Consider the following 120,000-nt stretch of genomic DNA (forward strand, 5'->3'; position numbering starts at 1 on the left):
TTTGTAACACCTGTTAGCATCTGTTGTTGTCGCTGAAGGGGTGTCCCAATACTTGTGTCTATACAGTGTATATTTCACAGTGTAGATCAGAGAACCAGGTTTAAGTGACAACTGTTTGTTTACTGTCTAATTTGCCCTTCAGGGTGGCACGATGGCTCGGAGGGTAGCACTGCCGCCACACAGCAAGAAGGTCCCGGGTTCGATTCCCGGGTGGAACGGTCCGTGTCCTTTATGTGTGGAGTTTGCATGTTCTCCTTTGTGCCGTCTGTGTGGGTTTCCTCCGGGAGCTCCGGTTTCCTCGCACAGTACACAGTACGCAAGTGACGTCTGATGTTGAACTTGAACTGAAGTAATTACCTGCTCTGTCATGAATGTAACTAAAGTGTGTAAAACATGACGTCAACATTTTTAATTAGTAAATAAAAAGACCAGGAGAACGACGGAATGTCTCACAGGACAAATCAGACGTTCCGGAATGATTTAGGAATCCAAAGGATTGTTGTGGAATGTTCTAGATTCTAATCAGATGTCATCAGAATAACTGAGAACTCCAGACAGTCAGGGTCTTCTGTCTGATCCGCACACACACACACACACATACTGAGCATCACTGGTTACTGTCAGCTGTCTTCCACTTAATCATGGTCAGGGTTGGACAGGTACTCACGCCCCCCTGTGCACCCCAAAGGTTGAAAACCCCTGGTCTAAGCACTTGAAGGTTAGGGGCCTTGCTCAAGGGTTCAACAGCCAAAAGCGGCCACCTGGCAATAGTGGGGCTTGAACCAGTGACCTTTCAATTACTGGTCCAGTATCGTAACCGCTAAGCTACAACCTCCAGGCTAGAATGCGTTATGTAGTGTGTACTGATATCATTGGTAGTGCACTATACTACACTATACTCTCACTCACTCACTCACTCACTGTCTTAACCGCTTATCCAATCAGGTTCTGGAGCCTATCCCAGCTTTTCAATGGGCGCAAGGCACAAAGTAACACGCTGGACGGGGCGCCAGTCCATCGCAGGGCAGACACACACACACACACACACACTCAATCACCTATAGGGCAATTCAGTGTCTCCAATTAACCTGACTGCATGTTTTTGGACTGTGGGAGGAAACCCACGCAGACACAGGGAGAACATGCAAACTCCGCACAGAAAGGACCCGGACCGCCCCACCTGGGGATCAAACCCTACTAAGATTTTGTTCCTCCCACTTTTTGATCAGAGCCCCTCACGTTTCCTCAGACATGTGATCTCAGAAATCACGTCTTTCCCCACTAGACTTTCCCAATAATATCTGCAGTGAGATGAGTGTGTGTGTGTGTGTGTGTGTGTGTGTAAGAGAGAGATTGTGATCTTGGATCTTAATTTGACTAAGCTGCTGCCAAAAATGTCAAGAAGCTTCAGCAGCTTATTAATCTCCATCTTTTCACTCTCACGCTTCCTTTATGCTTCACTTTTTCGCTGCATATCAATCTCTCGCTTTATTTTTTTCCTCTAATATACATGCAAGTGATAAAGTGGCATGTTAATGTGTGGGTAACAGAGCTCGGGCGCAGTCTATACTGCATCCAAGGACACACACACACACACACACACACACACCCAGTCAAGGACAGATCTGGTGTAGGAGACGTGGCTGTAACTCTGTCTCGGGTTTACGGCTTCTTGTTTCATGCTACATGAACCCGACATGCTAACGGAGCTGGACGAGCCGGTGTGAATATTTATGTGCAAATTATGTTATTGTTACGTGAGTCAAGTACCAATAACCACAAACGTGATAGATTGTAAACGTCTCGGTTGTGTCGCCTCACAGGAAGGTCCTGGGTTTGTTTGCATGTTCTCCCCGTGTCTGTGTGGGTTTCCTCCGGGAGCTCCGGTTTCCTCCCACAGTCCAAAAACATGCAGTCAGGTTAATTGGAGACACTGAATTGCCCTATAGGTGAATGGGTGTGTGTATGTGTGTGTCTGCCCTGCGATGGACTGACGCCCCGTCCAGGGGGTTACTGTGTGCCTTGCGCCCATTGAATAGCTGAGATAGGTTCCAGCACCCCCCACGACCCTGATTGGATAAGCGAATAAGACAATAAATGAGTGAGTGAGTGATATTTTCCAGTTTGAATTTTGAACGCACCCCTGTCTGACCCCCACACACCCCTGTCCGACCCTCCCCACACCCCTGTACTAAACAGTTAAATGATCATTCTGACCGTTTGCTCACGAGTGGAAAATTACAAGCGCTTCCTCGTCCATAATGTGATACAAAAACAGTTTAGTGGGTGAAATAGTTTGAGTTTTATAGCTCTGTGTGACCATTTATCACTGGTACAAGCCTTTTATCATCCCGTCCCGCTCTCTTCCTGTCCCTCTATCTCTATCCGGCCGGCTCCTTCTGCAGCCTGGCACACAGGAAGCTGACGCAGCGCCTCTCGTACTTTCATTCCATCCCGTTTTTGTTTGCTTCCCTTTTTGGCTCGTCGGATTGACTGATGAGACGTGCATTATTAAAATACAGGGGATTTGGTGTGGCTGAGGGGGGGGGGGGGGGGGGGGGGGGGGGGGGGGGTGACGAGCGGGCGGTCGTGTCCTGAACAACCTGCCGACTAACCGGTGCAGGAGAACCTTACAGGAGCATGAGGACACAGGTCAGGTCAGAAGTCACGTCTGACTGTGTGTTTAAATGTGGGTGAATGGTTGGAACACACTTATTTATCCAAAACAGTAAATAAATAAGAAACTCAAAGCATTACGCAAGGCACACAGTAACACCCTGGACAGGATGCCAGTCCATCGCAGGGCACACACACACACACACACACACACACACACATTCACCTACAGGGCAATTCAGTGTCTTCAATTAACTTGACTGCATGTTTTTGGACTGTGGGAGGAAACCAGAGCTCCCAGAGGAAACCCACGCAGACACGGGGAGAACATGCAAACTCCACACAGAAAGGACCCGGACCGCCCCGCCCAGGAAAGAATCCAGGCCCCCCCCTTTACGTGATGCGACAGTACTACCCACTGCGCCACCGTGCCGCCCTCCGAGCTTTCAGTATCCGCTTATTCCAGCAGAAAATGTCCAACATCTGGAATTACATCTGGAATTATCTTGGTGTCTGTTTGTGTGGCTTCTTTTTTTGTTGATCTTTTACCCATTTGGTGATTAAGCAGGACGTGAGCTGACAAAACATGTGGACGTCCAATGCAGTAAATCTTTAAACTGATCCACATGAACGTGCTAAAGCACACACACGTCTGTTACATGTGTGTGTAAACTCGCAGGTCAGGACGTTTACATTAACAGCGTGTATTATTCTACAGTACTGGTACATGCATGTGTTGCAGTTGCCAAGTCACCGCGTTTTCCCACCCACATCGACTCGAGAGATGATGGAGACGATGAAATGAATGCATCAGCGCTGTTCCGAGCTCCCTCCTTAATCATCCCGTCATGAACAATCCCCGGAAAAATACGGCAAGCTGTTCTCCTCAGTTTCATCTCCCCAAATAGAGAAAAATACCGGCTCTTTACCGCAGTCCTTCCCTCCTGATCGCTTCCCAGTCACATAAATCCTGTCGTTTTTGTGACAGATGAACAATTATGTCCTCTGTTTTTTAGTTTTACCTATCGGCATGTACAAACGTCAGTTTCAGAAATGTTGGGACAGAATGTGAGATGCAAATAAATAAAACAGAAAGCAGAGCTTCTCCTCCTCCTAAACTCATGATGTCTTGTTTTTAAATAAAGCTGATTTTATCGTATCAACACAGCCAACACAACACAGAGTTTTGTAAATACGAATACATAAATACGCTTTTTCTAAAATTTGCTCTATAAAAGTATTTTCCTTCAGGTGTCAAACTTTAATGAAACATCATTAGGATTAATGAAACGTCTTTAAATAGCCGCCTGATAACGAGCCATACAGAGTCCATTATACAGATGTGGCTAAAAATATTGCTACCCTTTCACATAGTTTAAAAACATCCCAGAGTTCGAGTCTCAGCTCTGATACCGGTCGGCTGGGCGCCCCCAAGCAGACACATTAAAATTGGCCACTAAGTCTGCTGTGTGGGAAAAGACCGGACTAAATAAGGGGGTGCGGTCTTTAATGCTGTGTAAGTGACTCTCCATGTGTGAGACCGACCTCACAGATAAAGCCACTGAAGTACAAGGGGGTAAAATAAGAGGGGGTCGGTGGACCGCACATGCAAATATACCCTCCTTGGAGGTGATTAGGGTTCCTAGCAGTGGGAGACTAATTGGATAAATATATCGCTACCATTTGATGTTCTTTAAAAACAACCCTCGATCTGAAGTCCCCTCTCTGAGTTCGAATTTCAGCTCTGCTATCGGTCGGCTGGGCACCCCCTAGCAGGCACGATTGGCCACTAAGTCTGCTGCGTGGGAAAAGACAGGACCAATAGGAGGACGGAATCTTGATGCTGTATAAGAACCCTGGTTAGTACCCCGAGGCGCCTGTACAGAAGTGAAGGAACATGAAGATCAGAGTGTGACTCTCCATGTGCGAGACTGAAGTACGAGGGGGTAAAATAAGAGGGGGTTGGGGACCACACATGAGAATATACCCTTCTGAAAAGTAATTAGGGTTTCTAGCAGCGGGAGACTAATTGGCTATGACTAAATTGGGGAAAAAAGAAGAAAATCCATAAATAAAATAGAAAAAAAACCCTCAATTGTTAATAACATGAACTGACAGAAATGTGTCCATTATTCTTTATTTGAACACAGACTATATGGACAAAAGTATTGGGACGCCCTTTCTATTTTTTGAATTCATGTGTTTCAAGCACAAAGGGATATTCCACTAGCGCACCAGCGCTGAGATTCTGAAATCCTCGGTTCGAAATGGTCGGCTGGGCACCATCTAGCGGGCATAATTGGCAGTGCCTGCAGGGAGGGATGACCGGACTATGTGGGTGGGGTCTTCGAATGCTGTGTAAGGATCCTGATTAGCAAATAAAGAGGCGCCTGTGCAGAATGCACGGGTGAAAAAGGGTTCCACTAAGGGCTGCACGCTGGTGGGAGGAGGCGTGAGCAGCAATATACCCACCTCGACTGCAATCAGGGATCCACCAGCAGCGGAAGACAAATTGACTACACTAAATTGGGAAAAAATGAGAGAAAATACATCAATAAAATAGAACTATAAATAAATAATTAAAATACTGATGTAATGGAAATAACGTGCTTTCAAACGCTGCAGAAACAGTTTAGGGAAGGCCCTTTCTGTTCATGTGTGACACAATATTCGTGCACAAAGCAAGCTCTGATAAGACGCAAAGCAAAGCTTTTTTGTGCTGTTTGTGACTCATGGAAAAGCTCTGATTTAGTTTAATCGGTTCAGAGTGCATTCTCACAGGAGCTCTGTGTTTATCAACATGCACTTTAGGTCCAATCTGGCCTCGAAAACGACGGGTCCTCCTGGGTCGTCTACCGTCGAGTCCATTTCCATTTAGACGCCAAATTAAGGGTCGGACTCGTTGTGCCTGGAGCTTGAAGTTCCACTCGGGTTTGTTTTGAAGTTGGAACAATCTGTTTAATCTTGGGCCAGTTTGTTTCTCTGCGACCGCTTCCAGAGTCTTTGGCTTCACTGAGTCTCATTAACCTAAAACCTCTTAATTATTTTGGCAACTAAGATTAGTCAGCCCCTGGACCAGCGTGCTCTGTAGAGATGGTCTTGTAATTTTATGTTGAGCGTGCTTTAATATTATATTTTTTATATTTTATATCTACACAAAACACTCACTGCTTTCCAGTGCTTACAGTGGCGATAGCTCAGAGTCAGCAGAGTTTTATATATATATATATATTTATTTTCTTTATGCATTTTCTCCCTTTTTTCTCCTTGTTAGCACGTCCATTTGCCCAATTGCGTCATGCTTCCTCTCCACCAATGCCGATCCCCGCTCTGATTGAGGAGAACAAAACTAACCCACGCCCCCTCCGACACGTGGGCAGCAGCCGTATGCAGTGCAGCTCAGCGTTGTGTACAGAGAGACACACCCTGACAGCACTCTTTTCTCATCTCTGTGCAGGCGCCATCAATCAGCCAGCAGAGGTCGTAATTGCGTTAGTTATGAGAGAGAACCCATCCGGCTTAGTCCCGCCCATATCTGAACAACAGGCCAATCGTTGTTCATGTGGCCGATGTATTCGAGATCCCAGCTCTGGTTCCAGCATGTGTTTTTAGCAGAGTTAGCAGAGTTAGCTGGATTAGTCGCTGATTCTGCTCGGTTCGCCGCTGATGGATGAGATCTGATGTGAAAAGTAACCGTCACTGTGAAGAACCTGTCTGAGCTTCACAAAGCAACAGAGTCATACAGCAAACACCTTACATTTCACTGTCAGTGTGATCCGTTTGATGAATCTGCAAATGAAAGGTTTACGGCGTCACAAATCTTCCCTGGATAGGTGACTGGCAACAAAATAGAATAAATAGAACGCTTTTATTTGTTATATATACACATACATGTACAGTACAATGAAATTCTTTCTTCATGTATTCCAGCTTGTTTGAAAGCTGTGGTCAGAGTGCAGGGTCAGTCAATGTACGGCGCCCCTGGAGCAGAGAGGGTTAAGGGCCTTGCTCAAGGGCCCAACAGTGGCTCTCGAACCGTTCAGTTCATAGCCCACAGCTCTACCCACTAGGCTACCACTGACCCTAGTGGTACACTTCACTTTCATGTCTTTGTACTGTAGGAGGAAACCCACACAGACACGGGGAGAACATGCAAACTCCACACAGAAAGGGAATCGAACCCGGGACCTTCTTGCTGTGAGGTGACAGTGCTACCCATTGAGCCACCGTGCCGCCCGCATGTCAATAAAGAAAACATGAATGAATCGAATATAATCGGACACGTAAATTACAAACAATTTCAGAAATGTTGGGACAGTGTGTGAGCTGTGTCGTAGCACTGTCGCCTCACAGCAAGAAGGTCCTGGGTTCGATCCCCAGGTGGGGCGGTCTGGGTCCTTTCTGTGCTGAGTTTGCATGTTCTCCCCGTGTCTGCGTGGGTTTCCTCCCACAGTCAGGTTAATTGGAGACACTGAATTGCCCTATAGGTAAATGGGTGTGTATGTATGTGTGTGTGTCTGCCCTGCGACGGACTGGTGTCCCGTCCAGGGTGTTACTGTGTGCCTTGCACCCATTGAAAAGCTGGGATAGGCTCCAGCACCCCCTACGACCATAATTGGATAAGCGGTTAAGACAGTGAGTGAGTGGTTTTGTTTTATCCACATGTTTAACACAACCGAGAAGTTTGAATATATGAATATGTAAATACGCTCCTTCCTATAAATTCGGTCTATAAAAGTCTTTCCTTCGGGTGTCAAACTTTAAACCTCCGGATTAATGAAACGCCTTTAAATAGCCGCTTGATCAAGCATGAAGCTTTAATTGTTCCAGGAGAAACATGCAGGAGAGTTGATTGGCTGTTTTAATCTGCCCTGTTGTTATCAGTAAGTGGGTACATTTCTGGGTGTGTGTTGCCCTGTGATGGATTAACACCCTCCTGCCTCGCTGGGCGGTGCCAGACCCAGCGCGTCAATAACATGAGTTGATGCATCGTGGCCGAGACATCGGGCGTGAGGAGCGATTCATCAGACGGAGCTCTGAATGTTCAGCGTTAGCCTGACACGTGCGAGCGTAGCTGTGAGTCGTTCTCTAATCTGCTGCTGTTTAATTAAAACTGTGAGTCCAAAGAGCTCCGGCACTGTGTTAAGAGACGGTCGTGTGTGTGTGTGTGTGTGTGTGTGTGCACCTGACCCGAAGGCTTGTTCTTTATTCAGGCGGCATCCTACTGCGGAGTGTCTTTGCTGCTCCCTCCTCCCTTTCTTCAGTGTGTGTGTGTGTGTGTGTGTGTGTGTGTGTGTGTGTTCCCTGCAGAGCGCATTACCCAGTGGTGTGCAGAACAGTGAGGGGTTGTGCAGTCTGGGCTCTCTCTCTCTCACACACACACACACACACACACACACTGTTCATTTCGATCTCTTATAGATACCGAGCAGAACCCGAACACACAATTCCACCTCCTAATCCCCGGAGGGTTTCACTTAATTCAAGGGGGGAAAATGTAGACCTGGAGGAAAAGGTTGTTATTGGTTCGTGCTGGTGAAGGAGGCACTCGGCATTCCTCAGCGCCGTGCGATGAGTGTGTGGCGCTCTGGGGTTTGCTGAGGGTTCAGCGGCGTGAGGACGGGCCGAAGTCCTCGGGCAGTCGTGCATAACGGCGGCTAAATCAAGCCGTCTGCAATCAGTGGGTCTGTCTGATAACCTGAAAGCCTAGTGATCTCTCTCACACTCTTCTGAGAAGAGGGTGTGTCTAAATACTTAGATTCCTTAAAATGCTCCTACTGAGGCGCCTTAATTGTGAGTGATGATCTGACTGAATAACGAGGGAGCGTCCGAGCATTCCGAGCAATCCCAGCATTCAGTGCGGCAACTCCCACCACCCCCCCTCCCCCCAAAAAAGACACACATGGTGGATGGACGCGGAGCAACCAACGGAGTTCTTTTTACTCACTCACTCACTGTCTTAATCGCTTATCCAATCACGGTCGTGGGGGGTTGCTGGAGCCTATCCCAGCTCTTCAATGGGTGCAAGGCACACAGTAAGTGCCAGTCCATCACAGGCGGATGTGGGTGGAAACCGGAGCACCCGGAGGAAACCCACGCAGACACGGGGAGAACATGCAAACTCTGCACAGAAAGGACCCGGACCGTTCCACCTGGGGATCGAACCCAGGACCTTCTAAGCTAAAACTCCCTGTATAAGTCGTGCGTCTAAATCATCTGCCTTATGAGCTTGATGTCCTATTAGAATCCTCCCTACTGAGGCAGCTGAGCAGGCAGGCAGTATGCAGCGAGGCAGCGAGGCAGGTTTTCTCGGTGTGAATGAATCACCCCGTCCACTTCAGCTTAGCGATCGCTGGGTGATTTTTCTGAGGGGATTTGGTGCTCTCTGTCCTCACAGCTATAACAGGGTTACAGAATTTAGCATGCCCTTCACAGGGTTCAGGATAAAGAGGGAGGGAAGGAGAGAGGGAGCAGGATTAGCATTCGACTCAAATTAAGCGGACCATAATCAGCGCCTCCTCTCACTCCGCTCCAGACTTGTCATTTCGTCATGTCGTGATTGCTGACCGTCTCAGGTTAATGGAGTGATTATTATGCAGCCGTGGGTGCTGGACCTGGGCTCTGCGTGGCGGGGGGGATTGGAGGAGACCTGGATTGGGTGGAACAGACACTAGTACAGCTGTGTTGTTGGGACTTCATGATTTGGCAGCTCGGTCTGAAAGAAAGGCTTACTTTGAGTCTAAATAAGCTGTATTTAAATAATCGTGTGTGTGTTAAACTTAAAAAAATATTGGTAGATGGTTTTAAGAAAACAGTCTTTCTAACCTTAATGTCAATCTAGCAGCTGAAAATCATCTATAAAAGTTGCATCATGTTTGTGATCATCTCAACTGTTTGTTAGAGGCTCATTAAAAATACTGTGAGCACTAGTAAAAAATAATAATGTTAGAGGATCAGGGCTGATTTATGTAACATATTATTTAAACAATATGCTGATAACTACACAGCACTGAGTGGAGATTCTTAAATCACAGCTGGCAGATCCTGAGTGAAAGAATTTAACTGGCATGAATCTGCAGGTCGGTGCTAAAAGCTAAAAGCTCACACGATGTATAACGAGCTGGTGCTGAGATGAAAGTGGTGTAGTGGGTTAAACTCCGAGATAAAACAGCCGGTACAGAACAAAGTCCTTGAACTTGCTGTCTGAATAGCGACTGTGAGATGAAAAATCCAAGAACGACCCGCACGAGGAGCAGCTCTCGAACAATGAACAGCCACATCTACTCATCAACGAGGTTTACTGATTCCAGACCATCGTGCTGCATGCGGTGTGTAAATAAGCTAAACCAGACGAGCCGTGACACCATGGGGGGCCTTAATGAGACCGTATTTCTTTGAGAAAACAGAGCAAGTGTGCAGAACTGGTGCAATTCATTCCCATTACTGGCCAAACTGGTCTCTGGTCGTCTTTTTTATTATAATATAGTTGAGGAAAGGACATGAAAGTCCCACAGGAAAGAGTGAATCACTTTCTGTCCTGTTTGTTGAACTGGAGCTGACTGGGAGCAGCCAGCTCATCTTCTGAAGCAGGGTGTGGAGAAGACGTGTGGGTAACTTACACTCCTAAAAACTTTTGAGGAACAAAGAGTTTGTTTACCCAGTGTAAAGGGTACCCAGAATAAATCACCAAAACTCCAGCAGCGCTGCTGTGTCTGATCCACTCATACCAGCACAACACACACTAACACACCACCACCATGTCAGTGTCACTGCAGTACTGAGAATCATCCACCACCTAAATAGTACCTGCTCTGTGGGGGTCCTGTGGGGGTCCTGACCATTGAAGAACAGCATGAAAGGGGGGTAACAAAGCATGCCAAGAAACAGATGGACTACAGTCAGTAATTGTAGAAGTACAAAGTGCTCCTATATGGTAAGTGGAGCTGATAACATGGACAGTGAGTGTAGAAACAAGGTGGTGCTAAAAGTAAGTATGAAAGTAACTAAAGCTCTCTGTATTTGTCTTCGGGTGCGCAGGTGTGTGATGGCTTGGTTGTGCAGTGATGCATCGTGGGTAAGTAAGTCATTAGCATTAATGATAATTAGGTGGTTCAGCGTTTGGGGATATCGCTCAGCCTGAACGTTAAACACCGCTTACGCTAATCACTAACAAAGTACTGTGTGTGTGTGTGTGTGTGTGTGTGTGTGTGTGTGTGTGTGTGAGCTGTTTACTAAGTGTATGCCATGTCATTTTAATTGCATGTGCACAGTAACCATAAATTACAATCACTCACAGTTTGTCTATCTCTATCTGTCTCACATTCTGTCTCACTGTGTGTGTCCCTGTCTTCCTGTCCCTCTGTCTTTCTGTTCATTTGTAATTCAATAGATTTCAGACACATGAATGAAAGAGGTAGATAGATTAGAACAGGTCAGAAATATAAGGACGGGTGATCGGGGGTGTGATGAGGGTTCTGATTTGAGACCTGTCGCCTACAAAAGGCCCTGTGGATGACGGCTTGTCATCCTGAAAGAGACCACTCCCATCAGTAAACGTTCCATAGCATCACATGTTCCACAGGATGATCAGTCAGAATCAGTACTTGACTGGCATAACAGTGCCATTGTAATGTGAGGGGTCAAAACTGCAGGCCTGTACCGTTCTCTTGGTGTACTCTGCACTTGCACTCTCTTGTTAGGAATCATCAACGTCATTCATGTTTTACTACTGATTTATCCTGGTCAGGGTCACAGTGGTCTGGCTTCTACAATATCACTAAGCCCGACAGGACAGGATGTCTGTATGTAGACGCCTGACAGGCCGATAGTACAGCTGGGGATTTGAACCGAGCTAGTGCTATTTTCCACTGCGCCACTCGAGTGTACAGTCTTTGTGACTGAAGCTCCTGCCATCCGTGACCCAGTAGTGAACCCTCACTTATGTATCGATCCCAAATCAAGGTCAATTAAACTGTCGCATCACAGCAAGAAGGTTCTGGGTTCATTCTGTGTGGAGTTTGCATGTTCTCCCCGTGTCTGTGTGGGTTTCCTCCGGGAGCTCCGGTTTCCTCCTACAGTCCAAAGTGTGTAAAACATGACGTTATAATCCTAATTAAGTAAATAAATACACGCTACCTCAGCATGGCAGGACGCTAATCGCTCAGTGGTTTCATGCCAGGACAGATCAGGAGACAGATGGACTTCCTCTCTCAATAAGAGCCTCTACATGCTGAGGTCGTGGATTATTAATGAATATATTTATAGATTAGCATCATGGGGCTAATGTAGCATGCTGTTCCTATTATAACCATAAGAGCCCTTATATCTCGCCCACACCCGGCCGCCCCGAAGAGAAGAGACGGCGTTTATAGCACGTCTGCATTAAGAGTCAGCTCACACGTACGTGGACTCGGGGAGCGAGACGAGAGAATTCCATTAGCCTCTCCAAATGAGTGTTACACATTACACGGTCCTCACTGATTCACAGAAAAATCCCAGCACCCCTCCTAAATCTAAATTAGACACGACCGAACCTGCTGCCGGACGATTCGATCAGAATGGAGCGTTCAGGGAAAAATTGCTGCCGTGAGCCGAGGTCGCATTCGTCACCTTTATGATGATTTTCTTATTATATATACGCTCCCACGGAAAAATCTAATCCGGCATCTGAAATGGCAAGACGTGAAGCTTTACATGGTCGTAGCAATAAATTACTGGTCTGGAAAGTGGCTAGAATGAAACTACTACACTTTTGGGACCTTGACCACGCAATTTCTGTGCCCTGATATAGGCAGCATTTTCATATTTTCTTTGCTTTTTTATTATAAAACTGAGTTTTGTGGTGGGTGTAGTGCCGTTGAGATGCTCCTGTATGTGGCTAGAATTAAACTACTACACCTCTGAGACCTTGACCACATACTTCCAGTGCCCTGACATAGGCAGTGTGGCTGTAGTTTCATATTTTCTGATTTTGTGGTGGGTTTAGTGCTGTTGAGATGCTCCTGTAACATTCACCAGATATTCTTTAACTGGATTTCAATTTTTATAGCAAACGTGAAGCTTTACATGGTCGTAGGAATAAATTACTGGTCTGGAAACTGGCTAGAATGAAACTACTACACTTTTGGGACCTTGACCACGCAATTTCTGTGCCCTGATATAGGCAGCATGGCTGTAGTTTCATATTTTTTCTGCTTTTTTATTATGATCGGAGCTTTCTGGTGGGTTTAGTGCTGTTGAGATGCTCCTGTATGTGGTTAGAATTAAACTACTACACTTCTGAGACCTTGACCACTTACTCCCTGTGTCCTGATATAGGCAGCGATCAAAAGGTCGCTGGTTCAATCCCCACTACTTCCAGGTTGTCACTGTTGGACCCTTAGCAAGGCTCTTAACTCTCAATTGCTTAGACAGTTTACTGTCACAGTACTGTAAGTCGCTTTGGATAAAAGCATATGCATGCTCACATACAGTTTGCATGTTCTCCCCGTGTCTGTGTGGGTTTCCTCCAGGAGCTCCGGTTTCCTTCCTCAATCCAAAAACATGCAATTGAGGTGAATTAGAGATACAAAACTGTCCATGACTGTGTTTGATATTAAAAACTTGAACTGATGAATCTTGTGTAAGCAGTAACTACCTGTTCCTGTAAGCGTCCACAACAGGATTGGCCAAGAAAATCAACTATAAAAGTTCGTCTCAAAGAAGTACCAAGAAAGTTCTGTGTTTAACACACCACTAAACTCTAAAGTGACTCTTAAGTCCAGGTCCCTGGTGGTCCTGGCCCTCTTTGATCCCCTCAGTCTTTCTGGTACATTTTCACGGCTCTCAGGCTACAAAGACCCGGTCGAGGTCTCTCCCGCTCCAAGAAATCGATGCCGGAACAAACCAGCGTCTGGAATCAAGCTGCAGATGTTCTCAGATGTTTTTATGATCACAGAATGATAATCATACAACTAATTCAGAAAAACAAGATGGAAATCAGGAGCAGTTTAATTATCATCAAATCACAGAATTCCAGCCGCGGTGAGCAGCTTCATCACAACGGAACGTCAGTGATAAACTGAGAGAGGAAACATTTAACATCGTGCTTATTGTACACGAGTTATTGTGGTGGGATCTGATAACACACACACACACACACACACACACACACACACACATGCTTAACTGTCGGCTGAGTTAATCCAGGTGCTCATGAATATTCAGATGAGCACAGACGAGACAGACTGACCCCCGTGTTTAAAGACGTTTGTATGAACAGTCTGTGGTTCGTCTGTCTTTATACTTTTGGCTCTCTGTTTATCTCTCAGTGTTTCTGTTTATCTAAAGTGTGTCTCAGTGTGTCAGAGTCTCTCTGAAAATACAGAAAGAAAGTGAGAAAGACACTAGGAGACAATGAGACAGAGAAGCAAAAGTCTCTTAATGTCTCTCAGTCTTCCAGTGTTTCTTTTTCTGTACTTTTTTAGCGTCTGTCCACATACTTTTGGTGTCCAAAGTGTCTAAACCACAGCGTCTCCTTGGCTATCTCAGTGTTCCTGTGTCTCATCATCTCTGCATGTACCTCACAGTCTCTCTGTCTCGCAGTGTCTCTCTCTGTCTCGCAGTGTCTCTGTCTTGCGGCGTCTCTCTCTGTCTTGCAGTGTCTCTTGGTCTTGCGGTGTCTCTCTTTGTCTCACAGAGTCTCTCTCTTTGTCTCACACCATCGCTCTCTGTCTCACAGTTTCTTTCTATGTCTTACAGTGTCTCTGTCTGTCTTGCAGCATCTCTCTCTGTCTCACAGTGTCTCTCTTTGTCTCACAGTGTCTCTTGGGCTATCTCAGCGTCCCTATGTCTCATAATCTCTGTATGTATCTCACAGTGTCTCTGTCTGTCTTGCAGCGTCATCTCTGTCTCTCTCTGTCTCTCCGTCTCTCTCCGTCTCCTCGTGTCTCTTTACGTCTCTGATCCTCACACACTGACACCCTTCATGCCGTTTAAACTATGCATGACGAGCCGGCGCTCCTGGAGCGCGTGGAGGAAGAAGGGATGAAGAGCGGATGAATAATTGATTGGCGTTTGGCAGGGTGTCCCTCAGGCGTGCTGTGATGCATTGTGGGTACTTTTTGGGTTTGAAAAAAAGGTTATTTTTAGCCTTTAACCTTCTCATTGTTGACCAGGTCCGGTCCAGTTTAGCAACTGACGTCAAGATTGAGAAATTAACACTCGTTTATTCTTTCGAAATCAAGATTTAGAAGTGGTGTCCACATACTTCTGTCTCTTTAACTTCACTTCAGCTGTAAAGATAAAATCTAATCCTTAAAAATAATCTTAATAATCTTAATACTGTTTCTTATTTGTAGCTGATCTTTTAACTTCATTACTTGCATGAAGATTCCTTTTGTATTTTATTTTTTTTATCTCTATAATAAGATCATAATTTTTTCTTCTGTGTAGATGAAAACAAACTTCGGCTCCTCACATCAGAAATGTATTTTTTTTCCTCTCTGATTACAGACGACCTTTGACGTTCAGTTCTTGAGGTCTTGAGGTCCAGCTCTGTGTTATTGGAATATTGATCAATAACAATGAGGTTTTATTAAGCGAGATGTTTAGTCTGAGGTTCTCAAACATCGTTTGGTCAGTGAGCTTATTTTATTAAGGGGTGTGTAGGGTGATTTCTTCTTGACATCTGTTGGTTCTGGGAGTGGAGTCAAGTTTAAAAGACGTTGAGTTTCAGGGTATTTTTTTCCCATGGTCCTGTGGAACTGCATATATTTTAGGCTCATGTAAAAACATAATATAAAAAACACTGAAATAAAAAGCTGATTCTCACGATTACTCAGAAGCTCGAGTTGTAACACAAGTTTAAAAGTGAAACAGGGAGGAAAATCCAAATAAACACAGATACACGTGGAGCTGTAACACTGGATCTGACGCTTATTCCACACTAATGCAGATTCATCTCAGATTCACACTTTGATGACGGCTTAAGCCGAGCGCTGAACAAAGCGACTGCTCGTTGTTAATTTGAAATTAAATAAATAAATTTTTAAAAAACAAATTGAACACGTTGAGTTTAAGGGAAACGTTGAGTTTTAAGGGTACACATTTCTCAACGAAGGGTGTTGAGTTTCAAAGATTTTGTATTTAGGGGACGTTGAGTTACAAGGTACCGCTGTATGTATATTCTTATATAAATGAAAATATTTAGTACCCAGTTCATATTTGTCTAAAACTTCTAGTAAAATCTTTAAATCGTTTGCGGAATCAACCTGCCTGCATCTCAAATGATTCTTTAAATGGCAATTATTGTTGATTGATTGATCTTCATTTATCAATTCTTCTTCTATCTTCTTCTATCAGGGTCACAGTGGGTTAGGAACCTACCCACACACTCGCAGTGCACCACACACACCCACACACACACACACACACACACACACTGACTCAGTGCCCTGCCAGCCTAAACTCTGAAGTGTGTGTGTGTGTGGCAAAATGAAGCCTGGAGGGCATGTTTATCCCTTTCTGATCTGCCCTTTTAGGGCTGCAGCTGGGCACACACACACACACACACACACACTTCTGCTGGCAGGACAAACAGCCGAGTAGAAGAATAGAATTCCTCTCTCTCATCCTGTCTCTGTTATCTTGAACACACTTACAGTTCGAGTTAAAAGGTCACACACTGTAGTAAAAGGAACTGAAAATAACGGCGCTTTTACATCTCAATGATTTCTGCAGCTTCTCTACCAAAAAAATCTTCCACAAAGTCCTTTTATAAGTTTTATAAGTTCTTTAATGTTTCCTGAGAATCTCTTGGGTCAAAATTCTAAATAAAACTCAGATTATTACTTTGTTGGTAGACTCAGCGTGGACACGTTGTGATTAAACACAAATCTCGGACTACTTCTACATGACCGTATAAATCAGTCTAGTTTAAATAAAGCTACTAAAAGTACACGAAACATTATTCTGATTCGTCTGGATGCTAAAATGTCATTAAAGATCAGTAAAACTGACCTGCCGTCAATGAAAAGCTGTGTCACACAAATTCAACAGCTTCATTCATTCTGTGCCTATGAATATTTTCATTGTGTGCCTATGAATTTATATGGGCATAGAGAAGTCACCAGCTGTAGTCAATTCAGGAGGTCGTGTCAGAGTTAAATGACCTTCTATTACAATAAATAATATCACAATAAAGCGCTACAGTGCATCACAGCAGTAGAGACAGTGTAATACCTCCTTAAGACACTTTATAACCTCTGAGTCGTCACTCAGACACCTCACAGCACACACAGCGCAGTACATCAGCGTGTTAAAATAACACGTCACTCTCATGGAGTCGCTCCTGAACCAAATCAGTCAGAGAAATCATTTATAGATTTACTGTAACACGTCACTTTAATACTTCACATCTCCCAGCTACTGTAATACACTACAGGGACAAAAGTATCGGGACACCACTTCTAATGACTGAATTCCTAATTACTGAATACAGGTGTAATAAATCAGTTATTCCAAAGAAATGATACAAACAAGCTTTATACAGACATGAAGAAAAGCTCAGTTTAAAGAAACTCCAGTGGCCGCTCAGGTGGCGCAGCAGTAAAATACGTTAGCACACCAGTGCTGGGATTTCGAATACATCGTATTGAATCTCAGCTCTGCCATCCGTCTGGGCTGGGCGGCTATATGAACGTTTGGCTGTTGTTCATAAGGTAGGTTGAGCCAGATCGGGACTCTCTCATAACTGAGTGAATTACGACCTCTGCTGGCTGCACAGAGTCAAGGAATAATGCTGATCAGGGTGTGGCCCTCTGTACACAAAGCTGATCCGCACATGAACTCGCCTTGTGCGGATGAAAAGATGCAGTCGGCTTACTGCACACGTGTCAGTCTCGCTCTCCTCATTCGGGGCGGGGATCGGCATCAGTAGAGAGGAAGCATAATGCAATTGGGTAAAAATGGGACGCACTAAAATTGGGAGAAAAAGGGACAAAATGCATTTAAAAAAAAAAAGTTACAAAGAAACTCCAGTGTCCTGCACAGAGTCCTGACCTCTGAACTTACTGAACAGCTCTCCATACAAGCGCTCTTTTAAATTAATGAGCACAAATTCCCACAGACATGCTTAAAGTCTTGTGAGAAGGGCGGCTGTTGTTTAAGCTGAAAAGGTCACTGTATTTTAATACTATTTGTTTTTTTTTTTACATGGATGTGTAATATTCATTAATAATTGCACTGAATATACAGTATGGTATAATTGGTTTAGAATTGATTACATGTTAAAGGAATGCTGCGATTGGTTGTTAAGCATGCTGAATTGCTATACACACATTGAGTGGGACGTAAAGAAGAAGTTATTAGAAATAGCAAAGTTAGTATGTCCTATATACGAGGGTTTTCACACTTTTTTAAACTCTATTTATTAAGAATTTCACAAACAAAGTACATCACTTTTCTACATCGTCACCGTCCGATGCATTTCTCCCAGCATTGTACCAACTTTTTAGTGCCGTCAGCAAAAAATGTTTTGGTTGAGCGCATAGCCACTGATGCAGCGCTGCTTTCACATCATCATCACATGAAAATCTTCTTCCCCTTAAAGCTTCTTTGGGCATCCAAAAAGGTGGAAATCAGATGGAGCTAAATCCGGACTATAAGCGTCTCTCAGACACGACTGATTACTCCTCCCACCTTCTCTGCTTATAACCAAAATATACAAGTGAGGACACTTTTTGAAGATCCCTCGTAAATGTGCTAATATTTTGATAAAGTACACATCAAATGGCATTAACTCGTCATCATGAATGTCTATAAAAACAAGAACAAAACAGGATGTAGCTCACGGTCAGGCATCCGAATACTTTTGGATGTGTAGTGTAAGAGCATCGTAAAACAGAATTCCTCCCTGAAACACAGCAATACCTCAAGTTACACGATTTAGTACCTCACAACCTCAAACAGTCAAACAGAATCACTCCAGTAGTACTCAAGCCCGGTTAAGCTCAGACTCGGGTGGATTCAGGGCGCGTCCACACTTATCATGTTTATTTTTACGCTGTTTGTTTATTTTTAAATTTTTTTGGTCATTTAGTGTACTGAGCGGTTGTAATACGTCACTTTCTGACTTAAAATCGTACCACAATAACTCGTGTACAATAAAAATGAGTGTACTTATTACTCACAGTGAAACATGACTTTCTGACCGATGTCCTGCTGTAGTGGACGCTCTGTAAAGCGGACTGCAGTAGAGTTACAGATCACTGCGACGCCTCATCATGTCACTGCAATTACACACTAATCACACAACCCTGCTGGGTCACGCCAAGGTCGATCAGTGGATGAACCGCAGAGAACATCCAACCTGTCGTTTATATTCGGTCACTATTAAACCGGGATGAGTTCTGGTACATACAGAGCACAGAAACACAGAATTCATTCATTTCTGTAGATTTATTTATCTGCTGATGCTGATCTGTGCTAAACAGGGTTTAACGAGGGTTTCCTTTTACTGTCGAATGGAAAAAAACGTCACACGTGATGTTAACCGGATTTGTCAGGGTTGGAGAACCTGCAACAATGACACAGAATAGATCCTGGGTACGAACCTGATTATTCAAAGCAAGTGTGAAAATGAGTTTTATAATGAGGGATACAGCGCTGATCCCGAACTACAATTTACTCCATCAAAGAGGATAACAGCTCGTGTAGTCAACAAGGTTCCTGAGTGCATCACGGGAACGCTTTCATAAATCACTGTCACTGTGATACCTGGAACAGTCGTAGCCTAGTGGGTAGAGCTTTGGCTTATCAGTCGGAAGGTTGTCGGTTTAAATCCAGGCTCTGCTATGCAGCCACTGTTGGACCGTTGAGCAAGGTCCCTAACACTTTCCATACAAGTGTACAAGTGCATACGTACATATGACAAATAAGGGCGTTCTTCTTCTTCTAATCCCTCTTTGAATCAGAGCAATACCTCACGTTTCGCAGTACTAGAGTCACTGCGCTTCCTCACTGGGTCACTGCGCTACCTCACTGAGTCACTGCATTATTGTGAGGTAAATCCCTGTAATTACTCAGTGTGGGATCTGACTGGACAGTCCAGCACTGCTCATTCATCACTGTGTTTGACTGAGTCACTGTAATACCTCACCTGATCATGGCTCTACCTCACTGATACTCTAATTCCAGTCACAGTGACTATAAGGTAAAACCTCGTTAATGACCCGGTCAGTAAAGTACCTCACCCAATCACATTTTCTCTCTGTATCACAGCCTCAGTAAATCAAAGGCACTAAAATACCTCAGTCACTGCAATACCTCATTAGTTTATCTGTGAAATTCCTCACTGAGTCACTGACATACCTCACATGATCACCTTACGTCATTTCTGTATCACTCCAATACAGAATTCCAATTCACTTCTCTCCCATTCCCTGAACTACCTCAATGAGTATCTCACTTAATCACTATAATACCTCACAGACTCAGTGCAGTACCTCAGTAAATCACTTTAATACCTCACTGAGTCAGTGCAGTACCTCAGTAAATCACTTTAATACCTCACTGAGTCAGTGCAGTACCTCACCGAGTCAGTACAGTACCTCACCGAGACAGTGCAGTACCTCAGTAAATCACACCAGTACCTCACTGAGACAGTGCAGTACCTCAGTAAATCACTCCAATACTTCACCGAGTCAATGCAGTACCTCACCGAGTCAGTGCAGTACCTCAGTAAATCACACCAGTACCTCACTGAGACAGTGCAGTACCTCAGTAAATCACTCCAATACTTCACCGAGTCAATGCAGTACCTCACCGAGTCAGTGCAGTACCTCAGTAAATCACTCCAATACTTCACCGAGTCACTGAGGTTCTTTGCTGAATCATTTTTTGTCTCAGTACCTCAGTAAATCACACCAGTACCTCACTGAGACAGTGCAGTACCTCAGTAAATCACACCAGTACCTCACTGAGACAGTGCAGTACCTCAGTAAATCACACCAGTACCTCACTGAGACAGTGCAGTACCTCAGTAAATCACACCAGTACCTCACTGAGACAGTGCAGTACCTCAGTAAATCACTCTAATACCTCACAGTCACTGAGGTTCTTTGCTGAATCATTTTTTCCTCAGTACCTCGGTGCATAATTTCAAGATCTCAGCGAGGCACCAGATCTGCAGTGTGGTGTGTTGTGTTACCCTCCAGCGTACGGACCAGAGATGAGAGATGCTTATTGGAACACAGCCGGAGCTTTTATCATACAGAGGTTATTAATGGTTATGAATGGTTATGCTCGGTTTGTGCTCCTCCTGCAGGCATCGTGTCACGACGAGGCTCCACCGCTGACATTAATGATAATGATAAAAAAAAGCGTTTATTTTATACACGAGTGTAAAACTGATCTGTGAATTATTCGAACTTCTTGAGAATTTTGGATGATGAGAGATTGAGCTGCTGAATACTGGATGGAGGGATGAAGGAAAAGCGCATGTCTAATCCTGCTGTGCAACCTCTGGGCTGGATGCTGCTTAACCAGTGACTGCTCTCTCATCCTCCCTCTCTCTCTCATCCTCTCTCTCTCTCTCTCTCTCGTGTTCTCTCTCATTCTCTTTCTCCTCAGTGCTCGCGTCTCGGTGGATGTGGATAGCACGGGCGCACGTTTTCCAGCCATGCTTCGTTAAAACTCTCTTCTCCTTCATCTCTTCGTCCTGCTCTGCGTTTCTTTCTTTCTTTTTTTCTCTTACAAATAATTGTTTGATTTCTTCAGACCTCTCTTCCTCCTCTTCCTCCTCTTCCTCCTCTTCCTCCTCTTCCTCCTCCTCCATGTGACGGTATTTTCTTAAGTGAATTGATTCAGGATGCAGATGATCATATCGGCACTTCTCTTGGGGCTGTGGGGGGCCGTCGAGGGGGCTTTTCCGAGCAGCGTGCAGATTGGTGAGTGAAACACACACACACACACACACACACACACGTGTTGTTTTTAACTGATTGATATTCACGTGAATGTTGGTACGCGTGTTTCCCTGATTCATTCAGAAACTGCAGCGTTCGTCTGGCTGCTTTTTCTCTCTCTCTCATCCGTCTCGCCTCCTCTTCATCATTCTCTTCATCTTTTTGGATTCGACTTGGCTTGTAACTCAGTCGACTGTATTCATTCTCACACTCGTTCACATACTCGGTCAGGTTTAGCAGGCAGAAGTTTCTCCACTAGGGGAAGCTGTTTACATACAGTCAAAAGTTTAAATACACGACAGTAAATTCAGCTACAGTTTTTTTTCTTTCTGTGCCGGAATGATTGGAACAGGAACTTTCTGTCTTATGTATTATTATTATTATTACTATTATTTTATTATTATTATTATTATTATTATTATTATTATTATTATAAATATTATTCTTATTAATATTTTTATTATTATTATTATTATTACTAATGTTATTATTATTAATATTACTATTATTATTATTATTACTATTATTATTATTACTATTTTTATTATATTATTATTACTATTATTATTATTAATATTATTATTATTACTATTGTTATTATTATTATTATTATTACTATTATTATTATTAATATTATTATTATTATTACTATTATTATTATTATTATTATTATTATTAATATTACTATTATTATTATTATTAATATTATTATTGTTACATTTCCTTTCATATTATTATTTATAGTGGCTTTTCTTACCTGCTGCAACACGAATGTAATTTATCGCTGTTTAATGTTCTACAATGTCGCTTAAGTTTGTAGCATAACATCCTAATTGTTGTCATTATTACCTACAGTTGCTCTTCTGGACTTCTCTGTGTACATATAAATAGGGTCTAGATGGGCTAAACCCATTAGACCGAGTCGTACATTGAGCCATTTCTATTTTTAGGGAATTTCAGTTAGGATGGGTTAGATGCAGTCCATTGGGGTGATCAGCATCAACAGGTCTAACATAGAAGAGTCATTGTCCACAGTCAGCCAGGCTTTACATCTGCATGACCTGCATGAAAATTGTCACATTAAAACACGACTGATGTTTGTTGCTAATCAAATATACAATTAAAAAACCTTTTGGAGAGAAGTTTATCGGTAAAACCAAGGCTGTAATAACAATACATAGTGCCCCCCACCACGATATTTAGATATGCTCAACCCCCCCCCCCCCCCATATACAGATGTAACATTTGTACTCACTAGCTTTAAGTAATGTTACAATCCATCAGTGATTATCTCAGTTGTTGATGTGGCAGGAACCCCCCTACCCAATCTTTGGGTGAAACAAAGAGTTATTTTGGTCAAAAGACATTGCATTCCCACCTAACAACGCTGTACCTACTGTGAAACATGGTGTTGGGAGTATTCTTCCCTGAGTCCCTGTTTTGGATCATCATTGCATTGTGATTGGCTCGCGCTCAGCAGGTGGACGAAGAAACAACTGACCGTATTTAGTGTCGGTTGCTGTGTGCATTAGGACCGGACACTTTCCTTGGTGAACTTGCATTCACCATCATGAATTTATGCCTGTCCGGTCAAAAGAGTGTTTGTAAGGTCAGACTGAGACCTTCTGTCCCAACCTTTGCGGGACAGTGGTGGCCTAGTGGGTGGAACTTTGGACTGTCAATCAAATGGTTGAGTTTAAATCCCAGCTCTACCATGCTGCCACTGTTGGTCCCTTGAGCAAGGTTTTTAACCCTCTCTGCTCCCAGGAGCGCCGTACAATGGCTGACCCTGCGCTCCGACCCCAGCTTCCACGTTTGTATAGTATGTATATATGACAAATAAAGGCATTCTATTCAAAGGTTTTATTGGGGTTTCGTTCAGGAATTTTCACGTCTTCTGCATCAAACTCATCAAACCATGTCTATATGGAGCACAGTCCTGCTGGAACAGGAAGGGAAAGGCCTTCCCCAAACTGTTTTCAAGCATTTTATTTAAAAGCCCATAATTGATTATAGAGAATTGGTTTTGGTAATGGGTGTGGCTAAAATACCTGAACTCAGTAATTAGAATAAGTGCCCGGATACTCTTTGCCGTGTATACTATATAAACTAAACTATATGCTTTAATTTGCCGTTGTGCCACCGCTGGACTCTTGGCATCTTGCTAGATCTGCAGCTTCATGATTCATTGATTTCAGCATCCCGCTCTCTCTCTCTCGCTCTCTCTCTCTCTCCTCGCTCGTCCGCCTCTAGTTCCTCTATAGGGACACGCCGGCGGAGCATGAGCAATAAAAATTAACAGACTGAATACGGTCCAGCTGATCCACCCGCGCACGCGTCCGTCCTGCACCGGGGTTCAGCCTGACAGATCCGCAGATCTGAGCCGACTGTGTGTAATGACCCGCTGTGATACTGACAGATCTGTGTGTGTGTGTGTGTGTGTGTGTGTGTTCAGGAGGTTTGTTCATCAGGAACACAGATCAGGAATACACAGCCTTCCGACTGGCCGTCTTCCTCCACAACACCAGCCCCAATGTGACCGAAGCGCCGTTCAACCTCGTGCCGCACGTGGACAACATCGAGAGCGCCAACAGCTTCGCCGTCACCAACGCATGTGAGTGACAGTCACCAATCATCTCCTCTCTCAGCTCGGGAGTGGGTTATAACTAAGGCCCTACTATAGTCACGGACCTCGTTTTCAAAAAATCACAAATTTCACCGATTTATAAAGAAAAGAGCCACATTTTACAGCAGACCCCTTCCCCCCAAGGGTTTCCCCACTGATTTGCTGTATGATTGCTAGAACCACCTCACAGTGCAAATTAACCAGTAAACGTGAGGCACTTGAACGCAACACGGATAAAAAAAACGTTAAATTGCTAAACACAAACCCTAAATTTGGAATTTCACGGCAAAATCTGTATTACATGGAAAACGGCTTGCGTTTCATGGTTGGTGAATTAGGTAGGGCTTTAGTAATAAGAAAATAAAGACGTTGTGCTTTTAAAAGCTCTGCTAAAGAGGACATAAAGAGGTGTGGCACAGATATGATGTTTCAAAACATGTGGTTCGAATATGTGTGGGCAGCTGTAGAACCCTACAATCATTAGCTTGGTGCTAGAAGATGCCACACCAGTGATGTTAACAAAAGTCAGAATTATTCATTATGAGCAGTTTGTCTTTATATTTATGTGGGTGCATCTGGTCAAGGGGTTACCACAAGATGTTAAAGTTTCCTCCCACCTCCCCAAAAACAAAATGTGTAAGTGTGTGTTGTTGTGAGATGGATTAGAGCCCTGTTTGCGTTGCTGTCGCTCCTGAAGTTGAAGAACGGCTGAATGAAGATGATGGATGTGTTTTGTAAAAATGATAAATGGTTCTAAAAGCTGGAGAAGGCGGTGATTTATAAATATTAGAGCCCAGTTTATAAACATGTCAGGGATGTGATTATAAATGGTCTGTACGCTTGAGGTCTTAATGTTTACATACATGTAAGGTAACGCACCTCATGGTGTTGTGGGATTTTAATCATTTATGCAACTGTTTATTTTCTTTAACTCAACAATTGAACACATTTCTCCTTTTCTACCACAGGATTTAAAGGTAAATCAGTCAGAATATGTATACGTATATATATATATATATATATATATATATATAACAAAAGAAAGATAAAAAGAGAGAGACAGGGTAGGTACTCTAGTTTCCCCACTACATCTTAAATACATGCAGAAGGTGAATTGGCAGAGTTGGATACCATTCTAAAATTCAGTGAAAAAAAGAGAAACCTGAGAGACGTTCACTTGATGTGATGGTGTAGAGAAAGAACCGATTAAACTGGCCTAGAATGACCTTCAGTCTGCACAAAAGATGGAAAACTACACACACACACACACACACACATACACACATACACACACACACCGTGACTGCTGGTCACTTCATGAACTTGCTGCTCATGAGCCCAGTCTGGCTGCACCCTTCTAAAAAAAAGAACATTAAATAGAGGCGCTTTGCAAAGGAATGAAAACAGTAATCCCACAACCACCTGAACCTGGTCTGCTTTAAATCTGAGTGACATTGTGGAAAATCACACCGAGGGTTTAAAAAGCTCCTGTTCCTGCTCCTGCATTCACTTCGTCCCTCTGTCGGTTTTTTGAGCAGAATCTTTTTCATTTGTGAGGCAGCCTGTGAGCTCACGGCAAAGTCGACTGCAGATGTGATGAGCGTGGTTTGTATCTGTGGTAGACGAGTGAGGAAAGGAAGCTGGACAGTGTGTGGACGGTGTGTTTTAAACTAGTGCACATGTTTCTGTGGGTTCAGCTCATTACTGTTGGTGTAAATATGTATTATTTATTTAGGGAAGACAGATTTCCAACACCCACGTCTTCCTTTTGAAATAAACTGCAGTGTTTACTTGGTCGCAGAATTGTTTGTAGCAACACGTTTTCTTGAATTTATTAGTCATTTTTTATGTTAATTTGAAGGGATTTTAACTTCACTATTCTTGACAAAACTTAAACAAACAGCTGGTTTTCAGGTCTGAACTGCTGGTTATAATGGAATCCAGGCTGGTCCATCTTTACTTTTAGCCATCTGTGTGTGAATCTGTCTGTCTGTCTGTCTGTCTGTCTGTCTGTCTGTCTGTCTGTCTGTCTGTCTGTCTGTCTGTCTGTCTATCTATCTATCTATCTATCTATCTATCTATCTATCTATCTATCTATCTATCTATGTGTCTGTCTGTCTGTCTGTCTGTCTGTATATCTAGCTGTATATCTGTCTATCTGTTTGTCTAGTTCCATTTCTGACTCACTGTATATAAATGTATGTGTGTGTGTGTGTGTGTGTGTTTGTATATGTGTGTATGTGTGTGTGTGTGTAAGAGAGAGAGAGAGAGAGAGAGAGAGACAGGGTAGGTACTCTAGTTTCCCCTCTACATCTTAAATACATGCAGAAGGTGGATTGGCAGAGTTGGATTTGTGTATTCCTGTCCTATGCTCAGTGTTTACAAACACCAACAGGACCAGAAGAAACTGAAAAAAGGAATAAAATGAAAAAGTGTCCAGAATTCAGTAAAAAACTACAGGAGTAGAAAAGAGAGAAACCTGAAACCCGAGAGTCGTTCACATGGAGGATGTAGAGAGAGACACAGCGAGAGGAGAAAAACCGATTACACTGGCCTAGAATGACCTTCAGTCTGCACAAAAGATGGCAAACTACACACGCACACACACACACACACACACATACACTTCAGCTTTGTTCTTTTCTCTTCCCTCTGACTTAAAAAAGAAACAAACAGAAAAATATTTACTTTTTATGATAAATAATAGAGTCGGGGGATAAAATCAAGGCTTGGTGTTTCAGCACTATGGACAGCAAACACACTCTCAAATGATTCATTCAATTACATATGATTCCTCATCCATTTACAAATGATTCCTTATTCATTTACAAATGATTCCTTATTCATTTACATATGATTTGTCATCCATTTACATATGATTCTTTGTTCAATTACAAATGCTTCCTTATCCACTTACAAATGATTCCATATCCATTTACAAATGATTCCTTGCCCATTTACAGATGATTCCTTGTTCAATTACAAATCATCATCATCATCATCTGTTCCGCTCATTCATTCAGGGTCGTGGTGGCAACAGTGCAAGCAAAGAGTCCCGGGCATCATCTCTCTCCCCTGCCACTTCTACCAGCTCCTCTGGTGGGATCCCCAGGCGTTCCCATGCCAGCTGGGAGACGTGATCCCTCCAGCAGGTCCTGGGTCGACCCCGGGGCCTCCTCCCAGTTGGCCGTGCCTGGTATACCTCCAAAGGGAGGCGTTCAGGAGGCATGCTTATCAGATGCTCGAACCACTTCAACAGATTACAAATGATTCCTTGTTCAATTACAAATGATTCCTTGTTTAATTACAAATGACTCCTTACAGAGTTATTACTGCAGTCTAGACCACATGTCCAAATCGTTCGGTGGTCGGTGGTGGGGGGTGGGGGGTGGGGGGTGGAGTAGTTCACCGAGCACTGCGTTGGATTGCTGCCCTGTCCAGGGTTTTTTGCCTTGTGCCAAGGAAACCAGACCAGGATAAATCAAAATACAATTTGATTTGTTCTGTTTGTGAGCAGTTTTACATTAAATATTAGCAGCAGCAGTATAACTATGAGGAGCTCTGCACTTCTTCTTTGTAAATTTTAACCTGTCCGTGCCTTTCAAAAAACAAGCTGTGTGAAAACTTTCTGGTATAGAGGCTGCTTGTGTGTAATGACAAAAATTTCTCAAGTCATACAGAAGAAAATGTGGTTTTCTGAAGTATAAAAACACTCCAGGATTTATTTTATTTCACAAAGCGAACCTGCCCGAGGTTCAAATGCAGAATGATCAATAAGAGACATTTCGGGAGGGTCTGTGTTCCTATAGCTGAGCTCCAGCCTACAGTACATGTATCATGAACTTATAATCAATACAGTCGCCCTCCAGTAACGTTACTGTACACACACTTCTGATAAATGATCTAAACAGTTGCTTTAATGTTTCCTCCTGATGTTTCTGTACTGATTAATGTTACATTTTTATTTTCCCCCGTATTTTCCTCCAAATTTAGTCATATCCAATTACCCTCTACTGCTGCTGCCCTTCAGTCCTGACCACGGAGAGTCATGAACTAACACAAGCCACCTCTGATACATGTGCAGTAGCCGACCGCTTCTTTTCACTCAAACCAGACGGGTTCATATGGAGATCCGTATCGCGTACAGAGTAGTGCACTGATCTCCATTATCCCCAGTCTCTGTGCAGGTGCTGTATTCTTTTCCCTATTTGCTGTATATTTACTCCGACTAACTTTCCAAACTGTGATCAGCAGAAAACACTGAGCTGTTGTTTGCGTGAACATTCTCGAATCGTTTATTCGGATGTTACAGCAATTTAACTCTCTACATACAGTACCCACACCGGGCGGCATGGTGCCTCGGTGGGTAGCACTGTCATCTCACAGCAAGAAGGTCCTGGGTTCGATCCCCAGGTGGGGCGGTCTGAGTCCTTTTTGTGTGGAGTTTGCATGTTCTCCCCGTGTCTGTGTGGGTTTCCTCCCTCCCACAGTCCAAAAACATGCAGTCAGGTTAACTGGAGACACTGAATTGCCCTATAAGTGAATGAGTGTGTGTGTGTGTGTATGTGTGTCTGCCTTGCAATGGACTGGCGCCCCGTCCAGGGTGTTGCTGTGTGCCTTGCGCCCACTGAAAAGCTGGGATAGACTCCAGCTCCTACACGCGACCCTGATTGGATAAGTGGTTAAGAAAGTGAGTGAGTGAGTTCCCACACCTACCAGACATCGCCCCATGACGGGAGAGCATGCGTTTTTCTACCTGCCATCTAGAGACGGCGAACTGCCAGCAGAGGTCATAACTGCAGCAGTTATGAGGACTCATTGAGCCAATCACTGTCCATTTAGGTACCCTGACCTGCCAGTAACAGTGCTGAGATTTGACCTGGTGCGCTGGTGCTTAATACAAACTTGATTGATACGTTATTCTCATAGCTGCTTAATTGCCAGGTAATACCTGGTTAAATATACATGCACAGTAGTGTGTGTGTGTGTGTGTGTGTGTGTGTTCAGGGTTTCCTAGCGACACATAATGAGCACTTTGCCTGAACAGAAATAGTCTGCTGATTCATTTGACCAAGAAACACACACACACACACACACACACACGCATGATGTTTTGTAAAAGTGTGTGTACTTGATTGATTTATTTTTTTCCACTTAACCTTTGACCAGTGTGACCCTTGTGTGTGTGTGTGTGATCTTACCATCTGTTTATTTCAAAATACTAATTAAAACGCTCGTCTTACTCATCCTTAAACACCTTAAACTCGTCCAAAAGTATTCGGACACCTGACCATGAGCTTGTTGGACGTCCCATTTCAAAAACCTCTGTGTGATCTTTTCAGCTAGAATGACAGCCGCTCTTCTGTCTGTGGGAATTTGTGCCCATTCACTGCTGAAACTAACATGGACAAGTCTGGTCTATTGGACCTCCAGTGGGATGCACAGAGCCATGACCTCAACCCAAATAAACAGTTTAGGGATGAATTGGAATGTCCACTATGTACTTTATTCTGCTTTATCCTCGATTTGGATCCTGTTTCCTTGTATAAACACTGAGCACAAGGCAGGAATTCCCTGAACAGGGTGCCCATCCATCGCTGAACGATGAACCGACCTTCAAAATCTAAATAAATACTTTCTTTTATTTCCACCACCTGCTCTTGTTTTGTTAATAGTGGCTTCAAACTGAGACACCAGAAGCTGTGAGGTTATTTTTGCCCTGAAGAGTTTGGACTGTAACACCCCCTCGTTTCTGAGGACGGTTTTAGGAACTTCTGGACTGGTTAATTATTGGTGCACCGTGTTAATAAAATGTGCTTATTAACCGGGGGGGGGGGGGGGGGGGGGGGTTATTGGTGTAATTAAGTTCTTAAGCACAATGTCAGAAATCCTGGAGACACAGAGTCCGTTTCCAGATTAAAGATCCTGTTATGGAGGTAAATAAACAGACCCTTAGATGGACACTATATAGTCAGTATGTCCAAATATGTGGACACTTAAGCATGTGCTTGTTTTTCTCATTAAAATCATAGGCATTGAACTTCAAGAGTTCCAACAAGAAAGACTCTTTGCAGCATTAACAGTCTCCTCTCGTTATGTGGCTGCTTCAGATGTGGCCGAGAGTCTAACATTCCTGTCGTTAAGCTGTTATAAGCAGATAAAAAACAACAGTTAGCACAGAATGGAGGATCCAAAGTCCAACACCCAATGTGATGTGACTAGAGCAGTATAAAGGGAGGCCCACAGTTCTGCTTCTTGTTCTTCAGCTATTCCACCAACCCACGATCGTGCCAGTGAATTCTTCCAATCCAGTCCACTGTAATCTTCACAGTCGTCTACACAGCCCAGGCAGGGATGTTAGTTTAGAAAGCCTGGCACATAGTGGACATTCCAATTCATCCCTAAACTGTTTATTTGTGTTGATGTCATGACTCTGTGCATCCCACTGGAGGTTCAACAAACCGTGTCTTTGTGGTTCTTGCTTCGAGCACTGGTGCAGAGTCATGCTGAAGCATAAAGCGTCCTTCCCCAAACTGTTTCCTCAAAGCGTTTTCTTACTTGTTAACGATTAAAGCCTGTAATCATCCGCAAACTCAGTTTCAGGATCTTTATTCCTTCTGTACAGAGTCGTTTCTAATTCAGGCCGTAGTTACAAGGCATAGTTGCCATGGTGGTTTGGATGTTATGGATTGCGAGGAGCAAAACACACACACACACACACACACACATAAATGTAGCCTTATCTCTGTCTGATCAGGATTTCCCCCCAGGTACGTTAGTAGAGGAGGACTGTGATAAAAGATCTTCTCTCTCCAGTGGCCTTCAGCAGTGTGTGTGTGCATGTGTGTGTGTGTGTGTGTGTGTGTGTATGTGTATGACCACACCCGACTATAATGTTATACTTTAACCCTAAAATTGGGTTAAAATACACCATATGGCCAAAAGAAGTATATTGTCTAAGCAATAGAGGGTTAAAGCATAATATAATATATTGATCCTGAGCTTATCGGACTATTTTTGTGTGGGTTCGGACAGAAGATGGATTAGTTGATTTCCTAATGGAAGGTCCAGCCCTGGCCGGTCCTGCGGCTGTAATTAGCGACTTGTGTAGCTTGTGGCTTTGGGTTCCACTGATAGAAGGAAATGACGGAATTATTGAGGTTTATCATGTTGATGGAGGTCAGATTGGAGCTGAGATCCGACCGTGATGTCATTTCACACCAGACAAAAATGTTTTAAAAGTGAGACTTTTAGTGAGAAGCCGAGCGAATAGTATCACACACACACACACACGGTACGCAGTGTTAGGAAGGTTTTAGCACCTTGGCTCCCTGCAGCAGAAGCAGATTTAACACCGTTGGCTCAGAACACAGAGAAACAGAAACTGGTTGATCTTTGCTAAAAGTGCTAAGCTGCTTCTGTCCATTTCAGGTCAGATTTAGAGACATTCTGTGTTAAAAACGTTCTCCATCTTCACTGAGATCTTAAGTTCTTGAGTTCAAGTCCCAGGATGTGTTATCTACCTCGTCTGGCGTCCAGACAGGCACAGTTGTCTCTATCTGAAGAAGGTCGATGGGGTTTAATTGGCGCTGTACAATTGAGCTCATATCGTGACGTACGCTGTAGCTGCGGTTGTGTCCTGAAGGGGGCGCTTGATAGGCCCAGTTCTCCTACTGGGAGTAAACGGTGGAAATGCACCACTTTGTACAATAAAACAGCCCTTGAACTGAGTCTTTTCCTGTAATGAATAGACAAACTAGTGAAACATGGAAGCGTCTGTGTTAAAAATGTTTCTCCACCTCCGCTGAGATCTTAAGTTCTTGAGTTCAGATCCCAGGTGGTGTTATCTACCTCGTCTAGGGTCCAAACAGGCACACTTGCCTCCGCCGGAGGAAGGTTGATGTTTATATTGGCGCTGTCTGATTAGGCGTCTGAACTTGTGATGGGTTGTAAGTTTATATCGTGGCACACGCTGTTCGACTCTCCGTGAGACTCCAACACTGGCAGGTAAAAAAGGAGCTGGTGGTTGCTCTTGTTTTTAAATTATCTTAAGTTTTTGAGTTCAAGTCCCAGGATGTGTTATCTACCTTGTCTAGGGTCCAAACAGGCACAGTTGGCTCTACCTGAGGAAGGTCGATGGGGTTTCATTGCCGCTGTACAATTGAGTTCATATCGTGGCGTACACTGTTCGACTCTCTGTGAGACTCAAACATTGATAGTAAAAAAGTAGCTGCCGGTTGCACTTGTCCTGAAGGGGGCGCTTGATAGGTTGGGAGTAAAATGGGGGGAATCGCACCCCTTTTATGGCTGAAAGCACAGTTGCCATGTACTGTACAAGAATTCAAAAAAGTGGGAAACAATTTGGCCCCGTGTCTGCCAGGGTTTCCTCCAGGTACTCTGTTTTCCCATGCTGCTCTAAACTGTGTCCTTAAAGATGAATGAGTGAGTACACACCCTGACCTCTGACCTCACGCCTCTCTCTCCTCCTGCAGTTTGCTCTCAGTACTCGCGGGGTGTGTTCGCCATATTCGGAGTGTACGACAAGCGTTCGGTCCACACGCTCTCGTCGTTCTGCGCTTCCCTGCACATCTCCCTCATCTCGCCCAGCTTCCCGGCCGAGGGCGACACTCAGTTCCTCATCCAGCTCCGCCCGTCCGTCCGGGGGGCGCTGCTCAGTGTCATCGACCACTACGAGTGGAACCACTTCGTCTTCCTGTACGACACGGACAGAGGTGCCACACACACACACACACACTCACACACACTTACACTCACACACACACACACACACACAAACACACACACTCACAAACACACACAGACACAAACACACATACACACAAACCAAAGTCTCTTACAGCTTACAGTACTGTGTGAGGATACAGTCTGAGCAATTGAGGGTTAAGGGCCTTGCTCAAGGGCCCAACAGCAACAACCTGGCAGTGGTGGGGCTTAAACCAGCAACCTTCTGATAACTAGTCCAATACCTTAACCACTAGGCTACATCGGCTTTCCAACACACACACACACACACACACACACACACATATAGAATCATACACACACACACACACAAACACTCATACAGACTCACACACACACACACACACACACATATAGAATCATACACACACACACTCATACAGAATCACACACACACACACACTCATACAGAATCACACACACACACTCATACAGAATCACACACACACTCATACAGACTCACACACACACACTCATACAGAATCACACACACACTCATACAGACTCACACACACACACAGACTCACACACACACAGACTCCAACACACACTCATACAGACTCACACACACACACAGACTCACACACACAGACTCACACACACACAGACTCCAACACACACTCATATAGACTTACACACACACTCATACAGACACACACACTCAGACACACACTCAGACACACACACACATAAACATACAGAACACTTCCAGGAGAACTGAACACAGCGCTAATACGACTGTGTTTCATGAATCCTCCGGTGTTGGATCAGGGGTTTAGTAAAACTGTGGACACAGGCGCATTACGTTTCAATTTCAGCCTCGTTTGAAGCTACATTTTGATGTGACATTTACAGATGTGAAGTAAATCTTGTAAGAGCGACAGTGCTGGTTGTTCTCGCCAGATTACCTTCACACGAAGCGAATGCTCTTCTCTCTCTCTCTCTCTCTCTCTCTCTCTCTCTCTCTCTCTCTCTCTCTCTCTCTCTCTCTCTCTCTCATTCTTTCTTTTTTTCTCTCTTCATATTCTCTCGTCTCTTATCACCTCCTCTTTTCACCTTCTTCCCCTCCCTGTTTTTATCGATCCGCGCATCATTTCCACCATCTTTCCTCCATCCTTTTACTTTTTCTCTCTCTCAGTGTCGCTCTAATCGAGACCAGGAGGGCTGCAGTGACCTCGGTGCAACCTTGCACATTTCCTGTATCCATTTTCACTCCAGTGCGCTCTTCTAAAAACCCGCTACCACCTCCTACACGCCCGATTCTTCAGCCTTCACATCCTCTCTACACCCAAATCTACTCCAAACACACCCAGGATCCTCCAAATTCTCCATCACACTCCAGCAGCATCCACCACTGATCATGTCTCTATCTGAAAGAACAATCAAGTGTATCACAGACAGGAGGAGGAGGAGGAGGGACGCCGTGATGCTTCTCTAAACAAATGCAGATTGGATCGTTTCTGTCTGAAGTCTCTGTTTGCTAATGAGGCATCTGGTGGTTTTATGAAGGCAGGATTCAAACCCCCCACACGCCACACTCACCCTGGTCATGTTCAGTCTTCTAGCCCTCTCACCAATACCCACCACACTCTTCTATACCCACTTCTACACCCATTCTGTACCCCCATATTCTTACTGTGCCCTCATACCCTGCTGTTCTCACATCCACACCATCCCTAACCTCTTTACTCTTTCCCAATAACCTTCTACACTCTTAACAATTAAATTACACCCCATAGTCACCCTATACAATCCTCTACAGTCTCCGAACTTCCCCGCACCGTTAACATTCCTCCCACAGTCTCAAGACATTTCGATATTTCCTCCAAACCTCACACTTACCTCCAGACTCTTCCAAATACTTCCCATCTCCCATTACTTCCACAACATGTATCCTAAACACCCCCTCTTCACCATCTCTCCACACCCTCTTCTTTATTAATATGTCCTTTATAACCAGTTTATAACCAGTTTGTTTAGTTAAACTTTACCTAAACCCCACTACTCTTCTAGATCCTCCACATTCTTACCATAGGTTCTCCTCCACCTACCCTTCATGGTGTGTGTGGATGAGTCTGTGTGTGTGTGTGTGTGTGTGTGTGTGTGTGTGTGTGTAGAGGAGTTTGTCTCAAGTCTGTGTTAAAGTGCTAAAGGAGAAGCTGATCCTCATGAAGTGTGTGTGTGAGTGTCTGTCTCTGTGTGTGTGTGTGTGTGTGTGTGTGTGTATGTGTGTGTGTGTGTGAGTGTCTGTCTCTATGTGTGTGTGTCTCTATGTGTGTGTGTAGAGGAGTTCCTCTCGAGTCTGTGTTTGCTAAAGGAGAATCTGAGCATGTTATGAAGTGTGTAAGTGTGTGTGTGTGTGTGGGTGTGTGTATGTGTGTGTGTGTGTGTGAGTGTCTGTCTCTATGTGTGTGTGTCTCTATGTGTGTGTGTAGAGGAGTTCCTCTCTTGAGTCTGTGTTTGCTAAAGGAGAATCTGAGCATGTTATGAAGTGTGTAAGTGTGTGTGTGTGTGTGTGTGTGTGTGTGTGTGTGTGTGTCTGTCTCTATGTGTGTGTCTCTATGTGTGTGTGTAAAAGAGTTCCTCTCTTATTAAGTTATCTTAAGAAATGTGTATGTGTGTGTGTCTGTCTGTCTGTCTGTCTCTATGCGTGTTTGTTTGTGTATCTGTAAGTGTGTGTGTAGAAGAGTTCCTGTTTTGGGTCTGTGTTTGCTAAAGAAGAACCTGATGAGCTGATGAAGTGTGTGTGTGTGTGTGTGTGTGTGTGTTTGTTTGTTTGTTTATTAGGATTTTAACGTCATGTTTTACACTGTGGTTACATTCATGACAGGAACGGTAGTTATTCATTACACAAGGTTCATCAGTTCACAAGTCCATATCAAGCACAGTCATGGACAATTTAGTATCTTCAATTCACCTCACTTGCATGTCTTTGGACTGTGGGAGGAAACCGGAGCACCCGGAGTAAACCCACGCAGACACAGGGAGAACATGCAAACTCCACACAGAAAGGACCCGGACCGCCCCACCTGGGGTTCGAACCCAGGACCTTCTTGCTGTGAGGCGACAGTGCTACCCACTAAGCCACCGTGCCGCCCTGTGTGTGTGTGTGTGTGTGTGTGTGTGTGTGTGTGTGTGTGTGTGTGTGTGTGTGTGTGTGTGTGTGTGTGTGTCTATGTGTGTTTGTTTGTGTCTGTAAGTGTGTGTGTAGAGGAGATCCTCTCTTGAGTCTGTGTTTGCTAAAGGAGAATCTGAGCATCTTATACAGTGTGTGTGTGTGTGTGTGTGTGTGTGTGTGTGTACTGTGTATCTTTCTGGCTGTATTACTTTTTGTGAAATCACTACAGGAAATGAATGTTTGGAAGGTGTTTGAACCAGAGAAGTCATGTTAATTTAGAAAGAGCACATAATATAGATTGGGTAATCAACTAATGGTGCACACACACACACACGCACACACACACAAGGGCATGGTATCTTGATGGACAGATTTCTCAAGCTGCGAAACAACGAGACAATTTAGTGGCCATCTGCTGTTTCTGGCCTTCATACCACCCACCTACACACACACACACACAGAACTGTCAAACACCAATTCATCATTCTTTACTAATAATAATTACAAGCATGTGTAATGTGTGTGTGTGTGTGTGTGTGTGTTCAGGGTACAGCATCCTGCAGGCCGTGATGGAGAGAGCCGGTCAGAACGGGTGGCAGGTCAGTGCGATCTGTGTGGAGAACTTTGGTGACACGGCCTATCGGCGCCTCCTGGAGGATCTGGATCGCCGGAACGAGAAGAAGTTCGTCATTGATCTAGAAGCAGATCGACTCCAGAACTTTCTAGAGCAGGTAAAGTACAGGGGGTCGTCACCTGTATGAGACAATTTAAAAGAACTGTTTTTGTAATCGTTATTATTCTGTGACTAAATAATTGGAGGACAGACTGGTGTCCAGAAAGACTCGTGACTTTGACTCGTCCGGTGACGTTTGTGTGTTAGTTGAATTCTGCTCATTACACTGAGCCACAAGCACTGAGAAGATTTTTAAATCTCTGTAAACAATCTGCAACAGAATCTGGGGGGTGAGTGGGGGGTGGGTCACGCACCAACATTGAGAAGCCCCTATACCTGCAGGATTAACAAATTAATCCCATTTACAGGACGCTTAACCAAGGAAGAACAACATTGGTTCTAAAAAAGGAGGCCAAAATAAAAAATTAAACAAAAAATTATTAAAAGAAGCCACAGAATGTGCACAGCCCACGACGGAGACACTGGACAGAAAAGCAACAGAGTAAGAATAAACAATGGTTGTAACTAACATAATAACACAAGAATAATCTGCAGTCTGTGACAAACAAGTTCTCAGAAAAAGAGGAAAGAGAAGAAACTCAGAAACTGTCTTATGGATCCTAATGTGAAGAGTGTTCAGGGAAAAAACTGTCTGGAGACGACTCGTCCATCCAGGTCGAATCAATCGTGATGGCCAAAAAATGCCACAACACAAGCTGAGTTCCCAGAACGAAAGACGTAAAGCTGGACCGGCTCGAACCCTGAAGCAGTTTGCCATAAGAGGAGCCAGCAAGTGTGTGTGTGTGTGTGTGTGTGTGTGTGTGTGTGTGTTTGTGTGTGTGTGTAGTTAGTGTAGGAGTTTGTCTCTGTCTGTGTTTGCTAAAGTGCTAAAGGAGAATCTGATCCTCATCTTATAAAGTGTGTGTGTGAGTGTGTGTCTCTATGTGTGTGTGTGTGTGTGTAGAGGAGTTCCTCTCTTGAGTGTGTGTTTGCTAAAAGAGAATCTGAGCATCTTATGAAGTGTGTGTGTGTGTGTGTGTGTGTGTGTCTGTGTGTGTGTCTGTGTGTGTAGAGAACTTTGTGTTTGCTAAAGTGCTAAAAGAGAATCTGATCTTCATCTTATAAAGTGTGTATGTGAGAGAGTGAGTGTGTGTATGTGTGTGTATGTGTGTGTGTGTGTGTGTGTGTGTGTGTGTGTGTGTGTGTGTGTGTGTTAATCTGTGTGTCTGTAAGTGTATGTGTAGAAGAAAAAGAAAGCAAATTAAGATTTTTGGTTATAGGACCTTAAGGGCATGGCTGATGGGCATGATACTGTAAATCCTTCCACCTGCTGATCTCCAGAGCAGGTTGTTACAGACTTAAAAAGACAGATCATAGATTTTCAAGTCAAGTACATGGAACAGTGGTCTCTTTGCCAAGGTCAAGAAGAAAACTTTACTTGTTACTTTGCCGTTACTTTATATTAAAAGAAAAACTGTGTGGAATAAAGAACCACTATATTAATTATAGTAAAAGTAAAAAATCAATCAGCCGGATGATGACACAGAAAACATTTCACGTCTAACTCAGTCTAAAAAACGGCTTTTTAAAGTCCTGACCTTGATCTTATTGAGACTGTGTGGGCTGTAAAATAAACAACGAGAAAAATCATCAAAATCTTAGAACTGGATCTAAAACAATATTAGTAGATCAGAAGGACGCTATATGACTTAAAGAATGTGAACATCTGACCATGAACTTGGGACATTCATCCATTTAAAAACGAATGGTATGCCCAAGGAATGTCCACAAACGTTTACCCTTGTGGTGCATCTAGTGCAGTAGGTGTGTTTTAATACCTGGATCAGATGAAGTGGAATTTGATGGTTCTTGACTCTGTTTTTACTCCTGCAGGCCGTGAGTGTGGGGAAGCACGTGAAAGGTTATCACTACATCATCGGCAACCTGGTAAGTGTCTCATTTAATAAAAAATAATATTAATTTTATTTCTTCGCTGTCTTGTATGTTTGGGTTGGTCAGTGTGTCACAGAGGCCGGTAGCTTCTGATTGTTGTTTTGATGTTGTTGTTGCTGACCGGTCCGCCTCTGTCTCGCAGGGATTTAAGGATGTGACTCTGGAGCGGTTCATGCATGGTGGAGCCAACGTTACTGGTTTCCAGTTGGTGGATTTTAGTAAACCGATGGTGATCAAGCTGATGCAGCGCTGGAACAAGCTGGATCAGAGAGAATACCCGGGAACTGAGACCCCACCCAAGGTACACGTGTCCACCAACAGGGGCGCATGTGAAGACATTTTAATTAGTGTTAAACAATCCAGAAGACACCAACTGATCCAGTTCATTCATTCACTGTCTGTTTTACTGCTGCTTTACCCTATTAAGGCAGGAAACACCCTGGAGAGGTCATTAGTCCATCACAGGGCAAACACACACACACACACACACACACACACACACACACACACGCCTAGGGGGACTATTAACCTGACTGGCTGTCTTTGGTCTGTGGGAGGAAACCAGAGATCCCGGAGGAACCCCTTTACAGACATGAGGAGAAAATACACAGAGAGGATCCGGACCTTTTCTCTGTGTTTGCATGTTCTCCCTGTGTAAAAGTACAAAGACACGTTCATTTGGGTTAACTGGAGATTTTAAAGTTCCTCTATGTGTGTGTGTGTGTGCTGTGATGGACTGGCGACCTGTCCGGTGTGTCTCCTGCCTTTCGTCCAGTAAATTGGACCCACCGTGACCCTGACCAGGGTAAAGTGGTGGTAAAAAGTTCCTAGTCAGATTGAGCTTGTGCTAGTGATTTCAGCTTGTGTTGCAGGCATTAGTTTCAGAATGAACAAATATAGGGCAGTTGTAGCCTAGTGGTTAGGGTACTGGACTAGTAATCAGAGGGTCGCTTGTTCAAGCCCAGCACTGCCAGGTTGCTGCTGTTGGGCCCCTAAGCAAGGCTCTTAACCCTCAATTGCTCAGACTGTATACTGTAAGTCACTTTAGATAAAGGGGTCTGCTAAATGCTGAAAATACTCCCGACCTGAGCTCTGGAGTGCAATCACTAACCAGACCAGATTATTAGTGTTTGAACTCTGTCCAAAGTTTACAAAATAATAAACACTAAACTAAATCGTCTCTCCTTCTGTTTCTTTGTCATTCAGTTTCATTATAAGTTCATTACTGTGTTAGTACCGCAGTACTGAAGGAACAATTCTGCCACAGTAATATAAGATATAATATAAGTGCTATAAAAACCCGCTCTGCTCCGTAACGTCTCGCTGTATAAATATAAACACGGCCGGAGTGAAATGAAAAACACACTCAGACTGAATCGTTCTAAATATCACTGAAGATTTAATCAGCAGAAATGGAAAATGGAACTGATATCATTTAAGCTCGTGGGTTTAATATAGTTTCCATCGTCTCTGCCTCTCGCTCGCTGTTTCTATTATTCTGTCCGTTGATAACCAGATCAGGGTAATGAAAACGGCAACAGAATTTCCCTGGGTAACATTGTGCTCTCTCTCACACACACACACACACACACACACCAATTTCCCTAAGCCTTCCAAATTTAGTCATATCCAATTACTCGATCGCATTTCACTTACTCTTCTGGTGCAGGCCTCAGCTACAGACCGAGGAGGACCATGACTAACACACGGCCCATTTATTATGAGTGCAGGACTGACCGCTTCTTTTCACCTGCGACATGAGGCGGGTTCATATAGAGATCCGTCACGCACTGATCCTCATTATCCCCCGTCTCATTGTGTAGTATAGAAAATATTAACACCCCCAGCCCTGCTTTTGTTACAAAGAGCAGCATGTTGGTGCTGCACAATACACGGTTCCTGAGGACTGGGTTTTAATCGTTCCATCATCAATTCATTTAGGAACTAGGAACCTTTTTAAGGGTTTAGCGTACAAGGGATTCAATCTATAGTCGGCTCTTAAACTGTGCTGAACGAGTGTTTATATTCTAAAGCAGCACTCCTCTTTCCTTCAGTACACTTCCTCTCTGACGTACGATGCCGTACTGGTGATGGCCGAGGCGTTTCGGAACCTCCGGCGGCAGAAGATCGACATCTCTCGCCGGGGGAACGCGGGGGACTGTCTGGCCAATCCGGCGGCTCCCTGGAACCAGGGCATTGACATGGAGCGCACCTTAAAACAGGTACGCTTAGAACGACGTAAATCTACCATGCTGCAATGAATAAATAAATAAAACGTAGATTCATTCAGAAGATACAGAATCAGAAACTGTGGGTGTGTCTGAAAACCGTGTGTGTGTGTGTGTGTGTGTGTGTGTGTGTGTGTAGGTGCAGATTCAGGGTCTGACAGGGAACATCCAGTTCGATCAAAACGGACGCAGGGTGAACTACACCATGGACGTCTTCGAACTGACCAGCATCGGCCCTCAGAAGGTAAGCAGCACACACACCCACACACACACATGCGCACATACACACACAAACACGCACACACACATTTACTTACTCCTAGTGTGTGTGTGTGTGTATCTGTCTCGTACTCAGATTGGCTACTGGAACGACAATGATAAATTGGTGCTGGTGCAGAACGAGCTGGACGGAGGAAACGGCTCGGCTGTGGAGAACAGAACGGTCATCGTCACCACCATCATGGTACACACACACACACACACACAGGTTTCTTTACAGAGAGTGTGTGAGAGAGAGGAAACAATCAGGAAGCGAATGTGGATTCATTTGAACCGTTAGTGAAAACAACTTACAAATAATCTGTTTGTTTGTTTATCTACGTGCATCAGTTCTCATGGCGAGTACCTCTGTGTAATGACGTGACCTGTCTCTCAAAATTAGGATAGCGATAGGCACAGATCCCCCCTCTCCTAAATGACTTACGACCTTCATTTAATCTGGTTAATAAGCTCTGCAGTCGGAGCTGATGGTACGTTAGTCTGGTCCTTCAAATCCTGCAGCACTTTGCAGTGTAGCTTAATGGTTAGGGTACTTGGTAAGTAATCAGAAGGTTTCCAGTTCAAGCCCCACCATCGCCACATTGTCATTATTGGGCTCCTGGGCAAGGCCCTTAAACCCTTAGTGGCTCAAAAATGTATTCAATGATAATTGTATGACGCTTTGTATGAAAGCGTCCGCTAAGTTTGTTAGGGCAGTTGTAGCCTAGTGGTTAAGTACTGGACTAGTAATCAAAAGGTCGCTGGTTCAAGCCCTACTACAGCCAGGTTGCCACTGTTGGGCCCTTGAGCAAGGCCCTTAAACCCTATAATAATCTGAAGTCACTTTGTATGAAAGCATCCGCTAAGTATGTTAGGGCAGATGTAGCCTAGTGGTTAAGGTACTAGACTAGTAATCAAAGGGTCACTTGTTCAAGCCCCACCACTGCCAGGTTGCCACTGTTGGGCCCTTGAGCAAGGCCCTTAACCCTCAATTGCTTACACAATATACTGTCACAGTACTGTAAGTCATTTTGGATAAAAGCGTCCGCTACATGCTGCAGATGTACAGTATGTTAGGGCAGTTGTAGCCTAGTGGTTAAGGTACTGGACTAGTAATCAAAAGGTTTCTGGTTCAAGCTCCACCACTGCCAGGTTGTCACATTTACACTTTTGGCATTTAGCAGACGCTTTTATCCTGGATGCCTGGTGGCTAAGCGGGTGGCTCTGTCGCCTCACAGCAAGGTGGTCCTGGCTTCGATCCCCAGGTGGAGCGGTCCGAGTCCTTTCTGTACGGAGTTTGCATGTTCTCCCCGTGTCTGCGTGGGTTTCCTTCGGGTGCTCCGGTTTCCTCCCACAGTCCAAAAACATGCAGCCAGGCTAAGTGGAGACACTGAGTTGTCCTATAGGTACCCAGCTGCTAGGATGCATAAACCAGTGCATTGTAGTGCCGGTCCCAAGCCCAGGTGGATAGGGAGGATTGTGCCAGATCAATAATGCAGATCACGATCTGCCAGCGACCCCTAACGGGAGCAACCGAGGAAATAGAGAGCGGATGCTTTTGTCCAAAGTGACTTACAGTACAGTGACAGTATAATGTCTAAGCAATTGAGGGTTGAGGGCCTTGCTCAAGGGCCCAACAGTGGCAACCTGGCAGTGGTGGGGCTTGAACAAGTGACTTTTTGATTACTAGTTCAGTATTTTAACCACTAAGCTACAACTGCCCTGTCACTGTTGGACCCTTGAGCAAGGCCCTTAACCCTCAATTGCTTAGATAATATACTGTCACAGTACTGTAAGTTGCTTTGGATAAAAAAGGGCGTCTGCTAAATGCTGAAATTGTTAAATATAAATAGTTTTTAGACGACCGTTTCCTGTCTGGCTTGGTTCTGCTGTTTAGAGATGATTTGCTGGCTCGACACCACTGAGAGTCTCCTCGGTGTCACCGGACCGACGGTGCGCTCGACAGGCACAACCGACCGTGTCAGAGAGAGGAAGTGGGACAGTAAATTCTCCTACCGTGTGGTCATGGCGAGTGATGGAGGTCCACTAGTAATCCAAAGTTTGGTGGTTCGAGCCCCACTACAGCCAGGTTGACACTGCTGGGCCCTTGAGCAAGGCTCTTAAGCCTCAATTGCTTAGACAATACACTGTCACAGTACTGTAATTCGCTTTAAATACAGGTGTCTGCTAAATGCTGAAAATATTAATGTAAGCATTCTCTATAAGAATCTGCTACTGACTGGTGCTGGTTTAAAGATGCAGAAGGTGGATTGTGCTAGTCTGCAGCCCTTCGCTGACCAGCTAGATTCTGGGGTGTGTAAGATGACTTATTTGTACATGGATTATAAACTAATAGCATGAATAGAAGAACTGGGTCAGTAATGGACCATTAAAAGCACTGGGTGGACATCACCCAAAAGTCAGGAAGCATTATATATACAGTAGTTTGGACCACACTGTCTGATCTGAGTGATTTTAAGCTCAGGTTCAGGAGATAAGATCTCCTCTCAATGAAAAGAAGAAGATTAGAGGTTTCATCATCACAGCAGCACAAGTTGTTCTACGCTTTACGTTTTCTAATCCTCAGAGAAGATGGGAAGCTACGTCTGCTTCTATCTCTGGCGTAACAATTCTACTACATAACCCTAGTCCATCCATGGTTTGAGGAGTTTAATGGGGAGAGACTCCTCTGATGCCTAAGGGCCCAATAGTGGCTGCATGGCAGAGCCGGGATTCAAACCCACAACTTTCCAGTTGGAAATCCACTGCTCTGTTCTCTAGGCTTCTTTGGAAAGAATTGGAGTGTCGATTGTGAGCCAGACCTTCTCGTCCAACCACAAATTCATACAGGCACAGTCCAAAACCTAGAGGAGGATATTCATGCTGTAATAGAAGAATAGAAGAAGGGAAAAAATAGTTCATGGTGCCGCTCAGGTGGCGCAGCGGTAAAGTATGCTAGAGCACCAGAGTTGGGGTTTTAAATACATCGTATCGAATCTCAGCTCTGCTTCCGACTGGGCTGGGCGGCTGCATGAACAACGATTGGCTGTTGTTCAGGCTTAGGGGTAAAAAGTCAGATCATAGGTCCTCATAACTGGTTCGACTGCAGCCCCTGATGGCTGACCGATGGCGCCTGCACAGCACAGGGCTGAGGAATAATGCTGATGGGTGTGTGGCCCTCCGTACACAGTGCCCGTCGGTGTATGAACTCGAATCGTTCAGGTGAAAAATGCAGTCTGTACTGACTGTATGTGCCGGAGGGGGCGTATGTCAGTTGAGAGGCGTCCTCAGTCAGCGGTGAAGGGTCGAATCGGTATAGAGGACGCAATCAGGGTAACTGGACACGACTAGATTAGGGGAGAAAATTGGGGGGGAAATTAAAAAATAAAAAATAAATAAATAGTTCATGGTCCAAGTTCTATCTGTTCTTTTATGAATTTTATACCGCTTGTTTTTTCAGGACCTCATAACAATAATAAAAATGCTCTTTAGGAGAAGTTCGGTGATAAACAAAGTCTGTAAGCCTCCTCCAGTCCTTGTGTTAGAGAGACGACTTACAGCTTTAATTTGGTCTCTGATGAATCAGCGCTGTGGCTGTGGTCTGAGCTCCGGTGTTTGTGCTCCTCTGAAGGTTTCCACACGTTTATTGTTACTGTAACTCACACAGAACCCCCTCGCTGTCCGGGTCGGTCCGGCGGACTATTTGTTAGTTCCGAACGTCGTAAGAAAATGCTGTGTGATGTCTGTGTGTTTTGCTGCAGTACCGTTTAATTAGTCTCGCAGGTCCAGACCTTCTGGAGAACCTGTCAGAGCATTTTGGCTGAAAGATGGTCGAGGACGAAGCTTCATTAGGCAGAAACTGTTTACGCCTCCTGCAGGCGGAGCTCAGAACTGTCTGTCTATTCTAGATTTTTCTCCCAATTTACGTAGTCATTTCCAGTTCCCAAATTGTTCTCAATCCTCGGCTCATTGCACGACCCTTGCTGCCAGAGGTGGAGTGTCACACTATGCTCTACTCAAATCATCTCATTCACACAGGTGCCTCGACCAGGCAGCAAAGGTTCTCCCTCCCTCAGGCCTTGACAGTTGCACATGTTGGACGCCCAGCCAGGTCGATAGCACAGCTATAATTTTATCGCAAAACCCTAAGACCTTAGTGGTGGTGGGCTAGCACAGCGACAAGGGATATATGTGCAGACAGCCTATCGCACACCTTATATACCCATAAGATACGTGCTGCTGTCGTTCAAAGTAGGAAGTGGTCATAATAATGTGACTCGATTGTGTATTTAAATGCACGTCTTTATGGACCTGGTTTTTTACAGATTTTGACAAGAAGTGAGCATTTGATTGATATCATGTGCTTGTTTTGTATTCCTGAAGTGCCTGAAGCCAATTATAAAAAGAGCTGTCCTTATTTTTTTGGCCATAAGGAGAATGTTTAGAAATCTTGGTGGAAAACCTTAATAAATTGAATGTCTCTTTTCATTAATCAGTGTGAATCTGGGCTGTTTGTGATTCCAAAAACGCACCACCTTCAGTTCCTCCATCAGTCCAGAACGCGCCAGACCACAGTGCTGGATCGTAAATGATATTGAGGTCTGATTCAGGAGATACGATCTGCTCTGCACAAAGGGAACGAGCTCAAGGGTTCAGCACAGTGAGTTCTACCCTCTCTGAAAAGCTAACACCACTCTTTGGTCTGAGAGGTTTGATCAAATCTCAGATTACTTGAGGGTGTCGTGCAGGCTGTAGATCGTGCTGGTTCACAGCAGTAGTTCAGACACATAAACGTATTTCTATATGTCCAATCTCTGTCCAATCTTTCCCCAGAAGTGTCACTACCTGTGCCTATTCTATCACTTCTGCTGTATTATATACAGTGTATCACAAAAGTGAGTACACCCCTCACATTTCTGCAGATATTTAAGTATATCTTTTCATGGGACAACACTGACAAAATGACACTTTGACACAATGAAAAGTAGTCTGTGTGCAGCTTATATAACAGTGTAAATTTATTCTTCCCTCAAAATAACTCAATATACAGCCATTAATGTCTAAACCACCGGCAACAAAAGTGAGTACGCCCCTTAGTGAAAGTTCCTGAAGTGTCAATATTTTGTGTGGCCACCATTATTTCCCAGAACTGCCTTAACTCTCCTGGGCATGGAGTTTACCAGAGCTTCACAGGTTGCCACTGGAATGCTTTTCCACTCCTCCATGACGACATCACGGAGCTGGCGGATATTCGAGACTTTGCGCTCCTCCACCTTCCGCTTGAGGATGCCCCAAAGATGTTCTATTGGGTTTAGGTCTGGAGACATGCTTGGCCAGTCCATCACCTTTACCCTCAGCCTCTTCAATAAAGCAGTGGTCGTCTTAGAGGTGTGTTTGGGGTCATTATCATGCTGGAACACTGCCCTGCGACCCAGTTTCCGGAGGGAGGGGATCATGCTCTGCTTCAGTATTTCACAGTACATATTGGAGTTCATGTGTCCCTCAATGAAATGTAACTCCCCAACACCTGCTGCACTCATGCAGCCCCAGACCATGGCATTCCCACCACCATGCTTGACTGTAGGCATGACACACTTATCTTTGTACTCCTCACCTGATTGCCGCCACACATGCTTGAGACCATCTGAACCAAAGAAATTAATCTTGGTCTCATCAGACCATAGGACATGGTTCCAGTAATCCATGTCCTTTGTTGACATGTCTTCAGCAAACTGTTTGCGGGCTTTCTTGTGTAGAGACTTCAGAAGAGGCTTCCTTCTGGGGTGACAGCCATGCAGACCAATTTGATGTAGTGTGCGGCGTATGGTCTGAGCACTGACAGGCTGACCCCCCACCTTTTCAATCTCTGCAGCAATGCTGACAGCACTCCTGCGCCTATCTTTCAAAGACAGCAGTTGGATGTGACGCTGAGCACGTGCACTCAGCTTCTTTGGACGACCAACGCGAGGTCTGTTCTGAGTGGACCCTGCTCTTTTAAAACGCTGGATGATCTTGGCCACTGTGCTGCAGCTCAGTTTCAGGGTGTTGGCAATCTTCTTGTAGCCTTGGCCATCTTCATGTAGCGCAACAATTCGTCTTTTAAGATCCTCAGAGAGTTCTTTGCCATGAGGTGCCATGTTGGAACTTTCAGTGACCAGTATGAGAGAGTGTGAGAGCTGTACTACTAAATTGAACACACCTGCTCCCTATGCACACCTGAGACCTAGTAACACTAACGAGTCACATGACATTTTGGAGGGAAAATGACAAGCAGTGCTCAATTTGGACATTTAGGGGTGTAGTCTCTTAGGGGTGTACTCACTTTTGTTGCCGGTGGTTTAGACATTAATGGCTGTATATTGAGTTATTTTGAGGGAAGAATAAATTTACACTGTTATATAAGCTGCACACAGACTACTTTTCATTGTGTCAAAGTGTCATTTTGTCAGTGTTGTCCCATTAAAAGATATACTTAAATATCTGCAGAAATGTGAGGGGTGTACTCACTTTTGTGATACACTGTATATCTGAACATTTGGCATTAGAGTTTGCCTCCAGAGGATCAGAATATTGCCCCATCTAGACCGCTAGCGCATGCAGTAACATACAGATAATAGACAGACACACTGGGTCTGAAAAACTAGTGAGCGGCCTCAGTAGAGAGGATTCTAATAAGACATCGAGCTCATAATGCAGATTATTTAGAAGCACTACTATTATGTAAACAGAGATTACGCCGATTACGTCACCGCAGTTGTAGCTTACGTTCAAACCGACGTACTGAGGTGGCACAACCCGCCGGCACGCCAGCTAACGTCTCCCTCTGTGTACCGAAAACGCTTAAACTGTCCCTGTTGAGTCTGAACTTACAAATAAACGACACTCGTCATTCAGTCAGATTATTAAGGCGCCTCAGTAGGAGCATATTAAGGGATCTAAGAATTTAGACATGCCCTCTTCTTGGAGTGTAGGATGATGTAAAATGCGTCTGTGTAGAGAGATCACACAGGTTTTCTATACATCGGTCAGTTCTGGGTCAGACCATTTCTGTATAACTGCCATTAATGTAGATTCAGGTCAGCTGATGATTTCCTTGCACAAAGAAATGTGATCATTTCACTCACTCACACTCACTCACTCACTGTCTTAACTGCTTATCCAATCAGAGTCGTGGGGGGTTGCTGGAGCCTATCCCAGCTTTTCAATGGGCGCAAGGCACACAGTATCACCCTGGACGGGGCACCAGTCCATCGCAGGGCAGACACACATACACACATCCACACACCTATAGGGCAATTCAGTATCTCCAATTAACCTGACTGCATGTTTTTGGACTGTGGGAGGAAACCGGAGCTCCCGGAGGAAACCCATGCAGACACGGGGAGAACATGCAAACTCCACACAGAAAGGACCCGGACCGGCCTATCCGGGGATCAAACCCAGGACCTTCTTGCTGTGAGGTGACAGTGCTACCCACCGAGCCACCTGTGATCATTTCAACTGAATTAATGTACTAAAAGAAGGAGACAGGAGCACTAAACCTTTCTTTATTACTGCTTATAAGCTTGTTCGTACGGCCTGAGCCGCTTTTATTACGTCATATCAAACAGTTCGTCTCATTAGAGGAGCTTTGAAAAGGTCAGCGGCAAATCAGGTGAACTTTGAACGTCGCAGCAAGCGCAGAAATCACGAGTCTCTTAACTCTGGTTTGTGGTCTGGTTTATGGCTGATGGTCACTTGCCTTGTACATCCGCCAGGATATATCATGTCAACGTGGCAGCAAATCAATCAGTGTGGTCAGTCATTCTGTTGGCCCTGAAGAGACGATTCAGTCCAGACAGTTCCAGGGGTCTGTTAGGGGTCAGCGTGGCAAGAAAGTTGTTTGATCCCTGCCTGTTACCATCATGATATAAAACGACAGACAGCACCGTCATACAGAGGTCGTGTCAGTGATGTACAAAGCTAAAATCTAAGATTTATTTGTAAGTTGTTGATCCGAATAGTCATTTGGACCTAATGAAGTGTGGCTCTATCATTAAGCTTCGTTTATTAGCCAGAGCTGAGCTCACATCATTTTCCTTTAAACAATCAGGTCCAAAAGTCCAAGTACACACACGTCTTAATAATTAAACACCATAAGCTAAAAAAACCGAGTTTTTTATAATGACTGTAAACAAATACCTGAATGTATCTTAGCAGATTCCTCCTCTCTCTCTCTTTCTCTCTTTTTTCCTGCCGTGTGTCTAAAGGCGATGGAGAATTTTACTTCAGCAGCCGGTTCACGTCTGCCAACGCTGCTGAAGAATCCTCTCCTCAGACACTGAGAGACACACAGAAACACAGGACACAACATGGCAACCCAAGCAGACGCCTGCGTGGCTCGGTTCTAAAACCGACTCGAACACTTTCTGTTGTTTTTTTAGTTCAAATTTTTTCCATTGTTTTGAAAACATACAACTCTTTTTTGACGAAATGTTCAATGAGTTTTGTTTGTCTGGGAAGATGAAGTGTAATCTAGTCATGTTTAATTAACCAAAATGCAAACTAGCTACCTTACTGTTTATCATCGTACCACCTGGCTAGGCTGAGCGGCCACATGAACAACGATTGGCTGTTGTTCAGGGTGGGATGAGCCGGACCAGGGTTCCTCATAACTGGTGCAATTACGACCTCTGCTGGCTGATTGATGGCGCCTGGGCAGAGTCGAGGAATAATGCTGATCAGGGTGTGGCTCTCCGTGCACAAGGCTGATCCGCATATGAACTCGCCTCGTGCACGTGAAAAGAGGCAGTCGGTACTGCTTACGTGTGTCAGTTGTGAAGCTCCTCAGTCAGCAGTGGGGGGTTGTATCGGTAGAGGTGAAGCGTAAAGCAACCAGGGTAATTGGATACGACTAAATTAGGGAGAAAATTGGGGGGAAAAAATCGTAGAACAAGAGAAAACAAAAAAAGAAAAAAGTCCCAGTGTTCACATGAATATAAATAATTCTGGACAGCTTAGTTTTTTTTCCCTTTTATTAAAAGATGAATGTCAGTCACAACAAAACCATTTTAACCAGCTAGTTGTTCTCGTGTCTACTCGTGTCTACTTTATTAAGTGAGTAAAGAGTGGTGCACAAAGTGTTGGACTAGATGGACTAGCGCTCTGTTTAGGGTGTAACCCACTGGAACCCTAAACTAGGATTAACCCTGAGCTTGGTCAGGTCTGGGTTGTCCAGATTAATTTTTAATGGTGTGTAAATGACCTTCGAATTTCAAAACACGCGGTTCTGTTCTGCAAAACTGTTCTCGTGGGCTGTAACTTCATCTGTGTGTGTGTGTGTGTGTGTGTGTGTGTGAGTGTCCATGCTAAATCTGGAGAACTGGCTGTAATGAAGGTTGTCACGGAGACACAGGCTCAGAAATAGCTTCATTTTTTACGCTTCAGATGCGGCGCGTCATGAACTTGTACAAGAAAATTATCTGTCTCTCTCGCTGCCTCAGATTTTACCCCGAGTCTCACACTGAGAGGCATTAGCTGCAGGCTGTGTGTGTGTGTGTGTGTGTGTGTGTGTGTGTGTGTGTCCACCTGCCTGGGACAAAAATTTTGGAAATGCAAGGTTATGGTGTCGCTTTCCAACTGTGTGGCAATTACGCCACCCCACACACACACTAACACACACACACACACACACACACACACAAATACACACACACACATACTCACACACAAATACACACACACACATACCCATAAATACACACCCACACAAATACACATACACACACACAAATACACACAAATACACACACACAAACACACACATGTACACAAATACACACACACACAAATACACATACAAACACACACAAACATATACAAATACACACACACAAACACACACACAAACACACACACGCACAAATAAACACACACAAATGCACACACAAACACCCATAAATACACACAAACACACACACACACACAAATACACACACAAACACACAAGTACACAAAAACACACACTCAAATACACACACACAAATACATACAAACACACAAATACACACAAACACACACAAATACACACACACATACTCACACACATACACACCCACACAAATACAAACACACACAAATACCCATAAATACACACACACATACACATACACATAAAACACGCACACAAACACACACACACAGATGCTAGAAAATGAAAATGCCATTACTTTGTCCTTTATTAGCCTGTTACCTAATGAGATGATTAGCGTGTAAGTTAGCAGTCCACATAAATCAGATCTCTGGGCTAACGTCTGGACGCGGTGACGTTAAGCGTGTTTGACCTCTGGCTCAGTTCCAGATGATTTCATTCCACGATCACCTGAACTGTTCCTGTTCTTCTCAGTCCAGTCATTTCCAGCTTTCTAACACCTGGATCCGCATCAGAGAAACTGAAGAAGCTCGTGGAAGCATCTGAACTTCTCATGAGCTGCAGCACGTCGCTGGAGCGCCTAAAATTAGAGCAATTACACTAATGAGACACTGACAGATCAGACGGGAATGTTTAGTGTCACAGCCCAAGGAATCTGTGTGTGTGTGTGAGTGTGTGTTTGTGTGTGTGAGTGTGTGTGTGTGTGTGTGTCTGTAAGACTCAAGTATCTTAGATAAACAGATAAACATTTTGACCTCAAAATGTTCCTCCAGGATTCTTGGCAGAACCGTTTTTTATTAAAGTTCTTGGATTACATCTGACCATCTGATAAACGTCCTCTCAGCTTGGGCTATTTCTCCAGCCCTTGTGGAAGAGACCACTGTTCAATGTACTTTGTATGTATGGACACGTATTTGCTTGCGTTGTCATGGGATCTGAAACGTTACGTCCAAATGAGGTTCCTGACCCGTGAAAATGGACGCTCCTCTTTCTGAGGTCTGTCCGGAGCTTCCAAGAGATTATTGGGACGCGACACTTGCTGTAGTTGTCTTCAGCGCTTGAGTGTTCAGTGTCACAGCCAAAGGAATCATTGCGTTTGTGTGTGTGTGTGTGTGTGTGTGTGTGTGTGTAAAGCTTGCTTGGCTGTGGACAGTAAATCTTTTTTATGATGGTTTACAGATTGCATCTGAGCATTTGTACCAGTGAGCTCGGGGCTGTTCCATGAACGTTTTAATATCATATGGAAGAATGACACTGTCCATAGCCGAGCGAGCTTTATATTGCAGATTGCTTATAGGCTTATGGGAAAGATAGAGGCACAAGTTCCTGTTTTTGTCCCTGTGTCCCAATTTTGGACAGGAGCTTCTTGTTTGTGCTGTAGCCTCTAAGCCCATGATGATGTAAAGCTTGCTTGGCTGTGGACAGTAAATCTGGACAGTGTTCTCGCAGTAATTTACAGTTGACTGTTTTTATTTGTTCATTTTTATCCATAATGGTTTAAATTGCATCTGAGCATTTGTACTAATGAGCTCGGGGCTGTTCCATGAACATAATAAGTGTTGGAAAGCAGTTCTGTCATAAATAAGAAGCTGCTGAATGAAGGGTGACACCGTCCACAGCCAAGCGAGCTTTATATTGCAGATTGCTTATAGGCTGATAGGAAAGACAGACACACTGGTTCACATATTAATATACCTAAATAAAGCTTTAAGGTGCCAGTTTTGGACAGGGGCTTCTTGTATGTGCTTCAGCCTCTAAACCTATGACAATGTAAAGCTTGCTTGGCTGTGGACAGTAAATCTGGACAGTGTTCCTGCACACGTTTATTTATTTACGTGGTTCACATTCATGATCGCACCTGAGCTTTTGTACCAGTGAGCTCGGGGCTGTTCCATGAACGTGTTAATAGGTAGTGAACTGACTCTTGTTATACGGGCACAGAGAAGTTACCAGATGTGATAAATCATAATTACTGAAAAGGAATGCATGTTCATGTTCTGCTGTTGTGTTAGTAATCAGACTACATTACAAATAAATGAAATAATAAAATCCACCTGTAGATTCATATTATTTTATTGTTTATAATCTGAACTGTAATTATTATTTATTTAATTATTTTATTAATATTGTTTTCTATACAATCACTGTCTGTGTTATGTGATCGAATGTTTAATCACTCTTAAACAACAGACAGATCTAATAAAACAGTTTTCTTCTGACCTGTTCGTCTGTACATGTAGTATTTTCCTCACCTGTAGAGGGCGCTCTCATAGTAGCTACAGCTAAACTCAGACCTAACCCACGATCGTTTAGTATCTTCATCCCTTTCTCTCGTCTGTGTGTGTTTCAGGAGGGTCCGTACGTCATGTTCAAGAAGAACTGGGAGATGTACGAGGGCAACGATCAGTTCGAGGGATACTGTGTGGATCTGGCATCCGAGATCGCCAAACACATCGGAATCAAGTACAAGATCTCCATCGTGCCGGACGGGAAGTACGGAGCCAGGGATCCGGAGACCAAAATCTGGAACGGGATGGTCGGGGAGCTGGTGTACGGGGTACGAACCTGTATGTGTGTGTGTGTGTGCGAGACAGTAGGTACAGTGTTGTTGTGTTTAAATGCCTTGTATGTGGACGTATGTGGCAGTTGAATCTTTATTGACCAACATCACTGCCCAGCCATACAAATTCCATCACCTTTTAATGAAATGGGCACAAGTTCCCACAGACACGCTTCCGAATCTTGTGAGAAGCCTTCTCAGAAGAGTGGCTGTTGTTATAGATGGGCTATTTCTCCAGCCCTTGTTGAAGAGACCACTGTTCCACGTACTTATGTACTTGTGTGTGTGTGTGTGTGTGTGTGTGTGTGTGTGTGACTGCTTAAATAATACTACAATTACCATGTTAGACGGTAGGTACAGTGTTGTTGGGTTTGAATGTCCCATATTACTAACAGGTGTTATAAATCAGATATATAAAGGAAATGATATGCTTCCTACTTGGCAGCAACAGTTTAGGGATGGTCCTGACTGTGCCCCACTGAACAGCTCTGGAATAAACTTGAATGACCAACATCACTGCCCAGCCATACAATTACCATCATCTTTTAATTAAATGGGCACAAATTCCACACAGACATGGGAATTTGTCCTCTCAGTTTGGGCTACTTCTCCAGCCCTTGTCGGAGAGACCACTGTTCCACGTACTTTGTACTTACGGATACGTATTTGCACCAATTGTCAAGAGATCTGAAACATGACGTCCAAATGAGGTTCCTGACCGGTGCAAATGGACGATCCGCTTTCTGAGGTCTGTATCAAGTGTTTATTGGGACACGACAGGAGCTTCCAAGAGTTTATTGGGACACGACACTTGCTGTAGTAGTCTTGAGCGCTTGAGTCGAAGGCGACTGGACTTCTTCTAGGTTCTTGAAGACGTTTCACATCTTCAAGAACCTAAAAAGAAGTCCAGTCGCCTTCGACTCAAGCGCTCAAGACTACCAAGACCTGGATGACTTAACATGAGTGACTTTCGTCTGTGGGAATTTGTGCCCGTTCCTTCAGTGCAGCATTTTGTGTTCATGCACTGACCTGACGTTGTACTAGCGTGGTCTTGAGGTCAAGGATCTGCCGCCCACTGGAGTTCCTTCGCCTATTGGAGGGGGTGGGTACGAAATCCAGCGCTGCAGCGGCAATTCGGCTTTAAAATTAACCGTCGAGTTAAAACTTTTCCAGCTACCATGGCAACCAGCCACGACTGCCGTACAAGACGGCGTCTAAATCTGGACGGAACACGTGGGTGCGTTTCTATGATACGAGGTAAAGCGTGGACCCTCTGTTCCAGTCTCATATGTTCCCTTGACCTCAAGCTCTATGTTTCAAGGACTTGTTTTCAGAACTCTTTATGTTTTGGACCCTTTATTCGCATGGTTCTATAATTCTCTTTTATTATTTGGACCCTAATATTCAACGGCCCCTGTGTCAGCCATCAGTATAATAGCCCATCAGTCTTCATTCTTTGGATGTTCTGTTCCCAAGAATAAAGAAATGTATTGATTTTTTTTTTAAATGTATTTATTTACTTTATTTTATTTATTTATTGATTGATAAAGAAATGTATTGATTTTTTATTTATTTATTTATTTTATTTATTTATTTATTTCAGTAATTTTTATCTATTAAAAATTTATTTATTTAGTTATTTTATTTTATTTTATTTATTTAATTATTTATTTTTATTTTTAATTATTTATATATTTATTTTATTTATTTATTAATGTATTTATTTATTGTATTTATTTATCTATTGACAATTAGAAATTTATTGATTTATCTTTTTTATTTTATTTATTTATCTATTGGTCAATAAGGAAATATATTTATTATATTTTATTTATTTATTTTATTTTATTTTATTTTATTTATCTATTGAAAATTTGAAATGTATTGATTTATGTTTTATTTTATTTTATTTATTTATTTATTTATTTACCTATTGATCAATAAGGAAATGTATTGATTCATTTTTTATTTATTTATTTATTTATTTATTTATTTATTATATTTTATTTATTTATTTATTTATTATATTTTATTTATTTATTTATTTATTTATTTATTTATTTATTTATTTATTTTACTTCATTTATTTATTTATTGATCAATAGAATAAAGAAATTTATTGATTTCCTTCAGGATCAATAAAGTATCTATCTGTCTATCTGTCTGTCTGTCTGTCTGTCTGTCTGTCTCTATCTACATATCTATCTATCAAATATAAATTTCTTTAAAAACTCTCAGTGATTTCTACCCACGGGAACCTATATTTTTAGGGCTGTATTCCCAGGATTCTATAGTTCCTGACCCTGAATCCCCTGTTTAATAAATGTTGACCCGGTTTGGCCCTTGACGTCGTCCCGGTGTTTAATTTTGCTCCTCTCTATGATTGAGTTTGACGCGTCTGAATTAGATTAGAATCACGTATTTGTTTTAGCGACGCAGCTCTGTGTATCAGTACAGAATAATAATCCCTCGTTCCTGACGCCGGACTGTCCAGATCGTGACGGCGGATTTTCCCTTAAGTGCGTCTGTAATTAGTTTAACGGAGAAGCGAGTTAATTGGCTGCCTGGGGAAAATCATCTTAAGTAAAATGAAGTGACAGATCGGCTGTTTCCCTCGGCGGGTCTGTGCAGCCGAGCCTGGCGTTACCTGCCTGCTTAAACACCCGCTTACAGAGAAACACCTGGTCCGTTTAGGTCCCAGAGGCATGCTGGGACGTCAATTCATCCTCCGTTATTACACTAACTGATCGAAAACAGAATGTTCTATTATTTAGTTTCAGTAAGGACTGAAAACTGGTCAGTATTTTGGGTCAGCGGAGAACATCAGGCATCAGTTACACTCGACCTCAGACACATTCTCGAGGAGCAGATATTGTTTGGGTCAGGCGCTAAACTAGCATGAATTCTAGCGACACGCTTCACGAGACAGCCCATCTGCTGGGAACGGAAATCACAGCCGCTGCAGGGGGAGCTAGCAAAACATAAACAGCTACTAAAAATGTCATTGTCTAATTCTGGTGACAAGAAAAATGATGCAGAGAAAAGCTGTTCCAATAAAGAACGTGTTCACGTGCATGATATAAACACGATTCTGGACTGTGTTTGTGAGAATTTGTGCCTTTTTATTTTAAAGAGCACCTTTTTATGCAGGCACTGATGTTAGACGAGAAGCTCTGGCATGCGATTCGTCTTAAAACTCACTGAACAGTGGTCTCTTTGTCAAGGTCAGGGAAGAAAAATCTCAATCTGTCACATTATATTCAGAGATCCGTACAGACGGTCGGATATAATTTAATTTCCACCAGAACAAGCCTGGCGTGAGTTAGAAGAGTCCGAAACCGTCACTGCCAAAAAGTCAAACAAGATTTATGTTATGAAAAGGAATGATGGGAAACGATGAGGCATTCAAACCCAACAACACTGTACCAACAACAACAACAGCGGTGGTACTTACCAGATGCTGTACAGTGCGCTGTTTTAGATAGATAGGATAGGATAGGATAGGATAGGATAGGATAGGATAGGATAGGATAGGCTATAGGATAGGATAGGATAGGATAGGATAGGATAGGATAGGATAGGATAGGATAGGATAGGCTATAGGATAGGATAGGATAGGATAGGATAGGATAGGATAGGCTAGGCTATAGGATAGGATAGGATAGGATAGGATAGGATAGGATATAGGATAGGATAGGATAGGATAGGATAGGATAGGATAGGATAGGATAGGATATAGGATAGGAAAGGATAGGATAGGATAGGATAGGATAGGATAGGATAGGATAGGATAGGATATAGGATAGGAAAGGATATATGATGAGATAGGATAGGATAGGATAGGATAGGAAAGGATAGGATAGGATAGGATATAGGATAGGATAGGATAGGATAGGATAGGATAGGATAGGATAGGATAGGATAGGATAGGATATAGGATAGGAAAGGATATATGATGAGATAGGATAGGATAGGATAGGAAAGGATAGGATAGGATAGGATAGGATAGGATAGGATAGGATAGGAAAGGATAGGATAGGATAGGATAGGATAGGATAGGATAGGATAGGATAGGATATAGGATAGGAAAGGATATATGATGAGATAGGATAGGATAGGATAGGAAAGGATAGGATAGGATAGGATAGGATAGGATAGGATAGGATAGGATAGGATAGGATAGGATAGGATAGGATAGGATATAGGATAGGAAAGGATATATGATGAGATAGGATAGGATAGGATAGGATAGGATAGGATAGGATAGGATATAGGATAGGAAAGGATATATGATGAGATAGGATAGGATAGGATAGGAAAGGATAGGATAGGATAGGATAGGATAGGATAGGATAGGATAGGATAGGATAGGATAGGATAGGAAAGGATATATGATGAGATAGGATAGGATAGGATAGGATAGGATAGGATAGGATAGGATAGGATAGGATAGGATAGGATAGGATAGGATAGGATAGGATAGGATAGGATAGGAAAGGATAGGATAGGATAGGATAGGATAGGATATAGGATAGGATAGGATAGGATAGGATAGGATAGGATAGGATATATGATGAGATAGGATAGGATAGGATAGGATAGGATAGGATAGGATATAGGATAGGAAAGGATATATGATGAGATAGGATAGGATAGGATAGGATAGGATAGGATATAGGATAGGAAAGGATATATGATGAGATAGGATAGGATAGAATAGGCTAGAGAAGATAAAAGATACAAGAGAAGGATGGTAAAGAAAGGAAAAGACAACTAAGTGAAAAACCTTGAAAAACATAATAAAATGCACAAACTCAACCTTCTGCATTTACTGTACATATCATTTTTTGTTTTTTAACAAACCCCTAATAACCCTTTTATCCTTTTCGTTTTCTCAGAAGGCGGAGATCGCCGTTGCACCTCTCACCATCACTCTGGTGAGAGAAGAAGTGATCGACTTCTCCAAACCCTTCATGAGCCTCGGAATCTCCATCATGATCAAGAAGCCTCAGAAGTCCAAACCGGGTGTGTTCTCCTTCCTGGACCCGCTGGCCTACGAGATCTGGATGTGTATCGTGTTCGCCTACATCGGCGTGAGCGTCGTGCTCTTCCTCGTGAGCCGCTTCAGTCCCTACGAGTGGAAACGAGACGAGGTCGAGGAGGAGGCCGACCCTGACCAGCCGCCCAACGAGTTCGGCATCTTCAACAGCCTCTGGTTCAGCCTGGGAGCGTTCATGCAGCAGGGGTGCGACTTTACACCCAGGTAATGCAAATCTGTGTGTGTAGAGCGGTGTGGGTGTCTAACAACCTTTGAGAAGTTGTTTATGTGGCGTCTGTAGTTAGTACGGGGTGTGTTATGAGATGATGGTCCACAGTTTGAGAAGGTGTTTATGTGGCGTCTGTAGTTAGTAAGGGGTGTGTTATGAGACGATGGTCCACAGTTTGAGAAGGTGTTTATGTGGTGTGTGTTATGAGACGATGGTCCACAGTTTGAGAAGGTGTTTTGTGATTTATATGAATTGTATGTGTGGTTTGAGACGTGTCCCCAGTGGAGTGATGATTGTGAGGCATTGATGACAGTGACTGTGTGGCCCATATGGTGGTTTTGGTGTGGATTGGGACGTGTCCTCAGAGGAGTGACAGGCTTTCAAGCAGTTGGTTGGCAGAAATGAAATATCCTAATAATTATAATAATAAAAATATCAGAAATAATAAAACATTATTATTATTATTATTATTACTATTACTATTATTAGTAGTAGTAATGTTTGGTGTATGTATTGGTGTTGTTATTCTTCTTCTTCTTCTTCTTCTTCTTCTTCTTCTTATTATTATTATTATTATTATTATTATTATTATTATTATTATTATTATCATTATTATTATTTTATTATTATTTTTTTATTATTATTATTATTATTATTATTAGTTGTAGTAGTAGTAGTAGTAGTAGTAGTGTTATTATTATTATTATTATTATTATTATTATTATTATTAATGTTATTGTTGGTGTTATTATTATTATTATTATTGGTGTTATTATTATTATTATTATTACTATTATTATTATTAATGTTATTGTTGGTGTTATTATTATTATTGTTATTATTATTATTAATGTTATTGTTGGTGTTATTATTATTATTACTATTATTATTATTATTAATATTATTATTACTATTACTATTATTATTGGTGTTATTATTATTATTATTATTAATATTATTATTATTATTATTACTATTATTGGTGTTGTTATTATTATTATTATTACTATTATTATTGGTGTTATTATTATTATTATTACTATTATTATTGGTGTTATTATTATTATTATTATTAATAATAATAATGTTATTATTGGTATTATTACTATTATTGGTGTTGTTATTATTATTATTATTATTAAGAGGTTTCACTGAGCTTATCCAGCTATACTGGTAATCATGAGTGTTGCATAAGGGTGTAACATGGTCCAGGTCCATGTGTAAAGGATGCAGACCCTGAGCTGCCAGTTTTTCCCAGTTTGTTCCCTGAACTCACCACTGAGGTAAATAATTCATGTGGAAACGTCCTGAAAACACGCTGGATGCACAAGCAGCCGTTTGTGATACTGAGTGTTTTTCTGATCTATGGAAGCGGGAACGAGGAGAAGCTCGGGAGGCCTCCATAAATCTGCTTCTCTCTCCCTGCTGACCTACAGACCTCCTGCAAACCAAAGCACAATTTACAGTTGAACCTGTGCAGCTCTGACCTGCCTCAGCTGATCTCTGATCTTCTAACAAACACAGAAGCACATTTTATCTTTAGATTATAGTGTTCACTGACCCCTCCTAAAATATTCACCCCCAATGTGTACGACTTTCCTCACGTTGTTCTCTGATTCTGAGATGTTTGATCCCTTAAACCCGCACAAACACACGATTACACAGTTAATCATGAAGATCTGGAGAAAAGCTCAGTGAAGAGGAACATTTCATCCACAGAACCAGAATCAACATCAAACTCACACCCATCAGATCCGAAAAGAGGCGAGAGATGAAACACAACAGAAAAATGAATGGAAGGCAGTGATGTAAAGGCAGTGATGTAAAGGTGTAAAGGCAGCGATGTAAAGGCAGTGATGTAAAGGCAGTGGTTTAAAGGTGTAAAGGCAGTGATGTAAAGGCAGTGGTTTAAAGGTGTAAAGGCAGTGATGTAAAGGCAGTGGTTTAAAGGTGTAAAGGCAGTGATGTAAATGTGTAAAGACAGTGATGTAAAGGCAGTGATGTAAAGGCAGTGGTTTAAAGGTGTAAAGGCAGTGATGTAAAGGCAGTGGTTTAAAGGTGTAAAGGCAGTGATGTAAATGTGTAAAGACAGTGATGTAAAGGCAGTGATGTAAAGGTGTAAAGACAGTTATGTAAAGGCAGTGATGTAAAGATGTAAAGGTAGTGGTGTAAATGCAGTGATGTAAAGGCAGTGATGTAAAGGTGTAAAGACAGTGATGTAAAGGCAGTGATGTAAAGATGTAAAGGTAGTGGTGTAAAGGCAGTGATGTAAAGGTGTAAAGGCAGTGATGTAAAGCCAGTGGTTTAAAGGTGTAAAGGCAGTGATGTACAGGCAGTGATGTAAAGATGTAAAGGCAGAGATGTAAAGGCAGTGATGTAAGGGTGTAAAGCTAGTGATGTAAGGGCAGTGATGTAAAAGTGTAAAGGCAGTGATGTAAAGCCAGTGGTTTAAAGGTGTAAAGGCAGTGATGTAAAGGCAGTGATGTAAAGATGTAAAGACAGAGATGTAAAGGCAGTGATGTAAGAGTGTAAAGCTAGTGATGTAAGGGCAGTGATGTAAAGGTGTAAAGGCAGTGATGTAAAGGCAGTGGTTTAAAGGTGTAAAGGCAGTGATGTAAAGGCAGTGGTTTAAAGGTGTAAAGACAGTGATGTAAAGGCAGTGATGTAAAGACGGTGATGTAAAGGCAGTGGTTTAAAGGTGTAAAGGCAGTGGTGTAAAGGCAGTAGTGTAAAGTTTTTGTGAGTTTGTTATTGAACAAAACACAAAATAAAACAGGAGAAAAGAAAAGTGAACTGAAATGGAACGAAACAAATCAAAGAAGAAAAAAAAAGGCAAACCACGAATCATTTATTGTTTCTTTACATAAAAACAATGTCAGTGAGCGGCAGCGTTTTCGTTCCTCATCTCTAAAAATATCAGCAGTGAAAAACGTTACAGTTCAGTGGATACGAATTGTTTAAAAAAATAAACCCAGATTTGTAAAATGCTGGGTAAGAGAGTGATTTATTTATTTATGATTTATTGTGAAGCTTAATAACAGTTAAGCACCACGAGCTCTGCCTCCGTCGTTCTGCTTCACGGATCCTACAGACTGAAACTCATGAACAAAAAACTGAAATTCACCCAAATATCCTGAACAGTTTCCCTCCGGTGTTTGTGAGTTTATATCGTGTATCCAGGCACATTTATTAGTCCTGTAAATGTGACTAAGACGCGTCCTGAGCACCATCAAGGATTTAACGCGTCCCAGCCTCCATCTGTTCGTCCCTCAGCCATCTGGTCGAAGGTACCAGTTCACCCAGTCACATACAAACAGCCTGAGGACTGGTTTCCATCTCAGAGCTCCAGACTGCTGCTACGCTGCATAAACACACCAGGATTTTACTGTTCAATAAAACACCACTGCCTTTACACGACTGCCTTTACATCACTGCATTTACATCTCTGCCTTTACATCACTGTGTTTACATCACTGCATTTACATCACTGCCTTTACACTGCTATCTTTACAACACTGTCTTTACACCACTGCCTTTACATGACTGCATTTACACCGCTATCTTTACACGACTGCCTTTACACGACTGCCTTTACATCACTGCCTTTACACGACTGCCTTTACATCACTGTGTTTACATCCCTGCCTTTACACTGCTATCTTTACAACACTGTCTTTACACCACTGTGTTTACATTACTGTGTTTACATCACTGCATTTACATCACTGCCTTTACATGACTGAATTTACACCGCTATCTTTACACGACTGCCTTTACATCACTGCCTTTACACCAGTGCATTTACATCGCTATCTTTACACTGCTGCCTTTTACATCACTGCATTTACATCACTGCATTTACACTGCTATCTTTACACCACTGCCTTTACACTACTGCCTTTACATCACTGTCTTTACATGACTGCCTTTACATCACTGTGTTTACATTACTGCCTTTACATCACTGCATTTACATCACTGCCTTTACACTGCTATCTTTACAACACTGTCTTTACACCACTGCCTTTACTCAACTGCCTTTACACCAGTGCATTTACATCGCTATCTTTACACCGCTGCCTTTACACGACTGCCTTACACAGCTGCCTTTACACCCCTGAGTTTACACCTCTATCATTACTCCACTGTCTTTACACCACTGCCTTTATGTTACTGCCTTTATGATACTGTCTTTACACCAGTGCATTTACATTGCTATCTTTACACCCTACCTTTATACCACTGCCTTTACACCAATGCCTTAATGATACTGCCTTTACACCAGTGCATTTACATTGCTATCTTTACACCGCTGCCTTTACACGACTGCCTTTACACCCTTGTTTTTACACCTCTATCATTACTCCACTGTCTTTACACCACTGCCTTTACTCTATTGCCTTTACATCACTGCCTTTACATCACTGGATTTACACCTCTGTCTTTACACCACTTGCTTTACTCTACTGCCTTTACACCACTGCCTCTTTGTGTTTTTAATGCCATTTTACCCCGCAAACATCAGTCATACATTAAATGTGTCTTCATGTTTCCACCTGTTGATCATGAATCTGATCTGTGCTCAGTACATCACACTTCCTCTGTCCTGCAGTCGACCAGCTCTGTTCAGCGTCTGATTTCTTTTTTATTTTCCAGCCCAACTGGAGGTAAAAAAGAAATGATGGATCGGTCCCGCCGCCTCTCTTCTGCTCTTTTTTCATGTCAGTCCTGATTTTCTTTGCTCTGCGTTTTCTCAACACATTTCATCTCTCTGCTCGGCTGCTTTCAGAATTCGATTGGCACCATCGACATGAGTTCTGGCTGATTTACAGTACGCAGTGAGGGGGATTATGGGTACTCAGAGGCCTGCAGCCCTCCAAAATCTGACTGACAGGACGTGCAGATCTGCTGTTCTGTGCATCAGTGCTGATTGTTGTGCTGGGACCAGACGTTACTCAATATGTAACCGACCAGTCGGTTTGGGTGCAGGACGTTACCATCAGGTCATCCTACTGTTCGTCCTGGTGCCATTCCTTATGCGGGTAGATGCAACCAACCATGTGACTTCCACATTTATCCACATCCACCCCATCACAAGTATACCATTATCTACATATGTGAACCACACAAGCTCTGTTGGTCTGTACCAGATTGTCATCAATGAGTCTCGATCACACAACAACCCACCATTGGTAGGGACTCATCACGTCTCCCCGTGGGCACCTTGCCATCATGATTTGGCCCTTATAAAAGATACACAGGTCTTTACGCCTGATCAAATCTGCTGCATTTAACTCCACAAATATCGCAGGTAACCGCCGTCAGAACAACATCTAATAATAATTCCTTACCATGATTTACTTCATTGTTACACACACACACAATTCAGTGTCTCCAATTAACCTGACTGCATGTTTTTGGACTGTGGGAGGAAACCGGAGCTCCCAGAGGAAACCCACGCAGACACGGGGAGAACATGCAAACTCTGCACAGAAAGGACCTGGACCACCCCACCTGGGGATCGAACCCAGGACCTTCTTGCTGTGAGGCGACAGTGCTACCCACCGAGCCACCGTGCCGCCCCGACGTCTGCAGTAAACATCAGATAAAAACGGCCCTTCCAAGTGAACTCCATTTGGAACGAGCCGCTGAGGGTGGGCACATTTTCAAGCATCGTTCGTACGTCCGGTCTCTTTGAACCAGACCGCAGCCTTTATTCTCCGTCCTCGGCTATCTGTTCGGTTTAGGTGGCAGCGCCGCCCCGTCGATGACGCAGAAGAATAATGAAGCCTGGAGATGTTCCAACGTGTGTGTGAAGAACGGGGAGTCAGATTCGGTTACTGACCCTGTCCTTCATCTCTCGCTCTCGGCCTCTGTGTTTCCCTGATTAATTTCTCCGCAGTGCATCAGAAACAGTAGCCACAAACACACACACACACACACACACACACACACACACACAAACACACACACACAGGAGATAAATTCCTGGTCCTTTATTCTCAAGGGTCAAAAAGAGAGTAAAAGCTGATCTGTTACTGCAGATAAAAGACAAAATCCTCAAAGGACGCAGAAAGAAAAGAGTGTGTGTGTGTGTGTGTGTGTGTTTGTGTGTGTGTGAGAGAGAGAGAGAGAGAGAGAGAGAGAGAGAGAGAGAGAGAGAGAGAGAGAGATACTTAGTGTGTCCTTCTAATTTTAGCTCGTTCGGATCGATAGCGTTTGGTAGCAGGATGTTCCTCATTAGACTCAAACCTCCAACCAGGGGTGTTCTGACATTTCCTCTCTATAATAAACCAAAATTAAATCATGATTTTATAATATCACAGTACTTAACGGCCAAGGTTATATAAGCAGTTTATAAGTTCTAATTAGACCTAAGTGGTCTAATTTTAAAGTTTTACAATTATTTTATTCATTTATACCTTCATGCTCTCCCATTATTCTTATTCTTATTATTTTTTGGTTTATCCTTACCCCTGTGTCTTTCTCCTCTTGCCCGTCTCCTCTCCGGAGCAGGTCTCTGTCTGGTCGTATAGTCGGAGGCGTGTGGTGGTTCTTCACTCTCATCATCATCTCGTCCTACACTGCCAACCTGGCAGCGTTCCTCACCGTGGAAAGAATGGTCTCTCCCATCGAGAGCGCCGAGGATCTTGCCAAGCAGACGGAGATCGCCTACGGCACGCTGGACGCCGGCTCCACCAAAGAGTTCTTCAAGGTACAAATACACTCATTCATGCTAACAGTTTCAGTTACAACAGGAGACGCTGGTTGATATGTGATCGTTCTAAATAAACGACTGCACTCACAGCGAACACAGCCATCAAGGTAGACAGTCTAAACAAGTAAATATGTATTTGAAGCACTGAAGCTTAAAATGGATCCATGTGTTGGTCTGTGATCGTCTTGAGGCACATCAGTGGATTGAGTAGCTGGCGTGTTGTGCTCCATTGAGGTTCCACTCAGCGTTCTCGCCTCCTCTAGCTTTTAATTCGTTATTTTGTTTATTTTTCCTTTGTGAGCCCGATTCATTTGCTTCCTCACCTCACAGGTTCTTACTTCGCTCTTCCTTTTGGGTTCTGTTTTGTTCTGGTTTTGTTCAGACCCTCCACGTGGGTCCAAAATCTTCAGGTGGTGAGTCTGCCGTGCCAGCCTACCTTTACCACCCCGTTACAATATAACACACACATTAAACACACATGCAAAACCGACCGCACTGGACATGGTATGGTTGAGACCAAGAGAGAGTCCAAGATGAAAAATAATAGAAAAATTAAATCACAGTCCTTCGTGTTCCTAATAATTCACCACTTTTAATTCATCTGTGGTGGCTCGGTGGGTAGCACTGTCGCCTCACAGCAGCCTGGGTTCGATTCCCCACTCTGCATGGAGTTTGCATGTTCTCCCCGTGTTTCCTACGGGTGCTCTGGTTTCCTCCCACAATGCAAAGACATGCAGTCAGGTTCAAATCAAATCAGAGTTTATTTGTCACATACACAGTACAACTGGCAGTGAAATGCTTTTGCGACTGCTCGGCCACGTTGGTAACTATACAGAATTAGACAAAAATATTTATATTAAAAGTATAAATTATTTTAAAATGTAAACTAAATGCATGAAATTAATAAAAATAGACAAAAAGTGGTCAGAGCAGTTGTGACGGCAGCTGACCTCACCGGCGTCATCTTGGATGATTGGTGTGTGTGTGTGTGTCCTGTGATGGACTGCCAACCTGTTCAGGGTTTACTACCTTTTACCCAATGAATCAGACCCACTGCAACCATAAACAGGATAAAGCAGGTGGTAAAAAACAGACAGTATATAAATAAATGTATGTATTTAATGTCCTAGTTCCAAGTTTACTTGTTTCCTGTTCGTCTGATCTTGTACTCCTGGTTTATAGATTTTGGTGAGTCTCATTGTTTCCTAACCTTGTTTACTAGTATGATTTACTAGTTTACTACTAGTTTACTAGTCCTCAAATGTCCTTAACATTTTATAAGCCGAACCATGAAACAGACAGCTTAATAAAGACTGGGGCAAAACACACACTTTGTTGTGTGGTGTGTGTGTGTGTGTGTGTGTGTGTGTGTGTGTGTGTGTGTGTGATGCTTTATTTAAGGCTGTTGCAACAGACTGGACGTGACTGACATGATTATAGGGTTTCTGCCCGTCACAGTCCACTAACACACAAACACACACTAACTCACACACACACACACACTAACTCACACACACACACACACTTACTACCAAGGTATTTGCAGCACATTTGAAGAATGTGTTGTGTCTTTTGAAGTGTGAAAAGACTGAAGCTCACAGACAGCAGGATAAATGACCTTCTGGCAAACACACACACACACACACACAAACACACACACACACACACACACACACTTGTTATAAAGCAGTTCATGCTTCATAGCACACGCTACTTTACTACATACATCAATACGTCGATAGCTAAAAATGTGTTGGTGCATTCAAATGGAAATTGGCCATTTTTTGGCATTGCTTGAAAATTATGTGAGGAATCTAATGCAAACCCTTTTACCAGGTAACGGTTTAACATAACTAACCAGCACCCAGCCGTTTTTAAACGGGCAGAGTTATTACAGCGGCTCAAATCGTTTCCCTCAGATCTGACTTGAACAACCTCGTATCACATTGTAATTATACACTGCTAATTTAAAACAACCCTCAATTAACGAGTCTCAAGAACCCTTACACTGACAGTTAGAGTGATTGATTCTTCAGTGGAAACCAGTAAAAAACAAACCTGTTGAGGATGAGCTACATTCATTCATTCATTCATTCATTCATTCTCTTATCCAATTAGGGTCGCGGGAGGGTGCTGGAGCCTATCCCGGCTTTTCAATGGGCGCAAGGCACACAGTAACACCCTGGATGGGACACCAGTCCATTGCAGGGCAGACACACACACACACACACACACACACACACACACACACGGGGCAATTCAGTGTCTCCAATGAATCTGACTGCATGTTTTTGGACTGTGAGAGCTCCCGGAGGAAACCCACCCAGACACGGAGAGAACATGCAAACTCCACACAGAAAGGACCCGGACCGCCCCGCCTGGGGATCGAACCCAGGACCTTCTTGCTGTGAGGCGACAGTGCTACCCACCGTGCCACTGTGCCGCTCTGGATGTGTTACACTCCTCTACCTTCCCTCTCTCAGACAGTGGGTCTGTCCAAAAACCTAGTGAACCCTCTACACAGATGCATTTTACGTCATCCTACCCTCCAGAGAAGAGGGCGTGTCTAAATTCTAAGATTCCTTAAAATGCTCCTACGGAGGCGCCTTAATTCTGAGTGATAATCTGACTGAATAACGAGTAACATAATAAGTCTGTTTTATATTTATTGTTCCTTTCTATCATCTCTGTCCTCACTAGAGATCTAAGATCGCCGTGTATGAGAAGATGTGGTCCTACATGAAGTCAGCCGAACCCTCGGTGTTCACCAAGACCACGGCGGAGGGCGTGTCCCGAGTGCGGCGCTCTAAGGGGAAGTATGCGTTCCTGCTGGAGTCCACCATGAACGAGTACACGGAGCAGAGGAAGCCGTGCGACACCATGAAGGTCGGAGGGAACCTCGACTCCAAGGGCTACGGCATCGCCACGCCCAAGGGCTCGCAGCTAAGGTGGGTGGAATATTATAACATCCTGCCAATCACAGAGCTGTTATAGTATTCTGCCCACCCTGGTGGCCCCGCCCTCTTTTTTACCTTTTTATCTTACACGTCCAATCACAGAAGCGCTGTCGTACCGTATCACCCCAGCGGCCCCGCCCACTTTCTCTCTCTGGCTTTGTTTCTGTTTACATTCACATCATTGTGTTCGTTTCCATCTCTAATCTTTCATCCCTCCGTCCCCGTGACGTGAGCATTCTGTTCTGTCTCACAGCTTCTGACTGCAACATGCAGGAAGTGGAGGTGACTATCCAGCCCCGCCCGAATCCATTAGTGCATCACTAATGGAAGGCAGGTTTTGGATGTCCAGTTTCTTAGACAGCATCACTTTGCTGATAATTTCCCAAATATTTATTATTTATCAATAATAAAGTCATTTAAGGACTGTTTTAAGGGTCTGTTTAGCAGTTTAAAATCATTTCTATCTCATCTGGGACTAGGGGCACATTCACATGAGAGAGCGGTGCGGTAAAACATCATCAAAGTGTGAATATGAGCTGAATCTGCATTAGTGTGGAATAAGCGTCAGATCCAGTGTTACAGCTCCACATGTATCTGTGTTTATCTGGATTTTCCTCCATTTCACTTTTAAACTTGTGTTACAGCTCGAGCTTCTGAGAAATTGTGAGAATCAGAATCAGCTTCTCCCAGAGTCTAAAATGCTTATCATTAAAAAAAGGTTTAATGTAGTAAAAGAAGGAGACAGGAGCACTAAACTTCTCTTCATTATTACTGCTCATAAGTTCCTCCACTAATTAAACTCCTCACTCGCTGTTTTAGTACAATACGTCACGTTAGGTGTTGTTTGTACGGCCTGAGTCACTTTTATTGCCTCATATCAAATAGTTCGTCTCATTAGAGGCGCTTTGAAAAGGTCGGCAAACAGCAAACTGGGTCAAAGTCCAATTAGGTAAGTTTTGAGCGCCACGACAAGCGTAGAAATCGGACGGATGCAGGCCAGCACAGCGGCTGATTCTTACAGGCAGTCAGTCAGGATGTCAGTCAGATGTAAAACACCGCCCGTCCTTCCCTCTGTCAGACAACTGTGTCTGTTTAGCACCTGACCAGGCCGGTAGCACCTTCTACACTCGAACTAGTGTTGATGTCTTCAGGAACTGGACTAGTTCTGGGTTTCACGTCCACTCCCCTCCCACAGTGTGCAGGTCAGAAACGTCTCTGTGTGTCTGTGATCACTTTACTGCCAACAGCATCAGCATTAGGGAAATAGATTGGGGTCAAAGATCCTTCCAGTGTGTGTGTGTGTGTGTTAGTAATTATGTGAGCTTTATCCTGGGACAGTCCCATATTTCAGCTTTGTTGTTGGTGTTCTTATGTATTGCAAAAAAAAGAACAATTATCATTTAGTTTTGTTAAATTTAGGGCGTGTAAATAAACACCCACACTCCCCCATCCCTGATAAAAAGCTGGGTTAGGTTCCAGGTATTGATCTTTGGTCCATCTTTAAATTAAGCTTTCTTTAAGCAAGCTCGGAACCAGACGTCACTTTCGCGGCTAGATGTAGAGCGATATGATTGGCTGTTTTTTGGGGGCGGTCACACCGGTGAGAAACAGATTGCTTTGATCAGCTTATGAATTATATATAGTATATTATATACATGTGTTAGTAAAACAGGATTACTCTTGATATTAAGCAGTAATTAAAGAATGAGAAATTAAACTGTAAAATGTACTCAATTTAAAAAATCATAAATGTAATAAAAATGGGTCCCAGGTGGCACAGCGGGATAGTCCGCTAGCACACCAGGACTGAGATTCTGAACACCCCGGTTTGAGTCTCTGGCAGCTCTGCTACCGGCCAGCTGGTCACCGTCTAACGGGCACAATAGGCAGTGCATGCAGCAGACAAAATTGGCCACCAAGTCTGCTGTGTGGGAAAAGACCGGACTAATAAAGTGGGTGGCGCTATCAGCCGTTTGGGCCTCTATGTACTAACATGATTGGCTTTGTCTGTGTGGGCAGGTTGGGTTGGTGGCCGAAGGCATTTAAAAGTGTGTGTGTGTGTGTGTGTGTGTGCTCTCTCTCTCTCTCTCTCTCTCTCTCTCTCTCTCGTTATTACTCTGGTTCTGTATTTAAGGTGCATTAAACCTGATTTATGGTATTTTTGGTCTTCTCCTGTTAGATTAGTGTTGCAGCTCCCTCTAGTGGTGAATGTCACTATTAAACACAGACCCCTGCATGTCTCATCACTGGTTTTTCTGTCCCTGTCTGTCAGATCTCAGGCCTCGTTTACACTGATGTGTTCCAGATGATTCGATCACATGTGGTCAGCACTACGTTTACATTTACCTTCACAGCATTTAGAGTAAACAGGAGAGTAAACATTTACTCACTCTGGGTTAAACAGGCTGCACCATTAATCACAGCTATAAACCGACTCAAGTGCAGCTCGGGGAACCAATCAGTCAAACAATAGAAAAGCCGTCAAGCCGCTTAATAGTCCGAGAACACAAATCAAACCAGCCATGAACCCAGAACTCCAGGTAAACAAGAGCTACTGTACAGAATAGAATAGTAAAAATAACAAATAATATATATAATAAGATTAGGATTCCTTTATTGATCCCCATTCGAGTGTTACTGCAGCTCCAGCTCCAGGTAGAATAAAATAAAAATAATGACTATTTAATGACAATTACTATTATACAGCCAACACCCCCTCCTGCCATCTTCCCAGACACAGCCATTCATGTACCGCTATGATACGAACCAGGACCTGAGCACACTACTGTAATAAATAATATATTACATAGTATATTAACTATAGACATACAGTACATATCCCAGCTTGTTTGGAAGCTGGGGTCAGAGCGCAGGGTCAGCCATTGTACAGCATCCCTGGAGCAGCAAGGGTTAAAGGCCTTGCTGAAGGACCCAACAGTGGTTGCATGACGGAGCTGGGATTCAAACCCTCAACCTTTTAGTTGATAGTCCAAAGCCCTACCCAATAGGCTACCAATATATATATGGATGGATGGATAGATGGATGGATGAATTTTTCTTTTTTTTTCCCAATCTAGGTTGTATCTCCTCTACTTCTGCAGACCCCGACCCTGTACAGCAGCCAACCGCTTCTTATCACCTGCACACGGTTCACACAGGAACCAGCATCACGTACAGAGAGTCACACCCCGACCTCGTATATTCACCGTCTCTGTGCAGGCGTCTTGATCAGCCAGCACGAGGCCGCAGTCAACACTCAAACACAGCCAACATGTCTGTGTCAGCGCCCGGCCGGTCGATAGCAGAGCTGAGATTCAACTCGAGAGTTTGAAATCTCCCCCTTTGTCGCACATTGATAGAACCTTCGTTTCCTGGGCTGTTTGTTGAATTTACATTATTATACTGAGCTGGATTTGGCATTGGGCTGTTTTAGACTCATCTTGAAGTGACCTTTGACCCTTTTTGTCCAAATTTGGCATCTCTTGAGGTCACAACATGCGAATGCTGAATGTAAATTGATTCTGTTTGTGATCAGATCATTGAGTCTAATCAGAACCTGTCATTTGTTTATGTTCATTATTCTTTGCTTATGTGTGTGTGTGTGTCAGTGGGTCGGTGTGTCAGTGTCAGTGTGAGTGTGTGTGTCTGTGTGCATGTGTGTCAGTGTCAGTGTGAGTGTGTGTGTTTGTGTGTCTGTGTGTGTGTGTGTGTTTGTGTGTCTTTGTCAGTGTGTGTGTGTAAGTGTGTGTGTGTGTGTGTCAGTGTGAGTGTGTATGTTGTGTGTCTGTGTGTGTCTGTGTTTGTGTGTCTTTGTCAGTGTGTGTGTGTGAGTGTGTCTGTGTGTCAGTGTCAGTATGAGTGTGTGTCTGTGTGTGTGTGTTTGTGTGCCTGTGTGAGTGTGAGTGTGTATGTGTGTGTCTGTGTCAGTGTGTGTGTGTGTCTTTGCCAGTGTGTGTGTGTGTTTGTGATCAAATCACCGGGTCTAATCAGAACCAGTCATTTGTTTATGTTCTTTATTCTTTGCTTATGTGTGTGTGTATGTGTGTCTGTGTGTGTGTGTGTGTGTGTGTGTGTGTGTGTGTGTGTGTGTGTTTGTTGCACTCTGTTGACTCCATTATCTCTCAGTGAGTTTGATCAGTAAACTGGATCTCTGAGCTCTGTGATCTTTACAGAGTAAATAATAAAGCTGCTGTTTATAAACTCTCTCTCTGACCTTTGATCTGACAGATCTCGACCCCCATTCTGTCCTGTAACGTCCAAATATCACATCGTTTAGCGCTGAAGAGAAATGACAGAGACAATCTGAGACGAGACGGGTCACTCTGAAGCCATGTCTGAAATGTCTCGGTTGGTTATTTCCAGCCAGACATCATCAGACCTTTGACACCAAAAACTGACCAATCCAATGTTCCTAAATCTTTAGAAACCTTAATAACCCAAGTTCTTGAGCTTATTTATAATGTTATAATGTTTACAAGATATATATAAGACAATAAATACTCTATAAACCCACTATCTCACGAACAACTTAGACCAGGGTATTTTGAAGAGAATAATAATAATAATTCAATAAACGAACTTTAACAGGCACATTAACACTAAATGAACTTGTACACGAACGCCCCCTTGTTGAGGATTTATGTTACACAATGTAAACCATAGTGGGACCAGATTGCCACCATTTTTATAAATGAATATATTTCATTTTGTGTGGGTCGTGGTAAAACTCACATCAAACCCCGGTGGCTCGGTGGGTAGCACTGTCGCCTCACAGAACTGGGTTCGATTCTCAGGTAGAGCGGTCCGGGTCCTTTCTTTATGGAGTTTGCATGTTCTCCTCGTGTCTGCATGGGTTTTCTCCCACAGTCCAAAGACATCCAGGGAGGTGAACTGGAGATACAACATTGTCCATGACTGTGTTTGATATTAAACTTAACTTGATGAATCTAGTGTAAGCAGTAACTACCTGCTCTGTCATGAATGTAGCTAAAGTGCATAAAACATGACGTTAAAATCCTAATAAAGTAAATAAATACAATACATCATTGTATAGATCAGAAGCCCCCAAACCATGAATTAATAACATTTTTACCAAATTTGGAGGCTCCTGTGCTGCTCCCTTTAATGTGATTGAATCAAAAGACTTGATGAAAAACAACAAAGCTCCTGTTCCAAAGGGTTTCATAACAGAATTGTTCATAAAGTTCAGTGATTAATTGGCATCGTTACTCCTAACAATATAACACATGAATCCGTGCAGCGCAGTTTCCTCCCAGAAACACTCACCCAATCATCCATCATTCTGTTACCAAAGAAAGATCAAAGCTAAAGCTAAACATCTGATCTGATTTCTTAAGGTTGTTAAGAACCAACACGCCATAAATAATTCACTCAGTGACCTATCTTCAGTTACGTCTCCACTGACATTTCTCCATCGTTCTCTCCTGTACACACACTCCTGTACACACACTCCTGTACACACACTCCTGTACACACACACTCCTGAACACACACACTCCTGAACACACACACACTCCTGTACACACACACTCCTGTACACACACACACTCCTGTACACACACACACACACACACACACACACTCCTGTACACACACACACACTCCTGTACACACACACTCCTGTACACACACACTCCTGTACACACACACTCCTGTACACACACACACACTCATGTACACACTCCTGTACACACACTCCTGTACACACACTCCTGTACACACACACACTCCTGAACACACACACACTCCTGTACACACACACTCCTGTACACACACACTCCTGAACACACACACACTCCTGTACACACACACTCCTGTACACACACACACACACTCCTGTACACACACTCCTGTACACACACACTCCTGAACACACACACACTCCTGTACACACACACACACACTCCTGTACACACACACTACTGTACACACACACTCCTGTACACACACACACACACTCATGTACACACTCCTGTACACACACACTCCTGTACACACACTCCTGTACACACACACACTCCTGTACACACTCCTGTACACACACACTCCTGTACACACACACACACACTCCTGTACACACACACACACACTCCTGTACACACACACACACACACACTCCTGTACACACACACACACTCCTGTACACACACACACACACTCCTGTACACACACACACACACACTCATGTACACACTCCTGTACACACACACTCCTGTACACACACACACTCCTGTACACACACACACTCCTGTACACACACACACTCCTGTACACACTCCTGTACACACACACACACTCCTGTACACACTCCTGTACACACACACACACTCCTGTACACACACACATACTCCTGTACACACTCCTGTACACACTCTCTTTCTCTTTCTCTGTTTTTTCTCAGTCATTCAGGTGTTTTAATCCATCTCTGATTTTACAAAGCTAACAACTTCTGGCTGTGTCTCAAATACTAGAACTCACGGCTGGTCGGCATTCTTACTAAAATGTATTATTCCTCCTCTGGACCCAAAACCATCATTTTATTATGGACGGCTGATTCCCAGTACAGATTGGCATTTGAGTCAAATTCGTTGTCGTGTTGATTTTAATGAATCAAAATCAAATGATCTGATTAACGCCAATCTTAATATAATGTTATTTAATGTATTAGCATATATAAATATGTATTCCGTTCCTGCAGAACCCTGGTGATAATTCAGTTTTTTATTCGGTTGTAGTACAAACACGTCATCTGTAAACACTCTCCACATTCATGTGTGTTTTAAAGTTAAGTGAACGTTAGTAAGAACGCTGTAAACCGCTAGTAATTGGGACGCAGCCGAACTACAGGTTCAGATCTTCAGTTTTACTTCGTTCCTTCTTTCATTTGTTTCTTTTAGCTGCTCTGTAACTGATGATGGACGGACGAGATCATAAAGTCAAGATGTGGATAAAGAAATTGTTAGAATGAACGAGACAAATCAATTAATAAATGGATGGACGGACGAATGGATGGATTAATAGATGGATGGATGGTTGGTTGTATATATGAATGGTTGGATGGATGGACGGACAAACAGATGGACAGACAGGCAGGTGGGCGGTTGGGTGTTTGGATGGATGGATGTATGGATGGACGGACGGACAGATGGACGGATAGATTGATGAACTGAGAGACATACTGACGGCCAGACTGATGAATGGATAGATGGGTTAATGGATAGATGGATGGACAGATGGATGGATGAACTGACATACGTACTGATGAACAGATGGATGGATGGTTGGATGGATGGGTGATTGTATGGATGGATGGTTGGATGGATGGTAGAACAGAGAAATGCTGCTATGGGTTTCACTAACAGAACTTCCTTCCCTCCCTCGTCTTCTCTGTCTCCTCTTGTCCTCCCTCGTGCTTATCTTATTTACATTCACATCTTCTTCTTCTCTCTTTCTCCTTCTCTTTACTTGCCTTCCATTTCGTCATCTTCTTACCTATTTTTCCTCATTACATCTCAATCCGTATCCCTCTGCTTCTCCTTCACCTTCTTTTGTTTTATTCTCATCTGTCCACTCTGCATTTTCCTTTCTCAATCGTTTACCTTTCTTTATGTTCCCTTCTTCTCTTCCTCTGTTTCCTGTACCCCATTAATCATTTGTTGCCTTTTAAAATGGCTTTTTTTCTCAACCTTATTTCTCAATATTTGCTCATTATTCTCTCCTCTTCTCTTCTTTGCTGTTCTTTTCTCTTTCATTTCTTAATCCCTGCATGTATTGTCTGTTATCTCTGCATCTTAGCTTCTTTTTTCTTTCTCATTTCTGTTTGTTGACTCTTAATCATTTCTTCTTTTCTCCTTTGATTTATAAACATACTCATCTATTTTCTTTCCACTTTTTGATCATTTCTCCTTCTCATCTTCTTTGCTTCTGTAAAATAATCATGCTCTTTACTTCACCTCGTCCATTTCACTTTTTTTTCTCTCTTGTCTGTGTTGTTTCTCTCTTGGCGTAAGTCTCCCCGACCCTCCTCTCTCCTCACCGTCGTGTGTATGTGTGTGTATGTTTGCATTAATGTGTGTTGAACTGAAGAAACGCTGTGAACCTGGCCGTGCTTAAGCTGAATGAACAAGGCCTGTTGGACAAATTGAAAAATAAATGGTGGTACGACAAAGGCGAGTGTGGCAGCGGGGGCGGAGACGCTAAGGTTAGCCACTGCCTCGCGCCCCAAGAGAGCGCTAACGGGAAAAACACTGTGTGTGATGTAAAAGAGACTTCTGCCACCATGATCACAGCACATAATGTCCAGTGTTTAACCTCAGTGAAGCTAGATGACATATTCACATTAAAACATGTGCTGATTGTTTCTCATACGATACGATTTCCTTTCCTCTTCTAAATTAATGCACAAAAGATTTCCATGTTAGAGCGTTAGATAGGAAAGTCGATCCTATACAGAGAATCTCTAATAACACGTCTGTTTTACAGGTTAGACCAAGTGAATATATCATTTAGGGTTTAGGAGTAGTGTCAATGCAAGTAGTGTCACCTAGTGAGCTGCCTTGCTGCCTACTACCTACCTAATCAGCTGCCTCAGTAGAGAGGATTGTAATAAGACATCGAGCTCATAAGGCAGATTATTTAGACGCACTATTTAGACACAACCCGCCGGCACACCAGCTAACGTCTCCCTCTGTGTACCGAAAACGGTTAACTGTCCCTGACAAGCCTGAATTTACAAATAAACGACACTTGTATAATTACACCTTTATACACATTATAATCAATGAGAATTTATTTACATTTGAAAAGAACTCAAATGTTGCGGGTTGCCCCGCATTCGTCCAACATGTTTGTCATTTTTTTGTGAGAAAAGTCGTGCCGCACTGAATGCTGGGATTGCCTTCAGCGCTGAGGAGGCGTCGGACGCTCCCTCGTTATTCAGTCAGATTATCACTCAGAATTAAGGCGCCTCAGTAGGAGCATTTTAAGAGAGCTGAGAATTTAGACGCGCCCTCTTCTCTGGACTTTCAGCTTTCAGCTCTCATTAAATCATCTTCACTGGGATCAATCGGGACTTTAACTGGTCATTCCAAACTGTTAATCCATTTCTTAGTAAAACTGGATTGTTTATTGGATCTTTGTGCCTGCTGCATAATCCAATTTCACCTCATCTTCACCTCATAGACTAATGATCTTATGTCCTTCCTAAATCTACTAAACCCTCAAGGCAAACCTACTAAACTTGGCTAGTGAATCACTTTAGCACTTTTATCCGAACACCTACATTGATTTTATTTTATGATATGCAGTGATATTTAATATAGAAGTGTGCGAGCTGTGTCCTGATTGTTGAGGTAATAATAGTTACACCAGCGACCAGCACTAATGTTTGTCTTCTGTAATGTACTATCATACTAATCTTATACACTGTCTTTTAATATAACCCAACTATTAGCCAACATTAGACACACTTATTATATTGCTATGTAAAATCAGCACATGTCTAGTATGTAAAAATAAGAGTTTATATGTTTAAAAACATAAATATGTTTGTTTGTTGTGCTGTTCAGTGTGGCAGGATGTGCCTTTTACACAAAGTGACGGAGCGAAGTTCAACACATGCCAGTACCAAACACACACACACACACACACACAGGCGAATTCATGCCCAAATATTGAGCACCTACAGTACGTGCACTGTGTGACCCTCGCTCCTTCACTTCCTGTTTGTTTGTGCTGCTGTGTATAATAACATAAGATAACATGGCATATGATGTTATTTATGTTATTCCCTCGGTGAAGAACCCCGGTTAACCTCGCAGTATTGAAACTGAGTGAAGCAGGAGTCTTAGACAAACTGAAAAACAAGTGGTGGTACGATAAGGGCGAGTGTGGACCCAAGGACTCGGGAAGTAAGGTCAGTCTCCGCGCCCAGAGGAAAAAATAATATGTATAAAATAATAATAATAATAATAATAATAATAATAATAATAATAATAATAATAATAATAATAATAATAATAATAATAATAATTAATAATAATAATAATAATAATGGGCAAGAACTTAAATCTACACCAGTTTACCCAGGGGTAAAGTACAGTGGTCAGTCAAAACATTAGGACCATTTACATTTGTGGCATTTAGCGGACGCTTGTATACAAAGTGACTTACAATTATGACTGAATACAGTTTGAGCAATTGGGGGTTAAGGGCCTTGCTCAGGGGCCCAACAGTGGCAACTTGGCAGCAGTGGAGCTTAAACCAGCAACCTGCTAATTACTAGTCCATTACCTTGACCACAGAGCTACCACTGCCCGAATAAGCAGACGCTTATCCAAAGTGACTTACAGTACTGTGACAGTATACAGTCTATGCAATTGAGGGTTAAGGGCCTTGCTCAGGGGCCCAACAGCAGCAACCTGGCAGAAAGGCCTGAACCGGCAACCTTCTGATTACTGAACCAGTACCTTAACCACCAAGCTACATCATTGAGCTGATAAATGTTGAGCTGATAAGTGTTGAGCTGATGGTAACTACTCGTAGTTCAGGAGTTGAAAGCATCAGAAAATGCATCGTGTTGATCGCATAAAGACCAAAGTGACTTTACAGCCAAATCGTTATGGCCAGACAACTTGGGGTCCAAGGAGTGGTCAAAAACATCTACAATCAGAAGACATGAAGACATGAAGACCTCAGAACTGGACATCGGAGCCAGGAATGAAAGTTGACCGGTATGAAAGTTTGTTTTCTCCAAGATGACATGGACAGCCGGCTGAAGAGATGCACGAGGATGCACTGTAGGAATCGTATCCATCCTATAATGTGCAGATGTTATAGAACCTGCTGGTAATGACCTGGACTGCACATCTCGGTGTGTTAGCCGGGTGGTCCTAATGTTTTGGCTCATCAGTGTACAAGCCAAAGATAAATTAGCTTCTTTAGTTTGGCAGTAAATGCTTTAAAGTTAAATTTGCTAAAGGAATGATTTTAATTCTGTATATAATCCTGTCCAAACCTTCACAGAATCTTATTAACTTCTGTAGACAAGGAAAAACACAGTAATGTGAAGCCAACATTTCTTCTTTCTAATTTCGCTCTGCACATAAAATCTGGAAGTTTCTCTGATGAAAATGTACATTTAGTTTGATTTGCATGTTTAGGTTTTGAAATACAGTTTTATTCTGATATATTTTTAAACTGTTGAAGTTTTTGAGCCTTTTGAGGCGAGTGTGTGATGTGTTGGGCATCTCAGTGAGCCACTGTGACAACACCATACGAACAATAACACTGATAACATTATTATATATTCAAATGATAATGATCCAATTAGCACAATGGCCCAACTTAATATACAGTTACACATCTAATTGAAATTGGTTATTGACTAATGAAATCAAATTCACATCAAGAATTTATTAAATGTGTCGTAATTATTTGTTATGTCAAAAAATGTCGACAAAAGTCACTTTATTAGATTATTTAACTTTATTTTCATTAACCAGTTAAATCACACAGTTTACAAATTGTACAGAACAATCAGAATATCAGATTATCTGATCTGATCTGTAAATGTTAAAATCATTTTTGTTTGTTGGTTGGTTTGTTTGTTTTTAGGAAGCAACATTATGAATTGTGTGGCACTATAAGATTTTTGTCCTGTTAAATATTAAGAATCTGTTCTTTTATTGAATGAAACAAAAACATGATTAATGAAATGCAGTAAGAAAAGTATGAAAATATAAATAAGAACGTTTATGTATTGTGCAGATGATGAATATATACACAGCAGTGAAAAAGTATTTGCCCCTTCAGATTTCCTCTATTTTTGCATATTTTTCACACTGTATAAATGTAATATAATAAACAACACAGTTTTAAAATCATCTGTTTTTTTTATTATGAATGAAAAATCCTCTGCAAAACTTATACCAACAATGTGAAAAATTTAGCGCCCCCTTAACACAACTTAACTGGTTGTGAGTGTTTCAGAGGGGCTCTAACCTGATGGGTGATAGTCGTGAGTTAACTGGTTTAAGTGCTGCACTAATCCAGTATTTTCACCAGGCCACTTTATTATTTTATGCCAGTTAGAGGTGAACGTGTTGTGCTTCAGTTCGATGTCTTGCTGCATAACTTAGTCATACTTGAGCTTCAGATCCCCGACCGATGACCAAAAATATCACATTTTCACGATTCATAATTTGTTTTTCTATTGATTTATGCATTTTCTCCCTTTTTTCTCCTGATTTAGTGTAGCCAGTTAGTCTTCTGCTGCTGGGGATCCCGATGGCATTTGAGGAGGGTATATTTGCCTGCTCCACGGCTCTTCTGATGCATGCGCAGTCGCTCGACCCCTTTTTTTTCGCCCACTGCTGGACAGGCGTCTCAGTCTGCTAATCAGGGTCTTTGTACGGCGTTTGAAGACCCCGCCCACTTAATCTGGCCTTTTCCCACCCAGCAGACTCGGTGGCCAATTTTGTCTGCTGCAGGCGCTGCCAATTGTGCCTGCTAGATGGCGCCCATCAATCATGGCAAGTCGGCCAGGCCTCGAAGGAGCAAAGCATCCCCACTCCACCATACTTAGCTACGGTGTTTAACTGTTAATGTGGTTTCTCATCATGTCCTCCAAACATTTTTGTCTAGATGCTTTTTAATAGTGGATTATTTTTTTCTTTTAGCTAATAAAATTAATTATTAAAACAATGAAGTGTGATTAATATGCAGAAATGGGAGAAATCAGAAAATGTTAAATATTATAATTTAATTATTACATTATTAATTATTAGTATAAACTGTTTATTAAAATTAATTGTAATGTTAATAACCCAAAATAAACACAGCAGAGCCGCTAAGTGACTAAGTAAAATGGTCATTGATTCAGTAAAATAACATCGCCTGCACTTATCTTCATCCTTAATAGGCTAACTGAGATCTTAATTACACTGCTGCATTATGTGTAACGATGCTAATGTTGGGTATAATGAGTCTCCCTCACGCTTTTCTTTTCCCTCTTTCCGTTCCGTCCTCCTGGGAAACTCAGGATAAGAGCTCTCAGGCTCTGAGTCTGAGCAACGTGGCTGGGGTCTTCTACATCCTGGTGGGGGGGCTCGGCCTCGCCATGCTGGTGGCGCTCATCGAGTTCTGCTACAAGTCGCGAGCGGAGGAGAAAAGACTAGCCAGCGAGTGGAAGCAGAAACAGGCCGAGTCGTCGGAGCTGAACTTCAGTCCGTCGCAGAGCCCGAGTCAGAGCGCGCAGAACCTGGCAACGTACAGAGAAGGCTACAACGTCTACGGATCCGATGGCATAAAGATATAGCAGGTAGGAACTGGAGGCTTTTCAGCTTTAACAGTCTCTGCTCCAATGAGCGCGAGTGTGTTGTACTGCAGATGATCCCTGTGTGCACCATATGGCCAAAATTAATGTGGACACCCATCCTAATTATTGAGTTCAGGTTTTTTTTAGCTACACCAATTGCTGGTGTATAACAGGTGTATTAAATTACTTATTAAATGTAGCAACAGTTTATGGAAGGCCCTTTTTTAAATGACTGTACCCCTGTGCAATCAAAGTGAGGTCCATAAAGACACAGTGGCACAAACTTTGTGTAGATTTACTCTAGTGGCCTGCACAGGTCATTTGGTCCATATTATAGCCTGTTCTAGTGGAATGTCCAACAAGTTATAGGTTAGGTGTCCACATACTTTTGGCCACATAGTGTAAGAGAGATTTTTGAGTTGTATCTGTGAGTTCTGATTTTGTCGCTCATTTAGCTTTAGCTCATCTTCACTGAAGCCATAACGGACTCCTTAAGGACCAGCTGTTGATCACAGGAGGAAGATGGACGCAAAGGTATCGACTAAGGCTCTGCCTACGATGGACAGTGACGACAGTAACCAAAAAAATCTCACCCTGTGCCTTACGCCACGCCCCCGCCGACTGCGGCATGCTTCCTGCTCAACCGTACTACGTAAAAACTACTCAAACACAAAACTCAAGGAGTACGGCATTTAAAAATGTCAAGATACTGATGACACTGGACGAAAATGTGAATAAAAAAGAACTAGCAGACAAACACTGAGACAGTGTGCACCCTTAGGTAATGGTAGCGTTTCCTGGAGCCTTAACACCACATCATCGCCAAAACCCCAATTTCAGAGACGACAACAATGCTCGGGAGACCATAAAGCTGTTAAATAGATTGTATCGCATTTCCTCTTCTCACCACATTTACTTTAGTCACCATATAGCAGAGATTCTCCACCGGGGTGCTGCAGCCCACTGAAGAAGCTCAGTGAGGTCCCCAAAAAGCCTACAAGAGAATGTGATTTATTTAAAATATATATTATATTAAAAAAATGATGAAATTGCAGCAAACATCTATACTTTTCATTAGACTGACTTCTAATAAATATAACTTAATATATGCAATTATTAAAGCACTGTAGCCACATTCATTTCATCAGAACAGCATAGCCGAGACTAAACAAACGTATCATGCAAATATAAAGATGAAAACTTGGTTATTTTTTGAGCAAAGCAGGCAGCGCTCACACAGTAATGGTGGAAAACAACTTCAATCTTTAGCATAGACCTAAAAAACATGTTTAGGATGAATAATTTTTATTTTATTAGCTTATAAAGACACTATATAGACAAAAGCCTTTCTAATTTTGAAGTTATTGCTAAATCTATGACATGAAGGAAATGATAAGCTTCCAACTTTGCAGCAACAGTTGTTTCACTATGACCGTGTAATTGTGCACAAAGCAGCTCTATACAGACATGAAGAAAAGCTCGGTTTACTGCACAGAATCCTGACCTCAGCCCCACTCAACAGCTCTGGAATGAACCGGAACATCAGCTGAGGCTTTCTTGACCAGCCATACAAATTTTCTTTTGACTGAAGTCTTGTGAGAAGCCTTCTAAGAAAAGTGGCTGTTGTTATAGCTGAAAAAATATACCATCAAAAACCAGTATACCACTTGTTTTTTTATAACGGGATGTCCAGCAATCTCATGGTCAGGTGTCCAAATCCTTTTGACCATATATTTTATGTTTTAATGTTGCACTGGTTGATATTTAGTTATTTATGCAGTGAAAATATCAGAGAAGTAATAAAATGACAGAATTTACAGATGACAGAAGCAAGTGTATCCAGACAAACACACATTTTTCCAGCTTATTAATGTTATAAACGTTATAAACATGCTACAAGGCCTTCAGTCTACTACAGATTTGTCTGCTGACAAATGAAAACTTGTATTCTCTCTTTCTAAATGACTGACATCTTGAAATACTCTGTGTGTAGCAGGAAAACACGGTCTGCTGCCGTAGTGTACACCAGGTATGTTTTTATCCACACCCTTCAAAATGTTTCTGTAAAGTCAACAAAAGAAAAGTGACTGCTGTTAGACAAAATTGTGACCATCGTTAGGTGCACTGTGCACCACTGGATTACACAGGCTGGACCCTGCTGACCATCACAAACTGGATAAAGTATTTGGCAAAATAACATCAGTTTATTGCTGTGCCAAGCCGTAAGAGCACGAAGCAGCAGTCAAACCACCAGTACTGATAAAAGTAGATCAGAACTAAATCAAATAACTGATTGTCCCTAAAATTTGCTTTAAATTTACCTCATTTCAAATTGTTTTACACCTCTGCTCGAAAGTATGTGAACACCAAATAGGCCAACACATTGTTCACAGATGTAACATTGCATCGATCATGTAATGGTAAAGTGATGAGTGCTGATTAATAAAGGGCACAGGCTCATATAATCAGCTAATTATATTATTAATAGATTATTATCTAACTACTGAAAAGACACCAGATGTAGATTGAATGCTCTGTTTTGTACTGTTTTTTCAGTGACTGTTACATAATGAAAAGAATTAGCCTTTTAAACACCAGCGTTTGAGATACAATCCATGCAGAACTTTAACTTAAATACTGTATTAGCATAGCTACTTAGCTATTTAGCTATTCATAAAACCACGCTACAGTCACCTGATTTGATCGTTGCTTTTCAATTCCTAAAGAGAAAATGTATGTAGAGAATGTACATATCAGGAATGTGTGCACATTGCAAGCACATTGAAAACTGCTTTCACCCTGATGTAAATAAACCTAAACAAACTGATTCCACCTCTTTTTGGTAATAACTCATTGCAATAATAAAAATAGGAGAACACAAGTTTTATATGCACTTGTCTAAAAGAAGAGGGTAGAATTTTAGATTTAGGAATTAACAGAGCACCACAGTACATTTGAGAACATGGCATCAGTTCTGAGAACATGGATGCATTTCATTACAGTTCCATTACTTTATCAGATAAAGGTTGTTAAAGGTTCTTCATGAATGTTGAAGTGAAATGTGAAGGTTTATTCAGATGCTGGAATGCTGTTACAATTGTTACCCTGGTCGATATCAAATTTGTAGGTTAAGAAACTAGCAAGAGAGAAAACTAGGTAAAAAAAACAAGCTGATCAGCAACCTGATATAATGTTTATTTATAGTTAAAACCAAACACACTTATCACAGAAATCACTTCAGCTTTATTTCTACGTAACGCCAAAAGCAAATTAGTAAATCCAACCCAACAGACATTTAAAACCACCTCTTTCTAGCCACCTTCATACAGTAATCTACTGGATTGTTCCCATGACACACAGGGTTACATAAAAAGGATCTCAGTCGATGAAATTAAGATTTTTTTTCAAAGCATTCCATAATTAGTTGTTTCATGCAGATAATGTTCTCTATAATAGTTTTTTTATTTATGAATTTAAAGTTTAAAGACGTTTCTCTTTAGAAAAGTGGATGCAGTTTTTGAAATCACTACAAACTAGGTGTGGAGTGCCATGATGAATTTGAAATGACATGCTGAAACACTGATGTTTATGTGAAATGTAAACAGGACATTTTTATGACTTTCAAACCAAGAAGCTCTTAGACAAATTGATACCAGCTCGAAAATTCCATTTAAAATACCTAAACCATACAATTAATCTTTTATACACTAAAGTCAGTACAGGTACTGACTTTAGCAGCTGTGTTTGCTATGTGAGCAGATGATTAAAACTTGTGCTTATTTGTGCAAAGAACACTTTTTACTGAAGGTGTTCTAAAAGTATGACAATATACGCTGGGTTAAACACGTACAAGCAGCAAATTAGATTATTATTTAACACTGCACAAAGTCATTTACCTTTGTGGCATGGCTTCCTAATTTCTCAGATTATAATTATAATTGACTACAGCTGGTGACTTCTCAAGGCCTATATATAATTAACTGGACCCAATATACTGAGCCACAAGTCTAAGAAGATCTGTGCAGGAACGTCATTTAGAGCCAAAAGTACATTAACCAGTGGTCCAGTGGTCAGGAAAAATGTAAACCCAGTACTTAGAAGAATTTTGTCTGAATGGTCAGATGTAATCAGTGTTAAAACCTGTAATAGCATAACAAAAGTAGGGAGTGTGTACTGGTAACTGATCCTAAAGGGACATTTACAGGGTTTATGCACTCACATACACACACACACACACTTTACACTCATGATATTGTGTTCTTTTCTTTATTTGAAGGTTTTAGTTCCAGATTTAATTTGGTTTCCTGAATTTGTATCCATACCAACAGATATGAATAAAGAAAAGATATTTTATAATAAACCACAGTTTGTGTTGTTATTGATAAATTAGGTAACAGATACGTGTTATAAATATCTTATGGGTTTTTTTTTTTTTAATCTATTTGATTGGTGTTACTGCCAGTACTGAGGGTATAACAATACAGTTTTACATAACATCATATAATACTATTAAAGGGGGAAACAATCCCTGAAAAATAGATATTTATTTATTTACTGGTTTACCTTATCGAATATATATTTTTGTAAATACACATGAACTAATAAAAGTTTTGAAATAAATATAAATTATCATGCTAGCTTTGTTAGCATGCTAGCTATTGGATATCAAAGTAAATGTAAACATGGCTTTTTTGTTAAACACTGGTTAAATGGTTCAAATAAATTTAGTAATGAATGCCAAATTGTATAAATGAGGTAAAGACAGTCCAAAATTTTTCACACTTTTTGTTATTTGTTATATAGTATATGTTATAAAAAAGAGAAATTAATGAACATGTTTTAGTGCTTATAGTAAACATAAACGTGGATAGAATATTTGGGTTTAATACTGCAAAATAATTGTAAACAAAATTAAACAACAAAAAAATAAAATCATAGTAAGTGGACATTTTAGCTCTGTAAATCCAGAGTATAATTCTATTTATAAGTGAATCTGAAAACTCGATTTGGAACACACCCTCAGTGGAGTTAGCGGACATCGTGTTGGATTGGAACGCGTCCGCCTTTTAGTCCCGCCTTTACAGTGAAGGCTTTATGGAACAGATCTGCGCATGTGCAAACAGACTGAACTTCTGAGGCTGAAGTATTTATGTGTACAGTATTTATGTGTACAGTATTTATGTGTACAGTATTTATATAAATACAATGATAATATAGTGAACACACAGTTTAGCATTTGTTTAGTATGAAATGCCGTAAATTATTATTTAACTGAACGGGTGGTGATGGAGGGCGCGCGCTGGGCGGTCCGGTTGAGCGCGTGGAGCCCGAGCCGGGCTGAGTGGCTGCTGTCCGCGCGCTGTGTTCAACCTGAGGAGAAAGAGCGAATCCAGCAGTTCATGTTCAACAGAGACGCGAAAGCTGCCATGGTGAGAAACAGTCATACTGTAGTTACAGTCATACCAGCTACAGTCATACAAGATACAGGTTCACTTTACATTCATACAAGCTACAGTCATACAAGCTACAGGTTCACTTTACATTAATACAAGTATACAGTCATACCAGCTACAGTCATACTGTAGGTACAGTCATACAAGATACAGTCATACAAGATACAGCCATACTGTAGGTACAGTCATACAAGATACAGGTTCACTTTACATTCATACCAGCTACAGTCATACAAGCTACAGTTCCACTTTACATTAATACAAGTATACAGTCATACCAGCTACAGTCATACTGTAGGTACAGTCATACAAGATACAGTCATACAAGATACAGCCATACTGTAGGTACAGTCATACAAGATACAGTCATACAAGATACAGCCATACTGTAGGTACAGTCATACAAGATACAGGTTCACTTTACATTCATACCAGCTACAGTCATACAAGCTACAGTTCCACTTTACATTAATACAAGTATACAGTCATACCAGCTACAGTCATACTGTAGGTACAGTCATACAAGATACAGTCATACAAGATACAGCCATACTGTAGGTACAGTCATACAAGATACAGGTTCACTTTACATTCATACCAGCTACAGTCATACAAGCTACAGTTCCACTTTACATTAATACAAGTATACAGTCATACCAGCTACAGTCATACTGTAGGTACAGTCATACAAGATACAGTCATACCAGCTACAGTCATACTGTAGTTACAGTCATACCAGCTACAGTCATACAAGATACAGGTTCACTTTACATTCATACAAGCTACAGTCATACAAGATACAGGTTCACTTTACATTCATACAAGTATACAGTCATACCAGCTACAGTCATACTGTAGTTACAGTCATACCAGCTACCATCATACAAGATACAGGTCCACTTTACATTCATACAAGCTACAGTCATACCAGCTACAGTCATACAAGATACAGGTTCACTTTACATTCATACAAGTTACAGTTCCACTTTAAATTAATACTTAAAGCGCTTAATGGTCAAGCCCCGGCTTATCTCAGTGGTATGCTTTCTCCCGCAACCGCACAGCGATCTTTAAGATCAGCCACTCAGAATTTGTTGACTGTTCCTAGGGCTCGTTTGAAGCTAAAAGGTGATCGTGCATTTGCAGTTTATGCTCCGAGGCTATGGAACACTCTACCTCCTAATATTCCACAAGCACCTTCGGCCGCTGTTTTTAAATCACTCCTAAAAACATACCTTTATAAGCTGGCATTTGAACAGTGAGGAGCTGTGTTAATTTTAATTGTTTAGTCTATTTTTATCTGTTTTATTTTGTCTCTTACTCTGTATTTTTATTTGGTTCTTACTTTTTTAATATAATGTTGTGTTATGTATGCTTATTCGATGTACAGCACTTTGGTCAACGTAAGTTGTTTTAAGAGTGCTTTATAAATAAAATTTACTTACTTACTTACTTAAGTATACAGTCATACCAGCTACAGTCATACTGTAGGTACAGTCATACAAGATACAGTCATACAAGATACAGCCATACTGTAGGTACAGTCATACCAGATACAGTCATACTGTAGGTACAGTCATACCAGATACAGTCATACAAGATACAGACATACAAGCTACAGGTCCACTTTACATTCATACAAGCTACAGTCATACAAGCTACAGTTCCACTTTACATTCATACAAGTATACAGTCATATCAGCTACAGTCATACAAGATACAGGTCCACTTTACATTCATACAAGTATACAGTCATACCAGCTACAGTCATACTGTAGTTACAGTCATACCAGCTACAGTTATACAAGATACAGGTCCACTTTACATTCATACAAGTATACAGTCATACAAGATACAGTCATACTGTAGGTACAGTCATACAAGATACAGTCATACTGTAGGTATAGTCATACCAGATACAGTCATACTGTAGCTACAGTCATACCAGCTACAGTCATACCCGCTACAGTCATACAAGATACAGTTTCACTTTACATTCATACAAGTATACAGTCATACCAGCTACAGTCATACTGTAGGTACAGTCATACCAGCTACCGTCATACAAGATACAGGTCCACTTTACATTCATACAAGTATACAGTCATACAAGCTACAGACATACAAGCTGTAGGTTCACTGTTCATTTATTCAAGTGTACAGTCATTTAAACTACAGTTATACAAACTACAGTCATACAAGATACAGACATACAAGCTACAGGTCCACTTTACATTTATACAAGTATACAGTCATACCAGCTACAGTCACAGACATACAAGCTACAGGTCCACTATACATTTATACAAGTATACAGTCATTCAAACTACAGTCATTCAAACTACAGTCATTCAAACTACAGTCATACAAGCTACAGTTAAATAAGCTACAGTCATACAAGCTACAGGTCCAATTTACATTTATACAAGTATACAGTCATTCAAGCTACAGTCATTCAAACTACAGTCATACAAGCTACAGTTAAATAAGCTACAGTCATACAAGCTACAGGTCCAATTTACATTTATACAAGTATACAGTCATACAAGCTACAGTCATACAAGCTACAGTCACACAAGCTACAGGTCCACATTACATTTATACAGGTATACAGTCCTGCAAACTACAGTCATACATTATGTCTGTACATGTCCATTTAAAATTTACACCCATTCATGTCACTTGACTTCATTCATCGTCTGTTACCTGGTCTGGGTCACGGTGGGTCCGATTCACTGCCCAAAAGACAGGAAATCCCCTGGACAGGTCGCCAGTCCATCACATCCAGAGCTGTAATAAACCTGCCCTGAAGCGGAGCCAAAGTTATCAGGATATTTATTCACGACCTTTTTAACCATCTTTATCAAGATTGGCGGTAATTCTGGTGATGGTTGTAAACGTTAAATATAGGTTCATGCTGGCTTCACTGTGTGCAGGTTGGACGTTTGCTGATCAGGAAACTGTTGTGTGTAAAGACGGGTCTGCCCTGGGACGGCTTCCGATTGGCGAGGACGGTCAGGGGGAAACCGTACCTGTCCCATCCCTCACCTGTGCCAGGCTCTGCCCACTGGAGCTTCAACATCTCTCACCAGGGCGACTTCGCCGTGCTGGCAGCTGAACGTGGGAGGCAGGTGGGAGTGGACGTGATGAAGACTACCAAACCAGGTACGTTTGTGGGTCCAGTAGGAGAATGTGACACACTGGCATAATCAGGTTATTATTTTATTACCACTATTATTATATGTGTTATGTATAAACGCTGATTTTATTATATTGTGATTATTATTGATTGCAGTTCCAATCACGGCCACCAGATGTCAGTCTACATTTACTTATATTTACCAATCATGGCTGCTAAATGCTTTTAATTATTTAGTATTTCTTTTCTCCCCTCATATTAATCCTATTTTTATGACCTGTGACATCAGCTGAGATTTGTAACGTGATCTGGAGCTTGGAACTGATCGTTTCTGATCACTTAGCCCTCTGGGAATCATTAGCAGACTTGCCACTTCTGGGTAGATTTGTTACTGTTTTAATTCATTTGTGGAGTTCTAAAGACTTGGAACGTGGCGTTGTTACCATATTCTGAGTGTTATATTTTTAACAGCTATTTTTTTAGGTCTGTGACATGATATTCCCATAAAAAATCTTAGGATTTATTAAGGTATTAACTCCAAATTCAGCACGGCTGACTAAATTTAGTCCTTCAGTTAAACTAGCTTGTTAACTTGGGTAATTGATTAGTTATGTAACCAAGGGAATACACTATTTTTTCAGGGGTGGATAAATTTGTTTGGGGTTTTATAAAATAAAATACGGCGCCCGGGTGGTGCGTCTAGCCATCTAGCGGGCACAGTTGCCAGTGCCTAGGGTGGGATGACCGGACTAACTGGGTGGGGTCTTCAAACGCCGTGGAAGGACCCTGATTAGCAGATAGAGAGGCGCCTGTGCAGAAAGCATGGGTCGGAGGAGGCGTGAGCAGAAATATACCCTCCTGGAATGCAATCAGGGATCCCCCAGCGGAGGAAGACAGATAGACGACGCTAAATCAGGAGGAAAAAGGGAGAAAATGCATAAATAAATTGAAGAGCAACAGAACAGCATAGTGTCTGCACAAGGACTATAGACTGAAACTTTTAAAGGGATTTGCTGAGCGGTGGTACATGAGCGGTGGGTTAACATGGCGTTAATCATTGTTAATATTGTGTAATAATAGAATTTAGACCAAGGGGGGCAATTACTTTTTCTCAGCACTGCACACTGTGTATTGTATATGAAGATACAAGAGTATGTAGCCCATTTAACCTCTGTGTGTGTGTGTGTGTGTGTGTGTGTGTGTGTCAGGCAGTGGCTCTGTGCAGGAGTTTTTCCGCATTATGAAGCGTCAGTTCACTGATCATGAGTGGAGCTCCATCACATCTGCACAGTCCGAATGGGAACAGCTGCACATGTTCTACAGGCACTGGGTAACCGTGACCGCACACACACACACACCGGTATCAAACATACTGGCAACTAACTACACACACACACACACACACACACATATATACGAACGTACACACTAATGCACAAACAGCTGTGTGTGTGTGTGATCTAAAGATGACTTACATGCTGATTGTTCTCATGCTGATCACTGTTGCCATAGTAACGTAATATCATCGCTCACACATGACTCAGTTCTAGGAGTGTGGCGTGGTCCCGGAGTTCACACACACCTCTGAGTAACGGTTGTGTGTGTGTGTGTGTGTGTGTGTGTGAGTCAGGCTCTGAAGGAGAGCTTCATCAAGGCGATCGGCACGGGCCTCGGCTTCGACCTGCAGAGGGTGGAGTTTCGCGTGTCGCCCGGTCAGATGCGGGAGGGGCTCGTGTACCGCCAGACCATCGTGCACCTGGATGGCGAGGAAGAGGACGACTGGACGTTCGAGGTGTGTGTTGAGCGTGTGTGAGGGAGAGATAAGAGGCGATACATGAGGTAGACGATTTATTGCATTTATTCTCCCCGCGGAGCTTGATTGACCCGAGCCCCTAGCAGATGGAGGCAGATGGAGACCCCACCAACTGGACACTTCTAGAGGGATTTAGAGGCTCCGTGTATGCTACGTTCAACTACACAACTACACTACACAACTTCTCTTGTAATCTGGAGCCTTTTAAGTCGGCGATGGGTCACACACTACAACATTTAATGATACCACGTCCAAAAATGCACACCAGCAAGAAGCGAGCGATCGGAGTTGTTTGAGCGCTGATGTGTAGCGTATAAAAGCAAAGAGGAAAAAGAAAAGAAGCTGGGTGGATCTGGATACGCAGCCAGCAGCGATCGTCTCTTCTGCAGAGAGAGCTAGAAGTCAAATAAATATTTTTTGCAATGAAACGTTGGTATTATGGTTTGGCGTGGACGATAAAGTCACAAAGACTGTAAAGCTTGTGTGTGCTGATGTATTTTTATAGAAACTATGTTATGCCCCTGTCCCACACATTTACCCCCTCACTCGGTATCAAGAGGCCGATTTGCCTCCGAGCTGCCACATCTAGCAGCGACCTGTCGGCGAGCGAAAATCAGGGCCAAAATCGTGTAGTGCGAACTAGGGCTGGGCGATTTTCACGAGTAATTCGGTTAATTCGCATGAACGTTTTCACCCGATGTTAGAAGTGTGACAATCGCGATCGTTTACATACTTTATCTTTTAACTAAAATACTAACATGTCACGAGGCAGAAACTGACCAGACGCTAAGCAGCGAAAACTAAAACGGTAAACGGAGGACAACAAGGATTATACACGGTAAAACGAGACACACAGACAGAGTTCAAATAAGAGTCACTGAATCAAACACAGCCGAACTGAATCACGACTCCGGAGCCGATGTGAGTCACGTGACAGTCCGTGGGAGCATGGGAGTTTTGCACTTTTCCTAATGTAAGGAGGTTCTGCTGCACAATATTTAAAGTAAGGGTTGTTTGTGAGCTATTCTTATAAAGGATATAGCTAATTAAGGTTTCTATTTTGTTTTAATTATTGTTATATCGGTATCGTTATAAAGTTTGAGTCTCTTGGAATGACAATTATAGGTGGTGCTGTTACTATTTTTCACTTCTGCGGTCTTTTAAATGAAAATGCAATAAAAAAAAAAGAAATTTGAGTCTTTTTTCAATTGCGTTACGCAAGAACAAAAAAATCGTAATCGACAATCGGTAATAATATTAAAATAATCGAGTTTTTTTTTTGTTTTGCAAAATCGCCCAGCCCTAGTGTGAACTAGACATAAGGCAGAGTAAGGTGCAGTGATGCATCCACACCAGCAGGGGGAGCTGAGTCTGATAATAATTAACCCTAGTGAGATGTGATGCTGATGGACTGTCATCACAGAAGTCAGTAGTAGGTGTTCAACAATATTATCCGATCACCGTCTGTGGAGTGTTAATGGTTGTATGATTGATGATTCGATGCACCTGTCTGAAGAGAAAAATAATAATAAAGAAATGAATTTTAACACAAAATGCACTTGCACACGAACGCCCACTTGTGGAGGCTTTACATGACATCTTGTAAACTACAGTGGGACCAGATTTGATGCATCGTTTGTGTTGTCTGGGTCTCAGTAAAAACCCTGATGTGGAATATTTAAAATCACTCATTTCTATATGATAATGTGTTGTGTGTTTGTTTCCTCCACAGGAGTGTTTGATGGATGAGCACCATCACGTCGCCGTGGCTCTGGGGAAACCCGACGGCTCCGTCCCAGATGTGAGTTTTTACTTTTATAGTACGCCAGGACGGCGCAGTGCTCCCGGGTTCTCACGGTGTCTTTTGTAAATATCGTTCACACAGAACGCTGGGATTTCTGAAGAGGCCACGTCCACTCCGTTCACCCTGCTGAGCTTCACTGACCTGGTAGCAGAGGCCAAGCCTCTAGCAGATGAAGACCCCGCGTACTGGGAGGATTTCAAGGGGAAACGGGAGGCGCCAGGGAGGCAGAGTGATGCGCAGTGATTTAACACGCGGGGCTGGAACCAATAGGAATTGAGCATGATGGAAACGCTTCCTCATACATATACTATATGGCCAAAAGTATTTGGACATCCATTTAAAAAACAAATGCTGTTAACCTGAAGTAACTAACCTCTGTGTGATCTTTTTAGCTAGAACAACAGGCTGTGTCTGTGGGAATTTGTGCCTATTCAGTATGGCTGGACACTGATCTTGATGTTCCGGTTTATTCCAGAGCTGAGCTTCAAATCGAGCTGTTCTTCATGTCTTTATAGAGCTTGCTTTATGCTGGAAGAAGGAGGGCCTTCCCTAAACTGTTGCTGCTAACTCGGAAGCATAAGAAGTGATTTTGTCCTGTCATTGAAAGGCGTGTCTTAGTACTTTTTCCGTATAGGGTACATTCTACCTACTAAAAAGGGTCGCTATTAGGGATTTTGGGCCCCATGGAAGGCCCCACCACCCCAGGCCTCGACAACTCTGACAATATAACAAATAATAAGTGTGCTTACGGTGGAATTAATGCTTCCTTACCTTCAGCTCAGCTCAGATTTGAGCAGAACGCTCAATTCAAGTCTTACAGTGGTGAAGATACTGGACTAGTAATCAGAAGGTTGCTGGCTCAAGTTGCCACTGTTGGGCCCCTGATCAAGGCCCTTAATTCAACCTTATTTGCTCCAGTTGTATTCAAGCATACACCGACAAGGCATAACATTATGAGCACTGACAGGTGAAGTGAATAACACTGATCATCTCTTCATCACGGCACCTGTTAGTGGGGGGGATATATCAGGTGAACATTTTATCCTCAGAGTTGATGTTAGAAGCAGGAAAAATGGGCGAGCGTGAGGACCTGAGCGAGTTTGACGAGGGCAGAATTGTGATGTCTAGACGACTGGGTCAGAGCATCTCCAAAACTGGTCTGTAGTGGTCAGTATCTATCAAAAGTGGTCCAAGGAGGGAACGGTGGTAAACCGGCGACAGGGTCATGGGCGGCCAAGGCTCATTGATGCACGTGGGGAACGAAGTTCATGCTGGTTCTGATAGAAAGGTGTCAGACTCCACGCCTCGACGGGTCAGGGCTGTTTTGGCAGCAAAAAGGGGACCAACACAATATTAAAAAGGTGGTCATAATGTTATGCCTGATCGGTGTAAATGTAAGTCGCTTTGGATAAAAGCGCCTGCTCTGCCTTTGATTATCCCTTTACTCCACTCAAAGGCAAACTTTTGGTCCTCACCTTCAGTCCGCCTGAGCCACGTCTCTCATACAAAAGTCTCCCGCTGACCGAGCCAGCGGTCACTCTGGAGGAACAACCTACTGCAGGAGCTTCTTCTAAATGAACGCCCACGACAGCCTGGTATCAAACCCTTCGAAAAGCAAAAGCTCCTGGTCTGCAGCCACCATCAGGACCTTTAGGAACAGCTTATTTTTTACATTATCACCACCTGTAGTGAGAGCGGAGCGTCGTGTGCACGAGCCTGGAACTTCACACTGTAGTTCACACTCGGGTGCACGTGCTCTACCCACCCGGTGTTTTTAGGAAACGTATTCCTTTATATCCTTACAGAAAGTAAGAAGTGTGTGTGTGTGTGTGTGCACACGGCTGAGCGTGTGTGTGTGTGTGTTGGTTTTCTCTCCTCTGTTCGACTGAGACAACTACAATGTTCAGTGTTAGCCAACAGAACTACCGCACTGACATAGAGACGGACAACAAGATGGACAGACAAGGATCACGAACATTAAAGAGTGAATAATAATTTATATTAATTTATACTGTGAGTAAAATAAATGTACGTATATTAAATAAACCTTGTATTAAAAACATGATTCCGAGGTTTTTTTTTTAGAGGTGAACCATCAAACGGAGAGAGATGTGGGGAGAGTCCGAGAAGAAACAAATAGGAAATAGAGAAAACAAAAGCGAGGGAATGAGAACTGGAGAGAGAGGGAGTGGTGTGTGAACACAGCATGTGCTAAATGATGTTTCAGAAACGTATCTTTGCTCCTGCTGTGTTTCCCACTGAGAGACGCATTACTGCAGAGAGGCGCAAAAAAGAAACCGAACGAGGGAGAGAAGAGAAACATAATTGAACTGAGGTCTGTTAATGTGAAATTAATACATAAATATAATGTAGCAGACAGGACAGGCTGCAGCAGTTAGTGTGGGTGCAGCACGACTCTAGTGACCTAGAGTTAAACATGAAGTAAGTGGCTGTGTTCACAATTGCATAATACATACTGTATACTGCATACTACACACTACACTCAGTATATACTGTGCTGCATACTACACGGTATATACTGCATACTACATTCAGTATATACTGTATTCTGCATACTACACTCAGTATATACTGTATACAGCACTCAGTATATACTGTATTCTGCGTACTACACTCAGTATATACTGCATACTAGACTGTATATCATATATACTGCATACTACACTCAGCACATACTATATACTGCATACTACACTCAGCATATATGATATACTATATACTGCATACTACACTCAGTACATACTATATACTGCATACTACACTCAGTACATACTATATACTGCATACTACACTCAGCATATATTATATACTATATACTGCATACTACACTCAGTACATACTATATACTGCATACTACACTCAGCATATATGATATACTATATACTGCATACTACACTCAGTACATACTATATACTGCATACTACACTCAGTACATACTATATACTGCATACTACACTCAGCATATATTATATACTGCATACTACACTCAGTACATACTATATACTGCATACTACACTCAGTACATACTATATACTGCATACTACACTCAGCATATATTATATACTGCATACTACACTCAGTACATACTATATACTGCATACTACACTCAGCATATATTATATACTATATACTGCATACTACACTCAGTACATACTATATACTGCATACTACACTCAGCATATATTATATACTGCATACTACACTCAGTACATACTATATACTGCATACTACACTCAGCATATATGATATACTATATACTGCATACTACACTCAGTACATACTATATACTGCATACTACACTCAGCATATATTATATACTATATACTGCATACTACACTCAGCATATATGACATACTATATACTGCATACTACACTCAGCGTATATTATATACAGTAGTATGTACTGCATACTACACTCAGCATATACTGTATACTAAGTATATACTGTTTACTTAATACTACACTCTGTATATACTGCATACTACACTTAGTATATACTGTATACTACATACTACATTCAGTATATACTGCATACTGTATTCTACTCTTAGTATATACTATATACTGCATACTACACTCAGCATATATTATATACTGCATACTACACTCAGCACATACTATATACTGCATACTACACTCAGCATATATTATATACTATATACTGCATACTACACTCAGTACATACTATATACTGCATACTACACTCAGCATATATGACATACTATATACTGCATACTACACTCAGCACATACTATATACTGCATACTACACTCAGCATATATTATATACTATATACTGCATACTACACTCAGCACATACTATATACTGCATACTACACTCAGCATATATGACATACTATATACTGCATACTACACTCAGCGTATATTATATAGTATGTACTGCATACTACACTCAGCATATACTGTATACTAAGTATATACTGTTTACTGAATACTACACTCTGTATATACTGCATACTACACTTAGTATATACTGTATACTACATACTACATTCAGTATATACTGCATACTGTATTCTACTCTTAGTATATACTCTATACTGCATACTACACTCAGTATATACTCTATACTGCATACTACTCTTAGTATATACTCTATAATGCATACTACACTCAGTATATAATCTATACTGCATACTAATCTTAGTATATACTCTATACTGCATACTACTCTTAGTATATACTCTATAATGCATACTACACTCAGTATATACTCTTTACTGCATACTATTCTTAGTATATACTCTATAATGCATACTACACTCAGTATATACTGTATACTGCATACTACTCTTAGTCAATACTGTGCACTGTATACTACATTCAGTATATACTGCATACTACACTAGGTATACACTACCAGCCCTGCCACAGAACCTCTCATCTCTTTATTAAGATCTGCTGTTCTTCATTAACAGAGTGTTTACGATGTTCCTGATACACACCGTGTCTGGAAACGCTCCTCATTACAGTGCCAGAAGAACTCGGAGTGGAACATTAAGTGGGATTTACACTGTGTGTATGTTAGAACGCTGCTGTGGCTGTTTTAGAACGGATCGTAGCGGATGTTACGAACACGGAGCTCAAAGATAGAATACAGTCCTACTGTCGCACCTACTGGTATGTTTTTCAAAGTTTGGGAAAAAACCCTATGAACACGTGGAGAACATTGGCAAGGCGAGGATCATGCACGGGTCACCGGAACTGTGCAGCATCTACACAGCCTGCAGTCCCAGCCTGTTCCAGAACAGTGTGTTGATCTGTTAGGAACATGTTACGTGTTTGTGGATCAGTGTGTATCTCCCCGATCCCTTCCTGACCCATCCCATAATATTACATTACAACAGTAATCTGCTCATCACTCGTTCATTATGACCTCGTCATGTTCGGCCAATCAGATTAGGTTGTGTAATTACAGATGCTGCGCAAGATTCTGGAGACTTAATAATGAAGTCCAGTCGTGAGAGAGTGTGTGTGTGTGTGTGTGTGTTTGTGTGCATGCGTGTGTGTGTGTGTGTGTTGTTTGTTATTAAGAACTGAATTGATTTTGAGTCTGGTTATATTAAGGACAGTGATCTGTGTATTTCATTATAACACACACACACACACACACACAGATTAGGACAGTGGTGAGGATGTGCGAGCAGCTGCTTGAGGTCACACAGCGACAAACACACTGTCAACAACTGGCAGATGATGGCAAACAGACCTTCTCAAATTAATACACACACACACACACACACACTGAATAAATGTCAGGGTCGTCTCAGGATTAGCAGCAGCCAGAAAAATTAAAACAGTGCTTTACTGGATTAGCAGCTTTCTGATAAAGCACACACACACACACTCAAAGCTCACTTCTGACCCTACATAGTCTGTTTCTCTCTGTGTGTGTGTGTGTGTGTGTGTGTGTGTGTGTGTGTGTGTGTGTGTGTGTGTGTGTGTGTGTGTGTGTGTGTGTGTGTGTGTGTGTGTGTGTGTGTGTGTGTGTGTGTGTGTGTGTGTGTGTGTGTGTGTGTGTGTGTGACAGCGACAGTCGATAACACAACAGTGATTGTCTTAAAAAAGAGACCGTATCTCGTCACGCAGCGTGCGCTCTCTCACACACACACACACACACACACTTGGTGTTTAAATATTCCGAGCACCAGGCTTAGACCTTCCTGTTACCATGGCAACAGGGAACCCATCCTCATCCGGGTCCTCTCCATCTGTCCGTCCACGAGCTGATGTGGACTGACACTCGCACACCTTCACCGAGATGCTCACTGCTTAAATCCACTGCTCATTTTTACCTCCTCTGATGCCCCTCTGTCCCTAAAAGTCTGTTTCTGTCTGTCCCTAAAAGTCTGTTTCTGTCTGTCCTTCTGTCCCTAAAAGTCTGTTTCTGTCTGTCCCTCTGTCCCTAAAAGTCTGTTTCTGTCTGTCCCTCTGTCCCTAAAAGTCTGTTTCTGTCTGTCCCTCTGTCTGTCCCATGTCTGTTTCTGTCTGTTGCTCTGTCCCTAAGTCTATTTCTGTCTGTCCCTCTGTCTGTCCCATGTCTGTTTCTGTCTGTCGCTCTGTCCCTAAGTCTGTTTCTGTCTGTCGCTCTGTCCCTACGTCTATTTATGTCTGTCCCTCTGTCCCTAAAAGTCTGTTTCTGTCTGTCCTTCTGTCTGTCTCTCAAAGTCTGTGTTTGCCCCTCTATCGCTAAAGGTTTTTTTTGTCCCCCTGTCCCTAAGTCTTTTTATTTTTGTCTCTAAACGTCTTTTTCTGTCCGTTTGTCCTTCTGTCTGCCTTTCTTGTTTCTGTCTGTCTTTATGTCTGTCTCTTTATATGTCCTCAGTTTCTCTGTCTGTATCTTTTCTTTTGTCAGTTCCTTTTGTCTCTCTGATTCTCCTCTACTTGTCTTACTCCATCTTTCTTCTGTCTCTCTGTCTGGTGGTGCTGTCTCACAGTCTGTATATTAGTCCTTTTGAATACATAATTCTAAATAATGATTTTTCGGTTTTGTTATTTGTCTTTTAACTTGTCTGTCTGTTTTCTGTCTGTCTTCATCATTGCATCTCTGTATTTATGCCACTCTCTTTCTTTATTTAACAGACGTTGTTTACTTCTCTGTCTTTCAGGCTGTCCAGTTTTGTCTGTACCTCTTTGAATGTGTCATTATTCATCTGACATTCTGTCTGAGTCTTCGACTGCCTGTCTGTCTCTCTGACTCACTGTCCAACCCACTAGTTTGTTTCTGTCTAACTTTCTGTCGAGCTTTTGCTGTCTCGGTGTCCATCTGTTGCTGGATTACATTTAGAAAAAAAACATAAAACACAGTGTGTGTCAAAAGACACATTCGCTGAAATGGTAAAGACGTTCACAGGTAAACACATACACACACACACACACACACAGACACAAACACACACACTACATACACACACCACATACACCCCCTTCATCAGATATATAACTTTGTTCTTTATTGCATCCATAATTTATTTGCATCTTATTAGGCTAATGGGGGGCCTGTAAACAAGCTATCATGCAAATTGCAAAAACACACTAACACACTCAGCGTGTGTGTAAGTGTGGTGTCAGTCAGTAAACTGTGTGTGTGTGTGTGTGTGTGTGTGTGTTTGTGTGTTGTTGGCATTTCATTATCAGCATTTGACCTACAAGAGCCCTTCAGCAGCAGTTAACCACAGGCTAGAGTGGCACTACACACACACATCATGATCATCTTTAGCTGTAAGTATCGGGAGGCTAAAAGGCACCACGACGCACCAGAAAGCAGCACAGGAGTCACAGACTGAGAAAGTTTGCTCTGCTTCATTTTATTAGCATGGTGAAATAAAAAATAACCGACAGCTCTGGGTGTGATGGATGCTGAAGATGCTCGGATTAACAGCTCTGGGTGTGATGGATGCTGAAGATGCTCGGATTAACAGCTCTGGGTGTGATGGATGTTTGAGATGCTTGGATTAACAGCTCTCGACAGGTTTTATGGTGGTTCTCTGTTTGGTGTGAGGGGACAGAAGCACTTTACTGGTCTTGTGGGTGTGATTGGGGCGTCAGCTTGATTGACAGGTTCTGTTCTGGAGGGTGCAATTTGATTGACAGGGCTTGGTGTGACGCGTCCAGGGTTTGATTTGACTCAGTATGGTGTAGAGTAAGGCCCTACCTAATTCACAGCCGTGAAGATCACGTCACGGATTTAACGTTTTTAATTCGTGTAGCGTTCAAGTGTCTCACGTTTACTGCTTAATCTGCACTATGAGGCATCCTAGCAATCCTACGGCACTTCAGTTAGCAATCGTTTAGTCAAAATGTCCAAGATGTCAAAGTCTAAAGCAGATAAACACGCGACCTGGGGAACTGAGTTTGGAAAACTTACAACCAATTCTGTGGACACAGAGGGGGGGTCAAAACACGGATGAGAATTTTCGTCTTTGGAGACGTCACTGGATGTTCTAGGTTTACATTCAGATATTAATGTAGCTGTGCTGTGTAGTGTAGCTTCCATTTATTCTGTCATTCAGTTTATTAGTGTAATTTAGTACGACCATAATTCTAGGAGTAGACGTGTTGGGATTGTGGGGTTTAAAGTGGGTGTTGATTCGACTTGAGATGTCTTCTTGTGATGGAATTATAGGGGTTGGTTCAGCTTAGAGTTGTAGGTGTGGTGGGGTTGTGGGGTTAGTTTGATTAATAGCTCTTAGAGTGAGGGGCTTGTAAGGGCTGGTCAGTTGACCAGTCTTGGTTGCATGTGTTTGTAGTATTTGGTTCGATTGTCAGGGTTCTACGTGGTCTAGATCAGTGTTTCTCAACCTTTTTTCAGTCACGGCACCCTTTACAAGTATGCAGAATCTCGTCACCCCAGTCTAAAATGTATTAAAAAACTTACAATCTGCATCCCTCGGACTGCTAACACACACGCACACACACACACACCATAAGGTGTCATTTAGGGAGGGAGGGGTAAACGTGACTTACTTTTAATGGGAAACCTGAGCCTGGGATGATGCACACAATCGCCCTATTCTGGCAGGGATGGATGAGAGGCAGACACGGAGCTCTTGGTCCAGAGCCCTCAGTCGCTCCCTGTACCTGTTCTTGATGTGAGTTAGGCTCGAAGTTAGGCTTTGTTGTCAGGTGTTATTGCTTGGTTTGACAATTTCATACCACATACCAGGCACATAGGGAGAGGGCATGATGGATCACCGGTAAAGATGAAACCATACGTCAAGTAGCTACCATCGTACTGTCTTTTCTTTGTCTTGCTGCTGGCTTCCACTACCCTCGCTGCTGAGCTACCACTGGATGAAGAAGTTGATGGCTCAGATTCAGAGTTACCTGATTCTGGAGACTTTTTTTTTCAAAAACCTTTCCATGCTAGTTCATGTGCTTCACACAACGCTCTCCTAATGCATCGCGCGGTAATGGGGGGGGGTTTGCAGTGTTAGGCAACGCAGTGACGTGCTGACCCCCGCGTTGACGGTGTAGCATGGGGAAAGGGGCGTGTGAGACAAATTTTGATGTTTGAGGCGGCTAATGGTCGACATTTTCATGATAAGTTGACTTTTTTGTATTTTAAATTTATTTCATAATATCAGTAACGTCAGAATATTTTTGACGGCACCCCTGACGAAGCCAAACGGCACCCCAGGGTTCCGCGGCACCCCGGTTGAGAAAGGCTGGTCTAGATGTTGGGATTGGCTGAAAGACATTGTGGGACTTTGTAATGGAATTATAGGGGTTGGTTCAGCTTAGAGTTGTAGGTGTGGTGGGGTTGTGTGGTCAGTTTGATTAACAGCTCTTACTGTGGTGGGTTTTGTAGGGGCCGGTCAGTTGACAGGTCTTGGTGTGATGGAATTGTAGTGGTTGGTTTGATTGACAGATCTTGATGTGGCTTCAGTTCAAGGGCGTGTTTTGACTGACAGGTTTTAAGTTGCATATTCGGAGGACTTGCTTTGACTGACAGCTTTGGTGTGGCCCTAATTACGATATATATTGGTTGCGTCCCCTCCAAGATTCAGATATACTCAAAATGCCTCTCGCGATATATGTAATGTTAGAACCCATCAGTCGTCCGTCCGTCCCCCAATGTTCAATTTATGGCTACAGCCTGGAGTCTTGATGTGGACATGAATGAAAAATAATGAAAGACAGTTCAATCTGTAGAAGATTAAAGCATGGAGCCTTACAAGTGGAAACACACACACACACACACACACACACTCAGTCCGTTTGTATTTATCAGAAGGCACCAGGTTCTCCAACATGAATCAGTGCTGAGTGTGTGTGAGTTTACAGAGAATTGTATAGACGTATTATTGGGAAGTGTGTATATTATCTATACGTGTGTGTGAGTGTGTGTATGTGAGTATGTAGCAGAAAGCTTTATGCAAATATATATGTGTGTGTATATATTTATTCAAATATATATTCATATATAAGTTCAGGTCTCGTTCGAGTCGAACTTGAATATTCGTTAACGATCACGCGGCGTTCCGGCGGTCCTTCTCGTCGAGCCACCCCAGTGGGCGGAGCATGTGTTCCGATAGGCGGAGTTGCCTCGGGTTGCCAGAAGTGACTCGGGCCTCGTAGGCATGGCATTATTAGCGTAAGTGAACGGGGCTTTTCTCAAAGGCTGGTCTCCCGTAGGAACATGGTCCCGATGTTATAGGACGCTTTCCGTATAGGGGCGGAGCGAGTGTTAGTGAGAGGGGCGTGGCCATGAGTCTTCCCCGCCTCCAGAAAGTAGCACATTCCCGGGATCTCTTTGGGGAAGTTTTCAGGAAGGTCCTGACGGGAGCGAGGGACGAAGGAGAAGGAGCGATCATCGTGGAGGAGTCTGGGAAAAAAACATGATAGAGGAGAGATTACTATATTAAAGCAGGTGACAAATTAAAGAAAAAAAGGGTTAAATGACTAAAATAGTGGGTGCAGATGCTTTCAGACGGGTCGACTGCATAACGCAACTAAGCAATTAACATCCTACGATACTCCGCGGTATATATAGAAACACTGAGCAGCGCCCAGCGCCGAGTTCACATATCAGCTCTGCTCTCAGACGGCTGGGCACCCCTAGCAGGCACAATTTGCAGTGCCTGTAGCAAAAAAAATGGGCCACTAGTCTGCTGAGTGGGAAAAGACCGGACTGAAAATAGGGCGGGGTCTTAGACACTGTGTAAGGACCGTGGTTGCCCAAGGTGCCTGTACAGAAGTGGAGTGGTTCTCCGTGCATGAAGCCAATCTCAATCAAAGTATTGGAGAATGAGAAGGGATTGGACCGTGCACACGTCGTAAAGATGCTGTATTAGGCAAGTACACCCCTCTTGGACGCCATCGGGGGTCCCCAGCAGCGGAAGACTGATTGGCTATGACTAAATTAGGAGACATTTAGAAAAATGCATAAAAAAAGAAACGTTGACCTCAATTTTGGATTCTGATCTCAATACGAAAATAGCTGAGTGACTGGAATAGAGGTCCTTATTATTGGAGCATTGATGGCAGGAGCTTCAGTCACTAAGACAAGAAAAAATATGTTTGCAGACCCCCATCCTGATCGAGGAGAGCTGCAGACTATCACACGCCCCCTCCGACATGGGCGCAGTCGCCACCCACTCCTTTTTACCCACCAGAGACACACAGGGTCTAACACAGAGCCTTATTACATACGGAGAGTCACACACTACTATCCATGAATCGATCATCTTGATGAGACAGCCAGTCAACCTTCCCTCCCTTAGGCACAGCCGAGGCAAACTTAAGAGCTTGAGATCGCAGTGCACCCCTGTGAAACCTTTTTGATATGACTGAGCAGGTTGGGGCAGGGTTACTCCTGGAACAAGACGTCAGTTCATTTCAAGGCAACACACACTTCTTACACCTGCGGGCAATTTTGGGCAACCAATCAACCTCTGAGCAGGAAAGGAGAAACGTGAACAAGAGGAGAACATACAAAATATTTTATAAACATTCAGAGCCAAAGTTTGAACCCAGGTTCCCAGGAATGGTGCTATGCTGCACCCACTTACCTGCTGTGTGTGTCACAGTGTGGCATCCGTCCACTAAAGAGCCAGAGACTCAGGGGACGCCAACGCGCCATAAAGGTGTCCTGGCACGTTACTGTGTGTGTGTGTGTGTGTGTTTCACTCACTGATAGGTTGTCGGGCTGACGTTGATGCAACGTGGTTGGCTGCCAGACTCAAACTTGCTGGCCAGTGTGACGTTGTTCCCAAACAGACAGTAGCGCGGCATCTTCACCCCGACCACGCCCGCCAACACCGAGCCGGAGTGTATCCCTATACGCAGCTACACACACACAGAGTTATCACCATGTGCACAGCTGAGCTAGAAGCACACACACACATTTTTATTGAGTGTGTGTGTGTGTGTGTGTGTGTGTGTGTGTGTTTCTCCTCCTGCTCTACTTCAGCAGTTCTAACCAACCACAGAATGCCAGCACACTGCCTGCACCATCATCACCATGGCAACCTCGACAGGGGAGAGTCTGGGTCGGTACTGTCGTCAGAGCAACACACACACACACGCACTTTGACAAACACATTTTGACACACACACACACACACACACACACACCCAGGGGAGGGTCTGGTCCAGGGTTCAAAAAGGGCACATGAAGGGAACATGACTGACAGCTGCCAGTTATTAGAAGTCCTGCAGTATCCATGGCAACCAGCCTCTCATAGCCATGTGATCTAGAAACCTAGAAACACAGAACGTCCAAAAAGAACACAAGAGAACGCTAACAGAACAACAGAGAACGCTAACAGAATGCTAACAGAACGACGGAACACTAACAGAACACTAACAGAACACCAGAACACTAACAGAACACTAACAGAACACTAACAGAACACCAGAGAACACCCTAACACTAACAGAACACTAACAGAACACTAACAGAACACTAACAGAACACTAACAGAACACGAGAGAACACTAACAGAACACCAGATAACACTAACAGAACACTAACAGAACACCAGAAAACAGCAGAACACTAACAGAACACGAGAGAACACTAAGAGAACACCAGAGAACTCTAACAGAACACTTACAGAACTCTAACAGAACACTTACAGAAGACCAAAGAACACTAACAGAACACCAGAGAACTCCAGAACACTAACAGAACACCAGAGAACACCAGAACACTAACAGAACACTAACAGAACACGAGAGAACACTAAGAGAACACCAGAGAACACTAACAGAACACCAGAGAACACCAGAACACTAACAGAACACGAGAGAACACTAAGAGAACACCAGATAACTCTAACAGAACACTTATAGAAGACCAAAGAACACAAGAACACTAACAGAACACCAGAGAACTCCAGAACACTAACAGAACACCAGAGAACACTATCACAACACCAAGAGAACACTAACAGAACACCAGAGAACACTAACAGAACACCAAGAGAACACTAACAGAACACCAGAGAACACGATCACAACACCAAGAGAACACTAACACTAACAGAACACCAGAGAACACTAACAGAACACCAAGAGAACACTAACAGAACACCAGAGAACACTATCACAACACCAAGAGAACACTAACACTAACAGAACACCAGAGAACACTATCACAACACCAAGAGAACACACACACACACATCTACACATGCACACAATCTTTTACACACACGTGTTCATGTACACACGTTTAAACACGATCGATAGCGTCAGTCTCAGATATTTAACGTCTCTATTAACCCGACCGCTGTGCTAAACCTGTCAATCAACAAGCTGCCCCGCCCACCCACGACAGCTCATAAATATTCAACACCTGTCCTTTCAGTACGATACACACACACACACACACACACACACACACACACAGTAGTGGATGTAATAATGATGACGTGCAGTCTGTCGGACCCTGATACTCTGTGATGTTCCTATTAACTCAATAGCACTGCTGCTGCTGTCAATCATCCTGCAGTTACACCCACATGTGACTTATTAGATGCTGTCAAACGGACACACACACACACACACACACACACACACACACACACATAAATCTCTTTATCCTTCATAGGTCTTTGCTTGCCTTATTCATGCTGCCTCAGCATTCAGCATACACACAGTTACACACACAAACATACATACACACACAGTTATATACACACAGGTACATACACACACCTACTGTACATACACACACACAGCTACACACACACAACTACATATACACAGACACATACACAGCTACACACACACAACTACATATACATACACACCTATATTCACACAGTTATATACACACAGGTACATACACACACACAGCTACACACACACAACTACATATACACAGACACATACACAGCTACATATACATACTTACACACACACACCTATATTCACACAGTTATATACACACAGCTACATACAGACACACACACACACAGTTATATATACACACAGCTTCACACACACCTACAGTACATACACATAACAGACACACACAGATACATACACACAGATACACACACACGGCTACATACACACAGCTACTCATACACACACAGTTATATACACACACAGTTATATACACACAACTACATACAGACACACACACACAGCTACATACACACACCTACAGTACATACACATAACAGACACACACAGATACATACACACAGATACACACACACGGCTACATATACACAGCTACTCATACACACACAGTTATATACACACACAGTTATATACACACAACTACATACAGACACACACACACCACACACACACAGCTACATACACACTACATATACCTAGCTACATATATACACACATGAACATACACAGCTACATATACATACTTACACACACACACACCTATATTCACACAGTTATATACACACAACTACATACAGACACACACACACACAGTTATATATACACACAGCTTCACACACACCTACAGTACATACACATAACAGACACACACAGATACATACACACAGATACACACACACGGCTACATACACACAGCTACTCATACACACACAGTTATATACACACACAGTTATATACACACAACTACATACAGACACACACACACACCACACACACAGCTACATACACACTACATATACCTAGCTACATATATACACACATGAACATACACAGCTACATACACACAGCTACACACAGCTACAAACACACACATACATACACACACACACACAGCTACAAACACACATAGCTACATACACACACCTACATACACACAGGTACACACACACACCTACATACACACACAGCTACACACCTACATACACACAGTTACACACACACCTACATACACACATACCTACATACACAGTCACACACAGCTACATACACACACTTATATACACACACAGCAAAATACACACAGCTACTCACACACACCTACTGTACATACACACACACACACAGCTACACACACACACCTACATACACACAGGGACATATTTATCACAGACTGGACTGAATTACTGAAGAACTCAAATGGCTTGACTGGACTTGCTGAGACCCCTGACCAGGAAACGTCATGCTATAGCTCACCTTGATGGGCTTTCCATCGGGGGTGAGCACTTCCTCTGAGAGCTCCATCATCTTCAGGGCCATTTGTGCAATCGGTCGAGCGTGACACAAACATTTCTTATGAAGACCTGCTGCCACACAGTAGGCATCTCCTATCGTCTCAATCTAACCCAACACACACACACACACACACACACACACAATAATAATAATAATAATGATTATGGTAATGATAATAATAATAATATGTGCACGTGTGTGTGTGTGTACCTTGTAGACGTCGAGCACGCCGCACTGGTAGTCGAACCGGGTGTAGAGTTCGTTCAGCATGCTGATGACCTGCATGGGTGTGCAGTGTTCACACACGGCCGTGAAACCCACGATGTCGGAGAACAGCATGGTGACGTCGTCGAACTTCTTGGCCTGGACAGGAAGTCCCTGCCAGAGTCTTTGTGCCACGTGGCCAGGAAAGATGGAGTAGAGCAGCTCCACTGTGCGCCGCTTCTCCTCCTCCAGAGCCCGGTGCGTTCTCTCCAGAGTCGCCTTCAGCTTATCCATCCGCTTCTTCAGGCCATCCTGAGCCTTCGCCTGCTCACCCACCTGCACACACACACACACACACACACACACACACGTAGCTGGCAAACTACGTACTAAATATTAAATAGTATTTAAAAAATAACGAATCTAAAGATTGTGTACCAATTTATTATATATTGTATGTATGTCATGGATTAGGAAACTGATTGGAAATAAACAAAAAGTTAAAGAACAGTGGCCACACCCACCAAAATGACATCACGGGTGGCATCGTGGATGGGGATGTCCGAGAGGTGGAGGCCGCGCCCCATCAGCTCCTCCAGCCTATCAACACGAGGTGACCCAAGGAACATGATGGAGTTCGACTCGGGGAGGTGGATCATCTGACCTTTCAGCTCCATCACCTGTAGTAACAACAAACATGTATGAACCACAAAACACACGTGATCACCATTAAACAGTGACACAGGACAGAGGTAGTTTAATGGGTAGAGCTGTGGGTTACCAACTTAGAAGGTTGTCGGTTCAAATCCCAGCTCTCTTAAGCAAGACCCTTATTTAGAAAAGTGGCCAAAAAAATAGGAATAAATGTAATGACGGTTTCCAGTGTGAGTGAGCTGATACAGAAAGACTAGATTACAAACTTTTGGCTGCCAAGGGTTCCATTAATTTAGTGTTACATGTTAAAGGTGTTTCCGGTTCTACAGATGCTGGTTTTATCAAACTGACACAGGAAAAATGTGTGTGTTAGCCTGTGTGTGTGTGTGTGTGTGTGTGTGTGTGTGTGTGTGTGTGTGTGTGTGTGTGTGTGTGTGTGTTTTACCAACACTCCAGAAGATGTGTTTATATAACCACTGTATTAATTTATAATCTGTCTTACAGGTTTGTACTGCCTCTGACCTACTCACACACACACACACACACACACACACACACACACACACATTATTGCCAGAGTGAAGAGCAATAATAGAATGTTATTACTGCATGAGTAGAACAAACCATTACAGCAGAACACACGAGTAAATTGTGTCAGTGTGTGTGTGTATCTATACATGTGTGTGTGTATCTTTACATGTGTGTGTATGTGTGCATATATCTATACGTGTGTGTATCTATACATGTGTATCTATCTATACATGTGTATCTGCTATTCTTTTTAATAGTTTTTATACTTAGATCACGACAGAAATGTGAAGTCCTAGATCCTAAAACTTGTAAAGTTTTCAGTTTCCTGATTGCATGTAAATCTGTCCTGTTTCTGTCTAATTTTAAGAAATTGTTCTATATTTGTTGTTCTCTCTCATAATTTAGCTAATTTTTAATGAACTGTCTTATGCTGCTCTCTTTGTTTTTATCTTAATTATTCTTGATGTTGATGTACTATTTTGATTTTGTACTATGATTTGTATGGTGTATGTACGTATTTGTTTTGATTATTTGTCTTATGTAAAGCGTCTTTGAGTATCTTGAAAAGCGCTATATAAATAAAATGTATTATTATTATTATTATTATTATCTATCTATACATGTGTATCTATCTATACATGTGTATCTATCTATACATGTGTATCTATATGTGTGTGTATCTATCTATACGTGTGTGTATCTATACATGTGTGTATCTATACGTGTGTGTATCTATACATGTGTATCTATACGTGTGTGTATCTATCTATACGTGTGTGTATCTATACATGTGTGTATCTATACGTGTGTGTATCTATACATGTGTGTATCTATACGTGTGTGTATCTATACATGTGTGTATCTATACGTGTGTGTATCTATCTATACGTGTGTGTATCTATACATGTGTGTATCTATCTATATGTGTGTGTATCTATACATGTGTGTATCTATCTATATGTGTGTGTATCTAGCTATACGTGTGTGTGTATCTATACATGTGTGTATCTATTCACTTATACCTGTACGTGTGTGTATCTATCTATCTATACGTGTGTGTATCTATTCACTTATACCTGTACGTGTGTGTATCTATCTATTTATACGTGTGTGTATCTATCTGTCTACACGTGTGTGTGTATCTATCTATTTATACATGTGTGTGTATCTATACATGTGTGTATCTATGCATGTGTGTATCTATTTACATATTTTGTTTGATACAGGCAGAGGTAGCTTAATAGTTAAGATACTGGACTATATCAGAAGGTTGCTGGTTCACGTCCCACTCCTGCCAAGTTGCCACTGCTGGGTGTTTTGCAGCTACACTTGGCTACATCAAACATGGTCAAATGTGCCTGCTGAGCAGTCGGCTAGGCCAGAAGCACCACTGAGACTTAAAATTAAGAGCTGGTGATCACCGCAGTGATGCCCCATTTACTGTAAACATATAGAATGTGGTTTCGGGTTGGACTGTTTTTTGATATGGTGGTACCAGTTTGGGTGCAGTAGCATTCTGCAGAAATGTCACGCTGTAACACTCCTCCTGTGCATGAAGTGTTTTTGTAACACTAACGTGAGACCCTGACAATGACCTCTCAGCACGAAAATGGCTTTGATATGTAAATGTAGGACCGTGCACACACGGCAAATCCATTATCATCTGAACATCATCACCACACAGCTCAAACAGCAAAAAATCTGAGGCTCGCCTGATTCTCCGTCCTTTTTCCTGTCGCTTCTCTCGTGTTCTGTAAGCACATCAAGCCCTCGGTGTTATGAAATGTAAAAGAGTTGAGCCTGATTTCTGTCTGAAGCTTCTGTCTAAAGCATTTTCAGACACCTTCGGGGGATCTGAAAGGCATTTCAAATGAATCCAACCTGGACAGAAGAAGCCAAAATCTCCACCCACGTCCACACCAGCTAACTGATGTATAAAATCAATTATAAATCATAAAGTAAAATTAATTATACGCTTATGACTTTGTAGCAGTTTGCAGAAAGTTGTGTTCTGTTCCAGTGTGACATGAATTAAAAGGGTTGGTGTGGAGAACCTCCAAGACCAAATGGGGAATTACAAACAAAGACAAAGACGAAGGAACGTCAATTAGAACAAACTTCATCTAATTATGAGAGAATAAACTGTAGAGAGCAATGTAAAACTATCTGTAGGAATCCTTTACTGCCGGGTAAAAAGAAGCGGTCTCTCACCTTTGACCCATGTTGCGCATGCAAAAGAGGTTGCCAGTGCTATGATTAAGGCCCTTAAAATGAGCCGTTTCCCGTCTAATCAGCAATTTGCTGTGAAATTCAAACTTTAAGGTTTGTGTTTAGCGATTTAACATTTTTCATTCGTTCAAGTGCCTCACAGTTACTGGTTAATCTGCACTATGAGGCGTCCTAGCAATCCTACGGCAATTCAGTTAGCACTCGCTTAGTCAAAACATCCAAGATGTGGAAGTAAAGCAGATGAAAACACGTCTCGGGTAACTGACGAGACGAGAATTTCTGTATTTGAGACGTTGCTGGATGTTTTAGGTTTACATTCAAGTATTAACGTAGCTGTGCTGTGTATTGTAGCTTCTATTTATTCTATCATTTAATAGACGTGAAATGTGGCTCTCTTCTGTAAAAATCGAGAACGAGGTCTGTGAAATTTAGCACATTTTCCCGTGAATTTAGTAGGGCTCTAGCTATAACCAATCAAAATAACCCATCTACTGTCGAATCAGGACAATCTACAAGTTCCAGTCCAAAGCCGATGACCTGCTGTTAACCCAAAACAAAACGGCTCATCGAGGGTGAACGAATCGGTCGATAAACAATTTGCCGTTCAGTATAGACGATCTCTCGTCTTCTGCTTAGTCAGAATGTTCATTCAGAGTCACTGAGGAGCAATTTAACGGGTCAGACGGTGCTGACCTGTGATGGACTAACACCAGGAGTGTTTAACCACCCTGCGTCCATCGTTCCAGGCTGGTACCGAACTCTGTTTGTGAAATCAAATGAATTAAATAAATGACAAACAGTATCGGGTTTAGTTTTCAGAAAAGCTACGTGTTGTATCACACACACACACACATTAGCCCCACTGCTCAGAAAAACAGTGATGATTTTCTTTTTGCTGTCATCTTTTTTTCCAGCGAGTCAGACTTTACCTGAGTCGCACGTCAAAGATCCCTGAGTCATAATCCCCAAGGTTACAAGAGAGAGACGTACAGACAGTGTGTGTGTGTGTGTGTGTGTGTGTGTGTGTGTGTGTGTGTGTGTGTGTGAGAGAGGGTCTTATATAAGCCTCTTTAGACACTGAAGCGAGTGCAGTAGCCACATTTTTGCCAACACTAAGTCTGCTTACCTGCACCACAAAGGTCTGATATCTGTTACAGATGTAACATAAATCTACACACATTAAATTATTTTGTTGGTTTAAACATATTCAGTTCTGCTGTGAAATCTGGCAACCTTTGCTAACTGCAGGACACCCTGACTGGTCGATAAGGGCTGCAGGCTAGCACGCGTCTCCTCTGACACATGTAAAGCTGAACTGCATACTGAGGATCACGCTATGCTCTGTGTGTTTCTCCTGGCCTGTGAGGAAGGAAGTGATTTTTGGATTTAACATTTTCCCCCTCAGACATGGCTGTTCCATCGAGAGCATCGATTACTGTTATTCTAATGGGATTCGTACCAGTAAGAACGATTATCAGAACAATTATCTGTGGAGATCGTGCTCTACAATAACACACTGCGCTTTAATTCACTCAAGCCGACCTAAATTAATTACATAACAATGCAGCAACAATCGGGACAAGTTAGTTTAGCTTGTTTTGGTTCCCTGTGTGAATTTGAGGATGTCAGATTGCATCTATGAAACCTGAAAAGCCAGAATTAAAGTACAAATTACACTACAGGTATAATAAAATGGCTAAACTGCAGATTCTAGATCAACTAGTCGTGCTAAACGGAGTGTAAACACAGAGCAGATCAACTAACCATGACATGCTCCAACCACTTTACATATATTTGTATTTATTTTGTGCTTTTTTTATTGGCTTTAATATCTATTATTTCTTTTTACCGTAGTAAGTGCATTTTAATTTTCAGCTTAAGTGTTTAGTAAACGTCTTTTGAAGACAGTGAGAGACTCAGTATTGAACCGAATGGAAATACAGGCCAGGTTCAGATCAAACCCAAAACACATGATGTATAAATGCAGAAGTCTGTTGTAGAAAAAACAACAAAACCCACTGCAGGTTTGATTACAGATTTACACACGTGCTTCTAGTCATTTTTATTTTCTAAACGTCTGAAATACTTAAAATCAATTTGCTTCAATCGAGCATTTTTTTAACACTCCAGAATGACGACTGATTTTGGCTCGTGCTTGCAAAGCTGACAATGTGAATTAGGATTAGCAGCACACACACACACACACACACACACACTGAACTGGTACACCACCACTGGCTGTCGTGGAATATTAAGGTTTAATTGCTATGATACCCGGCATATCACTATGGCAACAAAGCTTCTTCTACATCTCTGCTCGGAGAATACGACAGGCTGAGTAATGCAGCGCCGTGTTCCTTAAAAACACCTCAAAGCGTTCAGATCCATCCAAACCGTACATTCAGAATCAATTATTACGTTTATATAGATAATTTAAAATAGGATTTAATAGTCAAATCATGATTGGTGCTCTCTCTCCAGCGGAGCTGGTAAAATCAGGGTCCGAGCATCCTGGTGGTCTGTAATGTCAGTGTGTCTTTTACTGAACCAGAATGAATGTTGAATGGAGCCAAAAGAAATTATAAAAAAGCATTTTTTTTATTAACAGGTAAACGGGAAATTCTGAAGTCAAAACATCACAGTCCGCTGGGCTAAGAACATCACAGTCATTCGCTTCCACTCCGCTCCTTTAAATCGCTTTTAATGTAGAGAAAAAATAGGTGAACTAATTACGATTAAAAAAATCTACTGTTACGGCACTCGAGTGGTCCGACATTAAGCTGCACTTGGCCACAACCGCTGAAATCCAGGGTTCGAAGCCCCAGTGGAACTATTGCTTGGTCGGGCATCTACATACAGACATAAATGGCTAAGTATTGTAGAATAGGGGTAAACTTTGGCGGCCCACGGGTCCCTACTGCCAACACACCTACTTCAGCTCATTAACTAATCACCGAGTTGCACATTAGATGGATTCGGTTTGCTGGGAGAAAATAGTTCTAAATAAATTCAAGTTTGGTTGGAGATAAATTCTGTATAAGCAAATACTTATGTTTTTTAAAAACAGCCAACTCTACAGCCAGGCTCTCTCTCTCTGTGTGTGTCTGTGTGTGTGTGTGTGTGTGTGTGTGTCTGTGTGTGTGTGTGTGTGTGTGTGTGTGTGTGTGTGTGTGTGTGTGTGTGTGATCCTGTGTAAACTAAATGTCGACAGATAAGCCTACACACATATACACACACACACACACACACACACACAGGACATATTTACAATCTGTCTGCAGCTCTGCTAATGTTTGTACTACAAACCCCATAATTCATGCTTTCTCCTGGATTTATTGGACACGATGGCTGGTGGCCCAGCAGTGTGTTACGTGTGTGTGTGTGTGTGTGTGTATGTTGCGTGTGTGTTGCGCTGATGCCCTGTTGTAAGGAGAAGCATGTTGAGTTAAAGCTCTATCTAAATTTAAGCTTTTATAATAATCCCACTGATCCAGTGGATTTGATGTGTTTGTGAATTAGTTGAACATCAGTAGTTTCACTGAACCTGTTCTGGTTATTAAATCACCGCCAGAGCTGCAGGACACAAATTCTACATTTTTATTTATAAGTGCAAAATACAGTCGAGCTGATCAGTGAAAACTGATTTTTATTTTATTTTTATTGCATATTACAAAATCCTAACTTTCTGGAAATGGGGAAATAAATCATTCTTAATTTATTTAATCAAATGACTCAAGATTAGATTTAATTTATGAAAATTATGTGATATTTATTATTTACTTTAACGTTTAATGTTTATTTTCATCTTCTCAACTGGTGGGTCACAGGACTATTAACTAGCTAAGTCGGCAGTGTAGCCTAGTGGTTAAGGTACTGGTCCAGTATTCAGAAGGTTGCTGGTTCAAGCCTCACCACTACCAGGTTGCCACTGTTGGGCCCTTGAGCAAGGCCCTTAACTCTCAATTGCTTAGACTGTATACTGTCACAACTGTAAGTCACTTTGGATAAAAAGCGTCTGCTAAATGCCGAAAATGAAAATGTAAAATGTAAATCACTCGATCGCCTACTCGCTCGATGATTTACCTATTCACTCACTCGATCACTTACTACTCACTCAGTTACTTACTCACTCGATCACTCACTCGATCGCTTACTCAATTGCTTATTACTCACTCGATCACTCACTCGATCACTCGATCGATCATTTACCTACTCACTCACTCGATCACTCACTTGATCATTTACCTACTCACTTACTCGATTGCTTATTACTCACTCGATCGATCACTCACTCGATCACTCACTCAATCACTTACTGCTCGCTTGATCACTTACTCACCCACTCACTCAATCACTCGATCACCTACCCACTCACTCGATTACTTACTCACTCAATCACCCATCATTTAGTCACTCGATCACTCACTCACTCACTTGATCACTTACTTGCTTGATTACTCACCTGATCACTAATCATTATTACCCCCTCTCCTCCTCCCTCCCTCCCTCAGCCACTGCACTGCATTACATGCTGTTTTATTTTTAATCAACCAACTGTAAAGACAATTTAGATGAACTGATAATAAATGTAGGCTGCAGACTGCAAACACACTCTGAGTGTTTTTAGTTCTAAATCTATAGGACTGATAAAGTTTAGTACTAAATATTTAGTCCTGAAGATATAGTCCTAAATAAAGGTTTTGAGATTAGCAACAACAAATGCAGTTTGTTGCAGATTAGAGTAAAAAGAGAAGCAAGACACGACTACAGCGCATTTACATTTTCAGCATTTACCTGACGTTTTTATCCAAAGCGATATACAGTACTGTGACAGCAATTGAGGGTTAAGGGCCTTGCTCAAGGGCCCAACAGTGGCAACCTGGCAGGGGTGGGGCTTGAACCAGCGACCTTCTGGTTTAGTCCAGTATCTTAACCACTAGGCTACAACTGCGCTACATTAAATACACTAGAAACAATAAACAACACTATAAAGACTATTGATTATAAATGAAGATGACTTCATTTATACTCTGTAACTCCAATATATTGACTTTAAGTTCAGGCTCTAGATTAACTGGTTATTAACCTAAAGATGTCAATTAAATGCTGGCTCTAGATAACTAGACTGTAAATAACGACTGGACGTTATTGATACGTTGGCTGTAAATCTAGAGCGGCTCTGTAGATAAACCGGCTCTATATGAGGTGTAATTACTGTAAATCCTGACTGGTTTTAAAATGACTAGGAATAAAGATTAAACCGGTTCAGATGAACTGGTTCTGGATAGATGGATTTAAAATACAAGCTGTGTTCTAGATAACACAACCTGAATAACAAGGATGAGTATTCGTGTTATTTGTTTATAGTTATTTAGTAATAGTTGGTTCAGGTGGGCAGGTGGTAAAACAGACAATACACACACACACACATACACACACACACACACACACATACACACACACACACACACACATGGCACAACTCTGTACCTTCTCTTTGCTTTCCAGAGCTGTTGGGTCCGGCCGGGTGCGAATGGTGAACGGCGTGGACAGGCGCAGTAAAATGTTCTGGAAGGAGCAAGGGATTCTGGGAGAGACGAGCTGGAAGCTGTCACTAAAGCTTAGCGTCCAGTGTGGCTTCCTGAGCCCCTCCCCGACCTGCTTTAGCCCCGCCCCCACCTGCAGAACCTCCATGCGAGGGCCGATGATGAGGTGGAAAGGAAACGCCCGGCAGAAGGTGCTCAGTCCAATGCGAAGATCTAAAGTCGAGCGCGAGAGCTGACGCAGGGACGACGAAGGCGACGACGACGGCGACACGGTCTGAACCTCTCGAATGAGAAACGACAAACAACCCGGGTACGAGGACATGGGCGGTGACGGAGACGATGAGGTGGCGGAGTCATCTGAGGTCTCTCCGTCCTTGCTGGCCATGCGGAGCCGGGTCGGAGCAGCCTCCTCCACCTGGACCTCTGCGCTGTAGATCCGCCGTGCTGCAGCCCGGATCAAACCAGGCATGGCCACGCCCACCGTCGGGTCGGGGTTGAAGCAGTGCAAGAGGAGAGTTCTCCCCGCTACCTCGTCCTCTCCTCCATCCTCTACGTCTTTGCACAGGAACGACGGCGACTCCGAAGACGGTCTGCGGCCGTACGAGGTCCGAGCATGCTCCAGCAGGGCGTCAAAACCGTTAAAGAAGTCCTGAAGGTTTCCGCCAAGAGCGCGCAGAACTCGCTCGTTCTCCTCCAGACACAGGCCGAAAAACTCCTCGCCGAAACGCTCCCGGAGTGTCGAGAAGCCCACACCTATAAAAAACACAAAATCAATTCACTAAACGCGCTGAGCGATATTAAAACACCGACAGGACATCTAAGCTTCTGTATGAATGTTCTTGACCCAGCAGATTCATGAAATAAACCCACAATAATCATCAGAAAGAATTTAGATTCCTGCCATATGGGGTTTTTCTGATCTACAGATAAACTACCCCGGTCAGGTGCCCTACAAAATATTTTAATGTGCTCTAAGAATAATGATAAGAAGGGACGCAAGAACACCAGAGCTCGCGAGTTTAAACCTCAGCTTTCACTGACAATGATTGGCTCGTCCGTCGAGATGGATGACGAACGGGATTCCTTATAACTGCTGCAGTTGCGACCTCTGCTGGCTGATCAATGGTACTGCACAGAGATCGGTGCGTGACTCTCCATACACGAGACTGAGCCCCATATGAACTCACATCTTGTGTCACCTCTACTAACTCGATGTCTTAATCGTCTGCATCTCAATCATCTGCCTCCAAAACTTAGGGGGCAGTTTGAATTCTCTCTACATAGGCAGATGCCCAAATAGGGAGTGGGCAGCAAGGCAGCTCACTAAGTTTTGTGACCCAATGGTGTGTATGTTCCTCCAGATTTTTATCAGTGGACAATTTTTGATCACTGAACACTGGTGGTTTCATATTTTTGGCTGGAGCGCTATTCTCCACCCAGCGTTGACAATGAGGTGTTTAAAAATCCCAACAACACTGCTGCACCTGCTACACCAACCACTCACAATACCATGTTATTACAATGTTATTGTCATAGCAGTGCTGAGAA

At 42.5% G+C, this 120,000-nt stretch overlaps 3 protein-coding genes across 4 annotated transcripts in view; 2 read left to right on the forward strand and 1 right to left on the reverse strand.

Annotated features, from left to right (window-relative positions):
* The first annotated feature begins 21,463 nt into the window (after nucleotides 1–21,463).
* gria4a (glutamate receptor, ionotropic, AMPA 4a) lies at nucleotides 21,464–86,287 on the forward strand. Of its 2 annotated transcripts, XM_063017143.1 has the most exons (16): nucleotides 21,464–21,542; nucleotides 24,016–24,174; nucleotides 32,679–32,918; nucleotides 36,614–36,798; nucleotides 38,634–38,687; nucleotides 38,836–38,994; nucleotides 40,748–40,915; nucleotides 41,061–41,165; nucleotides 41,277–41,384; nucleotides 53,440–53,646; nucleotides 58,548–58,912; nucleotides 65,433–65,631; nucleotides 68,335–68,582; nucleotides 78,411–78,525; nucleotides 81,652–81,930; nucleotides 82,383–86,287. In XM_063017143.1, the coding sequence occupies exons 1-15, from the start codon at nucleotides 21,464–21,466 to the stop codon at nucleotides 81,925–81,927; spliced, it is 2,667 nt and encodes an 888-aa protein (XP_062873213.1). In that variant the 3' UTR covers nucleotides 81,928–81,930; nucleotides 82,383–86,287. The 2 variants fall into 2 exon arrangements, with proteins under 2 accessions (XP_062873213.1, XP_062873214.1); XM_063017144.1 differs by lacking the exons at nucleotides 81,652–81,930; nucleotides 82,383–86,287 and having other exon boundaries at nucleotides 68,335–68,520; nucleotides 78,411–78,506.
* Nucleotides 86,288–87,075: 788 nt separating this feature from the next.
* aasdhppt (aminoadipate-semialdehyde dehydrogenase-phosphopantetheinyl transferase) lies at nucleotides 87,076–96,201 on the forward strand. Its single transcript, XM_063017180.1, has 6 exons — nucleotides 87,076–87,356; nucleotides 90,317–90,545; nucleotides 91,728–91,849; nucleotides 92,150–92,311; nucleotides 94,065–94,133; nucleotides 94,218–96,201. Exons 1-6 carry the CDS (start codon nucleotides 87,213–87,215, stop codon nucleotides 94,377–94,379), a joined length of 888 nt encoding a protein of 295 aa, XP_062873250.1. The 5' UTR covers nucleotides 87,076–87,212; the 3' UTR covers nucleotides 94,380–96,201.
* A 5,263-nt stretch (nucleotides 96,202–101,464) lies between these two features.
* The window catches only part of gucy1a2 (guanylate cyclase 1, soluble, alpha 2), a 25,807-nt gene continuing 7,271 nt past the window's right edge, over nucleotides 101,465–120,000 (reverse strand). The window contains exons 4-9 of the mRNA XM_063017145.1: nucleotides 118,397–119,205; nucleotides 110,017–110,172; nucleotides 109,499–109,828; nucleotides 109,250–109,393; nucleotides 105,813–105,967; nucleotides 101,465–104,504 (exon numbers count right to left, since the gene is read on the reverse strand). Of these exons, the coding sequence (XP_062873215.1) occupies nucleotides 104,294–104,504; nucleotides 105,813–105,967; nucleotides 109,250–109,393; nucleotides 109,499–109,828; nucleotides 110,017–110,172; nucleotides 118,397–119,205 (1,805 nt within the window). The 3' untranslated portion in view covers nucleotides 101,465–104,293. The remainder of the gene's footprint in view (nucleotides 104,505–105,812; nucleotides 105,968–109,249; nucleotides 109,394–109,498; nucleotides 109,829–110,016; nucleotides 110,173–118,396; nucleotides 119,206–120,000) is intronic.

The sequence above is a fragment of the Trichomycterus rosablanca genome, chromosome 20, assembly GCF_030014385.1.
Source record: "Trichomycterus rosablanca isolate fTriRos1 chromosome 20, fTriRos1.hap1, whole genome shotgun sequence".
NCBI classification, from domain to species: domain Eukaryota; kingdom Metazoa; phylum Chordata; class Actinopteri; order Siluriformes; family Trichomycteridae; genus Trichomycterus; species Trichomycterus rosablanca.

What these genes read in the sequence shown, in the direction of transcription:
- gria4a (XM_063017143.1), top strand. Translation starts at nt 21,464, where the DNA reads ATGCAGATGATCATATCGGCACTTCTCTTGGGGCTGTGGGGGGCCGTC. An exon ending in TCCAGAACTTTCTAGAGCAG is followed by an intron (nt 36,799 to 38,633) that starts GTAAAGTACAGG and finishes TTACTCCTGCAG; the next exon opens with GCCGTGAGTGTGGGGAAGCA. An exon ending in CCAAGGACTCGGGAAGTAAG is followed by an intron (nt 78,526 to 81,651) that starts GTCAGTCTCCGC and finishes TGGGAAACTCAG; the next exon opens with GATAAGAGCTCTCAGGCTCT.
- aasdhppt (XM_063017180.1), top strand. Translation starts at nt 87,213, where the DNA reads ATGGAGGGCGCGCGCTGGGCGGTCCGGTTGAGCGCGTGGAGCCCGAGC. An exon ending in GAGACGCGAAAGCTGCCATG is followed by an intron (nt 87,357 to 90,316) that starts GTGAGAAACAGT and finishes CACTGTGTGCAG; the next exon opens with GTTGGACGTTTGCTGATCAG. An exon ending in GATGAAGACTACCAAACCAG is followed by an intron (nt 90,546 to 91,727) that starts GTACGTTTGTGG and finishes TGTGTGTGTCAG; the next exon opens with GCAGTGGCTCTGTGCAGGAG.